Source organism: Rousettus aegyptiacus, unplaced genomic scaffold (assembly GCF_014176215.1).
Source record: "Rousettus aegyptiacus isolate mRouAeg1 unplaced genomic scaffold, mRouAeg1.p scaffold_m13_p_7, whole genome shotgun sequence".
In the NCBI taxonomy this organism is placed as follows: Eukaryota; Metazoa; Chordata; class Mammalia; order Chiroptera; family Pteropodidae; genus Rousettus; species Rousettus aegyptiacus.
In genome coordinates this window covers 68,624,533-68,763,878 of record NW_023416310.1, presented here as the reverse complement: position 1 = coordinate 68,763,878, position 139,346 = coordinate 68,624,533, and the positions used below count along the sequence as shown (strand labels likewise).

General features: G+C 44.4%; 1 protein-coding gene and 2 pseudogenes across 10 annotated transcripts; all 3 read left to right on the top strand.

Annotated features, from left to right (window-relative positions):
• The first annotated feature begins 26,322 nt into the window (after positions 1 to 26,322).
• CRACDL (CRACD like) lies at positions 26,323 to 126,300 on the top strand. Of its 10 annotated transcripts, none has more exons than XM_036224459.1 (11): positions 26,702 to 26,828; positions 74,579 to 74,770; positions 83,347 to 83,432; positions 91,222 to 91,390; positions 95,957 to 96,092; positions 96,431 to 96,592; positions 102,312 to 102,533; positions 107,214 to 108,864; positions 122,972 to 123,159; positions 124,157 to 124,301; positions 125,137 to 126,300. In XM_036224459.1, exons 3-11 carry the CDS (start codon positions 83,363 to 83,365, stop codon positions 125,277 to 125,279), a joined length of 2,886 nt encoding a protein of 961 aa, XP_036080352.1. In that variant the 5' UTR covers positions 26,702 to 26,828; positions 74,579 to 74,770; positions 83,347 to 83,362; the 3' UTR covers positions 125,280 to 126,300. The 10 variants fall into 10 exon arrangements, with proteins under 10 accessions (XP_036080350.1, XP_015998527.2, XP_036080352.1 ...); XM_016143043.2 differs by lacking the exon at positions 74,579 to 74,770 and adding an exon at positions 27,125 to 27,269; XM_016143046.2 differs by lacking the exon at positions 26,702 to 26,828 and adding an exon at positions 26,965 to 27,269.
• On the top strand, positions 84,213 to 84,331 carry LOC118606324 (annotated as a pseudogene).
• On the top strand, positions 101,314 to 101,429 carry LOC118605719 (annotated as a pseudogene).
• Positions 126,301 to 139,346: the final 13,046 nt, after the last annotated feature.

The following is a 139,346-nucleotide window of genomic DNA, read 5'->3' as shown; positions in this document are numbered from 1 at the left end:
ATAACAAAGATCTGAAAAAGAGCTCTCAGCTTTGAAATGTCATGTTCAATCCCAAACATACATTTTTACTGAAGGCTGTTTTTGAAGAGAATTATTAATCCTGTAAGTTAAACATCTTACAGGCCTTGAGCCTCAGTACATCTAAACCAATTAAACAATGTCTCCTCTTTGCATTCTCTGCCCTTGTTTCCCACCCTTCAGTGTCACCAGCTGCTTTGTCAGATGCCTGAACCCTAAGCCCAGATGCCATCCTAGGTTATTCCCTTCTGTTCTCACTGCACAATTCAGTCAACCTAAATGTCACATTCTACTACACAATACTGAGGAACTTAAAGAAGACCCAAATAAGTAGAAAGACATCCTGTGTTCATGGATTGGAAGGCTTAATATTAAGATGGCAATATTCCCCTAAACCATCTTCAGATTAAAAACAATCCTTGTCAAAATCCCAATGGATTCTTTTTTTTTTTTTCCAGAAATGGAAAAGCCAATCCTAAAATTCATATGGAATTGCAAGGGGCCCAGAATAGCCCAAACAATCTTGAAACAGAAGAACAAGTTGGAGGATTGACATTTCCCAGTTTCAAAACTTACTGCAAAGCTGTAGTAATCAAAATACTGTAGTACTTGCATAAGGATAGACATAGGGATCAATGGAATAGAATTGTGAGCCCAGAAATTTGTCACCATAAGAGTGCCAAAGCTATTCAATGGTGATAGAACTGTCCCTTTAACAAGTAGTGCTGGGGCAACTGAATAAACCCATGCAAAAGAATGAAGTTTGACCCATACTATACACCACATGTGAAAATCAACTAAAAATGAAGCATATACCTAAGTGTAAGTGCAAAAACGATAAAACTCTTCAAAGAAAACATAGAGGCAAATCTTCATGACCTCGGATTTCACAGTGGCTTCTTAACTGAGACTGAAATGACAAAAGCAATACAAGTAGATAAATTGGACTTCATGAGAGCTAAAAGCCTGCACATCAAAGCATACTATCAAGAAAGTGAAAGACAACCCAAATAATGGGAGAAACATTTGTAAATCATATATCTGATAAGGAGGTAGTATCCAGAATGCACAGATAATTTTTACGACCCAACGATAAAAATCAACTCAATTTAAATAAAAAAAAAGATAGGCAAAGGACTTGAATAGGCATTTCTCCAAAGATATACTAATGGCCAAAAAGCACATGAAAAGATAATGTCATTAGAAAATAGAAATCTAAACCATAATAGCATACTACTTCATGTGTGCTAGGATGGCTGTAATAGAAAAGATGGCAATAACAAGCATCACGAGGATATGGAGAAATTGGAGCCCTCATACATCGCTGGTAGAAAGGTAAAATGCGCAGCCACTGTGCAAAACAGTTTGGCAGTTCCTCAGTAAGCTAAACAGAGTTATATTACCCAGCCATTCGACTCCTAGGTATATATCCAAAGGAACTGAAAATGTGTTCAAATAAAAACTTGTACGTGAATGTCCATAGCAGCTCTTGTTCGCAGTAACCCAAAGGTGGAAACAACCCAAATATCCAAAAGCTGATGAATGGATACACAAATCGTGATGTATCCCTACGATGGAATATTGTTCAGACATCAATGTATGGATCAAGTGCTAATATAGTCTACGACATGGACAACCCTAGTGGTAAATGAAAGAATTTCATTGTGCTAAATGAAAGAATCCAGACACAAAACCCACATATTTTGTGGTTCCATTTATATGAAATATCCAGAATAAGCAAATCCATAGAGACAAAGCAGGTCAGTGGTTGCCAGTAGCAACAGGGAGGAACAGCTCAGTGGATACAAAGTTTCTCTTTAGGGCAATGAATAAATTCTAGAACTAGATGTTAATGATTGTAAAGCATTGTGAATATACTTAGTGCCAGTGAATTGTACAATTTAAAATGGTTAAAATGGTAAATTTTATGTTATGTGTATTTTACCATAAGAAAAGTCACTTCTTTAAGGTTTCTCTGACTCCTAGTACTGGTCTGATTGGGTCAGATTCTCCTGTAAAAGAACTCAGTATTTCTCCTTTAAGGACTTATTATAATTGTAATTAATTATATGTGTAATTATTTGTCTAATATCTATCCTTTTGTACTGTAAGATACATCAGGCAAGGGATCATATCTGTATTCACCATCATATCATAGGATGTAGCACAATGTTTGACACACATAGGTATTCTATGAATACTTACGGAACAAATAAAATAATGAAATACCCCTGGTTTTTGACAGTTTTATCTCCAAAATATCTCTGAAATAATCCACTTTTCTCTATTGTAACTTTAATTCAGACTGTAATAACCTCTGAACCTAGAAAAATGCAATAGCCTCTTATTCTCTCTCTCTGCTTCAGTCATACTTTCATCTAATTCATTCTCTACACTGAAATAAAAGAAATGGCTTTAAACACTAATATGATCACATTGCTGTTTGCACACATACCCTGTGGGCACCAAACTCATCATTAGACTGGATCCCAAGGTCTTTAACTTTGTCTTTACAGACCTCTCTGATTCGGTTCTTTTTTTTTTTTAATCTCTTCAGATTCATCCTTCACCCCTCCTGCTTTACAATTATATATTGTAGTTATTCTGAATTGCTTTCAAGTACCTCAAACAGTTTATGCTTTCTTCTCTTGGCCTATGCACATGCTCGTTCCTCTGCATAGATCACTCATTTTTCTCTCTCCCACTCCTCAACCCAGCCTGGAAAGTTCTTGTTTAGTTTAATATTGTGTTCTCAGCACCTAGCACAGTGCCTGGCATGTAGTATGTGCTCAATAAATATTCTTAAAAAATGAAAGTCATCTTATTTCTTGTCTAAGTTCTATGTATTCCTCTATCTGTTATTAATTGCACTTATCCTATGTGCTTCATTTCATTCTTATTGTGTGATCTTGTTTGTGTGTCATACTTGCCTATTCTCCATGAAGGTAGGGAGGATAATCTGATTTAGTTATCATGATACAGACCATGCCAGACCTCTAAATTTTGAACAAAATAACAAGATTCATCAGTATGCCAAAACAAATTTTTCAAAATTTGTTCTAGAGTTCTATCGTTCTAGAGAAATAAAGTGGTACACTCTTATGCCTTTTATACCTATATAACACTCTATTACTTTCATTTACTGAATAGATATTCTTTCCCTTATTTGTACACATCAAGGCCTATTTGCCTGTGATTGTTCTCTGTACTGAAAATGTACACACTTTGTTCCTGACCCTGAAAACATTTCCTTTGAGCCAAAACTCTAGTTCCTCCCTCCCTTCCTTTTAATGGTCTTATTAAGGTGTAATTCACATAACATATAATTTACCTCTTTAAAGTATATAATTCAGTAGTTTTTAGTATAGTCAGAGTTGTGCAACCATCACCACAATCTAACTTTAGAACATTTAAGTCACTCAAAAAGAAACACTATACCCATTTGCAATCAGTCAGCCCCATTCTCCTAGGAGTCGAATGCTCAACCCTCTGCCCTAGGGGGTTGACTTTCTATTTCTATAATCTACCTATTCAGGACATTTCATGTAAAAGGAACCCTGATACATGTGGTCTTTTATGACTAGCATCTTTCAAATGGTATAATGTTTTGAAGGCTTTCTATGTTATAGCAGGTATTGGTACTTCATTCATTTTTATTACCAAATTGTATGCTATTGTATGGATATGCTACATCTTACCTATTCATAATTTGATAAATATTTGGATTGTTTCTGCCTTCTGGCCATTATAAATAATACAGTGAACAGTCATGTGCAAAGCTTTGTGTGGTATCATGGTAATGCTAATCTCATAGAATTAGGTGGTCTGTGTTTCTGGATGAGTTTGTTAAGAATTGATACTAATTCTTTACATGTTTGGTAGAATCCACCAGTGAGGCCATCTTGGCCCGGATTTTCTTTGTGGGCAGCTTTTAAATTCAATTTTTAAAATTCAATCTCTTGTTTTAAGTTTTATCAGATTTTCTGTTTCTTTGCAAGTCAGTTTTGAAAGTTTATGTTCTTCTAGGAACTTGCCCATTACATCTAAGTTATCTAATTTGTTGGCATATAATTGTCCATAGTGTTCCCCTATAATCCTTCCTCTTACCTTTTTGGTAAGGTGTTAGCAATGCCCACTCGTATTTTTGGTTTTAGAAACTTGAATCTTATCTCTCTTCTTTCTTTGTAAATCTAGCTAAAGTTATGACAACTTTGCTTATATTTTGTAAGAACCAACTTCTGGTTTTGTTGCTTTTCTCTGTTATTATAATCTCTGTTTCATTCATCACCACTGTAATCTTTAATAGTAACTTCATGCTTGATTTGGGTTTGTTTTTTCTTTCTATTTTACAATTTCTTAAAGTGAATGTTAGGTTATTAACTTGAAATTTTTCTCCTTTTTTAATGTAAGTGCTTACAACTATAAATTTGCCTCTAACCAATGCTGTAACTCATCCTGGAAATTTCAGTATGGTGTTTTCTTTCTCATTCACCTCAAAACATTTTCTATTTCCCTGTGATTTCCTCTTTGACTCATTAGTTATTCAAGAGTGTCTTACTTAGTTTTTTTGACCATCTTTTTGACTTTCCCAAATTTCCCTTTATTATTGACTTCTAATTTCTTTCTCTTATGGTTGTAGAACATACTTTAATGATTTCAAACTTTATTAATATATTGAGACTTATTTTATGGCCTATTATAATGCCTGTCTGGATAACCTTTTACCTGCATTTTATATTCTCTTTTGGGATAGAGTATTCTATAGATGTCTATTATGTCTTCTTGGTTTATAGTGTTGTTCGACTATTCAGTTTTCCTCATTATCTTCTGCCAGTTAATTGTTTTATCCATTCTTGAAAGTGGAATATTGAAATCTTCAACTATTATTTTTGAATCGTCTATTTCTCACTCAGAATCTGTCAGTTTTTGCATCACAGGTTTTGGGATTCTGTTGTTAGGTATATATCCTTATAATTGTTATATCTTCTTAGTGTATTGACTCATTTATAATTATAAAATCTCTCTCTTGACCTCTAGTAGCCTTTTTAAGCCTATTTTGTATTATTTATATATAGTATTTTAGCTGTGTTATTGTTTCTGTTTACATTAGTATATAGTTTCAATCTTTTTACTTTCAACCCATTGTGTCTTTGAATTTAAATGTATGTTTTGTAGACAGCATATAATTGGATCTTTTTTTTGTTTTTTTTTTTACTCAGGCTGACTATCACTGCCTTTGGATTTTATTTTTTGATTAACATTCACATGTATGGTTATCATCAGTATGTTTAGATTTATCTCTGCTATTGAATATTTTTATTTCTGTATATCTCATGTCTTCCTTTCCCTCTGTTGTTCCATTAGTGTTTTCTTCTGCATTAAGTGAATGTTTTTTAGGGTAACATTTTACTTCATGTAATAATTTTTTAACTATATTTTTTAGTTATTTTCTTAGTGATTGTTCTATATCATTGTGTGCGTGTGTGTGTGTGTGTGTGTGTGTATATTGCATATATATATTATATATATACACACACACACAACTTATTAGAACTACTCCATATTTTCATTAACTTAATTCTAGTGATATATAGTCCAATATAGCTCTGTTACCTCTGTTTTGTGCTATTATTATTATATAATATATTACATATTAATGTAAGTATAAGATATATATTCTAATTATTTATATGTTACAAACCCACCAGTATGTTGTTATGGTTATTTCTTATAATTTCTTGTCTTTTAAAGAAAATCAGAGAAGAGAGCACAAATGTATTTATAGAATTAAATAATATTTTAACCTTATTTACCAGTTTTGGTCTCTATTTCCTCCTATGAAATAACTGGTGTTATTTCCTTATTCTAATACAGTTCTGTTTCCACAGACCTCCTTTGTGAGGTTACTGTCATATAGATTACTTTTATATATATTATAAGCCCATTAGTACAAGTATATACATATTGTTCTATATAATTGCTTTAAAAATGTATTCATTGTTTTTTTTTATTGTGACAAAACACACCTAACATATAATTTATTACCTTAGTCATTTTTAAATGTACAGATCAATGGTATTAAATACATTCACATTGTTGTGCCATCAGCACCACTGACCATCTCCAGAACTCTTTATCTTGCAAAACCAAAACTTTGTCCCCGATAAGCAATAACTCCATGTTTCCCCTTCTTCCAGCCCCAATAAGCACTGTTCAACTTTTTGATTATATGAATTTGACTGCTCTAAGCACCTCACATAAGTAGAATCATATAATACCTGTCCTTTTGTCCCTGGCTTATTTCATTCATATAGTGTCCTCAAGGTTTATTCTTATTATAGCATGTGTCAGAATTTCCTTCGTTTTAAAGGCTAAATAATATTCCATTATAGATGTATATCAAATTTTGTTTATTTATTCATGTCGATGATATTTGCATTGCTTTCACCTTTTGGCTTTGGGGAATGAATGATGAATGATGCTGCTATGAATATAAGTGTACAAATATCTCTTTGAGACCCCACTTTCAATTCTTTTGAGAGCATTATACAGAAGTGGAATTGCTGGATTATGTGATATTTTACTTTTAACTTATCGAAGAACTGCTATACTGTTCTCTTTAGCATCTCAATCATTTTACGTTCCCATCAACAGTAAACAGGGTTCCAATTTCTCCATAGTCTTTCCAACACTTGTTATTTTGGAAGCTTGTTTAGTTTTCTGACTGTTTGGGGTTTTTTTGTTTTGTTTTGTTTTGTTTTTTGATAGTAGTCATCCTAATTAATGTGAGGTGGTAACTCATTTTGGTTTTGATTTGCATTTCCCTGATGTTTGGTGATGCTGAGCCTCTTTTCTTGTACTTATTGTCCTTACATATCGCTTCTTTGGGAAATATCTATTTAAGTCCTTTGAGCATTTTATATTAAGTTTTTCATTTTTTTGTTGTTGAGTTATAAGATATCTTACTATATTTTAGATATTAACTTTTTCTCAGATATGTGATTTTCAAATATTTTCTCCCATTCCATGGGTTGCCTTTTCACTTTATTGATTATGATCTTTTTAAAAATTAATTTATTTTCCAATTATAGCTGACATATATTATATTGGCTTTAGGTGTACCACATGGTGATTAGACATTCATACACCTTAGGAAGTGATCCCCCCGATTAGTCTAGCACCATTTGACACTATACATGGTTGTTACAATAGTACTGACTGTATTCCCTCTGCTGTACTTTACATCCTTGTGACTACTTTTATAACTGGCAATTTGTACTACTTACTCTCTGTCACCTTTTTCTGATTGTGTTTTTTTATGGATATATAGTTGCTTTTTAATTGGTTAAGAAAAAAACTATACAATTATGTTGTCATTTATGATTACAAACATGATCATTTTTACTGGAACTCATTATTTTGTAAGTGGATTTGAATTAATGACTGACGTTACTTCCTTTCAATCTAAAGAATTTCCTTTTGTTTCTTGTAAAGCTAACATGCCACTAACAAATTATCTCTATTTTTAGTTAACTGGAATGTCCTTATTTCACTTTAGTTTTTAAGAAAGTTTGTTGAATACGGAAATCTTGGCTGACAAGTTTCCCCCCAGGGCTTTGGATGTGTCACCCCACTACCTCTGATCTCCATCGTCTCCCATGAGAAATCAGCCATTGGTCTTATCTGAGTATATCCTGAAGGGTTTTTCTCTTGCTGCTTTTAATATTTTCTTTTTGTCTTTGGCATCACCATCTTGAGTATGATGACTCTGGGCAGTAATATCTTCATGTTTATCATACCTGCAGTTTGTTGTGCTTATTAGATGTGTAGGTTAATGTTTTACACCAAATTTGGACTTTTCAGCCATTATTTCTTCAAATATATTTTCTGCGGCTCCTTTTTCTCCTGTTCTCTCTCTGGTACATGTATGAGTTCCACACTTCTCTGAGGCTCTAATTATTTTTCTTTATTTCTTTTTCTCCCTGTGCTTCAGAGTGCATACTATTTATTGATCTGTCTTTATGTTTGCTGGTCTTTTCTTCTGCCAGCTCAAATCTACTGTTGAACCTTAGTAGTGATTTTTCATTTTGACTATTATTTTCAATGCTAAAATTTTCAGTTTTTTATATTTTCTATCATTGTTACTCTTTATTTGAGACAGTATCATCATATCTTTTTATTTTTTAAGCATGGTTTTTTTTAGTTCTTTGAACATATTTATAATAGCTGCTTTGATGATATCTTTGCAAAGTCCAACATCTGGGGTGCTCTCAAAAACAGTTCTATTGTCTGTTTTTTTTCCTATGAGTCAACATTTTCACATCTCTATTCTGGAAGTCCTGCACTAGTTGTTTTTTACTGGGTCTTAAAAGCCACCACTTTTTAGGATTTAAGTTGGGTAAACTTTCAGAATATTTCAAAGTAGATTTTTCCTTTTTTCCTCTTTCAAAAACAGTTTTTTTTTTTGTTTTTTTTTGCTACATCTACTGATGACAATAGAGGAATGAGATGACAGTTAGTATAAGTTGTCGATGAGGAGTAAAAAGGATCAGGCATTAGAGAAGTACATGCACTCGATGGCAACAAAACAAAAAGAACCAAAATACACAGATAATAAGAGTTCCGCTCTTTGGACTGTGATTGGAAAAGCTCATCTTTATTATTTTGTTGAGATGAGACCAGGGATGTGGCATGGGGAACTCCACATGCCAAATGAGGGGTCAGGGAGGCTGAGCAGAGCGATTCTAGAGGCTCCCAATGCCGAGGGAAGCACTCTTGAGAAAGGCTAGCTTTCCAGCTGGAGATGTGCTCCTGGTGTCCTTCCCCAGCCCCTTCCCTTTCAATGACACCATGATCTAATATTGGGGAAAAGTCCACTCCCCATGACCTTTAAACAAATGTATTGAGATAAGATTGACATATAACAGTATATTAGTTTCAGTTGTACAACATACTGATTTAATATTTGTATACATTGTGAAATGATCATAGTAAGTCTAATTAACATTTGTTACTATACAGTCATGAAATTTTTTTCATATATTAAAAACTTTTAATATTTACTCTCAGCAACTTTCAAATATGTAATACAATGTTAACAACTGCAATTACCATGCTATTCATTGAAATGGCAAGATTTTATATATATTATATATATATAAAATACCTATATACACACACACACATATATGCAACATATATGTTTTATATATATAATGTATATATATTTTAGATATATAATCATGTTTCTCTATTCATTTATCCACCGATGGACCCTTAGGTTGTTTCCATATCTTGTCTGTTGTAAATAATGCTGCAATGAACATGGTCTACATATATCTTTATGAGTTATTGTTTTCATTTTCTTCAGATGAATGCCAAGAAATAAGATTGCTGGGTCATATAGTAGTTCTATTTTTAATTTTTTGAGAAACCACCACATTGTTTTCTGTAGTGGCTGTACCAGTTTAAGTCCCACCAGCAGTGCATGAAGGTTCCTTTTGTCCACATCCTCTCCACCACTTGTTGTTTCCTGTCTTTTCGATAATCCCCATTCCAACAGGTGTAAGGTGATACCTCATTGTACTTTTGATTTTCATTTCCCTGATGATTAGTGACATTGAGCATGTTTCTATGTATCTGTTGGCCATTTGTATATCTTCTTTGGAGAAAAGTCTATTCAAATCCTCTGCCTATTTTTAAAAATTGGATTGGGTCTTTTTGCTTTTAAGTTGTGTAAGTTCTTTATGTATTTTGGAAATTAATGGTTTATCAGATACATGATTTGCAAATATTTTACTCTGTATGGTTGCCTTTTCATTTTATTAACAGCTTCCTTGCTGTGCAGAAGCTTTTTGTGTTTTAAGTTTCTCATTGCTACAGTTATAGGAAATTTTGCATCTTATACTTACACATTTAATATAATAAAAATCAAATCTCATATAACTTCGACAAGATAAAATGTATGAATATCCCACTTTTGTCCCTTGGGAAATGAGGAATTATTATTTTATGTTTGCTTTGCTTTTGGATAAAATATTAATTATATGTATAGAAACTGAGCTAGTATCTCTTCAGGCAAGACAAATATGGTGTTCTGTTTTAAAGATATAAGAAAAAAAATCTATCTCTGCTTGCTACCTACTTATATGTGTTTTGTTGAGCTGGATTTAAAACAGTTTTATCTCAGTAGAAAACAAATATAGTAATTAGTGTATTTGCATCATCTCTTAGGCTATAACATCTGACACATTAGAGATGTCATTTTGTAATATTCTGAAATTGAAGACTTCATTCTTCTTGACATCATTATATTAGTGTCAGGTGTACAACTTAATGATTTGATGTTTGTATATATTACAAAGAGAAATATTACCTGTATTAAAGTATAAGCTTAAGTTGGTATTTATTTACATAATGTTCTTCCTGTTCTTTCACTGAACTGTTGCAACATTTTCCCTAATTTAGCCTCAAGCTCTAGTGTCTTTCATATAACAGATGTTCAAGAAATATTTGTTGAACGAACACATGCATGAAACCTATTTTTTAAATTCATTGGGATGAAAGATTTGCCTCAGAACTTTTCAGTAACTCCAAGAACTCACTGAACTTGCAGTTCAGGGCAACCAGGCTTAATGTGTTTCTGGCATGTCTGCCAAATGGCTGTCAGCACACGTGCCTACCCCTGTCTGTGTAGACTTCACTCTACTCATGGGTCCTTCTCAACTGCATTTACATTTACTTCTCCCCAGCTCCTAAAAATAACTAAACAAAACGTAGCTTTACAAAGTCTATGTAATGGTATATATAATCATTTCAGAAAAAAGCCAGATAGGTGGTCCTCATAAAAACAAGTTAACGGCAGGCCTGAAGAGGGTGGCCATGGGCAGGAAACAGTTCAAGAATTCTTCTTTCGCAGTCCACAGTTGTAAAATTCAATAATCAAGTTAACCTACGATGACACAAGTCCTTTTGACCATTTTCAGGACGTCTGTCTGGATGAAGACAGGTAATCTGGGTTTTGTAGGCATTAATGCAAGGGCTCGATAACCTCTATTAGAGGAAACCCATATTGAATGCCTTTTTAAAGAACACCCCTTAATAATAACTATCCAGATCAGTGAAAACTTTTTACAATAGATAATTAAAATTTATGGCTTTACCAAAAAACCCCACATAAATGTGTATTTTATACAGCCACATAAACCCAAAACTTTCAATTTCCTTCTGAAAAATTCCCATGTGTTAAAAAATTCTGGACCGTATTTGTGATAGGAACTTGTGAATGGAAAAAAATATTTTTTAATCCAGTCTGTACCTTGACTGAATTATGCCCACTGATCTAACTAATACACATTTGACTCTTGCAAGTCCCACTGTAACACCTTTCAATTTCCCCTGCTAATCTACAAACCTCTGTTGTTTGTAAAGTTTGAATTGTTCAGGGACAAGGATATTCAGCAAGTAGATCAAAAGTTGAATGAGTTCAGGATTCACCCTGGTCCCCATCTTGCTGTGGGTATGCCTTCAGAGGTTTTGACATAAACACCTTTGTTGGGCCAAGGGGGTAATTAATACACAAAGCACTAGAATAGTACTTTATAACAATGGATGGCAGATTTATACAGGCTAATTCTTAAGGAGGAAAAAAAATGAATAGGAATCATCTATTTTAGGAGTTTCCATAGGTCATCAAAACTGACCAGGGTGACCAAAGCTTTTTAATTTGATATAGTCCCATTCATTTATTTTAGATATTACTTCCTTTGCCTCTGAGGTCAAATTCCTAAAATCCTCTGTAAGGTCAAGGACCTTGAGTTTAGTTGCTATGTTTTCCTCTATGCATTTTATTGTTTCAGGTCTTATATTCAAGTCCTTAATCCATTTTGAGTTAATTTTGGTGTGTGGTGATAGACTACAGTCTAGTTTCATTCTTTTGCAGGTGGCTTTCCAGTTGTCCCAGCACCATTGATGAAAGAGGCTTTCCTTAATATACTGTATGTTTTTGGCTTCTTTGTCGAAAATTATTTGCCAGTATAAATATGGGTTTACTTCTGGACTCTCGATTCTGTTCCACTGGACCTTCTGTCGTTTTTCTGTCAATACCATGCTGTTTTAATTACTGTCACTTTGTAGTATGATTTGAAGTTGGACAAAATAATGCCTCCAGCCTCGTTCTTTTTTCTCACGATGGCTTTTACAATTCAGGTTCTTTTGTGCTTCCATACAAATCTGATGATTTTTTGTTCCATTTCTTTAAAAAAAATCTGATAGGATTTTGATGGGGATTGCATTAAACCTGATTAATGCTTTAGGTAATATGGTCATTTTAACTATGTTGATTCTTCCAATGCAAGAACACGGAATATATATTCATTTCTTTGTATCTTCTCATCTATCAATTTCTTTAAATAGGTTCGTATAGTTTTCATTATTTAGGTCCTTCACCTGTTTCGTTGGATTTATTCCTAGGTATTTTATTCTTTCTGTTGCAATTGCAAAAGGAATTATTTTTTCCACTTCTTTTTCTGACGCTTTGTTATCAAAGTATAGGAACACTATGGATTTTGAACATTGATTTTGTAGCAAGAGACTTTACTGTATTTGCCCATTGTTTCTAGTAGTGTTCTTGTGGAGTCTTTAGGGTTCTCTATATAGAGAATCATGTCATCTGCAAATAGTGATGGTTTGACTTCATTTCCTATTTGGATGCCTTTCGTATCTTTCTCTTGCCTGATCGCACTCACTAGGACCTCCAATGTTATACTGAATAACAGTGGTGGAGTGGGAAGCCTTGCTTTGTTCCTGATCTTAGAGGAAAGGTTTTTAGTTTTTCAGCATTAAGTATAATGTTGGCTGAGGGTTTGTCATATATGGCCTTTATTATGTTAAGGTTTTTTACTTCTATACCGATTTTGTTAAGTGTTTTGATCTTAAATGGATGCCGTATCTTGTTGAAGGCTTTTTCTGCATCTATTGATATGAACATATGATTCTTGTGTTTTAATTCATTTGTGTGGTGTATCATATTAATTGATTTGCATATGTTGAACCATCCTGTGCCCCTGGGATGAGGCCCACTTGGTCGTGGTGTTAATCTGTTTAATATGTTGCTGTATTCGGTTCACTAGTGTCTTCTTTAGAATTTTTGCATCTGTGTTCATGAGAGATATCGGTCTGTAGTTTTCTTTTTGTGTGTGTTATCTTTACCAGGTTTCGGTATAAGGGTAATAGTGGCCTCATAAAATGAATTGGGAAGTGTTGCCTCCTGTTTGGTTATTTGGAAGAGTTTGAGGAGAATAGGTATTAAATCTTTGAATGTTTGGTAGAATTCACTGGTGGAGCCATCTGGTCCTGGACTTTTACCTTTTAGTAGGTTTTCGATGATTGTTTCAATATCCATACTGCTAATCAGGCTACGTAGATTTTCCAGTTCTTCTTGATTCAGTCTAGGAAGGTTGTATTTTTCTAAGTACTGGTCCATTTCTTCTAGGTTATTAAATTTGGTGTTACGTACTTTTTCATAGTATTCTTGTATGATCCTTTGTATTTCTGTGATGTCTGTCATAATTTCTCCTCTTTCCTAACTGATTTTGTTTATTCGTGTCCTTTGTCTTTTTTCGTTGGTGAGTCTAGCCAGAGGTTTGTCAATTTTATGAACCTTCTCAAAGAACCAGCTCTTCGTCGCATTTATTTTTTTAGCATTTTTTGTTTTCAATCTCATTTATTTCTGCTCTAATTTGATGATTTCTTTCCTTCTGCTGACTTTAGGCTTCATTTGTTCTTCCTTTTCTAGTTTTTAAAGATGAAACATTGTTTATTTGAGCTCATTCTTGTTTTAGGAGGTAGGCTGGTAATGATACGAACTTTCCTCTTATGACCGTTTTTGCCGTGTCCCAAAAGTTTTGATTTGTTGTACAATTGTTATATTCGTTTGTATGTATCTCCTGATCTCTCTTTTTATTTCTTCTCTGACCCAGTTATTCTTCAGTAACATGTTGTTTAATCTCCATGTATTTGTGGTTCTTCCTGATTTCTTCCTGCAGTTGATCTCTAGTTTCAAAGCATTATGATCAGGGAATATGATTGGTATGATTTCAACCCTCTTATATTTGTTGAGGCTATCTCTGTGTCCCAGTATGTGGCCGATTCTTGAGAATATTCCCTGTGCACTAGAGAAGAATGTATAAGCAGCTGTTTTGGGATGGAAGGCGCTGTAAATGTCAATTGTGTCCAGTTGGTCTAATGTGTCATTTAAGGATGTTATTTCCTTATTGATTTTCTGTTTGGATGATCTGTCCATATCCAACTGTGGAGTATTTAGGTCCCCTACTACAATAGTGTTTTGGTCTGTTTCTCCCTTTAGTTCTGTTAGTAATCGCTTTAGGTATTTTGGGGCTTTCTGATTGGGTGTGTAGATATTAATAAGTGTTATGTCTTCTTGGTGCATGATTCCCTTTATCATTATGAAGTGTCCCTCAGTATCTTTCTTTACCTTTTTTATTTTGAAGCCTATTTCATCTGATATTAGTACCACTACTCCCGCTTTTCTCTGAATGCCATATGCTTGAAATACCATTTTCCACTCTTTCACTCTGAGTTTATATTTGTCTTTGGAGTTGAGATGTGTCTCCTGGAGACAGCATATGGTTGGGTTTTGTTTTTGATCCATTCTGCAACTCTGTTCCTTTTTATTGGTGAGTTCAGTCCATTTACATTTAGGGTGCTTATTGAAATACGAGGTCTTCTTATAGCCATTTTATTTTTTGCTTTCTGGTAGCTCGGTGTTTCCATTGCTTCCTTGTCCTTGTGTTTTTGTTTTCTTTATCTTGGTTGGCTCTTGTGGGTTTTCCCTCTGGTCTTTCTTGTTTTATGTTATATACGATGGTTCTGAATTTTTGGTATGTGGTTACCGTCATGAATATATGAAGGACAGTTATTTATATACAGTCATCCCTTTTCTTCTGTGCGTGCCTCATCTCCATTCCCCTTTGCAAATTTGGATCTTTGCATTCCTTCCTTTTCAGTCCTTGTTATCTCAATTTGTTCCTATGTATGCTGAACGTTCGTTGCTATCTTGTTATAACAACTCTCTTATTATTATTTAATAAGCTCTGTTCTTAGTAAGGGTTGCACTCCTCTGCTTCTATTTGCCTGATAGTCACTTTGCTCCTAATTATGTATTTTTTGTGTCATTTTGTTTTAGGCAAACTGACCCCTTTCAGTATTTCCTGTAGTGCAGGCATCGTAGTGGAGAATTCCGTCAGTTTTTGTATATCTGCAAAGGTCTTTATTTCTCCTTCATATCTAACAGAGAGCTCAGCTGGAAACATTATTCTAGGCTAGTAGTTCCTTTCACTTAATATTTTGAATATTTGATTCCATTTTTTTCTGGCTCGTAAGGTTAGCGCTGAGAAGTCTGAGGATAATCTAATGGGTTTATCTTTAAAAGTTATCGTTTTTTCTCCCTGTCCGCCTTGAGAATTCTGTCTTTGTTGTTGATTTTTGATAGTTTTAATACAATGTGTCTTGGTGAAGGCCTTTTTGGGTTGAGGTAATTGGGTGTTATGTTGACTTCTTGAATCCAAGCTCCAGCTCATTTCTTAGATTTGGTAAATTCTCATCAACTATTTGTCTGAAAATGCTTTCTAATCCTTGTTCCTTTCCCTTGCCTTCGATAATGTCCTTTATTCTTGTTTCCTCTCTTGATGTTATAAGCTAGTTCTTATATTTCTCTTTCATTATTTTTCATTTTTCGGTTTCGCTCCTCTTCCTTCTGATTTATTTCTAGATTTCTGTCTTTGATATCACTGATCCTTTTCTCCATTTGGTCGACTCTATTTCCCAAGCTTGCTTTCCATTTCTTGCAGTGTGTTCTTCATCTCCAGAAGTTCTATTTGGTTTTTTTTTTTTTTTTTGAGGGTTTCAGTCTCCTTGCTCTACTCATCTAGTTGTTTTTTGAATTCCTGAAATTGTTGATTTGAGTTGTTTTGGATCTCATTGAGTTTTTTTCACAAGTACCATGTGGACACTGCCACTGGCCACATTGAACTCACAGCTCTCCCAGGCTGGGCTGCTCAGAGAAGTTGCGGCACCTTCTCTCGTCCCCTTCCTCCTTCGGGGAGCTTGGGCTACAAAAAGCAGCTTTTTTGTTTCTCCCAGTCCACCACCCAACACCCAGGGTTCTGTTTGATATTTTTGCTCATGAATGAAATTAAGTTATATAAATTTTCATTCTGATGATGGTCTTTTCAGGCTTTGGTTTTAACATTAAGACAGCCTCAAAAAATGAACTAGAAGAATATATCTTAAGTCAATTTTAGTATATTGAATATTTTTAAGAGGTTCTCCATTTAATTTAAACTTAAATTTTTAGACATCATGCTATTCATAAAATTGTGCTGTTATTTCTTTAATATATAATAATACCCCCCTTTTCATTCCCAATGTTGACTATTTTTGCCTTCTTCCTCTCCTTATTGTCCAAAGTCAATTTCACCTGCAATATATCAATTTTATTAGTCTTTTCAAAGAACCAGTTTCTGGCTTTGCTGATCCTTTCTACTGTGCTTTATGTTTTCTGTTGTTAATTTCTTCTTTTTTAATTTTCTTTTTGGCTGTAATTAACTATTCTTTTGCCTACATTCTGAGGATGGATGCTTAAATCAGATTTTTGGTCTTTCTTCTTTTTTAATATAAGTATTTTGAAAAGATAATAATTTTTTCACTAAGGCAAGTACTTAGGTGCATCTTATAAGTTTTGATGACTAGTTGGAAATATTTTCTAATTTCCATCCTGATTACTCTTTGGCCCATGGCTTATTTATAATTGCATTTCTTAAACACCAGACATGTATGGATTTTTAAAAATTATACTCATTCTTGATTGTGTGTAGTAGCTTTGATTTGCATTTCCTTAATGAACAATGATGTTGAGCATTTTAACCCATTTATTAGCCTACTTATTACATGTCTTTGGAGAAATGTCTGTTCAAATCTTTTGCCTGCTTTTAATGGTTTTTCTGTTGTTGAGTTGTAAGAGTTATTTATATACCCTGTATATAAGCCCCTTATCAAGTATGTAATTTGCAAACATTTTGGTTGTCTTTTTACTTTTTTTCCTTTAAACTAATTTATTGGAGTTTCGTGTCAGTTTGCTAAACAGATTCTGGAGATGTCCTATGATATGCTATGAAATTCTTATATGAAGAGGTAGTTTTGGAGAAAAAAATCAGTGATCTACCTACTTAGCTGCCAACACTTCCAGAAAATTCCTTTGTGCTGTATTTACGAAACTTTTTGTATCCAGGGACTAAAGGAACAAAGTGGTGTATTCCTTGTATTTCTAATTAGTCACACTTTATATATATTTTCATATAGATCTATTGAAAGATATCTGCTACAACAATTTCTATGCAATATGGTACAAACTGTAATGTTCATTATTCTTTTTACTTTCTTGATGATATAGTGTGAAACACAAAAGTTTATGATTTTGATGAGTTCAAGCTTATTTCAGATTTATTGCTAGTGTATAAAAATACAATTGATTTTTGTATATTAATCTTGTACACCTCCACCTTTCCTTACTCGTTTATTAGTTCCTATAGTTTTTAGTGAATTCCTTAGGATTTTCTATCTAGAGCATCATGTCATCTGCAAACAGAGGTTATTTTACTCTTCTTTTCAAGTCTGGATATCTTTTACTTTTTTTACTTGCCAATTACCCTCGCTAAAACTTACAGTACAATGTTGAATGGAAGTGGTGAGATGAGATATTTATGTTCTGTTCCTAATCTTAAGGAGAAAGCATTTAGCCATTCATCATTTAATATGATGTTAGCTATAGATTTGTAGTTAGAGGGCCTTTGTCAGGTTGAAGAATTTTTCTTCCATTCCTATGGAAATGTTAGATTTTGTCAAATGCTTTTCCCCAATCTATTGAGATGCTCACGTATTCATCGTTTATCCTATTGACATGGTTTCTTATATTAATTGATTTTCATATGTTAAACCAACCTTGCATGTCTGGATAAATCCCACTTACTCATGGTATATAATCCTTTCTATATGTTGCTAGATTAGTTTTGCTAGTATTTCATTGAGAATTTGTGCATTTTTATTTATAAGGAATACTGGTCTTTAATTTTCTTGTGATGTATTTCTATTTTGCATATCAAAATATTACCTCATAAAGTTGGGAAGTATATATTTAGATATTTTGCATTTCATTAGGTATTAAGTTTGTTAGCTTATAGCTTTTAAAGTATTTTAAAATGGGCTGGTCATCAAATACCATTTCTCGAATAGGCCGAGGAGGAAAAGTCTAACTTGGTTTTTAATTTATGTTACTACTCTGTGGCCAGCAGTTCATGGAGAGACACTGTTGTGGGGAAACATCCAGGTTTTCCAGTCCAGTCATAACATTTGAGCCCACTGGGTTGATAAGACAATCAGTTTGCTTGCTTGGAGTCTGCCTGTTGATCATGGAGGTTCCCAGACTATCAGTTTAACCACTGGCTGAATATCTGGTTAAAAATCATTCCCAAATGAGACATGGTCTTCAAACACACAGAGTTTGTAGGGTCTTTTAAGCATCTCTTTGAAAAAGTCTAACATCATTTCTGCCAGTGCTTCCTAGAAGTCTCATCTAGAAATGCTTGATCTCCCAAAATTTCTGTTTTCCTCAAATTTATCAAATGGACCTCTGGCTTTTTGATGTTTAGGATCAGGTTGAGTTGAGGAAGGTACAAATTGGAATAGCTGAGACACAGCAAGACACAGCCAGTGGTGGCCTTCTGGGCATCCCCCACTGACCACTGCCCCTCCTCCCCACCTGCTTTCAGGTTTGATATATTAATTTACTAGGGCTGCTGTAGAAAGTACCATAAACTGGATGTCTTAAACAATAGAAATTTATTGTCTCACATATTGAGAGGCTAGAAGTCTGAGATCACGGTGTCAGCAGGGCTGGTTCCTTCTGAGACTCTGAGGGAGAAACCATTCTATGCCTCTTGATTAGCTTTTGGGGGTTTGATGGCCATCTTTGGTGTTCTTTGGTTTGTAGAAACATCACCCTGTCTCAGCCTTTGTGTTCATGGGGTATTCTCCCCGAGTGTGCGTACCTGTGTCAAAGTGAAGGGCACCAAGTTACAATGGACTGGGGCACACCTTATCCAGTGTGACCTCACCTTAACCAATTACATCCTCAAGGACTCTTTTCCAAGTAAGATCACATTCTGAGGGATATGGAGTTAGGACTTCACCATGTGAATTTTGGTGGGAACATAGTCAACCCATAACTCTTTTTTAGGGTAGGTTTGGAGGACAGTTTCCACAGCAAGTTCAGTCCCATCACTGAGGCGTCTCCACTGAACGAGCTGTGTGATCATTGGGACGCCTCTCCGTCTGGCCAAAGCTTGCCTATCCCCTCCACCTGTGTGAGTGCCGGGACTCGCTCAGCTTTCAGCTCTAGGATTGTTTTTTGCCCAGCCTTGTGGAGCGTCTCTCTGCACACATGCAGACCAGGTGCCCTGTCCTGTGCTTTTTTACCAACAACCGAAGACTTTTGTTCCCCAGGATTTAAAAGAAGTATACATATCTCTATGTCTCTAGTAAATAGTGATAGAGCCAGGGAAATAGCAGGTTAATACTTGTCATTCATATCTTTGAAGGGATTGGTTTGCTAGCATGTTGGTTTACTGGCTGAGGTTTGTATAATGGGTGCATTTGAATGACAGTGGATGTGGGGGTATAAAATGGGACCTTGCCTGGAGAAGGCAGGTTCAGGACATCTGCAAAATGGGGGTTTGAGGGCAAGAAGACTCTAAAGTGCACTGAAAACAAGCTCCACCTACTTCTCAACTTCATACAGGGCCAGCACCCACTATGCAATGTTGCATAGAATCAACAAGGACCAGACAATAAGCAACTGGGTATAAAAATACAGTCAATAAAAACTCTAATACATATACAAAATCAATCAGGCTCACAGACATTGAAAATGGGAAGAGATCATAAAAATGACAGTGTGGGTGATTCACAGTTGCCGAGAGATGTGTCGTGTCTGCAGATGCCAATCCATTTCTTTACAAAGTCTCCAAACCTACCTCATGCTGCATCGGCACAGTCAGTGCCCACATCATTCCCACTTTCCTATTTTTCCATGGAAACAATGAAGAAATTATTCCTCATCCTACTTTCATTCCAAACACTATTTTTAGTGTTAGCATTTGCTACAAAAACATTGGCTTAGTTCCTTCCCCTCAGTATCATATCATCTCGCTGACAGGCAGGGAGAGCAGCTCCCGCGGTTTCCAGAACAGAGTCTGTATTTTGGGTGCCAAACATATTTTTCTTCATAATTCAGTTAAAAATAAGGAACTGCTGAAATAGTGACAATTATAAAATCTTCATATGATTAAGAAAAGATCAACTATGTTTTCTTTTTAGTATTTGCTTACTTTTATTTTTTTATGTATAATCTACCAAGTGAATGAGATGCCATATTCCTATCGAAGGAATCAGAATGTGGCTAATTTATTCTACTAAGAAGATAAGTTTTCCATCGAAATGTCGCTGGTGATTTCCAGTCTCTGGAAGCTACAGAATCGGAGAGGTGGGCAGGCGCTGTCCCCTACCTCCTTCAGAGGCAGGCATGAGGCATAACTCAGCCATCTTCAGTCGTTAGAACCTAGGCTGGTTGCTCTCCGGCCCTCCATAAAATGAGGTGAAAGAGCATGATCTCTAAGATCCTAGACAGGTCTAATCTTCCAAGTTTGGATTCCGGTCATGTAGCACCTCAGGCTGGGGAGGCAAGACAAACTCCGGGAAGCTTCGTCTAAATGAAAGTCGCAAATGGCATTGAGTACTCAAAAACACAGCGGAGTGTTCATTGGCAGAGATCATCACTCTTATTCAGTGCCTTACATTTATCCTCCCACATTTGTTCTCCCTGCTTCTAAATTAGTCAGTGTAAAGACTTTGAAAAGATTAGCTGGTTTAAAGCCACATTTGCAAAAGGAGTTATACAGGCCAGCACATAAATCAGATACATGGTGGTTTTATCTCTCTACCCAAAAGAAAAGTAGTGGTTTAGGCTTTTTCTTTATAGACACAATTCAAATTTTTCATTTCTCTTACTTAAAATATTACAAAATGGGCACTGTTATGGGCTCTATTCCAAAATAATATTTCAGATTCTTCTGCAATACAGGAATCTAATACCTTTGGACAAACAAATACTTGTTAAGTTAGAGTAAGCATTAAGCATAGAAGGGCAGAGTTTTATGGAAAATAACATTATTTTGCTAAAAACCAACAAAACTGTGATTTTTAGATGGTATAACAAAAGCACACACATTTTTTTTTTTCTTGAAAAGAGGAAATAATTAAACATAAATGTTATAAAATTTGGGCAGGTTAAAACTGGAAGCATTTGAGTTGCCAGAAGATGCTGTTATGGACATTCCTGAAAGGTCTATACATTGCTGCAGGGTATTTAAATGGTGGCCAAAGGGTCTAAAATTTCAGACTGTCAGTATTTGGCATTTGTCAAAAAAAGAAAAGGGGAAAATGGTGCCTAGAAGAGTCTTAGCTAAGAGTCTGAATCCCATTAGAGGAATTCGAATGATAACCTCCATTTAAAATATTATTTATTCAGCTAGGATTTGGCCAAGGCGTGTCTACTGGGGCCTCTGCTATAAACTGCCAGTGAGCAGGAATGGAGAAATGGTATTTCCAGCAATAAACCTAGGGAATTCCAAAATAAATTCAGTATTAGTGTTCTATTGTTGCAGCAACAAATTACCACAAAAGTAGTTGCTTAGAACAGCACAAATTAAAAATTATCTTGCAGTTCTGGATGTCAGAAGTCTGATATGTGTCTTGTTGAGCTAAAATCAAGGTGTTGGCAGGATTATGTTCCTTCTGGAGACTTGGGGGAGAGTACATCTCTTCCTTTTTCAACTGCTAGAAGCTGCCTGCTTTCCCTAGCTCGCAGCCCTTCCCCCACCCTCCAAGTCGAGAATACTGAGGTGAGTTTTTCTCACACTGCCACCTCTCTGGTCTTCATCTGTCTCGCTCTTCCCTTTTTAAGCCCCCTTGGGATTACACTGAGCCCACCCAGATAATCCAGAAAATTCTCCCAATTTTAAGGTCAGCTGCTTAGCAAACTTATTTCCGTACTGATAACTTTAATTTTCTCTGAAAAAAACAAAACAAAACAAAACAAAAAAACCCAGAACCATCTGTTAACAAAAGTATGAAAAGTATGATGGGGCTGGTAACATGTGGTGCATAAGAGCATTTGGGGCTCGTTACTGTGGGGACGGGAGAGGAAGCTGCCTGGGGCCACATGGAAGTGTTGTCCATGTGTGTCATTTGGCCACAGAACCTCAGAAGCCTCTGTTGCCTCCAACTCAGCCAGAGCCTTAGACACGTTCACAGCCATGGACTTGGGCATTTTTCTTCTGGACCTTTCCTAAGGGTATAGTTATAGGTGCAGACAAATTATGTACACACGTATTTGTCAAGAAATGTGTGTACCACCTTCAAATTGGAATCCATGCAGGAGAGAAATGGCAAAATAAATTATGATAAATCCACATAATAGACTTTTAGCTAGTCACTAAAATTTATATTTACAGAGACTTGGTCATCACATGAGAAGACACTTATATTATAATGTAGCTGATAAAAACCGGGACCCAAAATTGTGTATTTGGCTTCATCTCAACTCATAGAAGACATTTGAGTTTGCCAGCTAATTCCAATGCCTTCTCTATTAAAGAAAAAGTGGGAGGAAAAACAATAAAGTAGCAGCAGTGATTATTCTAGGGTTGGAATGATTGGTGATCTTTCCTTCTTTCTTATTTTATGTATTGCCCTGTTTGTTTTTCAGAGACTGTCTGAAGGCATTAAGGCTCAAATGAAGTTGGAGACTGTAAACCTTTGTGGCTTTATTCCTCACAGGTCTGCAATCCTCCTTGGCAGCAGAGAGAGGCTGGCTATAGAAGTACAGGGACCTGGTGTAGGGTCGGGACCCTAACCAGGAAGGCACAGAAGGCAGACCAAGAGATGATGGCACTAGGGGTGCCAGTAAGAGAGTAACTGGGGTGATGACCATGATGATCAGAGTTATGAAGGATGGATGCTGGGGAGGGATGACTCCTGAGAGAAGAAAGCAGGTCAAATAGCAGAAAGTCCCTGGACGATGAAAGAGGGGAAGTTGAGGAAATGGAGAGCAAGACCAGGTGGAAAAGAGCAGGAAGAGAGGTGAGCACTGCAGGTTAACACTTTTGAGGTGGACAGGTCTGACAGGCCACAGTGGAAGGTCACTGGTTAATAAATGTTTTTAAACATTTTTTAAATTTTTCAATTACAGTTGGCATATATTATATTAGTTTAGGTGTACAACATGGTGATTAGACATTTATGTTGCTTACGAAGTGATCACCCCGATAAGTATAATACCCACCTGATACCATACATAGTTATTACAATATTACTGACTATATTCCTTATGAACTAATAAATATTTATCAAGGAGCTACTATGTACCAGCCCTGTGCTAGGAACTGGATATGCAGCACTAATGTTCAAAATACATACAGATCCTGCCCTCCAGGAATTCAGTATAAAATCAGTAATAAACTGCCACAAAGGGTGAAATGTACCCTAAAGAAAAGAATAAGGGCAACTGAGAGATAAGGGCCAGGAAAAAGACCAAAGGAAGTGACATCTAGGCTAAACCTGAAGGGGAAGAGTTAGCCAGGTGAGGGTGGGGGAGGTACAGGGTGGGAGTAGACCCTTATCCTCAGGGAGGTGTGCCTTTCAGGCACAGGCCCCAGGGTGGGGTGCTCAGGGTGAGGAAGAAGCCCTGCTGGCTGGAAGGGAGTGAGCAGATAGTGGCTTGGAGGGGCAGCGCAGAGAAGGTTAGGTGACAATGAGGTCCTCTTAAGAGGGTCAGGTTTTATTCCAACTACATGGATGCTAGAGGAGGGTTCTAAAAGAGGGACTGACATGATCATTCATATCAGTGGAGGACGGTGGGAGGGACAGCAGCTATGGTCTTGATTCTGCAGGACAGCCAGCCTGTGGAAAGTTCCCCAGCAGCTGGGTTCACGTGGTCTCTGATGGTGAGGTGGTTCAAGTCCACCTCTGTCACCAAGACTCACCTGGGCAATGGGCCTGTGGTCAGGACACGGACAATATTCTTTTTTCCCAGCTGTTTTCTGGCTAATGCTTGGCTCCTACTGTCTACCCATGTCGGGGTGCCTGCACCCATGGGGTCAGCATTTTCTGAGCCCAAGGGAAGACAGGCAGGGCTTGTCTTATGAAGACCCACGTGCAGAATCCTGGGTTAAGGGCTGAAGTGCTAGCCTTCAGAACACAGCCTCCTGAGTCCAGCCTGGTTAGGAAGCCCTCTTCACCCATTAACAGCAGCCCTCCAGTTCAATGAAATGAAGAGTCAGGGGGAGTGGAGACTAGACTTTAATACTCTTGCTTTCCTATATCCTCTTCCTGAGTGTGGGCTTCCCATTTATTTTCTAATCTAAAAGGTGCTTTTCAGTTTGCAGAAACTGAAAAGGTGTCATGTTTACAAAGGCAGCCTGCTCAGTGCTGAAAGTGGACTTTGTGGTTTCAAATCCTGGCTCTGCTGCTTAATTCCTGAATGACCTTGGGCATGTTACTTGCCCTTTTTTATGCCTCAGTCCCCTCATCCATGACAGGATAAGAATAACAGCCCCTCATCTGTAAATATGGGGTAATAGCAGGTCTTAATTAGGGGTCTGTTGGGGACTGAATATTTCCTTTGAACCTCTGGCAAAGCCTCACTTGCATGTATTAGCCTCCTCTCAACCCAGCATCAAGGTCTGGGCCAAGAAGTGTTAAAGAGAAAAAGAGCTCCCTTGAAGGCCACATGTCAGGCCTCTGTTCTGGGAACCAAGTCCTCAGCAGGAAGTGGAAGTGACAGGGATGGGTGAAGGACATACTTCCTTTCAACAGACTGAAGGTGCTTGCTCTCCTAAGCTCCAGGTAATTTTACATTTTCCTAACCTATTCACAAAGTTCCTACCTCTTGCTATTTTGCTTGTTGACACCATGTCCCTTCTCAGCCTTAGCAAATCACTGACAGCTTGGGTTTTGTCCTCTCAAAGGCTCCAGGACCTCAAAGCCACCCACAGTGCACACAAATATAGCCGGAGGTTTAAGATATTCTAGAAACAAATAAAATTCTTAGGTAGAAAGGTGATTTATGGAATCAATAAATTTGGTAGTTACAACAAAAAATAAATGTGACTTTGAAAAGCAAGGAGCAGAGACTCCAGGTGGGAAAGAAGAAAGGGTGTGCAGGGAAAGGAGAAAGGGTGGGCAGTACACTAACAAAGTCACTGTCTCCAATGGTCCTGATTTACCTGTCCCATCATGAATGCAGGTTATTACCTTGGGAGGCTGGTAGACTGACTCATAATGTATTGTTGTTCTTGTCACACAGGGAATTTAAAGCAGGTAACCATCAAAAGGAGCTTCTAAGTGAATAGCTTGTGCCAAAGGGATTACATCAAAATTGGAAAAGGAAAATGCTGTACATATGCTCAGGTAAATGGGATCTGTCTTCAGACCCTTTTCCCTCTGATTATTCTTTTTGAGGTTTTGATCCTGTTTATAGTCAGAGGTGGAGAGGGCCTCTTCCCCTAGCTCTGCTGCGGTCATAGTGCAAATGTGGACTTCGTGGGTCCTTAGTGTCCACACGGAAAGCTCATCAGACCCACCTCCTCAGGACGTCGCCACTTCCCCACGCCCCACTCCTCTCCCCCTACCCCACACACAGAACAGCGCTGACGCTAGCATTATCTCTGCCAGCTGGGCACGAAGGTTTCCGGCCCGTAAACTGTGGTCTCGGTTCCTGCGGGGACACACTTTGCATTCATCCTGGGGGCCGTGTTTGGGGTGGGGGCGGCCCAGGCCTCAGCGCGGGTCTCCAGGCGGTTAGCTGAGCACACCCCTTCCCCCAGACCAGCTCGTTTGCTAAGACGGTCTCCCCGCAGGGACCGGCCCGTCTGTAAAAGAAAAAAAGGGAGCCGGCGAGGCTGCGACGTCCTCAGCAGCCTCCTTCCTACACTTGCGGTGTCACAACAATGAATCACCCCAAGACACGGCGGCAGATTCCCTAATTAGCCTGAGACGCTCCGGACCCACATGGTTATAAAAGACCAACTTTTGCTTTCATTCAAATGCGCACTTCCCACTCCGGCGCCCACTCCCTCCGGCCCGCGGGCCGCCGGCTTTGCGAGGCGGATTCAGAGCCCCAGGCCCAGGTGACCCGCGAAGGCCCAGATGACCTGGAAGCGGGAGGTCGAGTTGGGGGCGCGGGGCGCAGACGGCCGGCCGGGGTCTCGGGAGTTCACAGGCCTGCTGGGATCAGGATGGTCAGGTCCGGCACCTCAAAAGCGCGGGAAGGCGGGGTGTGTCCCCCGGCGTGCGAGAGCAAAGGAGCCGCCCCCGCCGCCCCGGACCCCCGCGGGCACTCGGCGGCTCTCCCCGCGCGGGCGGAAGCGGCGGGCGGGGTAGGCGCACGGCGAGCGAGCGGAACGGCGTCCGCCCCCGCGGAGCCGAGCGCGGCCCAGCGAGCGGCGCGGGCTGGGTGCGCGCGCTCAAGAGCGCGAGCGCCGCCGCCAGAGGGTCGTGCCCGCGCGGGTCCTGGACTCCGGCTGTCGCGAGCTCGGAGGCCACCTGCTGCACCGCGCCCCGGCCGCAGGGTCCCGCGGAGCACCTGGGGTGGAGCAGCCCCGCCACCACCCGTGCAGGTATCGGGCGCAGGGACGTGGGTTGGCCGCGGCGCGCGGGGGCCGAGGACCGGCGGCGTCAGGGGCCCGGGCGGGGGCGGTGCGGACACAAGTAGCGCCCCGAGCTGGGCCAGGTGCAGTGCCGCCGAGGGCAGCGCCACGCTGCAGGTGCCCCTCAGAACGCAGGGGGACGCCAGCCTCGCGGCAACCTCTCGGGCAGCGCGGGGCCCGGGGCGAGGTGAGCCGGACGCGCTCCCAAAGTTTCCGTTTGCTGACTTTGCTGGACTTGATTTGACTTGTGAGGCAAATCCTGGCAGGTGACGCGTTGAGAAAATGAAGGTGAGGGAGCCGGTCTTGCCGGGTGGAGATTGTTGACATCCGGAAGATTCGTGCCACCTGTCCCTAAAGGCCACTGCAGGACAAAATGGGGGCAAATTCATTCACTGTGTTCCTCGTGCTCAGGTAATGCTTTATTTGCTAAACAAGTTTTAGGCTTTGATTACAAGTCAGCAGGGAGGGATTCTGAGTTTGACATAAGAAATGTTCAAATTTTTAATCAACAAATACTTGTTGGACAGAACCTTCCAATCAGGTAGGGCTTTGATATGAGGTTAAAAGTGTAACTAAGTAGTCGCCCAAACAAGCTGGAGTTCAGCCTTTGAAATGCAAGGAAAAAGGAATGCCAGCGTTGGAATTGGACCTGTGTAGGTATAGGCCGACAGCTGGCATCGTGTCACTGCTAAACACTTCATTTTGAGCCAGGAAACCCTTCATGTGGGAGACAAGCAACTGTGTGATCCTTTTAGCGCTCACCCCACACCTTCCCAAACTGATATCTTAAAATATTCTACTCCTCTATCTAAGCTTTCAGGCTTCCTTCATTTACATAATACATGCACATGACCATGGGGCAGAGTCGGTTTAGACCCCATAGTCTCCCTGGAGTTCAAGCCGCCACCACACCTGGGATGATGAGGTGGTGTGGGCACTCCTAAGGGCCTTTCAAGGTCATAGAATTGTGAGGAGAAGCATATCTGTCCGCAGTGCAGGGTAGGGACTTCTGGGGTCCCTGCCTTTGAGGGCAGGTAGAGAAGGGCTAAGCTGGGCTGGCTTCCTGACTCTGCCCCAGGGCTGTGCTGAGCCATGTGAGAGCCTGAGATCAGTAATGCTTTTGCTATCTTTATTTAAAATGATAATAGTTTGTATATCGTGGATTTTCTGTTAATTTTGGTATTTGAAAACACTGCACAGAAACACTGACCTTGCAGAGTTTTTTGGTACTCCTTCAATTTTGTGCCTGAGGCAAGCACCTTACTTGCCTCACCTTCATTCTAGATTTGCCTTCAAGCCAAGTTCCTTAACCTCTCTAAACATCAGTTTCCTCATTTTAAAAATAAAAATGGCGGACCCTCCATGGAGGTTGCACAGCTAATCACAGCTTCTGCTGCTGAGTGGGACCAGGCATATGTGGCGTGCTAAAGGGTGGCCATCCTATTCATATTACCACTGAGCTTAGCCATGGAGCTTGTCACCAAATTTTGCTTAGTCTCAGTTTACCACTTAACAGAATGGGATGATGATGGCAAGCTCACAGGGATGCCATCAGAGTTAAATGAGAAATTGTGTGAGGTGGCTGGCCCTCCCAGAGGGAAGTTTTCTGTGACTGGCAGGCTTGCCAACACTTGCTTTTCCTCTGGAGGTTAGCCTGTGCCTTGTCATGCACAGACACTCATGCATTCTGCATGAGAACACTATGGAAGTCTTTGGATCAGTGTAGAGATGTTTCCTTCCCACGCTTATGGTGCATAGGTAAAGCTACCAGCCACAAGTTGTGTTGTGTGACATTTCTTATAAGTGAGCCTGATTTTGCTGCCCCAAACGACTTTGGTTCCTTTTTGTTATATTTGGTCTTAGCTCACAATTGTGATTTTTCTGAACTTTATTCAAGATACTATCTCAGTCACTATCTAATATAAAGCAGCTTAGTCCCTTGAGAGTCAGTCTTTGTCTCTCCAGGTCACCTCGGGCCCCTTCTTGCCACAGGTAGTATCATAGCACCCAGCACAGGTTGTGGTCACATAAGGGTGTTGGGGAGAGTGGCCTCTTGCTGGTCACCTGGTCCTCTGGTGAGTTTCCCACCACAACCACTGAGCTGCCTCCTCCTGTTTCCTCTGAGCATTGTCCAGCTGGGTCTCACTTGGGTGAGCCACAGCTGGGAACCTGGCTCCTACATCTGGCCCTGAAGTCCCCAAACTCTGAGTCTCTTCCAGGTCCCTACTGGGCACCTGAGTACCTGCGCAGGTTGTGTGCAGATAGGGCGCTATTTCTGCCATACTGAGTGGTCTCCAGTGTTAGCAGCAGCAAGACAAAACTCCCCATGCTTTCCACATTCCCCTCCGCCTCACAGGCATTTTTCTCCTCTCACCACCTCTTCTCCTCCAGGCCAAGTGCAAAGGGGCAGAGGGCTCAGTCCCTTCAGGTTCCTCTCTTCTCAGTTTTGGAAGAGCTTTCACTTCCTGGAGGGTAAGACTCTTTCTTAGGTCCCATCTTCTGTCCTCTGTACGAATGACTCAGAGTGAAGCATGAGCTCAAACTTCCGAGCTTTGCTCATGATGTGTAAAGGGAATTTAAACATTTTTCTGCTAACCCTCCTCCCTCCCCAATCCCTGGAGAAACCAGATGCACCTTGGTGCAGGGAGGAGCACGCTACAAAAATAGATAGGAGGCTTCCTCCCTCTCCCCCTTCTCCATCCTTCTGGGCTCCAACCTGAGTTATGTGCCCTGGACTTCTAATTACCTGAAAAAGACTGAAAGAGCTGAGGCTGGGTGCTGCTGGAGAAGCCAGTCAGGGGCTTGGAGGAGAGGGCAGCCATGAAGTGGTGGTGGTGGGGAAGAAGAGAATTGTTTTGCACTTTCACAATCTTGAGCCGTTTCAAGTGGATGAATTTTTTCCAAGCCATCATCCCCATTCATGCTGCAACTTCTTCATCATCAGAATGGTCCACTGCATGCATGGCATTTCCTAAAAGCTGCCGAGGAAATACAGAAAAATCCAAGTCATAATCGCTTCTTCAGGATGCTTAGGAATTACTTGGAGAATAAGATACACCTTGATGAGACCTAAAGCTGAATACGCAAGCCCTGGGTTTTGTTTACATTTAGTGTATGGAAGGTAAAGTGGTCAAGGAAGGCTTCTTGGAGGAAGTGGAACTTTATGTGACATTAAGACATTAAGATGAAAGAGAACTTCCCATGAGAAGGATCTCTTGAATGCCCAGGGACAGAGGACCTGCCTAGCGTGGCCATTGGAACCCGGCTGTGCCTTGACCCCTCCTGGTGTCTTGCTGATCCCTTTCACTGTCTAGGTACCTGTAAACCCTGGTTCGGTTAGTATCACCTGTAGGTAGCACAACAGGCATGGTCTGCATTCCAAATTCCCTGTGTTTTCTCAAAACTGAATGGAAATCAGAGGAGTCGTCATTGGATCTTGTTATTCTTAAAATATCTGCATCTGGAAAATCATTTCAAACTTTTAGGTCAGGTAACTGGTCCTTAAGACACGTTTGTGATTCTAAGGAACGACCTCAGGCTCTTGGTGTTGCTTTAACCTGTCATTCTGAGCTCTGTGGGTCACAAACCACAAGATACCACGTGAGCGCTCAGCGAATTTAGTAGCAGATTGACAAGATGTAATGAGACAGCTGTGGCCATGCAGCCAGGGCCACCACCTCACTGGTGCTGCCACCAACTCCATCCAGACACTTGCACAGTTCCTGGTAGGAGGACCCTCAAATATTTTTTTTATAATGAAGCTATCTGTGAAGAGAAATTACAAAAGATTCTTTTGAAAGGTGAGGGCAAGCACGTTGCTTGTTTGCTCAAGGCTCCTCCTGGCCCTGGTGTGTGGGGCTGTTTTTTAAATGTCTGAAGTTTGAGAACTTCTAGAAGTCTCGCCTCACCTCTGAGGTCCATACCACCGAGCTCTGCATGGTTTCTGCCCCCAAATTCTCATGTCTGTGGGAGACAATGGAAGCATTAGCCACGATGTGCAATTTCCCCCAGAAACCACTCTCAGATAGCTGGCACTAGTGTGGGATGTGAAAAAGTCAGAGGTGTTTTGCTTTCTTGAAGCAGGTGGTCCAGCCTAGGGGGCAGGTGGGCAAGTCAGAGCTCCTGTGTCAGCTGTCACTTAGAGGCCCTGTGACCTCAGGCACCCTATAGTGTGACACACGCACACGAGCATCACTCGAGATACTATATCAGCAGAGAAAATGCTTCATAAATTATTTGTAGCTATTTCTCCTCTATTCTCTTTCTTAGAAGGTGAAAGATCATTTATTACAATTCCCACTTGGGCCTCCCTAGTAAAGTACCTAAAGCAATAAAGGATCCTTCTGCATAGGGGACCTGATGGCATTTAAAGAAAATGAGCAAATGTGCTGTACAGTGTGCTCCCAAACAATGCTAGCAGGAGATGTCATGTGGGCGACGACCTGGGTGCACATTAAAACACACAGCGAGATGCAGGGGAGGGAGGCGGGGATGGAAGCACGAGCAGGGGAGGGTACAAGTAGGTGGAAGATCTGCAGCCCCTGAGCCCTGGGGTCCCGCATGTTTGCGCGGCCTCTCTCTCCCTGCAGTATTTGCTTTCCCTGCTAATGTGAGGTTACAGAGACCTGCAGCAGGGCCACGACAGGAGGTGCCCTGGCCAATGACACACACACACATATTCGACTGGTGAAACGTAGGGACAATTCTGTTCTGCCACATCTGTGGCTTGCCACTGTCCTCATGAACAGCCATGGGTTAGAGGACCAGAATAGGTGTCACCAGTGGGTGACAATCAGGGCCTGTTTTAGGTTCCTCTCATGTATTTAGTTAGCCTCCTGCATATGGATATATCATGAGTACTCAGTACCATTCCAGATACCAGTTAGTGCAGCATGAGTGTTTGCTGCCCAGCCACCCGGGTATACCTGCTGTCCCATGAGCGTTCGTGTCGTTGGCCCTTCCACGCATATGTGCCCTACCTCCTGAGTATTTATCTTAACACATCATACAACAGTCTTCCATCCCCTTTGCTGTCTTGTTCTTCAAAATTAAATATTTTCAAGCAACCCAACAAATGTACATTACAGAAGAACACTAAATTAGTCTCTGAAAATCAGCTTCCAGATTGGGTTTATTCTTGTGAAGCCACTGCCCCATTGTGGTGAGCGAGCCTGTGGTCTTCGGAGCCCTGGGCCTGGTTGGTCTGTGCAGGCTTACGCAGCCTGTTCACACCCAGTTCAGTCTCACAGGTAGCCAGCAGACTGTGTGCTCAGGGCTAGTTCCTGCCCTCAGCAACTCAGGAAAGAAGTGACCAAGGGAGGATGGTTGTCAGTCATGCGGAACATGCTGCTTTGAGCCATGTGCTATCTGGTCTCAACTCTTAGCTCTTTTTGGTCTGTGGCCAGGCAAGACATGTACACCTGACAGGTACAGGGACAGGCGCATTTGGCGTGGTGGCCATATTGTATCCCAGGATTGGGGCTCCGACCTGGCCAGTTCACTGCTTGGCAGCCAACGTGGGATGTGTAGCAAGCTGCCCTGGAGCCCCATCTCCACTCTGCACCTGCTCTAACCTGCTTTAACACCTGCGCCGTAGTCCTGAGGGCTGCCATCTTGCTTTACTACCTAATGACTCACCTTTTCTCTCACCCCCACCCCAAGGAGTGGTACCAAGAACTTTCTATGGATTCTTTCTGCAAAGAGGCTCTGTGACTTGGATCCCGCAGTGCTGACTCTGCTCATGCAAGTGAGGAGGACTGGGCTTGTTGGTGGGTCAGACCCACCCATCTGACATTTGAACTCCAAGGCTGTACCATTCCACCTGCTGACTCATTCTTTGTAAACTGGGATCATTTCCCTAGCAATAGAATTGGTCACGTATTTTTGGACAGTTGCCGGGTGTCAGCCGCATGCTCCATCAGAAATTGGATCTTTATATCATCATAAATTAGCACTTCCAGTGTACTCTCTGGGTGAAAATGGGCCCTTGATATTCGAACACAAAGCACTTTGTAGATCTGAGTCACCCATTTTCTAAGGTTTGGCCAGTGTCATCTTGCCTTAGTGGCTTTTGTGAGCAAATACGAGTCTTGGAGTTGAGTTGTTCTGTAAGCAAGGCCTATCTGATTCCACATTTAGATCTGAAGTTACTGGGTACATTTCATGGCCCCAGGGACAGCCCAGGGGGACCACTAGCTAGTGGACAGGACTTGGCCAGGCCAGCAAGCAGGGACGGCCCAGAAGGTAGTAAACTTGACATGGAACAAGCCCACCTGCCGTCTGGGGCTACGACTAGACTGGTGATTTGGCTCATTCCAGCCAGGCTGTGCTTTGACTGGTTCCTCATTTGGCCCAAGGCCAGGTGCCACCGTAATGGTCTCTGTATCCAGCACATCGCAGGAAGAACGTGAGCCTGTGTCACAATGACATTTGAGGGCATTTCCTTCCAAACATTTGTCTGTGCTATGTTGAATGTTCACAGACACGTGTATGCACAAAAGTATGTACTTAAGGAATAGAGGTCACGTCTAGACTGTGCGTCGAGGCTCTTCTCCACATTATTAGCTATTCTTTCATAGCATCAGCTCTTGTGGCCGTGCAGAGCTCTATCATATGGGAGATCCCAGCCTAGTCACCCAAGCCCTCTTTGGGTGGACATTTACCTGGGTTGTTCTCCTTTTGCCACTTACTAGCAGCGCAACGACAAATGTCCTTGTCTGTGCTCTTTTGCACATGTGTCTGGCCAGTCCCTTTGAAGTGCCATCTCCTGAGTGGATTTTCTTTGAATCTACAACTACCTCCTTGAACATATCCTGCCTGAAATAATTCTTCTTCACACCTCAGCCTTTCTCTTTTTTCACTTTGTACTTTTTATGTTCTATTTGATGCGGGCAGAGATGAGACTCACAGAATTTGCCGTGGTTACAGCAGGCTGGGTCCCTGACCCCAGAACCAGTCATTTGTCCTCTTCAGAGCTCTGTGACAGGGCCTCAGCCCCTTCTGTCTCTCTTAGAAATCATATCAGAAGCCTCCCCAGCCTGAGTTCCAATAGCTTGAAACTCAAGGTGAAGCCACATCTGAATAGTTTCTGAAGACTGGCCTGGTACACAGACCAGTATTTGACCCTCAGACACCAGAGGCCTGCCTTAGAGGAGGGTGTGGCCATGAGAGGACAGTCTGGCTATTTTCTCCCACCTTGGAGAGTGCACGGCTCTCTTTGCCCCTCTTGCTGGTGGTTTGTGGACATTGAACAGCCCCTAGGTACCAGGCACGTGGGCAGGAGGCAGGAGTTAACATACTGCTGAGTTACTGGCCACATTTTTTTCATGAGTCACAATGGATCTGCATTCAGCTTATGAACGACAATTCTTCCTGCCTCTGCAAAAAAGGCTCTAGTGCATAGTTACTGCGGATTCCAGTGGTGGTATGGTTACTTGTGAGCTCGCCTTCAGAGTGGATTGCTATATTTTCAACTGTTCAGGGAAAGCATCTCTGGGGAAGAATTCCAGGAAAGACTAGGTCTTTAGTACCCAGAGCCCACAGTGGTGGGGGTCTGGGGCATTTGGGTGACAGTGGGGGGTGGCCACTAGCCCAATGGTACACATTCCTCTGACACTTGAAGGTCCTCCACCCCTCACAGAAAATGTCACCCCTTCAGAGATGGACTATTTGAAACAACTGACACTGCTGACCTGGAGCTCAAAGGGGATGGGGATGGTAGCAGTGAGGAAAGGAGAAGGAAGCCAGCCTACCTAGGGCTCAGGGTGGGGCGAGACTGCCTCTGGGACTAGTCCTTGGAGGGCCCAACAGACCTGACTCTTAGGAACACCCATTGGAGAAACTCATGTCTTTTAATAAAGAGAAAGTACAGCTAACATTGGGCGGATCCACATAAACATGTATTTTTTTTCTCAATAAATGCCGTACTTGTATTTTCTCTTTTTTTAATGATTTTCTTAACATTTTCTTCCCTCTAGCTTACTTTATTATAAGAATATAATATATAATACATCTAACACATAAAGTATGTGTTAATTGATTATTATCGGTAAGTCCTCCGGTCAGCTGTAGGCTACTGGTAGTTAAATTCTGGGGGGCGGGGGGGTTTGAAAGTTGTTCTGCATAAAGGGTCAGTGCTCTGACCCCCACATTGTTCAAGAGTCACCTGTGATAGTGATTTGCTAGAGCCCAGTGATACACCTTAGGTTTCTACAACACCTTCTTTCTATGAATTCAAAATAAGACTTGATTTATATGCAACAGCTGTTTCTTTTTCTTTACTTTTGGGGGGTGTACATTGATCATATATTTGAAGTAAACTGTAATAATCATTTTAACAGCAAGAGCTGTTTTTGTTTCAATTCTTCTAATTATATAAGATGAGATTCTGAATTTTATGTGCACATGGCATATGTATAACCCAGGTTACATATTGCATATCCCAACTGCAACCTTGTTCTTTAAATTAATGATTAAGAGGAGAGTAGGTGAGTATGTGTGTGATTGGCAGTCAGCCCAGCCCAGATAGTTGATGATGTCAGAGCCAATCGTTGTATCTACCGCCCATTGAACACCACCCATCATGTTGGGTATTTCACCTTCATCATCTCATTTAATCCTCACACTCACCCTGTGCATTTTATAAATAAGAAAGCTGAGGCCCCAGAGAAGTAAAGTCATCTCAGCTAGTAAGGTCCCTCAGCTAGTGAGTGGCAGGGCTGTGAACCCGCCTGCGCCCCGCTTTCTCTCAGGAGATAATTTCCCCTCAATAACGGCTGTTGCTTCTGTCCTTACGCTGAGTTAGCAAACACACCTGGTGCGATTGACTGCTTTACTGTTAGTGTGTTTTATCCCCATTTTACAGAAGAGCAAACTGAGGCCCAAATTGGTTATGGGACTTACCTAAATCACCAGTGCACAGTGCAGCAAGGGGCTGAACCCTGTGCTGTTTCCTTGTCGCCTGTGTTTGACCTGTTTTGAACTGTTACTTGGCACTGCCAGGAAATGTCCTCATTACTTCATGGGAGTGAATGCTCTGTGGCATATTTCCCCCTGGGGTGTCCCCAGGGTGCCTTACCCTGGGTCAGCTCCTCCAGAGCCTTCCTCCCTGAAACCCAACTAGGGATGGAGTCTACTCAGAGACCCTCCTCCTTGCCTCCTGCCTCTTCTGCAGGAAAGGAGGGAGGGGAGGGTCACAGGTGGTGGTGGCTGGCAGGAGGGCACAGGCTGGGGGCTGGGCTGACTCAGATCCACACTCTGGCAGCCTCTCAGGGCCTCCGTTCCCATCTGGAAAACGGAGATGGGACTAGCAGCCACCTCAGAGGGTTGTGGGGCATTCACAGGGGTTGTTGGGCATTTCCAATGCCTGAAGGGCACTTGGCTCAGAGCAAGCAGGTAATTAGCCCTTCTCACCTTCTGAAGGAGGAGAGGATAAATGGCTGCTAGGACACAGGGAGGAAAGGTTGAAGTCACATGGGCTGAGCTGTACATATTCCAGCCACTATTGGATACATAAAGAATACATTCTCCTGTTAATTCTTGGAATAACCTTTAAAAGCAGAAATGATTTTCTCTGTTGAGAGGTAAGGAAACTGAAGCTAAAAAGGCAGGTGAAAGTGACTTGCCCGTCCCCATCCACAGAGATGTAGGTGGAGCAGAGAGGAGGGTGGTCATCCAAAGCCCCTCAGGGACTGGGATGGAGTCCAGAGCTACTGGCCTTAGCCCAGGGTCTGCCACCGGGCCCGTTGGCCCTGGGTCAGAGGTCACTGGCAGGAGGGTGGCTGCATCCTGAGTGTAACCCTAGGTGAACTGTCCACCATGCTCCAGCATGGTCAGCCGAAGGCATGAACGCTTCCCCATTATCTGTTCTGTTTCTCCCCAGTTCCCAAATAGACACTTCCACTGCCATATCAACAGTTCTTTGCTCTTCGCTCTTCTGAGGGACAGACTTGCAGCCTTTTGTCCAAAGCTATAGTGTCAGCTCCTTGCCATCAGCCAAACTGAAAGTCCCATCAGAAGTCACTTCAATGGGAGATGTCCAGGGCAGCCTGTTCTGGTGTTTGGTTTCTTCTGGGCTGTCGGTTCATGGTCTTTCTAAATAGGAGGGTCCCTTTGTAACGTTGAACAATTCGGAAAACCTCTCACAGGACGGTAATTATACTTTCATGATCTACCAAGGGGGAACATAGAGGGGAGCGTAGAGGCTCATCTAGATGACATTGTATTTCATTAGTCACATCTACGCCTATTGAAAAATAATAACTCATCCGTATGACATCATATGGATTCCGTTTTTAAGTGATAACTGTAATCAGGGATTCACATGCAAATCACAGAGGATCTGTTTTGAGAGATTTGATGTTTGTAGCCTTTCGAAACACGGACGTACCATTGTGTAGTTTGGCTTCCTCCTGGGGACTTTGCCTGCAAGGTCAGCCAGCTTCAGCTGGGGATGCCCTGGAGTACAATGCTTCTGCAGCGTGAGGCTCCATTCACCAAGTGCTCAGACCAGGTGTGTTTTTCTGCTCCCAGATGCTTTTTAGGACAAAAAAATACTTTAATAAAGCACACACATACAAAAACTAAGAGAATAGGGTCTAAACGAGGTAACCAAGCATGAAGACAAATTGAAAAGATGCAGCAGGCTAAATAACAACAGCATTCCACTGACTGTTTACCCTGTTTTCTCTCATTCTGCATGTAATGTTTCCTTAGCTTCCAGGCGTTAAGAGCAATCCCAGGCATTAGGGACACACCATGGCCCCGGGCCCCACAGCCTCTGCCGCAGGGAACCCACCACCCTCACCCGTCACATGCATCGCGCTTACCCCGATGGATCTATAGCTTCCAAAGCATGTGCCGTGTCACGGCCCAGTAGAGCTTTAGTATTAGACATGCGCAGGTGGTCTTAACCACTTAGGGGCCATGAGGCATCCCAAACCTGTCTCTTCTACCTGGCCCCTCACAGAGGGCTCTGGGACTCAGTGGCCCAGTCTCAAAAGGCACCTCAGCCTCCTGGTCATCTGTGAAAGATAGCTGAGTGCTGAGTTGATTTGCATATGAAATATATGGTCACACGAAAATCAGGCAGAAGTCCCTCAGACAGACCTGTCAGTTTATCTGCTGTCTAACTGGTGAAAGTTTCCTTTAGTGCATGTTGCTGAGGCCCCTTGCAGAGCTCATGGTCTGAATGGCAGCTGTAGATCCATCAGAGTAAGTGTTGTGCACGTGACAGGCGAAGGTGGTGGGTTCACCGGGGCGGAGGCTGTGGGGCCCAGGGCCATGGTGTGTCCCTCATGGCAGGGCCACTGACAGTGGAGGCACAGTGCCGAGGGTCCATAATAGTTTCAAGGGACCACAAAAATGTCTTAACTTATTTTAAAATCAGTAAGAAATGTGAACTTTAGGTCAAAGAAGATGTTTTAATATATAATAGTATATTCATCTTTATACTGATGCAATGGTAAGGTACACTTTTTATTTTTATTTTTTAATAGGGGAAGGGACCCATGAAGGCACAAGTACCTAGAGCCCAAGAAAATTATACTATGGCCCTGGGTGGGAGTATGGCAGAAGGCCCTTCTGGCCTGTGAAACAGAGTCACAGAAGTGGGATAGCCCAAGGCCGGAGGGGACCACTCAGTGACTTGGCTTATCAATGCACGGGTGCAAAATTGGGCTAGAGGAAAAGCAGGGACCCTGGAAAGATCCTAGCTTGGCCAGTGTCCATTTGGTGAAGGCAAACAGCCTATTTCTGCAGGCTCAGAACCAGGTGCTGACGTGCCTCAGGTTTGGGCATCACCGAGAGACAGATGCTTGGTTTTTTCATACCTTCAGAGTTAGCTAAACAAGCAGAGATTGGATTTCTCACATATGGGTTGGGTTGGTTTTGGTTTTGGTTCTGGTTCTGGTTCTGGTTCTGGTCCAAGCCTGGTCACTTGGGGATGAGACTTATACCTGTGAATGTGTTTCCTCCTTGGTAAATCGGAGCAATAATTCATGCATGTTTGCTGAAGGAATTAGATAATTCATGTCAAGTGCCTTCCTAGCCCAGTGCCTGGCTTCTAGGCTTCGAGAGATTTCGGTTTCGTCCTTTGCTTGCCTACATTGTTTCATTCAAGAAAGGCTTAGGAGATGGAGGTATGCTTACCTGGCCCATACCTTGGCCCAGTGTCAGCACCTCCGTGGCCGCCTTAGCTTCACCTCCCAGGCTGACTCAGGAGGTCTGGGTGGGACTGTAGTTTGCGTTTAACAAGCTTTTCAGGTGAATCTGCTGTGTGGCCGGGGCTGACAGCCTTGGCCTTCGCCTGAGCGTATCTGGGCCACAGCAAATTTGATTTCTAAGACCCAGCCCCGCACCTTCCCACAGGAGGGAGGAGCCCAAGACCTTGTTTAGGGAGATTCCATGAGAATAGTGCTGGGCCGCTGGGCCTGCCTGCACCCTGTCAGTTCTGAAAAGGCACAGACACTCCTTCTTCCTCAGCCTGTGGGCTTCACTGTCCTCCTAGACTACTTCTTCCTCATGACTTGTGGAGCGAGCAGGGACAAGTGGCCTCTGCACTGTCAGGGTGCACATTTAGAGCTTCTTCATCCAGGTTGTCAGCAACACACGTCAGTAGCAGCCACATGACGTGAAGCAGGATGTCTCAAATGTGGGCTGGGCCTCCACAGGCATGTGAATAACTTTTATGAAGTGGACCGAGATAAGGGCTACTCCACAAGATGCAAACCCAGCGGGAAAGAATGAATTGGGATATGGAGGCAGTATTTGAGTGGATCTAGAAGAGCAAGTGTCATTTGTATAGGCAGGAAGCACAGGAAGAGGCACCTCCATTTGGAGGGAGAGTCTGGTATGCATGGGACAGCTGTGTGATAGGACAGGAGGTGGACAGCTTGGAGGCTGCAGAGGGCAGAGGGCTACAGCTCACCTGGGGAGGCCTTGCGCCAGTGCCTCTCAGTGGCCATGGCCTTGGGGGCCCGCAGGGGTGATCACTCAGTAGAGGCTTTGGAGCCAGCTGTGCTCAGTGGGTGGAGGTTGCAGAGAGTGCCCCCAAGCAGAAGGGTACACAGTGCAGCCTCTGCCTGCATGGGCAATGGGGAAGCTGCTCTGTTCATGGTATGTTCAAAGATGGGACGTCCCAGAGGGCACTCAGTGCACACTTGTAGGGCCTGTATGAAGGATACGGCAAGGTCGTGCCATGACACAGAAGAGAAGTAGTGGACCTGGAGATGTTTTTCTGGAAGGGAGGGGTCAATATTTCAAACATTTAAGTTGTTTCCAAATTAATTTATGGATTTAATGTCATTTCTAGCCATAATCTGGGTGGGTAAACTACCAGATGTTAAAGCATGTTGTAAATGTATGATAACATTTTGATATGGGGATGATAATGGAAAGCATGCCCATGGAATAGACTAGAAAGTCTGGAAGATAGCAGTCAACAGGTTTAGTCAGTAACCACTTGGGAAGCCATCAGGTTTCTCAACCATATCAAGTCCCAAAATATATTTATTCTATATGCATTAGCATTTTAATGTAAAAATGAAATCATTAAATTCACTTTAAGTATTTAGGAAATTATGGTATGAGAAACATGATTCTGGAGGCAGAAGCCACAAGACCAGTACTGTCCTGCTAGTTCATCAGAGGAAAGTGAAAACTTTACTATGCCAAAAGGAAAAAAAAAAAAAAAACAATAACAGACAAAATCAACAGTCATTTGATAAATGGAGAGAAAAAAAAATGCCTGTAGCATTTCTGCCAAATCCTCTATTACCTAAACAATGCTAGTAATCGATATGAAGAACTTATGTTGCAATTGAATTTCCAAGTAGGAAAGTGGATGAAGGATATGAATTAGTTCACGTAAGGAGAAATAAGGGGCAGTAAGTGTGAGGAAGTCTCAGTCAACCGATAGGTGCACATTTAAAGAAGGTACTATTTTTTTGCTCTCAGATATGTTGGCATGCATTGTTTTTGTGAATGGTGGTACTCAGTGTGAGAGGATATGCGGCAAGGATGCTCACATGCCTGGAGGGAGTGGAAGACACAAGCTTTCTGCCAAGCAGTTTGTCACCCTGTCCCCAAACCCTTAAAAGAATTCATCCCTTTATCCTGGTGACTCCGCTCCTGGGAATTTTTCCCAAGGAAATAAATCTGCTGTCCCAATATTTTTTTGCAAGGATATTCATCACACTATTATTAAAAAGGCGAAAATTTGGAAAATTGTAACATACATGTTTAATTTGGAAAATGAGTACACCGGACTGTGGTCAACCCTTTGGGATTAATCACAAGGAACTTCATGATCAAGGCTAAATGAAGAAGCAGGAGGGATGGTGGTCAAAACTGGAGAGGGAACTGTGGAGGGACAAGGGAAAGAGCCAGGGACAGGGTTGGGGCAAAGTAAAGATGGTGGCACATTGGGAAAATAGGCTGGTCTTCACTTTGTCAGTGAATTTTGATTGAGCAGCATCCTGGGTGCAAGGTGCTGTCATTTAGGCTCTTTTTAGAGGAGAAGGTTTGAGTGGAGTAGTCTAAAGGAAGGGGCGCTGACACTGGGAAGCTTTCCCTCAGGGTACTAGACCAATGCTCTTCCCAGTGTTCGGGGCTCCACCCGGACCCCCAGACTGACTTTGCCCAGGGGATTCTGCCTCTTTCCCTGCCCCTCACCACTCGCCTGGGAGCTGCAGCCCCACCTTCTGATGTGCATGAAGGATTGGAGTTCAAAACCAAATAGAAAACTCAGGGTATACAACTTTAAAATAAAATTTTAAAAAAAGAAAATTCAGAACATAAAACTTTTTTAAAGGGGTTTCAGTGTACATAAAAACAAATTTATGTATGTTTTATGTGTGTGTACAGAGAAAAGACTGGAAGGAAATAGATAAACATATTTCTGGTTAGCTGTTAGAATTATGAGAGATTTTATGGGTTTTTTTTTTCCTTATCAGCAGGGATTACTGTTTTAAAAACAAATTTATTGAGGTACAATTGATGTATACTCTGTGCACATGGGAAGCACACAATTTGATAAGCCTCAACCTGTGTATATGCCCATGAAACCAACACCACAGTCCACATAATAAACGTATCATCACCCCCAGAGGTGCCTCATGCCTCTGTGATCTCTTTCCTCCATCCCTCCTCTCCCCTGTCCCCCACGAGACCACCGCTGGTCTACTCTCTGCCACTGTTACTCAGTTTACATTCCCTGGAATTGTGTATAAATGGGATCAGGCAGTGTGTGCTCTCTCTGTCTGGCTTCTTTAACCTGTAATAATTTTGTGAGTCATCATGCAATTGTGCTTATCAATGGTTTATCCTTTTTTATTGCTGAATAGCTTTCCATTGCCTAGGTCTAACACAAATGTTTTTTCATTTGTTTGTTTACAACTAAATGAATTACTTTCATAATTAGGAAAATGCCCATTTTTCTAAGTATACCCTGAGACCAAATCATGTTGTTTGGGCATTGTTTGTCCTTCCCTCTCTGAAAGTTTGGAGGCAGTTTTCCAAGCCTGACACAGTGACTTTGAGGACAGCAATCTGGCAAGCCCAAAGGGGCCACAGCTGTCAGCTGTCCCCCTCCAAATGGGAGGCATGGCCCTGCCTTTGAACGCTTGTGCCCTCTGTCAGGGCTTTGACTCTGGTTTCGAGGAGACCAAGTATTGGTAACAGCACTGTGAAGAAGTGCTGTTGTGCCTCACCTCAATCCGAGAGTTCAAAGAAGCTTTGTTGAAGGCACTTGACCTCTTGTCACAAACCAGCATGGAATGCATGGCTTTCATGCATCACAGGAGCCCTGGCGGTGCTGCTGTCCACCAGTGGCTGGCCAGCTGGGAAAGGGGACACCCATCCTGCTGACCACCTCCACTCATTGTGTTTCTACCTTGAGCACCACTGTGCTGGCTCCTTTACCAAAACTGCCCACCCTGTGGAGATCCCAACTGACCAGAGAGCGGATGCCCTGGTGCCTAGCTGCCCTGCTCTGGGTGGCACCCTTTGCCCAGTGGGCACCTACCACTCAGGGGCTGCCACTCATCCTACCCTTTCTTCTCTCTCAGGGCTACCCTGGGAGGGGCGCTGACCTACGGGCACCTGTGTCAGGGCCACCCTGGCCTCCTCTGAGGGAACAGCATGGTCAGGCACGTTTGTGAGCCCCCAGTGGGCAGGAGAGGTAGGGGACAGGCAGGACTTCTCTCTACCCAGCAGGGACTCCCATTTTTTAAAGGTCCTTTGAAAGGAATGCAAACTGCCAGTAGGTCCTTATGTGTGCTCTTAGAGCGACCATGGGCCAGGTATCTGTAACCAGTGGGGCAGGCTTGGAGCAGAGGGTCACTGGGAAGCGCCCATGGGCTCAGCCCAGGAATGCCTTCCCTGCACCACCTCCTGCCAGTATCTCCTGCCAACCATGCCTGAGGGAGCTTAGTCCAGCTGGAGGTTCCAGGAGCCTGGGGACGTGGCCTGGGCTGGGAGTGGAGCCCAGGAAATGAACCGAGGGGTGATGGCTGGCCTTAGCATGGGGGTGGATAGAACTCTGCTGGGTCACACAGGGGGCCCTCCCTGTGTCCACAGGTGCCCAGGTGTGCCTTTTGTGCATGTTTATACCAGTGGGGTCCAGGTGCACATGGGTGCAATGCCACAGAGAGAGGGAAACCTTTGTGCGAGAAACCCAGCTGCCTACCTGGGGGAGGTTCAGAGGCTGCCTGGAGTCCCTTTCCCTGCTGTTGTTGACTAGCTGGGTGACCTCATAGAGCTGGAGAAGATGGGGAAAGAAGACTGACTGCCGAAGAGGAAGATCCTCTAGAGGCATTCCGGGGACACAGTTACCTGGGCACTTTTGCTCAACCTGTACCCGGGCCAGCTTCCCAACTTTGTTTCCTGGCTCCTGACCACCAGTGGGCCTGGGCCAGCTGGCTAGCCCCACGCTTGTCAGTGGATCACAGGGAACGATGAGATGATGGTAAAACCCTGAAACAGAGGCTATTCCTGAGCCTGTTCGCAGGGCATGTATCCTTCTGTTCTTCCTGAGGAGGAGGCAGGGGCTCCCAAGCTTAAGTAACTTCCCCAGGTGGTACTGCCAACTCCGAGCCCCTAAATTGTGTATTCTCTCCATCATGTCCTCTCAGGTCACTGCAGGGTCATGGGCCACAGGCCATGAGTCCACACAGCTTAGCTTATGTAATCCTGAGAACTGCCTTGCGAGGTAGATTTTGTTCTGATGGCTTATTCTAATTACTGTGAGGTGCAGAGCCACCTACACTAGCCAGTCTCTGTCCCTGAAGGCCACACTCTCCATGACTCCCTGGGTGCCGATATCTGCCCTATGATGGAGGGGTGGTCCCTGGTTACTAAGGGGCTTGGTGTCAGGTGTCCGTGTCTGACCCATGTTTCTGTGTTTGCTGCTTCTGATGCTTCCCCTGCAGTGCCTGAACTTCCACCTTAGAACTGGTTCTACAAACATCCCAAACACCGCAGGCCTCAGGCCTCAGACCTGTGTCCTCACTGCCCACGGGCTGCCAACTTGGTCCCTGGCAGACTGCCCATAGGACACTGTTTGCCCTCCCTCACCTCCTGGGAGAAGTGACTTCCCTGTCGCTCCCTGCCACCCAGAACTCTGTGCATCTGTCCACTACAAGTCAAGGGCAGAAGTGTTCACCTCCCCATAGACTGAGATTTCTTGAGGGTAAAGTCTGTGCTTTGGTTCTGGGAATGTGCAGAAGAATGACATGTAATACGTGTTCAGTAAATGGTTTCTAAATTAGGTTGAATTGAGCTTTTAGACCCAAATGTCCTCTATTCTCTTTGGATCAAATGCCTTTTATGTTTGAAAACTCTGGCAACAGGGTGAGAATATTTCACATGCCAGAATGGCAAAGGGTAATACACATTTAGTTTAACCCCAGATTTTAACTCCCTGATTGCATGCTGTGGCCAGATGTTTCAAGAAATGCATGGAGTTTGCAATTTGGGCCCATCTCTGATCAGCGTGTCTTGGTTGAGGTGGTGAGAGGCCTCAGGTCTGCCTCCAGGTGCCCTGGACTGATGGGTGCCAGACAGACACCTTATGGCCTTTCTCCTGGGTGCTGCTTCTGGGCGCCTCAGAAACAAGTCAGCACATGTGCAGCGTGGGACTGTGTGGTGGCAGGAAGCCCAGAATTAGCTCAACCATGTTTCAGCTAGGCTGCAGCGGGGAGGGGGCGGCTCTGCCAGGGGAGCTGAGAGGCAGGCAGCCCTAAGCTGCAACAAGGGTGGGTTCTTGGGAGCCACCACAGGCCTCAGGGATGTTTTGTGCCTGGCACACACCCAACTGCAGGTGTGCAATGAGTCGAAGGAGCAGACCTGTGCAACCACAGCTGGTGTGATCCACACACGTCTGAGACAAATGTGAGAGCCAGACAGGCATGGCCAGGTCATCCTCAAGGAGCGAGTGGTGACACGTGTGGCATCTCCTCCTAGCTTTTCATGTTGTGGTGCTCAGTGCCTTCACCTGCCACAGCACAACCAAACAGGTGAGCCAGACTGAGCCCAAGCTGACCCGCCACCAGTCAGCGTGGCCCACGCCATGGCCTGGCATGCTTCCACTCTTTGCAAACTGCCTTTGTGTTCAAAGGAAGGGCATGATGACCTTGGGTATTTTAATGAACTGGAAAACGCTCTGCCCTCCTTTGCCCCTTTTCATGTTCTCCCCAACGTCTGGCACAGGTATGCTGCCCAGGATGCCAAAGGTTGTCACCAGAAGAAACAGGGCAGCTAGAGCTCATCACTCTAGCTGTTTTGCTAGGTAGGGCAAAACACAGGGGTGGCCTTCATGCCTCCAGGGGGTGGGGAGGACCTGTTCTCCTGTCACCACCACATGAATCATCAGGAGGAACAGTGAAATATTTAATCACGTGTGTTGTTCTAGACAAAACATTTTTAAAGGTTTTGATATGTGGTACGGGCACATTCCTCTGTGGTTTTCCTGTTGCCATGTGAAACACACATAAGCAGAGGGCTCGACGTGCTTGGAATTGAAGAAAGAGACGGCATCTGAAGGTTTTCAGGTGGCCAGTTTCAAGGCTCAGCAGGTAATTTCTGCCTTGGAGTGACGGCTTGCCTTGGTCACCAGCATTCGGGTTCAGGAGATCATGGTGGGCTAGCTCTGATGTAGCTGGCTCCCCCCCTCTTCCCCTTTTGAGCAGGTGCCTCCCTGCTTGTCCTGGCCCCAGTTTGGCCATGCCCATCAATGTTGGACATAGGGGACCTCAGGTGGACCCAGCACACAAGGTGGGGCTCTCTGTGAGAGTCGAGAGCAGGGATCATGCCTCTGTCAGCTTTGTCCCTCAGCGCCTGACCTAGTGCTGTGCATGTGGAGCACCAGGACCCCCAGTGAGTGCTATGGGCTCTCACCCTTTCCACACCCCTCTGCTGGTGCCCGGGGCCATGCCCTGGGGCATTTGCGCGAAGGGTCCCACATCTGAGAACCTTCCCCTTTGAGTTCACCACCTGTTATTTAATGGTGAGCACATACTCTGCTGTCTCATTTGGGTCCCACGTTGACTGTGAGGTGGGCAGTGTTCACAGGGGCCCTGAAGGACAGGGCATCTGAGGCCCAGAGATCAGGGGCCAGAAGCATGGACACAGGAGGCCTCCTACCTCACTGCCTCACCCAGGTGCCTGGCGTTGTTCCACCAGGACATCCATCCAGTTCCACCCAGAACTCGGGGCACAGTGACCCCAGTGGTGAGCCTAACTGGGGATCTTGGGGCAAGGGGAGTCCAGATACTTGGGGGGCACCTTCACTCTGACACCACCTGGCCTCCAGGCCACTCCTTGTTTGATGGGACCCGTCAGCATTGTGAGCCAGAGCTGACTCGGTTTCTGGGTGATCCTCAGAGCAGCGATTTGGGGAGCAAGGAACTTGTCAGAATCCATTTTCTGAGAAGACGCTGCCTCTGATGCTCTTAAAAGGCATGTGGGGCACCCTGCCTGAGGGGCAGTTCTGGCCTACAGCCCCCCTGAGGTGAGCTGGGTCACCGCTATCTGCTTCCTGCATGTCGGGGTAGCTGGGAGGGTAGGGGGATGGAGCAAGTGGGGGTGATGCCAGGCCGGGGTGGGGAGCAGAATTCCTCCAGGTGAGACGTAGGGAGAGGGACACAGGAGGAAACTGGTATCTGGCTGCTTGATGTTTTTTATTCAGTCGGAGGGTTGAGACTGCACAGAATGCAGCAGTTTCCTCCTTCAAGATTAAATTACCCCTTTTCAGAAGCTTCCAGAGCCCTGCTACCCATCCCTTTTGTTGTGCTCTTTGTTCAGCCATGTTTCTGGCCCTGTGCCACATCCCCAGTGGGTTCTGGACCTGGGGACAGGTGCTGTGAGACTACAGGTGGGTCAGGAGTGAGATTCTTCTGGCCGAAAGGGAACCAGAGAAAAAGAGCAGTTGGCCAGATGGCTTGGGGCGTGCCCAGAGCAGTGTGTGCCATGCCTCTGTTCCCCTGGGAGGAAGGCCTGGAGGCCTGGCATCAGATTTCAGTGGGCCTTGCAGGTCAGCAGCAGGAACATGCAGGTAGAGGCAATTGCATTTTGCATGGCCAGTGTTTGCTCATATCCTGCAGCTGGACAGCTCAGTGTGCATTTTCAGATTTCATGAACCATGATTTGATGGCGGTTGCTTGGGTCCAAATTCTATGGAAACATTTTTGTTCATTTAACAGGGATTTTCCATACCTGCCCACCTCTTTTTAAAAATTATAGTAGTTACATTGCACAGCTGTTACATATAAACCCGAAGAAAATAGAACCTCCCAAAATAATTTTATAAATAAATAAGTACCCCTTGAGAAGCACTGGGAATCTGAAGCAGATATCATTAAGTGAAATTTAAAAATTTGCTACTGTTACCAAGGGCTCTGGAAAAGATGAATTTCATGGCATGCTCTGTTCGGAAACCTTGCACAGAAATTGTGAGACAGCTCTCTGTTAATATTCTAAATTTTCAGTGGCAGGTTCTCTCAGGAGTGAGGAGCAGGGTTTCCGAAGTTCTGATTCACTGTGTGAGGCTTACAGTCAGGACACCCCAATGCTGCCTCCATTCTTAGAGTTTGCATCAGGCTCTTAAACATAGGGCTGTGGAGGACAAGTGCCAGGCAGTGGCCTTTGCCCGTGTAGACCTCTGGACCTTTCAGATAAATCTGGCTAATTGTACAAATGAATGTAGGGCCTCAGTCCAGGCTGAGAGAAGACAGGTGAGGTGCAAATGGAGCGAGTTTCTGTACATGTGGGATTTTCATGGCAGGTGCATGGCTCGGTCCCCTTCTGCCGTGCAGAGCATGGCTCCCATAGCCTCTGAATGCTGTTGCTGCAATGATGGAGGCAGTGTCAGAGCAGGAGGTCATTGGATCTGAAAGCCTCTTTGGAAACCTGAGCCGCAGTCTCTTGGCCAGGGCAGGTGCAGTTTGTTCCAGGGAAAGGAGGGGATGGCTCCTCAGGTATTTACCTTCCTGACAGACACTCCCAGCAGTAGGGTGAGTCTGAGTTTGTGTTTGGGTTTTTATTTGGGCTGAAAAAATCTTTCTGTTTATTTACAAGCTGTTAGGGTGACAAGCCAGCCACCAGCTGTGGATAGGAGAAGCCATGTAGTCATCTAGCTGGGTGGTCAGGGAGGACTGCTGGCCTCCCTCTGCCCCCAGAACCCTACCCGCAGAGCCAGGAGTCGGCATTTGCTAGGAAATTAACTCCTGTTGGAGTGCTGGCTTGATCCGGCAATTGTAGGAGAGACAGCGTGGGACCCATTCCTGCCTCACAGCTAAGGATTTGGGATTGTCTAGAGGAGACTCTACTTGAGGGTGACCTCAGAGCTCCAGGCCACACACTTGGTTTCTGCTTTTGTGGCTGGTTTCCAAAATGAGATGGCCAGTGAGTCCAATGGTTATAGCTTTCAACTGGGGACTACCACCTCCTGCTACAGCTGTGGCTGGGTTTAGCCAGAACAAAAATGTGGGAGGGGTCCTCTTTCTCTAGTCTGCAAACCTCTGAGTCTCTGCCTGGTGTCAGAAATGAGAGTTGGTCGCGTGTACCTGTGAGTTAATCTGAAGGTACACATTTTACTTCTGATTTCCTGCCAGATTTACACAGGTGTTTAATAGGTATCAAAGCTAATTAGCATTTTCTGCATCAAGGAAAACATCATCAGTCTCTTTTATGTGATCTTAAAGTAGATAGTTTACTTTGCAATCTCTTCCACATAGCAACCAGTCACTTTTTAGAATGCAATCAGACTTCTGATCCCAGCTATGATGTGGTGATAAATATTGGATTTACTCTCCTTTCCTAAAATATTATGATATTAGACAAAATGTATGAAACAACTGTTTTTAAAAGTGGAACAATACTCAGTGCAGGTCCGTGATCCAAACTGAAGTATGTGAGGCGAGCTCCACATTCATCCTGGCTTTCTGCTGGGGAGTGCCTCCAGAACTAAGGCACTAGAAAGCAGACACCAACAGAGAGCTGAGCAGAGGAAACAGATGAGAATTTGGAGGTGCTTATGCCACTGGAATTTGTGGAGCAGGGTTCTGAAGAGAAGGGTCTGAGCAGAGGATGGACTTCAGAAATCTTCAAAGCTTTCCCCTAAAATTTTGCCCACGTAGTAAGCTATGTTCACACAGGGCAGACTCTTTGAGACTTGGCAGAAAATAGCTACTGGGGGTGCGGGAGTGGCGGGGCACAGCTAGTGAGCTGAACAGAGATTCTGGAGGTCGCATGGTGCTGGGAAATTTAGAGTTCTAACCTGCCAGAGTGAACACCTTGAGCATTTATCTAAGACCACAAAAAGTGCACATCTTAGGAGTTGGGTTGTCCTAGTCTAGAGTAAAGGCCACACTAAACCCATTGTAACAAAATCTAAAAGTAAGCCTCACTAGGATCAAGATGGTCTGCTAGTCAACTGACAGCCTGCCAAAATAAAGTGCAAGACTCTTTAAACAAAGTATTATCAGCAGTATCCAGCACACAATAAAAAAAATCACCAGACGGGCAGAACAACATGACCGATAACAAAGAGAAAAAGGTCAGTAGCTGCAAACCCATACAAACACAATGAGTGAACAGATGGGAAGTTCAGCAGAGGAGTGGAAACTTAAGAAACAACCAGATGAAAGTTCTAGAATGGAAAATACATATTTCGGAAATCAAAAATTCACTCGGTGGATCAAACAGCAGTTTGGGCACTGTGGAAGAAAATATCAGCAAACTTGGAGACAGATCAATACAAACCATTTAAACCAAGACACAGTGAAAAAAAACACACTGAAAAAAAAAGAAAAGGAACAGAGTTTCAGTGACTTGTGATTGGTAATATCAAGTAGTCTAACATATGAGTAATTGGTGCTTTAGGAGAGGAGAGATTGAGGCAGAAAAATATTTGAGAAAATTTCCCCAAGTTTAATGGGGGAAAAAAAAAATTCAACCTAAGGATTCCAGAACTTCAATGAACTCCAAGCAGGGTAACCCCAAAGAAAATCATATTTAGGCACACCAGAATTAAGTTGCTGAGCACAAGAAATAAGTACAAAATATTAAAGCAGCCAGAGGAGAGAAGGCACATTACACGTAAGGGAAGAAAACTAAGGATATAAGTCACTTCTTACCGAAAACAATGCATACCAGAAGACAATGGGCCAGCATCTTTGAAAGTCCTGAAAAATATCTTTTAAAAATAAAGGCTAAACAAAAACATTTCAGATTGACAGAATTTGAGAGAAATTGTCCCCTGCAGACCTGCAATACAGGAATCATCAAAGGAAAGTGTTCAGCCTGAAGGGAGATGACACCATATAGAATATGGATCCATGTGAAGCAAGGGAAAGTGCCAGAAATGAGAAGTGTGTGGCATCTACAAAAAATTCATTTTCCCATTTTAAAATTTCTTTAAAAGGCAATTGATAGTTTAAGGCAAAAATAATAGCAGTTTATTGTGGAATTTCTAATATTAGTAAAATGTGTGATAGAGGACAAGAGGAGGGTAAATGAAAGAATATAGACCATAGAGAAAAATTAGTGAAAATGAAAGTTGTTTTTTTAAAAGATGAATAAAATTGATAACCCATTAAGAAGATTAATCAAGAAGAAAGAGGAAACCAAATTGTCAACCTCAAGAATGAAAGAGGGCATATTGCTATATAATTTGTAGATATTAAAAGGATAATAATGGGGTATTAAGAACTACTTAGTGTCAAAAAATGGAATTAGTATATTCTTTGAAAGATAGAAATTATCAAAATTGACACAAGAAATCCAAATAGCCCTAAATTTGTTATTTAAAATAATAAAATTTGTAATTAGAAAAAGTCCCACAAAGAAAACTCCAGGCCCAATGCTTATGCTGGTGAATTTTAGAAAAAAAAAAATTAAAAAGAGCATTAATCCTACTCAAGCTCTTTCAAAGAGGTGGAGAAAAGAGGAAACAGACAATTATCCCAAATAATTTTATAAGGCCAGCATAATGATGATTTAAAAAAAAATTACAATATTCCAAACATAGAGACACAAAAGCAATGAAATACTAGCGCGTCGACTATAGCAGTACATAAAAAGGACAATATTTAGTGGCCACGTTGGCTTTATCCCAGGAATGCAAGGTTGGTTTAACATCTGAAGTAATTTACTACATTCGTTGAATAAACAAAAATTATATGATCTGTTTAGTAGCTGCAGAAAAAAATCATTTGACAGAATTCACAGCCTATTTATGATGACAAACTCTCAGCAAATTCAAAATAAAAGGAAAATTTCCCAATCTGTTAAAGCACATCTCCCAGCAACCCAGAGCCAAAGTCATTCTGAACTGAGCCACTGAACGTTCTCCACCTTGATCAAGAATAAGGCGAGGAAGTCTGCTTCCCTTTATATAGCACAGCACTGGAAGGCCCAGTCAGCTGCAATAAGGCAACAAAAAAGAAATAAAAGGTACAAAGATTGGAAAGGAAGAAGTGAAATTATCTTTATTTACAGAAGATGTAATTCTTAGTAATCTACGTAAATGCTACAAGAACTAAGAAGTAAATTTAGCGAGACCATAGGATATATGGTCAATATGCAAAAATTAATCATATTTCCATATGCTAGCAAGAGTAACTGGAAAATGAAATTGAAATATAAGTCACATGGTGCCAGCCCTTTGCTCAGAACCCTCTGATGGCATCTTGCTTCACTCAGAATATAATTGAGTCTTGTCTGTGTGTTATGAGGCCCTCTTATTGTGTACTGTCTCCACAACACCTAGCATGTCTCTGATCTCATAGCTCCTCTGGCTCCCTCTTCCATGCCCAGGGCCTTTGCATTTGTTCTCCCTTGTGCCTTCATGCTCTTCCCCGCATACCCCACAGTTCACTCACTCTTTCAGTTGTCTGTTCAAGTGTCACACCTCATTTTGGGTTTAAAGCCCTTACCACCACCCCAGCATATTAGAAATCTGTTTGTTTATTGCCCCACTTCCCCACTTGGAACATGAGAACAAAGATGTGTGGTGTTGTTGTTTATGGCTGAATCTACAGTGCCTAGTGTGGTACCTGGAACTGAGTGGTTGTCAATGCGTAGTTGTCTCGTGGACGACGAGGAACAGGTTGTAGTGCCAATAGGGGCAACACACCGGAATGTAAGTACATGGCATGGTACACTCTTGAGTGTGCTTTTATCTTTTTTGAATGTCTATGTAATTTTACTATGAAAGAAAATTTTGAATGAAAAGTGATGTCTTGCCATGTCTTGAAGCAGGACAGGGCACATCTGTAGGGCACCAGTTGTTTGCATGACATGCTATCATTTGCAAAGTGCTTTTCTAGACACTTCCACATTGGATCTGCACGGGGTCCAGAGATAGAGTGGGTGGGACAGTGACGACTCAGAGATCCAGTTACCTGCCTGCAGCTGTAGAGACAAGCTGAGGTCCAGAGTCCGGGATTTCAGTCCCATGCCTCTTTCCACTGTGCCCGTGACGGAAACCAGGCCCTGTCACCTAGTTGTTGCATCACCACTCATGAGCAAGGCTGCCCCTCATGTCTGGTCTTCATGAGGGGCAGCCTTGTTCAATGTCCCTGTTTTGAGCACATGTGCAGGGGGCGGCAGGTGGAGCAAAAGAATTTTCCAGATTTTTGAGATCTGTTTTGAAGGAGGATCTGGTAATGGAGGCTGGGCCAGCCCAGCATCAGTCACGGTCAGGTGTTTTCACTGAGAGAAGAGGCCCAGTAAGGGCCCTGCCAGCTCTGGGGTGGAGCGAGGGCCCCACAGACATGGGCCCTGAGGGGCTCCCACCCAGGGACTGTGGCGGGGGGCGGGGCCTATGGGTGTGACCTAGCTCTTGTCACATATGTCACCTTGAGCTGTGTGGGGACCAATGGGGAGAAATAAAGGTGGCCTTTTTCTTCTCTGATTGAAATTCATGTCAGTAAACACACATGGGTTTATTGCCAAATGAAAGGCTGGGCACATGTGCCATATCTCTTCAGATCATCAAAATAGATGAGAAAATGCCTTCTCCATCTTCTCAGGTGAAGAAACAGGAAGAGATGACCACATGGCTTCCCCAAGATCCCTCTCCTGCGAGGTGGCATGTCTTGGACAAGTACCCAGGATTTCAAACTCCAAGTCAAGTGCTCTGGGAGGGGGAGGGGGAGCTCCCACTGAGAGGCCCAGTAAGTTGAACAGACGGATTTTCTGCATATTCATATCTAGGAAAGGATGAATGAAGGCGGACCCAGAACCAGGCAGGTGGTGCAAGTGAACTCCTGTAAGGCGTGCGCAAGGAGGGGCACCTCCAGTCACTCTCTTTTGTGTTCAGTATGCACTCTCTATGTGGCTCCTCACCTGTTACAACATTCATGCCCTTTCTCTCTCTCTCTCTCTACCTCTCTTTTGATCACTTATCTGTCCTTACCAGGTTGGAGGCTTTCGCTCCACGTAGAGTTTACAAGAGTTCAGAGTATCGCTGACAGCTGTGATGACTGGCTCGGGCTCTCTTACATGAGGCCACAGCTCTGTTTTGCAGATGTCATTCTGAGCAACCAAGATCAGACAAGGGAGTGCCACCTGGCTGAGGGCCAGAAGAGCAGGACTTCTGAGCACAGCAGCCTTGCTTATCTCAGACCACATTTGCATGTGTGCCTGCACACACTCATGTGTGAGTCAATACTGGAAAGAGTGATTACTTCCTCATAACTTAGTGATGCATCAGAAATAAAAATTACTAACTTGCAGAGCAGTTACAGGGCAAGGCAAGGTAAGGGTGCTGTACTCATTCTCAGCATCTGAGGTTAATCAGAACACTGGTTTTCATCATCGATATAGTGTTGCCTTAAAAAAAATTGTATTCCGTGTTTCAAGCATTGGCAGTAGCTCCATGGCTTCTTCCCACCTGTGGGATTACTTAGCAGACAAGTGTGACATCCTCTCTTCAACTTCTGCTCCTTTGTTTCTGCCTTTGTTTTCTGCCTTGGTGAGACTTTTTAAAGTAGGGGAAAAGCAAAATGGGTTTTTAAGTCAGGGAACTCTCTGCCTTAAGGGACATTTCTCCTTTCTCCTGCAGACTTGATTACTTTACTATGTCTCCCTCTTCCGTGAAACTACAAGGTTATAGGCAAACTATTACATATTTTTGTAATTGGGTGAGCACCCAGTATTTTGAGCATTGAAAGACAGGATAAATGCCTTGTGGTTGAGAGATCACATGTCACCCTGGTGAGCTTCCCAGTGGCTAGCATTGTGCTATGTACAGTTTTGCTAGGATTGGAGTCAGGACTGAATGGGCTGGCTTACGTGGCGGAAGGTGAATTTAACGTTCTCTGCTATCACTACCTGGAGCACATGTCACCTCTTCTTTACTCAGATCCCTCTTAGGCTTAATGAGACAGATATGTTTATGGCATCTCAGCTTTGGGAGGCCAGGTAGCCATGACCTGGCAGCCATGCAGTCACCACAAAGGACTAGATTGTAACTCATCCTGATTTGAGCCTCTGTCTTCCTCCTTTTGGAAAAAAACGTGCCCTTCTGGCAGAATTTAGCATATCTTTCTAGCTAAGAAAAAAAAAGGCATTGTTTTGTGTGAAATAGCCTTTTGCTGCCACATGCTTTGTGAGTACAGTGGTGGCATTTCTGTAACATTCAGCATTTACAGTCCACAGTGGTGGGATATGAGGCGTCCCCTTCCTGCCAACTGTGGACAAGGTAGAAGCCACAGGCAGGTGCAGACAAGGCCTGGACCCAGGGAGGAGTCAAGCTCTCAGCCCCAGCCAGCCCATCTGAGTCAGGTGCATGTGCCCAGACCACACTCACTGGCCAGCTGAGAGGTCCATAGGTGTGCTGGTTGGCCACTCTGAGACTCCTTTTCTAGTCTTTGTGATAATCACCATCCGAGCGTCTCATTGGCCCTCGTCACATGACAACATGCTTTGATGCTTTTGTCGTGAACATGTCCCCTCTCCCCCAGCATCTTAGGCAAGTGAGGTCTCTATTTTTAGATCACTTCCAGACACCCACATGTTGCCCTTTGAGTAACTATCGATTGTTGACTTTTTTTATGTGGAAAAAAAAAATCAGTAGAACTCCAACAACCAGCAACAAAATTCCACATTTGAACCAAGTGGCCAGCAGAGAATTTTCCTTCAGCTGATCCCATAGTCTTTGTATTTTGTTTTTTAGAGTTACTAAACCCTAATACAATCAATTCTTGATTTGTTATGTGTTCATTCACTATTTAGGGATTATATGTGATGAATTGTAAATCTCATATTAGCTTCCCCAGGAGGCCTTACAGCTCCCTGACCCACCCCATTGATGGTGAAAGCTTGGTAAGCACTGTGATCTTAATGGAACCTAGCTGCAGTGAGGGAAGTAAACCAGCCAAGGAAGCCTTCTAATGGGCTCCTTGGTTTGGAGATAATGTGGAACCATCTCTCTGAAGGTGTGCTGTGCACATGCAGGCACTCGTCAGTGTTTGCCAAGTAGCTCATCAAATGACCACATCATCCAGAATAGCCCTGTAGCCCTAAATTATGTGAATAACTGAATATTTGATTGGTATGCCTTCCTTCTCCTCTCTCATTTTTATAGGAATGGTAAGGAAAAATAGTAACCAAGGCTTAACCGTGTCTCCCAAGTTGGGTGTGTAAAGAATTAGAAGAAAGATTGATTTTTCTTTTTCATTGGGTTACATAGAGCATTCCTACTTTAGAGGTTAAAAGTGACAGCAAAAGTTATACCACATGGAGCCTCCAGGGCTTTTGTGTTTTACTAATCTATTTCCATAAAAGTCACTGATTTCCCATGTACTCCCTGTTATGAATTTGGCTTGCTGCTACCAGGGCACCTGTGAGAGAGATGATTTCCTTGACATCCATGAAAGAGAAAACGTAAGTGATGTGTCCGTGCCTGTGTGTTTGATACCAGAAGGGTTCAAGGATCAAATTGCTTTACACGCAACAGATTGGATGAATCTCAAAAGCATCATGCTTAGAGAAAGAAGTCGGTCTCAAAATGTTACATACTATACAGTTCCATGTTTGTGACGTTCTCGAAAAGACACGGCTATGGTGATGGAGAAGAGATCAGTGGTTGCCAGGGTATAGGGGAAGGGAGTGAGTGACTGACTATAAAGGAGCAGCAGGAGGTATGGGGTGAAGGGCCTGTGCAGTACTCTGGCTATGGTATCTGTACATGGAACGCTGCACCACAAACAAGTCAGATTCACTGTGTGATAATCTCAAAATAAAAAAATATTGGAAGGGTAAGCAGTGCCTAGATTATACAGTCACTGACCACAGGTTCAGTGCCCGCCACCCCCCCCCCACCCCAGAAAGTAGCTACCTCTGTGCTGAGAGCTCTAGAAACATCCCCAACTGGGGGCCCTCTTCCCTGTCATGAGTGTTATTCCGCTGTTGGTTGTCAGGACGCCCCCAAGGTTACAGTCTGTTTTCCTCTGCTGCATAAAACGTTCTGGAGTTTGCACCTCTGCTCCAGACTTACCCTATAGAGCATCTGTGGGGTGCAGGTTGGGGTAAATTTTTTGGGCCACTCTTAGGATTTCCTCTTGTAAGTGTTTATAAGGTTTATATGTAATTGTTTCTATGAATGTGGGTATTCATATGAAATTGATAAATTTAGAATGGTTATTTATTTTCAGCTCCTGAAAATAATTCAGCTCCTGAAAATATTCCTCTGAAATATTTTCTTCTCTGAAAACATGCACGTGTCTAGAACTGTGAGTACATCTTTGGATCTCTGTCCCCAGCAAAGCTAAGTCTCCTGGCTTAGGGGAAACTCCACCATCTGCTAACTTGCCTGAATTTGAAACTGAGGGTCCATCCTTGTTACCTCTTCCCAGCCCTGCTGTGGGCACCATGTCTTATATGTTGTGTATCCTAAACAGCCCTCAAATTTGTTAATTTCATATGAACACCCACATTCACAGAAACATTTACACATAAACCCTATAAACACTTACAAGAGGAAATCCTAAGAGCAGCCAAAAAAATTCACCTCGACCTGCTCCCCACAGATGTCCCACAGGGTAAGTCTGGAGCAGAGGTGCACATGCCAGAACTTTTCATGCAACCTTTTATGAACTTTTTATCCATTTCCCTCCATCCCTTGTCACCACTGTTGTGCCTAACCCCAACCACCCGGCTCTACTCTTCAACCAAGAAGATTTCTCAACACTGGTATTTTATTTTTAATTTTAAAAAATTATTTTATTAAATGTATTGGAGTGACATCAGTTAATAAGATTATGTAAATTTTGGGTGTACAGTTCTGTGATACATCGTCTGTATATTGCATTGCATGCTCACTACCCAAAGTCAGGTCTCCTTCCATCATCATATATTTGATCCTCTTCTCCCTCTTCATCCTCCCCGACCTTTCCCTTCTAGTAACCACCACTGACACACACTCACATTTGATCATGTTGTTCCCCTGCTGAAAATTTTTCATGCTCTTGTTATCTTTAGAATACCGTCCAAACACCATAGCATGGCTTCATGTTCTGGATTCATCTGACTTTCCTCTGCTATTGCTCTGGGTGAGTCCAGCACTCACACGTACAGCCTGGGACAGGTTCTGTTCACCCCCTCCTCGGTCTTTTTAGACTGTTGCCCCCTACATGTGGCACCGACCACACACAGTACCTGTCTGGCATTTATTGTATCCATCTGTCCATCCACAGCCCCAGTCTCTCTTTCTGGGGCTCTGAACATAGAACACCTTTCCCCAAACCGTGTCTCTGCCTGTTTCTTCCCATTCTAGAAACTTCCCTCCCTCCTCACAGTATTCGGGGTGCTGAGGTGTGTTGTGTTGCTGTTTCACGGTTCTAATTACCACAGAAAAGCTCCCCAAGTTGGCCTCTTGCTAACCACCCCCACCCCGAGTGTCCTGCAGCTGAATGAGTTATGGAGATGTGGGCTGAGGGTGTCCTCTCTTTCCTCCTTCTTTTCCCCCAACACCTAGAAAGATGGCTTTTTACTTGAAAAACAGTGTCTTGAATCAAACTTTGAGCACACATGGTAACTGGAACCTGTGACAGGTCTGAAAGCCGCCACTGTTTGTGGCTTGTCCCAAGGCTGCTGCCAGAAGCAGCTATGTCCAGGTGACTGGGAATCTAGGCTGAGTAAGCACCCTGCTCAAGCAGGTCCCTGTAGCCCCCCTGAACAGTGGGTAGAGGGTGGGGAGTGCTGAGCCTCATGTGCAGGGCTGGCTTGGCCATCTCTGAAGTTGTGCCCGGTGCTAAACTGAGCCAGCCTGCCTGCCTGGTCCTAGGTTCCCTTGGGGAACTTCTGCCTTGCATCTCACAACTATCTAGACTACCAATGGGAAGGGCCACAGAGCAGACAAGCTCTGCTGGCTTTACAATTGTGCCAGGGCCAAGGGAACCTACCTGTTCTTGTTTGAAGCCTTGTCTGATTTCTTGATTAAAAACAAACCTCCTAGAACTGGAAAGTCTCACAGTCTTGGCTTATGGGCACTCCCTGTGTGACAGGGCCCTTGGTTCGTCCCAGCTTCCCACTGACCAGCCAGTGTGACACAGGGACAAGTCCTTGGCCTTTCTGGGTCTCCATTTCCTCAACTCTCAAATGAGGGCTTCGGATGAGATGATCACTGTGATTCTCTCTAGAGTTTCAGTTTCACAAAGTTATTGTTCTGGGGGTAGACTAGGCACGCTTCTGCCATCCCATCTCTGAGCCCCAGTGACATGATAAGCAAAAGGTAAAAAGAAGTGAAGTCCACCACCACTAGCCAACCAGAAATGCAGAGGAGTCCCTAGAAGGCAAGAGCATATGGGGTTGCAGAGGAAACCAGAGCAGAGGATGCCACAGTCTAGGACCCTAGAGAGAGTCTATCAAGGGAGCCTTGGAGAAGTTCCATGTGGTCAAACACAGAGAGTTAGGGTAGCATGTTCAGTGACTGCCCCCAAAAGCCCTCACTGACACTGCAGCAGGGGAGAGTGGCCCAGAGCGGGTCTGGCCTCCAGGATGAACCCTGCGAGTGTTCTGTGAAGAAGGTGGCAGTCCACCTGGGAAGGCTCAGAGCTGGTGTTGGGTATGAGGGAGAATCAACGGCACAGCCTGAGGTCCTAACTCCAGATCTCTTAGCAGACATGGAGGAGAACAAAACAAGGAAAGATGATGCTATCCAGGAGTCAATGACGTCAGGTGCTCCGCACCCAGCGTAAAGCTGTCTTACTGGGCAGTGGTGAGAGTCCCAGCCTGCCAGCCTATCAGCAGATCCTTCCCACCCACCAGAGCCACGGCCAGCCTCCCATGCAGAGGAGAGGCCCAGGACTGCTTGAAGCCACAGTGGTGCCACATCCACCAGCTTCTTGGGGGACGGGAACTCCAACCTTGAATGCTGCTCCTGCTAAATTATTCATCAAATGTGAGGACCGGTGAAGATACATTCATGCCTGGAGGAGCTCAGAAATTCACCTTTACATGTCATATGGGGTCGGGGAGGCCCTCCAGATAAAGGGGGAAAAAAAACCCTCAAAAAAACAAAATCAAGGATTGCATGGTGTACACGAAACAATGGCAGCTGATGACCCAAAAGAAGTGAGGAAAGTAGGAGAAACATGGAATGCTTTGACAGGCCCTGACTTTTGAAAGGTTCTCAGGTCCTTAGGATATAGCTGAACTTTTTAATACAAATCTGTGGGGAACATACGTGCTTGTTTATACATGCTCGTTTATCTGTATATGCCTCTATTTCTATAGAATAAATTCCAAGAAGTGAAATTACCATGTCATAGGATTGATACATGTAAGATTTTGGTAGCAACTGCCAAATGGCTGTCCAAAAAGGTGTATCATTTTTAACTCTTACCAGTAGCCCAGTTCTCATACTCTGCCAATGATAAAGAGTATCTACCTTAATAATTTTCCAGCACTTTAATGTTAACATTTGGTTATTAGCGGGGGTCGACCTTTTTTTATATGCTTACTGGCTATTCCTGTCATGTGATTTAATTGTTTTTACATATTCTTCTCCCACTTGAATTATTTGAATTTTTTGTGTTGCTTTATTAAAGCTCTATATAAATCAAGGATATATATACATACACATACATATATATACATACATATATATATATATTCTTTCTTATATATAGTACATATTTTCTCCTAGCCTCACTCATGTCTTTCAACTTTATTGAAAGTTTTCACAGTGTAGAAAAGGTTTGGAAGACATGAAATAGAAAGTCACCTACTTTTAGGCTGAAAAAAAAAGGACAGGGTTTATGATTCACATACAACCTTTCAAATAATGTTCAACTTTACCAAATAAGAAAAAAAAAATCCAGGAATTACGTTGTTATAATTGTGCTAGATGACTTTTGCTTTTCTCCATACATCTTATATAATTGAGACATAATTCACATATATCAAAATAAGGTTGTGAACCATCACCACAATCTAATTCTAGAATATTTTCACCACCCCCCAAAGAAACTACATATCAGTGGTCTTAGTATAGAATCCACCAGTGAAGCCATCTAGTACTGAGATTTCCTTTGTGGAGGGTTTCAAAATTCCTAATTCAACAGTATTCCTTTACAATTGTTCTTATTTATGTAAGGTCATTCCTAATGATCTTTCACTCTTGATTTTAGTAATTGCATCATTTTTTCCATTTTTGTTGAACTTTTCAAAGAACCAACTTTTGGTTCTGTTAATTTTCTCCATTGTTTTTGTATTCTCAATTTTGTTAATTTCTTCTTTAATCTTTATCATTATTTTTAACTTCTGAATTGCTTTCAGTTTAGTTTGCTGTTTTTTTGATTTCTCAAGGTGGAACATTTGAGATCTTTAACATAGGCATTTATAGCTATAAATCTCCTTGTACACACTGCTTTAGCTGCATTCTGTAAGTTTTTGTTTTTATTAATCTCAAAGTATTTTCTGATGTTTCTGTGATTTCTTCTTTGACCCATTGGTTACTTAGAAGCAAGTTATTTAATTTTCACATATTTGTGAATTTCCCAAACTTCCTTCTGTTGATTTCTAATTTAACTCTATTTTGTTTTGAGAACATACTTGGTATGATTTTAATTTTTTAAAATGTACTGGGACTGTTTTATGGCCCAGCAAATGCTCTACCATGGAGAATGTTCCATGTGCCCTTGAGAAAAATGTTGATGAATATTCTATAGACGTCTGTTAGGTCTAGTTAGTTTATCATGTTGTCCAAGTTTTCTGTTTCCTTTTTGACCTCTCAACTAGTTGTTCTGTAGTTATTAAAGGGGGACATTGGAGACTTCAGCTATTACTCCCTTATTTCTTCCTTCAATTCCGTCGGTTCTGATTCATGTATTTTGGGGCTCTGTTATTAGGTGCATATATGTCTATCATTGTTAAATCTTGACTGGTCAACCCTATTATCATTATGCAGTTTCTCACTTTGTCTCTAGTAATGTTCATCTTGAGCTCTGTTTTGCCTGATGTTGGTATAGCCACACCAGCTCTGTTTTGATTGCTGTTTGCATGGCATAACTTTTTCCACCCTTTTACTTTCAAGCTATTCATGTCTTTGAATTTAAAGCTTGACTCTTGTAGATAGAAAATCATTGGAACATTTAAAAAAATCTGGTCTGTCAGTCTCTGCCTTTTATTTGGGATGTTTAAAGCATTTTCATTTAATGCAATTACTAATAAGGTAGGATTTACATTTGCCAGTTTGTTCTTTGGTTTCTGTATGTCTTATGCCTTTTTTTATTCCTTTTTTCTCCATTGCTGCCTTCCTTTTGTGTTCAATAGATGTTTTCAAGTGTACCATTTTAATTCCCTTGTCATTTCTTTACCTTTTTTAAAAAGTTATTTTCTTAGTAGTTGCCCCTTGAGGATTGTAATTTACATCTTAATTTGCACCAATCTAGTTTGTATTCATACCAACTTAAAAATTTTACTCTCATATAACTCCATTCGATCTCTCTTTTTCTGTGTTATTATTGTCACACAAATTAGATCTTTATATGCTATGTGCTCATCAAAACAGATTTGTAGTTATTGCTTTATGTAACTTTTTTAAATTAGAAGGAAAAAAGTTACAAACAATAATACATTCATACTGTCTTTTATATTCACCCATGCAATTACCTTTAGTGGGACTCTATTTTTTCATGTGTGTATCTGAGATATTGTCTTGTTCCCATTTGTCCCCGTTAGTATATCTTGTAGGGCAGATTTCCTAGTGACAGTTTTTCTCAGTTTTTGTTTATCTAAGGCTGTCTCCCCCCCCCCCCCGTTTTAATCCCCCCCCACTTCCACCCCTGAGCTACAATGTTGCCATCTCCCCTTAACAGCTGGATCTCTGAATGCAGGGGTGTCTCCAAGCCCTCATGGCATGTACCTGGCACCCCCGGCACACTCAGGGGGCCTGGTGCACCCAAGGTATGGTCCGTGGCTCCACTTAGGGCACAAACCCAAGAACTTCTGCGTATAAACCAGACATGCTAACCACTACACTATGGAGCCACCCCCTGGGAATGTCTTAATTGTCTTAATTTTCCCCTAATTTAAAAAAAATTAAGGTGAAATTCATAAACATAAAATTAACCTTTTTTTTAAGTGGACAGTTCTGTGGCATTTTAGCACATTCACACTGTTGTGTAACTACCACCTCTATCTAGGTCCAAAACATTATTTTCACCCCAAAAGTAAACTCTGTCTGCACCTATTAAGCAGTGGCTCCCCTTCTTTTGTTGCTGAAGGATAGCTTTGCTGGATCTAGTGGCCTTCATCCACAGCCTTTCTTTCAGCACTTTGAACAGTTCATTCCACTGCCTCCCGGTCTCCATGGCTGCTGATGAGAAATCGGCTGTCTGTCTTGTTGAGGCTCCTTGGTTGGTATCCAGACCCTTCTCTCTTGCTTTCAAGACTTTCTCTTTGTTTTTGACTTCAAGTATTTCATTATTATGTGCCTAGGTGTGAATCTCTGAGTTTCTCCTACATGGAGTTCATTGAGCTTCTTGGATGACTTGCTTAATGCTTTCCTCAAATTTTGAAAGTATACAGCTGTTAGTTCTTCAGATATTCCTTCTGCACAATTCTTTCCTCCCCTTTAGAGACTCTGAATATGGGCATTTATGCTCAAGGGTATCCTACAGTTCTTTGAGGCTCTCCTCATTGTATTTGTTTTTGTTTCTCAGACTGGTTAATCTCAATTAACATGCTTCAAGTTCATTGAATCTTTCTTCTGTTAGCTCAGATTCATTATTGAGCCCCTCTAGTGATTTAAGTTTGTTTTTTTTTTCAGTTATTGTACTTTTCAACTCCAGAATTTCTATTTGGCTCTCTTTTATAATTTCCTTCTCTTTATTCATATTTTGTATTTGGCGAGACATCATTCTCCTACTTTTCTTTATACGTGGTTTCTTTGAACATATTTAAAACAATTGCTCCTCTTTAACTTGTCTAGTAAGTCCAACATCTGGGCTTCCTGTGTATGGATCATGGTTTTTGTTTCTTTGTCTTGTAATTTTTTTTGTTGAACATTAAAACATATCTAATGTAGCAACTTGGGATATTAGATCATGTCCTACTCCCAGCATTTGTTGTTGTTTGTTATTGACTTTAGTGAACTAAGTGTCCTGTGATGACTTGGTTTGATTAGCTTAGTAACCTGCTCATGATTGGCTAGAGACTTTCTTAAACATTTGTAACCAGTAGTCCTCTCTGTTTGTGCTGAGGGGCCCCGTGTGTTGGGGATACTCCTTTAACACTTGGCCGGGCATTTGTCAGGTCCATCAAGACCCTCACTTCTCACTTGAACAGAGCCTCGGGGTCAGTTGGAGGTGAGAGTGTAGGGCCTCCTTGGGTCTTTACAGAGTGTACGTGTTTCTAGATTCCCAGTAATATATTGGGCTCTTCCTTCTGAGCATTTTACTTAGCAGCTGTTTGCCCCAGCTGTCATCCCCTGCCTCAGTGAAGTTAAATATTTGCCTTTAATTGTTTTCAATAAACATCTCAGTGGGAGGAAAGGTCTCTTTATACGAAGTGACCTCTGGCTCTGTTCAAAGTGGGCTTCCCTCACTCTCACTCACTGTTGGGGTTTCTGGGGAACCACCGGACAGGTCAGATCATGGCAGTTCTCTGGGAGGGGTGCTTTGAAGAAGCTTCAGCCCAGTCTCCAACCTTTGGTGGCTGCCGGGCTGCTGATATACACAGTAATCATGACTCTGTCAGTTTTCTGTTGTCACAGAGCTCACTGTTCCTACCGCGATTCAGCCACTTCTCTTGAGTTAACCTCCATGGAGTGCTGTGCACACCTTTGGTTAATGTCCAGAGTTCTGACAAAGTCAACTCTAACTGTTTTTGTTGTTGTTGCCAGTTTTCTCATTGTGTTTACAGAGGGGAGATTTGGGTGGGGAGTGGGGGGATGTCCTTAGCCACCGTTTTTGCTGATGTCACTTTTGATTTTGGTTTTATTATTAAAAGCGTTTTGAATCCCAATGTATGTTTGGCATCATCATGTTTTATTAGTTAAGGAAGTTGTTTTGCCACTAATTCACTGTGTCCCCAAGCAAATGACAGACTCTGACAGCCACTGTTCCATTGCTTGAAAATGGTGGGTTGCCAAGCGAGAGCTCCGGTTTTTACCACCTCTGAAATCCTGAGCTTCTAAAGGCCACATTTTCATCTGCGTTTTCAATTCTTCCTTATGCAGCATTACTGTGTTGATGTTTTAAACCTCTTACTATACCCAAACAATCACATTTTGTGATAATTACTTCATTCCAAATTGTAAACATTCTCCCAGGAACACCACTATGGTGCTTGGCTGTTATTTATTACTGGCAAGAAACTTTGAAAATGCAGTTGCTATGTATTTTACAATAATTTTTTTTAAATGGGGTCACTTTTCTCAGCAATATTTTCCCTTGGTATAGTAGTTCCTGAGCACAAAATTGAAGAATAAGCCTTTAAACTGGCCATAAGACAGGGTAATGGTGTCAGGTCCGGAGGTAAGATGCCATATCACCTGGGCCACACACTTATGCCCACTTTGATGGTGCAGAATTGACCCAGCAGCAGATTTTAGTTCCTGTCTTGATTGTGTCACCTCCATAAGCTGCAGTTTCTATACTGGGCTCCAGCTTCCTTCTGACAGTCCTGCATGACAGATGCCTGGTTGCCATGGACACGTACATACTCCCCACACTCCTGCTTTTTGTGCCAAATGCCTCTCACTGTCCTTGTGAGGTGATGCCCACTTAATGGTCACTTGTCCTGGGTTCAAGAAAGGGGCCCAGAGCCTGGCACCACTCTCTGGAAAGCCCAGATTCATCCTCCTGTTTCTTAGGTGCCTGCAGGTTTCCTCTCTCCATGGAATTGGGGCCGGGTAGTAGTGATGCCTCGTGGTGTTGCCAGGCAGACTGGCTTTCTGTCACCATGGAAGAGGGTGGGCTTCAGGTCCAGCTCGACCATCCAACTCTTTTCCCACCTGCTTCCTGCCTGTTTCTTTGCTGAAGACCTGCGCACAGAGGCTGTGATCAGTCACGGGCTCCATCTGTCCACTGCTGTGCCCTGTCCCTCTGTGCTAAGTCCCCCTCCTGGCTCTATGGGCTGTGCAGTAATTTGCTGCTGATCTAGGCTTTCTCAAACTCAGTACTGCTTATCCTGACAGGAAGGGACAGATGTTCCTGGCAGGAACGGGCAGGTTTGCTGTGTGTTCCTGGGGCCTCCTTAGCACCAGTTTCTACCCCACAGGTTGCTCGCTCCCTCTGCTGGCCTGCGTCTCCAGGTGAACCAGGCATCTGTGGATCTGCTCGCTGCCTGACCTCCTAGCACAGGCTGTTCCCCAGCCACACATGGTCTCTTGTGGGTGGCACTAGTTCCAGATCTCAGTGAGCTAGGGAAGGGACAGCCAGAGCAGGCCTTGTGTGGAGGTGGTGTGGGTGCGCGCCTATGTGCTGCGTTCTCAGAGATGCCGAAAATAGCGGTGAGCCATGAGCCCTGCCATCACTCCCTCCTTCCTTATGCATTATGTCATCTCATTTGGCCCTTCACAGCTGCCTGCATGACAGGCCCCGTGATGGGTGAGGCCCCTCTGGGAAACCACAACCAGGACTCCAGTGCAGAGAAGGACATGGAGCTCTTTCTGCTCTACCCAGGCCCAGGTGTGTCCTCCTATTTGGATGTAGAATGTTGTCCCTTCTGGTGGGTGGCACAGGTCGTGCCTTGTGTTAGTGTTATACAAACATGCTCTTTCCAAGGTGGCCTGGGACCAGTGGGACACTGAGCCAGGAGCAGGTGTTAGGCCACCAGTGTAGGCACCTAAGAAACAACTTGGTTTTCATTCCTCTGGGAGCCGCCAACGGTACCTGACCACCCGTCTAACCTCAGCCTTTGTGGTGTTCCTTCCAGCCCTCAGCACCCAGTGGGCTACACCTCGGCGTAGGGAGGGGGACTGTGGCGCTTTGGATCTAGATGGGAGGGATGCTGCTGGCCCTCAGTGCCATCTGTCCCCTCCCTGCCTCTCTACCATTGCTCTGGGTTGGAGTTCAGTCTTCCCTTATTGTGGTCCCTGGGGGTTTGGAACCTGCCCCATCCTAGGCCATCCCTGAAGCACTGGGTCATTCTGCTCCTCCACTCCCACTGGGGCCCAGGATGCCAGGCGACACATCTGAGGCTGGTTTTCCTAAGCTCTCCGTGCAGCTCTTTCCACACAAGGATCTCACTGCCACTACCTGGCTCTACCTGGGCTGTCTCACTCTCAGGCCTTGCCCTCATCCTCTGCCCTGGTATTTCCCACCTGATAGAAGAATCAGGGCCATTGGGACACACCAAGCACCTGCAGGGAATGGCTCCAGACCTGGAATTTGCTTGTTACCAAGCTGTTCAGTGGTGACTGTGATACCAGGGGGCTGTGCTTCTGCCTCATGTAAAACTGCAGTGAACACACTCTTCCCTCACTAATCCCTACCATGTTTTTTGTTGCAGTCTGTCCTGGGCGCAGCTGTCCTGAACATTTACCAAACCCCTCGTCCTGTGGGTCTAAAAATAGGAACAAACAAAGCGTGTCCAGGCAGCTCCAGAGGTTCAAATGGTGTGACTTCACTCATCCAGCCTCTGTGTGCTCAGGGAGTTAGTTGGGACCCTTTCTTTTGCAAGTAAGGCCCATTTGTTTGGATTTTAAAAACCAGAGGCAGACTTTGTGGCTCAGGTAACTGGAAAGTCATGGAGTGCTAATTTCAGGAACAGCTGAATCCAGGACTCTAAACAGAGCCCCCAGCAGCATTTGCTTCTTTCCTCTCTGGACTCAATCCTTCGAGACCCAACAGCACCACATCAATTCACATGGGGTATGTGCCTGCAGGTGGCCCAGATGAGGGCTCAGCTACATGAGAGTCACACTCAGCGGTCTTGACACGCCCCTAGCTGTGGTTCTCTACAATTGGTGCATTCCGAAATCACCTGGAGGCCTTTGAAAATACTAACGCCTGGGGTCCCACTGCCAGCCATTGGGCTGAGCATGACCTGAGTATCCAGAGTGTTAAAAGCTCCCCAGGTGATTCTGACGTGCAACCAGGGTAGAGAACAACTGATCGAAAAGAAGAAATTCTTCTTGAACTTGGACAGTTGGTAGAGTCACCTGAGGACCCTACTCCAGCGCAATTCTAAGTCCAAGGTCTGGATGGAGCCTGAGAGTCTACACCTCTGACCAGCTCCAAGGTGATGCTGAGGAGCTGGTCCTCAGACTGCACTTTGAGTGGCAAGGGACCTAGTGTTCTGTCCATGAGACCTCCAAACATTCCCTGGCAGGTGGGCATGTCAGCCTGTGCCAGCACTGGCTGTTTGTCATGGACTCCACCCCACCGGCTGCCTTGGGTAGTAGGCAAAGCCACAGCCTCTCGAGACACAGCTGCATTCAGTTTCAGGCAGGTGCCAAGGCTGTCCCATGTGATGTGTTGGCTGCGAAGCCATTAGGATCCCCAGAACAGCACTGACAGCCATCCTGAGGGTGAGACACAGGTTCTCCAGTCAGTCTACCTTTCAGCACCTCAAGCTACTCAACAGAGCGCTCAGTGAGCTTTTCTCCCCCAGGGCAGAGTCCGCAGGGCAGAGGCTTCCTCCTTTGAACATGAGTGGGGGTATTAGACTTGGCCACACAGTCACCTGACACAGGTACAGTGAGAGAGCATGAGCTGGGGGCCAGAGCCTAGCATAACAAAGTGTCTGTCACACACTCGGTGCTACCCTTCTTGGTGGCTTCTCACTGCAGCACCCTTACCTTTGGAGAGAAACTTGGGAAGACAGCCTCCTGGCTGTGTGCCCATTGACCTTGCTGCCAGAGAAATCCTTTTACTCCTGCAGGAACACGGGTCCCCTGGCTCCCGGTCTCACAGATGTTAGGAGTCCTCAGACCTCAATCTCCACCCCACCCTGTGCCTCCTGCTGTTGCTGACTGCCACTTGGTGACTCTGTGTCTTTCTTAACAACCCAGAGTTGCCTGACTTGGATGAAGCACTTGTCATATTCAACTAGGTTAACATTTAAAGAGTAAATGGTATGAAATAGTTATAGCAGTTGCTGGCATGTGGTCAGCTGCCATCACCATCATGCTTTGGCTTCCTAGAAGGTAAAGTTGGAGAGACCCCCGGTGTCCTTTGTTCATGGGATCTGGCCTGGACAACATAGCCTGCCTCCCTCTGATCACTGTCATGCATGTCAGTCAACTAAGGAATTCATGTGGTGCCCCCTTAATGACTGTCAACTGTACCCAGTGCTGTGTCCACAGCTGACCCTGGCCAGCAGGAGGAGCACATGGTTTATATGTTGTGCTGTTTTCATCACTGTGCATTTAGTAAGCACCTGCTGCACACTTGGCCCCCTGGGATATACAGTAGTAGTTGAATTCATTGCTGCTCTCAGATTTCAGAGTCTAATGAGGAGGCCAGCTATGACCCACGAGCCAATACGGAAGTTATTAAGTGCTAAACAGTGTGGGCATCTATGTGTTATGCCTACCTCCACAGAGCTATTTAAGAAAGTGGGGACCTGCTGCTTTTTAAAATCTTTAAAGTACAGAGAGGCTGGAATAACTTGGAATCTTAGGTGTCTTCACATAAGCAGCCAAATGCATGTTCATATTGCTCCATGTCCTCACTCTCTAAATGCGATGTCTCCGAATTACAAAATAGGAAGATATTTGTGTCAAACCAGCCCGCCCCCACTTCTGAATCACACAGGAGCAATTTGTCAGAGAATCTTACCAAATGGCGCAAATAAAACCACCCATCGGAGAACAGTTATTTCCTTAGACGTTCCAAAAAAAGTCAATAAAGCAAATGATCTTAGTAAAAGTGATTATGGGCTCATTTCCTAATGAACACTGCCCTTGCATTTTCTAAGCATAGGTGACAAGGCTCACTCATTTCTAAGAATAACGTGATGGGTAGACAGGGCTCAGAGGAGGGATGCAGGGTGCCCAGCAAGTTCAGAGACTGCTCAGGGCCAGTATGCAGGTAGAAGTGGTTGATATGTGTGGATGAGGCAAAGGGCAAACATTCCTGCAGGTGTATCAGGAGAGGCTGCATGTGGTGGGGCTGGGGGGCGGCGGGGTTCTACAACAGTATTACCATTGCTGCTGCTTTTTTCTGGCTCGCAAACAAGCAGTGCATCTAGAGCTAGACTTTGAAAATGTATCTTCCATATATGTTGTTCTCAGCTCAAACATGTCTTTTTCATGTGTTGGCCAACTAAAACTTCTTTCCAGGAAAAGAAGTTGGTGCCAATTGTAGAGACCTTTGTTTTTCAGAAATCACATAATAAACTTAGATACCAGAGTCCAAACCAGTCACATCAGAGGTGAGACTGAGACCCAGAGATGGAAGTGATTTGTCCCAAGTCCCTCAGCCGGTTAGTAGCTGGTTAGTGGTAGAGCCCAGGCTAAAACCCAGTTTTGTAGATTTATTGCCGTTTCTACCAATAGTGTCAGCAGGCTTCCAGCTAAATGTGGCTCCAAGCATCTGGCAGAAGCTGCCTGGAGTACTGTGCGGTGAGCAATTTGAGAATGAGGCTGTGGTTGGTTACTGATGTCTGCCAAGGGCAAGTGATGGGAGAGTGGTAGCAAGTGTGCCATTCTGCCTTAACTCTCCTTGTGGTGATGAAAATGAAGCATCTGAAAAAGCAGTAACTGCCTGAGGTTAGTGATAACTTTAAAAACCAGACTCCCAATACATTTATTTAAATCAACATCCATTTACATGCTCTCAGCAGGATAAACTCATAGTCTGGCCCCTACTAAACTCAGTCTCAAGGTAGAAGCTAGATTCAGTAAGGAATGTTACCAGCTTGTAATAGAATGGGAAACACGTGAAAAGTAATTTAACAGTGGACTTATATTCTGCAGTGCATATGTTCTAGTTGTCTAGATAAACTTTTTAAGTTAACTTTAAATGAAAACTAAGTTAATACCTTTTCAATTACTGAACTATCAAGGTGATTTCAGACCTGTAAAGGCATTAAAATACTATTGCCTGTATTTTTACTTAATTAAAACAACAACAACAACAACAAAGGCAAACAAGCATGACCAGAATTTGCTTTCAATATTTTACAGTTCCTTCAAATCTTCAAATCTGGCTCAAAACCTGCATATTCTCCTGGGTCAGGCAGATCACTGGAATACCTGGCTTTTGCTTTCAAGTACAGGAAGCTGGCTTGTAGGCTCGAGCTTAACCCAGGGTCAAGCTGGCTGGGAGGTGACCAAGGCAGGCAGGCCACATTTGTGTAGTGACAAACTGAATTGTGTGCCCTCAAGGGCAGATCCCTAGCAACTGCAGCCTCTCTGTAACCAGATCTCCAAAATACAAGCCTACTAAGGGTGAGTGTGTAATTCTGCCTGGTGCCTGTCATGTTTGTTTTTTCATAAATCCAGGTACTTGCTCTGTGTAGCACTGCTTTGTTTCTGTCCTCAGTGTCATGGCCCATTTCTTTAGTCTCTTGCAGTGTGTCATTTCCCAGTGATTCTCGATACTCTGTGTCAAATCCTTTATGTCTCTGTGTGTCAGGGCACACTATCCTTGAGCACAGCTCTGCCCAGGGACAGAGCTGAGAGAAGGCTGGGCTCATGGTCTGCTCTCCCAGTAGTGCTGTGTTCTCTCGTGCCCTCTCCCTGCCAACCGGGACCTTCCCCTCTTCCCTCTGTCAGAGATAGAGGTACCACAGTAAGCAGCAGTTGACAGATATCAGTTACCATCTGAGGAGCACAGTGCCTGAGATGGCAAAGCCAGGAATGACTGACTGGTCCTGGGCCACATGTGGGACTGTGTCTTGTGTGAAGAGAAGGGAACTAGGAGTTTGAAGGCCAGGCATCTAGTTGTGCCTTTGCCACTAACTGGCCATGAATCTGTGCAAGCAGACCAGTCTGTCTCTGCCTCTGTGTCTGCACCTGCCAACAGAAGGACTAGACCTCTTTCTCTCCTGTGACTTGTGCTGTGAGTGGCCTGGGGGACGTGCCTGCCCCTGGTGGTGACGCACATAAGTTAGGCAGCTGCTTAGAGTGAGAGGCGCTCTGGGGAACATTGTTGCTGGTGTTCCCGCTTATGCGGTTTGGTCTCAGAAGATGCGGATTACGCAAACCGTGTTTGCCCCATCATGTAAGGGGTCAAGACGAAGAACAAGACATCTAGCCAGTCCCAGGAGCAGACTAAAATTGGGGGAAGATACCTTGATATCCTCCTAGGTGCCTGAGGGACAGTTAATTGCCTTAATGAGAAGAGGGTCTGAGTCAGTGACCTCTATTAAAGCAGCACTAAAGAGCAGACAGGATGAGCCTTTCTTTATAGAAAATTCCAGCATCTCTGCCACCTCCAAAAGTGGGGTGATGGGGTGACAGCTGGCGACAACAATATGCTGACCCGAGACCAGAGCAGAGGGTACCACTGGATACATTAGCACTTGCCCAGGGAGCCCTGCAGTCACTGGTTTATTTCCTAAGTGACCAGCTCCAAATGGCCCGAGGTGGAGTGACTTCTGCCCACAGCCTGTGCAGAGCCGCCCTGGCGTTTCACTATAGTGTTTCCACGGAGTTATGCCCAGCTGGAAAGACCTTGAAACACACTTGCTGTGGCAGCGTGATTTACAACTGCTTCCCCCCCCCCCCGCTTTTTTTTTAAATTGGTTTTATTGGTTAAATATCAGGGTAACTCATAATGGCCATTGGGCTCTTTATACCATCACATTGGAATATTAACAAGAAAAAGACAAATCCATAGCACCACTTGTGAAGGTTAACTGACCAACACACGGCAAAGGGAAGGTTTTGAAGTAGTTGAGCTCATTCCTGACCCATGTAAACAGCCTCTCCAACTCACCTAAGTGCTCATTCAGGCCATGAGGCCATAACTGCTCAGTGATGGGGAGGACGGGAGGAACCCATGCCACTCGCCATCCCTGGGTCATAGAATAGACTTTCAGTTTATTGCCCTGTGTTCCAGTATGTTTCTGACCTCTTTCCTTACAGATGTTATTTTATCTCCTTGAATTGTGTGATTCTGGAACAAATTAATGATTTTCTTTGTGACATATGCATATATTGAAAGAGAGAGAGGAACAGAGAGTGGAGGTGATGGTGGGGAGGAGGATTGAGAGGAGGGAGAAGGAGAGGGGCAGAGAATTGGGACAAGAGAGACTTCACTCTCAGCATCCCAGGCCTGGGAACAGATCCATGTGGCACAGTCTATGCCCTGTGGAGGGAAGGGAGCAGAGGTCAAAGTTAAAAGGTCATTAGAATTATTTTTGTACCTCGAGGTCAGCCCTTTCACTCACAGCCTCACTGTGGGAGTGGAACTGCCACCTCGCCCTGCTGCAGGTGACCTCATCCCTTGAAGGCATTTAGCTCTCAGTGCATTTTGATTCTGTCACAACAGTACGGAGGGAAGTAGGGCTACAGTGTGATCTAAATCCATTTGTTCAGAATAAATAAACAAATTGCATGTCTCGTGCACCAAGTGGAAGTTCCCAGTCTGGCGGCCTCTGTCCATCCAGGTGACTGTTACATCTGCGTATCACTTGGGCAGGGCAGATGGCCTTGGGAAATTGATGGTGCATCTTTGGCAACACACATCCTGGCAGTGTGGAGGTTGCTTGGAGACCGGGGGTAGACCGTCCCCCACCCCTGAGCCACATGTTCTTCTTTTGTTACATAGGGACAGTAGCCCAACAACTTAGGGACCCCTTGTGGACACAGGCCTTTGTACTGTGTAAAGCCCTGTGCGTGGGAGTCATTACCATTGTTATCATTGCATTAAAAACACTTTTATTGATAATTATTCAACTTCATCGTCTGGTTCTGCCTATTTCGATTGGGGCAAAATAGAGTGGTGGTGTTATGCTTCCTTATTAATAGGCTTTGCAGCATGACTTTCTACTTAAAAAAAAATCTCAGTTCTACATCTGCCATGCTGCAGAAACACCCCTTGTGTATGGAACGTCCTAGAACTTTCTTTGCCTTGTTATTTTTGGTACACATGCATAAAAAGGGAGTTCATTACCTCGATAAACTCATGAAGTTAAAAATAAACCAGCCCTGGTAAATCTTCCCTGTGCCCTGGGCTTTGGTGTCCCATTTGTTGTGTATGTGTGCCACCATCAGCACAAGGTACAGCTCTCACTCCAAGACTGAGAGTCTCCAAGTTAGAGCACGTTTGGCAAAATATCCCTAGCATTAGGATGAATTTATGTTTTCCCAGGAATTATGCAAATAAAATTTCTAAATCAAGGTTGTGAAATCTGAAGCTCTTACATTTACCTATTTCTGAAATAATGGTTTTGTGAGCCTTAATGGATTTCTTTTTCTTTTTCACTCTAATAATCTGGAAATGTCTAAACCAATGTTTTTCAAATCTCATATTAAAACATTCACTTCTGAATGAGTGAAAACAGGTAACTCTTGTGAAAGCAGACGTGCATCGTAGTCTAGGACATGAGTTTTACTGAGGAATATTCACGAAGACTTAGGCTGCCTGTGCGAATGCAGGTTCTGGTGTGCGAGCATACACACATGCACTGCACTGGGCAGCTGTCTGCATCCCCAGCTGGGTAACTCCCCAAATTCCCCATTCACAGGAACTTTGAATACTGTGAAATCAACTTTATATAAGCTTCAGAAAATGCTATAATTTATGTCAGATACTGTCATGTGCTTATAAACTATGCTGTTTGTCTCATGGATGACTGCATTTGTTTGAATGAAGCTCTGTTGCTGCTTTGTGAAGAAACAGCCCACTGAACTGTGGCCCACTGACTCTCGCTGGATGTCCCCACTGTCCTTGCGTTTTCCCATGGCCAGAGGGAAGCCCGAAGGTGGGAACAAGGCTTCTGAAGCAGGGTCAGCCCCTGGATCCATAGTCCTTCAGTGTTGAACTTCAGCTCCATGTGGTTATAGGGTAAGTGATGGCTGAAGGAGGACAAAGGACAAGAAAAACTAAAGAAATGTGACATAGTTTAGCTAAGTTGTAGATTTTGAAAGGAGTCTGTCCTCAAGACAGCAGTGCTAGGTGGCCTTGGGAACTGTGATCGGGTAGTGGATGCTGTCTCACTTTTACTAGGAAGTGAATCTTTTATCTGGCAAGTGTTATAAGTCACTCTGGGTCATGTATCTGTTCATTTAACAACATGGGAAGTCCTCACTTAACATCGCTGATAGGCTCTGCAACTTGAAGCGAAATGATGTATAATGAACCCTGTTTTACAACAGGCTGATTAATACAAATGAGTTAAGTTTCTACGACATTTCATCAATGTCATAATAAATGAGGGAACAAAATAAGGATCTGTTGTATTTATCGAGCACCGACTGTGTGGCAGTACTATGCTGATTTAGGTTCCCTGTCCTCGAGCAGTTAGCCTTCAAATTTCACATATTTAGCATGACAGGGGCTGACTCACTCTCTAGGCCATGCCTATCTTTAGTTTTTTATAAGAGAATAAATTACAAGACACCAGGAAACTCCAAAACTGACCACCCACTAAGTCCGTTTACTCTCCCTGGTGACAGCATCTGAGTTCTCTGGTTTTAGCCCTTTGCTTATGAGATTTTTTTGCTTTCTTTTCTCCCATCTGTCACAGTAGATCTATCCCTTTCTCTTCCCTGTCCTTTCCGACAGATGGACAGAGAGGGTTTTCAAAAGACATATCAAGGTGTCCACCCCAAAGGGTCAGAGTTCCTCTGGCACAAAGAGAAGCAGTTGGCTGTGGTGAGGTTCGGTCTCGACACCTCTCCAATTTGGGGTGGTGCAGCAGTCAGGAACTCTGCTCTTGAGGAAAATCAGATCTATCCTGAAGCAGGGAGCTGGCCCAATTTTTGCACACAGATTTCTCACAAAAACTTTGCAAACCTTACATATTCCATTTGCCTCAGTAATGTGAAATTTATTTCTAAAAGAGAAAAGGTACAAGCATATCCTGATGTGACTCACTAGAGAACAATAGTTAAGTCATAGTTTATTTTTGGCTTTTTCCCCAAGAAAAGGAAAAAAATTGATTTAATGTATAGAGAATGTAAGCAGGCTTAAATCTATAAAAGGGAACCAGGTCAGAGTCATGCAAACATCAAGATGATTAAAACTGGTAAGTGCTGTGAACAGAAGGGGCAGGGTTTCTCGCAGTGCATCACGGGAGGTCCTGGTTCATTCTGATGGGGCAGGTCCATCTTCTCAGGGAAGCGGCATTGAAGCTGCTGTCTGAAGGATGAGTTGGACCTAATAAGAAGAAAGTGCAGCATGAGGGCAGGAAAGAGCATGTTCAGGCAAAAGGAACAACGTCTACAAAACCCTGGGTTGGAAGGTGGGACATGCGGGGGGCACTGGGGAGAGCAGGGCCAAGACACACATTCACACCAGTTGTGCACAGAGCCTCTGGCTGAAGTCCAGGCTGCCTACTTATCTCGTCCACATTTAGATTCACCCACTGCTCTCCATTCCTACCCCACATCTCCAGGCTTCCGTCTGAGATCATACCCTTCTTCCTTTAATACTTGTTTTAGTGTGGGATTGCTGGAGACAAATTGTAGCATGTCTTTTCAAAAAATTTCTTTTTTTCACCTTTTTTTTTTTCTGGTAACACTTTCTTTCCCCAGCAGCTTTATTGACATATGACTTCATACTATAAAAAATTATCTGTTTAAAGTGTATCGTCAGTAGGTTTTAATGTATTTACAGAGTTGTGCAGCTATGAACATAATCTAATTTTTGAGCATTTTTATCTCCCTCAAAAGGAACACTGTGGCCATTAGCAGTCACTTCTGATTCTATCTCCTTCCCCCAGCACCCCACTCCCCAACCTTAAGCAAATCTAATCTACTTCCTGTGTCTAAAGGTTTTACCTATTCTGGGCATTTACATATATGTTTATAGTTATTATATTTCCCTAATGGATTAACAGCTACCTCTGAGAGGGTCATTGCCATCACCGTCCTGAAAGTTGTTGAGCACAGTGACCCTGGAGAAGATGAGGCAGGACCCTGGCAGGGACAGAAGATGGAGGGAGGAATGTGGGAAATGGAAGAGGAAGGACACCAAAGGAAAGAATTATTTCCTAGTCTTCCCTAAAGCTGACCTGGTGTAGATGAGGTCACCTCCTCAAGCTGGCTGGGGGAAAGGTGAGCTGAAAGTGACTGCTGGTCTTTCTACAGCTCTCTGAGGCTAAATGAGTTGGCATTTAAAAATCTCAAAGTCAGGATACTAATACCCGTTGACCTTGGTTATTATAAGTTTAATAAGTATTTCAGTCAGCTAGTATATCTGAATATTCTGCCCCACAAAGCTGTTTTCTTATGATGTTATATATCTGGCATATTCCTCTTTGATTATTGATGTCTATATTTACTTCTCTGTGGCATTGTATCCTGATATTTAGGTTTGTTCTGATTTGGTTTGGTTTGGTTTATGCTCTAGACCATCGAGGCTTCTGCCCTTCTTTCCTGAATTGAGAGTGCTCTGCAATGCGTTTTGTCTTCTCTGTCATGGCCTCTCCTTCTACCTTTTATTTTGAGTTCTGGTTAATAGTTTTGCATCAGAAGCTTAGGACCAGACCTTGTCTAAAGACAGAAAGGTGGACAATTGGGCTGGATGTTACCCCTCACTTAGGCTTCAGGGATATGGGTGGGAGGCACAAATATTGATCAGCAGGCAACCAGGGACTGGTGGGACACTCTGAAGGCCATCATAAACACTATGGAGGTGGCACCAGTCATGTGAACAGCAGACACAAGCTGGTTAGAGGTGGTTATGTCTTCAGGGCATTTAGAGAGAACAAAGAACAGTTGTCAATGTGGAATGGCAGGAGTGGCCTCAGTCTGAAGGGATGTAACTTAGGTTTTTGCTCTCACTTCCAAGAAGGCAGCATCAGGTTTCCCCCACCTTCCACCCTTTCAAATATGCACACAGCCATGCCACTCAAACACATGTGTTAAACAGGGTCTGTATGGTTGTGAAGCTAAGCTCTGTTGTCAGGCGCATACATGTTAACAGTCAAAGAATAGTCTTTAGGCTCATTGGCTCTTCCAAAATTCAAGAACATGTGCCTTATATGACCTGTTTGTTCATTTCTTCTGCAAACATCTGTTAGATACCTTTTGGGGACAGAGACTGAGCCCCATGCAAAGACAGGTAAGGAGTGCTGCCTCTGGAAGACGAGCTAGCCCCAATATGCTGAAGGCTCTCTTGGTGATTTCCGATTACATTGAAAAGTAAAAGACTCCTGTGATTAGATGATAGTTTCAAAATAGGTGTTTGGCATTGCTGCTAGGATCTGCTGCAGGTTTGACACACGAATGCTGGTATTCACATTTGTTTTGATTTGTTTTTAAACAACATAAACTGCATTTATGAATTTATGATTGTGGGCTATTAATCTTCTTAAAAATTACTTCATTTTAATTTCCACCCCTCACCTTGGGAATCTCAGGTATAGCCACACAGGCTAAGGTGGCGTCAGCTTTCTCCAGGACGTGGAGACTCCATATCAAGCAGCCATGGGCACTGGGGAAAGCAGAAGAGAAGCACACACAGCTTGGCCTCACCGAAACACCATCACTTCAATACAGACTTACCTGTTTTTCATCTTTTTAAAAGTCATGTTGCTCTTTCTTTCAATTCCCACGTTGACTGAGAAGGGTCACAATAAGGATGATTTGCTTTTACAAAGTCGGGCACCAGTGACGCCCCGGAGGAACCTCACCGGTGATGTCCTGGAGGACCTCCTCAGTCTGCAGTGGATTGTGAAAAAAGGTTCATTTCTGGAACCTGATCGATGACTCTACTGCTGCTTTTCATTCTATTTGTACCTATATTGGTCATCTCCAGAAGCCGTTTGAGTTTTGTCACCTGTCTTGTCTGTGCTTTGCGCTTAGTCCTTGCTCTAGGCACTGTCCTAGATGCTGATGAGAAGCAATGGATGTGACAGGCATGGAGTTCTCCCTGCCTAGAGCACAGTCTGGGAAGGGAGGGGATGTTAGGCAGACACCTTACAAACTAGTCCTCATCGTCAACAGCCTTGGCGAGCATTGCGAAGAAAGGTACAGGAGCTGAGAATGCCACAGGGGGTGCGACCGTGGCCTGGAGGGTAGTTTGGAATTAGTAGGTCTGCAGGGGTGAACACTGACGCTTTCGTACATAATTATGTGCTCAGAGGTGTGTAATCGGGTCATAGATTTTTTTGGGGGGGTGGGAATCTGTTCTCATTCTTCAAGGGAATAAACTTTTGTAGGTTTTTCAATATAAGCTACAGCTAATGCTGGCATTCTGCTATAAGCTAAAAAGAAGCCTGTGGTTACAGTTAGGGTTCTGGCAGAGGGAGGAGCCAGCTCCCACGGAGAGCCTCCTTTGGACACAAAACTACCCTGGATTCTGTAGGCTCCCAGATGAACACTGATACATGCTGTGAACTGCTGAGGGGGCTGAAGGCCCAGCACCCTTCGGAGTTCATTAGAGCTCCAAGGAGGCCCCTCAGGTCCATATTTAGGGATGGAGCTTTCTTTGCTTAGACTTGCGCATCAGAGCAATAGGGGCAGCAGGGCAGAGGGGAGCAGATGGTGGAAGGAGGGCAATGGGGCCACCTGACGAGCCTTGAGTCCAGCAAGAAGCAGAGGGGAGCAGGGAGCGATGGGCATTTGCCACCTGGCCTTCCTGATTATGGTTTTTTGGAGGGCTTTTCCTTGAATTTTATTTGGGGTAGGGAGACATGTGCATAAGAGCAGGTCATTGGGCCCCATAGGGAAGACATCCCCCTGAAGCAGTTGCAGGGGGTCCCCAACTTGGAGTGTCTGAGTGAAGGAGACGATCCTCTGTGCACTCTGCAGTCTCAGGGCCAATGGCCTCCATGGCCTGGCATGCTCCTATCTGTTAACTTGGCTGGGCTTCACTCCCACCCATTAGGCTGTAAGGCACTGGGGAGCTCGGGGCTCCTCTGGGAATCCAGGTGTCTTGATCTTTGACCGATAATAGTAGCTCTAAGTGAGCCATTTGTACAGGACATTGTGTGTCTTCATGAGATAAAACCCACACTCACCTGCCGCCAGGTGTGCTGGCTGCATGTTCCTGTCTGCACTTGCTTAGACTCATAGGCACACGGAGAGGAACAAGCTATGGAAACCAACTGCTGTTCTCAGTGAGTGCTTGTATGCGCGTTCCCCGTCCCAGGTGGGTAAGGGATCATTTTACCCATTCTGTGAGACGCCACACTGCCTAGTGGTGGGATGGGCACTTGGCCAGGGCTGCCTGACTTCCAAGTCTCAGCCTCTTCCCTCTCCACCCTGTTGACTCTTGTTCATGTGACAATGTTTAGGACATAAAACACAAGCAGGTTTAAGACCCTCTCACTTGAGGTGAGCCCAGTTTGTCCTCCCTTCACATGGGGGTGGCATTTGCCTCCATGCGTGAGTGCATTCACAGCCTTGGCATCTGGCAGTGCTCTCTGCACCAGGAACTCAGCAGGATGTGCCTCCCACCCTCCTACCTGCTCCTGACCCCTTTGTCACAGTCATATCATCCCACCCAGGACAAGCAAGTATGAGCGTCTGGGTCTGCTTCACATTCAGGTGTAGGCACACTACTCACCATCCCAGGGCTCATGCACTGTTACATACACCACCATGTTCTCAGCACTCCCCGGCAGGAACCGTTGATCAAATGTGTAGAGGTGACGACATTTTGAAGGTAACATCAGTTTCCTTCTCAGGAGTGTTAGGTGACATATCATGACAGCAACAGACTCCTTCCCTCTAACTTAGATACCCTGACATACTCAGTGAGGGGTCTCGTGGGTGCCATCAGCCTCTGGGCTCTGGCTGGACCCTGGACAGGGGCTGCTTGGTCAGCAGGGCCATTTTGGTGGGAGATTGGTGTCCTCCAGATGTCTCAGCTTCCCCTAAGCCCCTCTGGGGACAGCTCAGCACTCTCCCCTTCACTGGGATAGCACCTGCAAGTGGCAGGGACCACATCGGTCCCATCCATCACTGCATCCCAGGCCTCAAAGGTGCCTGCCCATGCTGGGTGTGCAGTCAACATGAGTACATGCAGGCAACGTTAGTACATGCAGAGAGCACAGCACATGTACCAACCTAAGTGTAGCATTAGGGCATAGGTTGGTGTTTCTGCTTTGCCACTTTGCACCAGTTAATAAACTTACCTGATATAATCTACAGTCTCAATTCCAAAATCATAATACTGTAAGTTCTGGGGGATTAAATAAGGTAATTCGGATGATATACTACATGCTCAATAAGGAACCGCCAGTGTCATGGTTAGCTCCAAGTTCACTCAGCAGAAAGCACAGGCACTTGTACTTTCTAGCGTGGTGGCAGCTGTTGAGGTCAGTCCCCAGGGTCAGAGTTGATGGCTCTTGACCGATCCTCACCCTTTTCGCTCTCCTGTTTGCTCCTTATATTTTCCTGCTTTTCCTTCTCTACTTCCTCTTCCTTTAAATGTACTGGTAGCTGCCTCCTCTCCTCACAGTGTCATTGAGCAGCAAGATATGAGGGGTCAGGGATTTTGATAGGAGTGCATTGAATTTGTAGATTGCTTTGGGTAGTATGAACATCGTAACAATATTTGGTCCTTTTATGTATGAACATGAGATGTCTTTCTGTTTCTCTGTATTTAATTTCAGCAATACTTCATAGTTTTCTGTGTACAAGTCTTTCCTCTCTTTGATTAAATTTATTCCTAAATATCTTGTTCCTTTCGAGGCTTTTGCAAATGGAATGATTTTCTTAAGTTCATTTTCAGACTGTTCATTGTTAGTATATCGAAACATAACTGATTTTTGTGTGTTCATTTTGTGTCCTGCAGCTTTGCTGAATTTATTTTTCTTTTGACAGTCATGTGTGTGTGTGTGTGTGTGTGTGTGTGTGTGTGCGCGCGCGTGTGTGTGTGTGGAGTTCGTAGGGTTTTCTACATATAAGATCATGTTATTTGTAAACAGAGATAGTTTTACTCTTCCTTTCTAATTTGGATGCCTTTTATTTCTTTTTCTTGCCCAATTGTTGTGGGTAGGACTTCTAGTACTATGTTGAATAAAACTAGTGAGAGTGTGCATCCTTATCTTGTTTTTGATCTTGGAGGAAAAGCTTTCAGTGTTCCCCTATTGAGTATGATGTTTGTTGTGGGCTTTTCATGTATGACCTTTATTATGTTGAGGTAGGTTTCTTCTATTCCTAGTTTTTCTAGCTTTTTTTTTTAATCATGAAAGGGTGTTAAATTTGTCAAATGATTTTTCTGCATCAATTGAGATGATACATGGGGTTTTCCCCTTCATTGTGTCGACCAGACATTTTTAGGAAGTCAAATTATATGAAAATTGAGAAGTGTTACTGATGTAGCTTTGTTCATCCTTTAATGAATTGACAAGTCAGGAGATGGACATTTTGATATTGATATTTAAGAAGTCCTAAATACCCAGCTCTGGCACAGACCCATGACTCTCTTCCTCTGTTAAATATTTCTTTGTATTTTTCCTGTCATGTCCCATTATGTGCTGTATAAAAGTGGTAAATGTTAACTGGTTAATTAAATATTTGAGCCCTCTTTTTAAGTGTGAGGATTCATACTAACTGCCAATAAGAAATAACTTTCCAAATAAATGATGAGTCAGTATGTGTTGGATAGAGTACCCCATTTAAAAGTCACCATTAGACACAATTAAGGAACAATGACCATTTATTTTATTTCCATGAAGAGTCGGAGATGTTTTATTTAGGAAGAAGTCTAGTACTTATGGATGAAATGATAATAATATCTAGAATGACTTGCTTTGAAATACCTACTGGGAGAGGGAAAGGAAGAAGGGATGAAGAGGAAACTAGAGTGACCGTATGTTAAGTTCATTATATATTCTTTGTACTTTAGTATCTGTTTGAAATTTTCATGATAAAAATTACAAAAAAGAAACACTGTAAATCAATGATGATGTGGCTTTATATTGAAATATTGTAGCCATTACAGTAGCACTTAAGAAAAATTTTAATGATGTAATATAAGTAAGAAAATCAGGAAGTCTGTCTTCCTAATATGGTGTGTGTGCATGTACTAATGTTTGCATAGAAAAAATATTGGAAGGAAATACACTGAAACATTAACTGTCATCATCCTTGGTTGATATGACCATGGGCAGTTTTCTCCTCTGTATCTTCTAAACTTTCTACAGTAAACAAGAAAAAAAACAATTTCTGAAAAAAGAGGGAGAAAGGAGCCAAATCTGCATTGTGTAAATTGGTGAAGCATTTGTTGCAGTTATCTGTTTTCTATTAAATCACTCTGGTCAGGGATTAAATAAATGCCTGTGTGGTTACTCACCTTGAGCTGTGGACATGTTTGGGGATGGACTGCCCTGTACTCTGCCTGGGAATCTATCTTTGCTGGGTTAAGTGTGGGCAGGAGAGGTCATGGGCAATAGCAGTCACCACCACTGTTTTATTCCCTGTTAACTTCAGTTACATGCTTCCTTAACATGCATTTCCATCTAGTTTTAGTGAGCTGGACATGATCTCCACGAGGATGATGGACTTTAAGCTTCGGGAGGCCGCCGAAGGCCTTGGGGAGGACAGTTCAGGTAAGGCCCTCACTTCCCCTGCTTTTCTCTTTTAGGGGACATTATATCCTCAGCTGAGCTAAATTCCAGGCCCATGAATCACCATCTCAAAACATGTCCTAAGAGTTACTCAACTGTGCGATTGGTTTACTATTATTCATATATTGCTATTCATGTCCTCATAGAGTTGAGAAATTGACATTAAAAAACATTAATTTCACCATAATGTCCTTTTTCCACAGATTAGCTATTTATACTCACCTGGTTTTGGTAACAAAGATCTCTCTCTCTTCTTTAAAGTCAAAATGCTAGTGGTCATTTTTTTATATACATATAGTTCAGGAGGAACAGCTTTCAATAATATTAAATCCTAGCTGCTGTTAGCTTCAGATGCTAACCTCATTTAAGACTCCATTTCATATTTATAGGTATATTTTTCTTATTATTCCATATTAAAACTACTTTTTCTCTGTCACATTTCAAGAGATACAAAAAAAAAGAGATATAATGTGAGGTTTTTAAAATTAACCCTGAGGAAAAAAAATGAGTTTTAAAATTTCTCATATTATGGGATACTAAATTATTACTGTTTTTAACAAGTAACTATTATTTGAAGAAGTAGTTCATTAGCCTGAAACAACTTCCATAAATGCTAGGTTGGAGCACTTATAGAGGTCACCATGAAGAATCAATTTTAAAAAAGAGAGAAACTAAATATTCTTTTTTTTTTTCTCTCAAATAATAATGAGCTAAGTTATTCAGACTAACCCCTTCCATTTAAAATTTAAAAATTCTAGACAGGACTACAGCCATTCCACCCTAAACATGCCCAATCTCATCTGATCTCAGAAGCTAAGCAGGGTCAAGCCTGGTTAGTACTTGGATGGGAGACCACTCAAGAATACCAGGTGCTGTAGGTGTTTAAAAAAAAATTCTAGATAAGAGTGTTCTTTAAAAAAAAACTTTTTAAAAGTAAAAAAGAATGAGGCCAGAATTTTTTTAAAAAATGGTAATCCAGAGAGATAAATGAGCATAGAAGTGACTTTTGCCCTTAGATCATCTATTAATCTTGGAAATTTTGAATCTCATTTTTATGTCTTCATGGAGTGGGAGGTAAGGGAGAGGGTCAGAATGAAAGTACAGGCCTCGTCAAGGTGAGCCATCTAACAGAAGACCCTCCTACAATAAGCTGGGAAGCCAAGGAGCAACAGAATCTGAATAAGTGTGAACCAGAGGTAAATCAACCCTCCTGCGGATTTGTAGCTTGAATTTGCATTCCATGGGTACTTCTGAGAATTTCAACCCTTGAACTTCATCTTAGTATTTCTAGCCTGGATGTGACGCTAGGTACCTGGTAAAAGCAAACAGCCTTCTCTAAAGTAAGGTGCCTTCTAACTAGACTTCAAGTTATTACAGAAAATAATATTTTCAGTACTATGACAAACATGTAATCAGTGATAACCAGGTATATAAGGCAATAAGGCACCATCAATGAGAACCAATACATATGGATTGAATTGTAAGCCTCCAAAATTCATACATTGAAGTCCTGATCCCCAGTATCTCTGAATGTGACCTTCTTTGGAAATCAAGTCTTTTCAGACGTAGTTAATTAAGATAACATGCGGTTATACTGGAGTAGGGTGAGCCCCTAATCTAATGTGACCAATGTCCTTACAAAAAGGGAAATATGGACACATATACACACACACACACAGGGAGAATACCATGTGAAGATGAAGTCAGAGACCAGGGTGATGGCATCTACAAGCTAAATGTTGCCAGCAAACCACCAAAAGTTAGGGGAGAGACATGAATAGATGTCTCTATTGCAACTCTTTGAAGGAACTAACCACGCCCAAAACACCTTGATCTTGGACTTCTAGCCTCCAGAACGATTGTGAGACTATAACAAATCTATTGTTTAAGATACCCAGTTTGTGGTGCCTTGTTATGGCAACGCTAGCAACTGATACACAGCAGAAACAAGGGCAATGGACACACAAAGGCACCAAATATCAGAATTATCAAATATGTGCTATAAAACAAACATATACCCTATGTTTGAAGATAATAAAAGTTTGAAAATATCTGGGAGAAACAGGGAACTATAAAAAGTGTTATAGCACCCAACCAGTGCTATAAAGCAAGATAAAGAAATTAAAAGGGATACTGATGGAAAGAGGAAATAAAACTATGATTATACAAATTGTCAAAAAAGTACCTAGAACTCTCAAGGAACTTTAGCAAAGTTGCACTATACAAGGTCAGTATTTAAAAAAATCAATTATATTTTTATATACTAGCAATGAACAATTAAATAATTGAAATTTTTAAAAATGCTGTTTACAATAGCACCCATAAAAAGAAATACATAGGTATATATCTAACAAAATGTATACGGGATCTATATATGGAAAAATATATTTTTTAATTGTTTAAATTAATCAACAAAGACCCATGTATAGGGAGAGATATATTATGTGTTATGAACTGAATATTTGTGTCCGTCCAAATTTCATATGTTAAAATACTAACCCTGCAGGTGGTGGCATTTGGAAGTGGGCCTTTGGGAGATAAGTAGGTCTTGAGGACAGAGCCCTTATTTGTGGAATTAGTGGCCTTACAGGAAGAGGCCAGAGAGCCACTTGCTCTCTTTCTGTCATGTGAGGACGTGATGAGAAGTTGGCAGTTTGCAACACGGAAGAGGACTCCTCACCAGAATTCCATCACCATGCCAGCACCCTGAACTCAAACCTCCAGTGTCCAGAACAGTGAGAAATAAATTTCTGTTATTTATAAGCCACCCAGTCTGTGGTACTTTATTATAGAAGCCCAAACAGATTAAGATAACATTTTGTTTTGGATTAGAAGACTCAGTATGAATAAGATTTCATTTCTCCCCAAACTGAACTACAAAATGATGTATTGGTACATGTGGGGTACAGTACAATGTTGATAAGTCAGCAATGAAATGGAAGGGCACTGTTCAATATTCTATAGCAAGAATATTGACCAGTAATCATTTATTTTATTTCCATGGAGAATCAGAGAAGGAGACAAGTCCACATGGATGAAATGATAATCATCTGAAATGATTTGCTTTGAAATAACCTGGCGAAGATGAAAGAGAGCAGGGGTAAAGATGAAACAGTTAAAATCCCAGCAAGATATTTTTCCAGTGTTGACAAGCTGATTTGAAAATTTACATGAAAGAGCAAAAGAACTAGAATGGCGAAAACATTTGAAAAAAGAACAAAGTTAGAGGGCTCACATTACCTGATTTCATGACCTTCTTCTGTAAAGCTATAGTAATTAAACCAATGGGTATGGAGGATAGATGCAGAGACACAGATAGGAGAAAACAGAGTCTGAAACTAGACCCAAACAAATACGGTTAATTGATTTTTCTTACAAAGATGTAGCAATAATTCAATAAATAAAGAATTGTTTTTTCAAAAGACGGTGCTAGAGAAATTGAAATTTATATGTAAAAAAATTGACACATACCTCACAGATTATACAAAAATTAATTTAAAATACATTATAAGCATAAATATAACAGTATAAAACCTTTAAAAGAAAACATAGGAGAAAATATTGATGACTTGGGATTAGGTAAGACTTCTTAGAGATGACATTTTTGTCTCTAAAAGAAAAGTTTGATAAATTTGACCTCATCAAAATTTTAAACTCTTGTTCTGTGAAAAACACTATTAAGAAAATAAAAGACAAGTCAAAGACTGAGAGAAATATTTGCAAATCACACTTGACAAGAGATTTGTATTTAGAACTCTCAAAATTCAACAGTAAGAAAATAAACAACCCAATTAAAAAATAGGCAAATAAAAGATACTTTAAGAAGATATACAGATGGCAAATAAGCACATGAAAAAGTGCTTAACACTTACAGTCATTAACCAATGCAAATTTAAACTACAATGAGATACCACCATACACCTATTAGAATGGCAAAACAAAACCACACCCGACAATAACAAATGCTGAGATGTAGAATGACTGGAGCTCTCATATATTGATGCTGGGAATGCAAAATGATAAAACCATTTTGGAAAATATTTTTGCAGTTTCTTATAAAATTAAATATACACTTAGTTTATGACCCAGCAATCCCATTCTTAGCTGTTTAATTAAGAAAAATGAAAACTTATGTTACATAAAAACCTATAGCAACTTAATCATAATTGCTAAAAACCGTAAAGAACCCCAATATCCTTCAGCTGGCCAGTGGTTAAACAAAGTGGTATATCCATACAATGGAACAGTACTCAGCAATAATAAGGAACAAACTATTGATTGATGTAGCAACATGTATGAATCTCTTACGACATTGTGCTGAGTGAAAGAAGCCAGAATCAAAAGGATTCCTACTCTGTGAATCAATCCATATAACACTCTAGAAAAGGCAAAACTAGAGGAACAGAGAATATATCAGGGGTTAAAGACAGGGGAAGAGTTTGGCTACAAAAGGGCATCATGAGGGTTGATGGTACAGCTCTGTGTCTTAATTTCGGTGGTGATGATGCAACTCTGTGTACATCAAAAAGACTGAGTTTTACTGAATATCATTTTTAAAATAATGTTTTAAATGAGGTACCAGATTTGAAAAACAATCAAATGAGTTTTCTAGAAATAAGTATTTTATTACAATTAAAAACTCAGTAGTGAGTTTAATAGCAAATAATATCAGTTCAAGATAGATCACAAGAAAGCATACAGAATATAGCATAGAATGGTAAAAAAAAAGGACAATTCAGAAGAGAGGACAGGAGGAGTAGAGATAAGTGAAAGGGCATAAGATACATTTGAGCACAGTCTCAGGAAAAGAGAGAATAGTTGAGAATTTTCTGGAATTGATTTTTAAAAAAAGACCCAGTCCACAGATTTAAGAAACCTGATAAATCCCAGGAAGGATACATAAAAGAAAATTCACATAGAGTGGAAAATATAGAAAATCAAAGATAAGAGAAAAAATCTTAAATTAGTCTAAGAAAAAAAAAAAAACAGATGACCTGAAGAGTACAAAGAACTGATGACTGACTGCAAAACCTCATGAGAAGCCATAAAACAGTGAAACAATGGCTTCAATATTATTGAAAGAAAACCTTAGAAAAAAATAATTGCCAACCTAGAATGTTATACCTAGGAAAATATATGTTTTACGAATGAAGGAGAAATTAAGCCATTTTCAGAAAAACAAGAATCGAGTTTGTCATCAGCAGACCTTTACTAAAGTAGATTCTGAAGGAATCCGCTTCTTGCAGAAGGAAAATCATCCTAGGTGAAAGGTCTAAAAGAAGGAACTACGAGCAATGGAAAAGAGAAACAAGTGGATGCATCTAAATATACATAGAATGATACCTTTTGGGGTTTTTGTAAAGATCAGAACAAAAACAGTACAGCATAAAAATAGGATTAAGGTAATCTAAGTTTCTTGCCTTGTCCTATAGTAGAATGTGTAGTATGATTTCTAGGGAAAATCCCCCCCCCCCGCAAAAAACAAACAAACAAACAAAAAAAAAAACAAAAAAAACAGATTAAGGCAAAGTTTACAAACTAGAAGTGGAAAGAAATGGAATAATTTTTTAAAGTCAGTTAATCCAAAAGATGATAAGGAAATTAAGAAAAAGCACCTAAGACAATAGACTTGTTTTTATTAACACATTGGTAATTACAGTGAGTATAAGTAGACTACTTACATTAATTTTCCAGTTAGAAGTTAAAGATCATCCAATTGGATTTCTAAGACTCTAATTTTCTTAAGTATAAGAATTCAGAAAAGTTAAAGATAAAGGATAGAAAAACATGTACCTTGCAAACACCAGGCAAAAGGAAGCTGGCATCACTATATTAATAGCAGTCAAAATAAAATGTAAGGCAAAAAGCATTACTAAAATTAAAGAGGGCATTTCACAAAAGGTTCCATTCCCCAGCAAGATAATAAATTTATCTTTCTATTAACTACATAATTTTAAAAGCTAGAGTAGTTATATAAAGATAAAATCTACAGTGAACTTTTTAATACATCTTATCAGTAATTGATAGAACGAGTGTATTAAAAATTAAAGATACAAACTATTTAGACAACACAATTTAAAAAGGCCTTGTCCTAACAGAAATATATTAAACATTGAAAAATACATTATTTTCAAACACATTAAGAACATTTACAAATTTATGGTATACCATAAAGCAAGTCTCAACAAATTTGAACAGATTCAAATCATACAGGGTATATTCTCTGAGTACAATACAATTAAGTTAGAAATCAGAAAGAGAAAGATAAGAAAATCTTCTAGTGCTTAGAAAGTCCCTAAAATTAGTAAAGCTGCCTAAAAATTAATAAGCTAACTATTCATCTCAAGTTTAAAAATATAGCAAAGTAAACCTGAAGAAAGCAGGTGGTAGGAAAGGATAAAGATAAGAACAAAAATTAATACAATAAAAAACAAACATTTAGTAAAAAGAATTATCAAAGCCAAACGTTTTTAAGGCAAATAGAATTGACAAACCTCTGATCAAGGAAAAAGGCAGAGAGGCACATATAATTAATATCAGGGCTGAGATAGAGAACTTTATTACAGATGGTGTGGATGATAAAATATTAAGAAGATGTGATTAATATCTATATGCCAATAAATTAGAAAATCTGGAAAAAATTGATTCCTAGCAAAACGTAACTTAATAAAACAGATTCAAGAAACAGAAAACCTGTAGTGGCCCTGTCACCATTAAAGAAGTTTAATTTAAAAGTTTCTGTGTCATAGACTCTCGTTGAGAACTGTCACTTAACAACATAATCGTTTTGTGATTATAAAGGTAAGGAAACTTCCACTATGAAGTTAAGAAGATTTTGCTGTAGCACCAGATTCCCTCTGGGCAAGGATTTACTCAATTATGGAAAATCCTAGTAGATAATTTTAAGAAATTCTCTACATTAGGGCAAAATCATATATATTTCCCAAGGAGGCATTAATATAAACCAAATATAAAGACTCCAATTTTTTTGTTTTAAGAATTCAGCTTATTTACTTATAAAACAAATTGTTTCAGCAGATTTTCAGGGTATATTAGACAGCATCCTGGTAACCTACAATGTGGCATCCTTCTATTATTAGTTCTTGTAAATTCGGAAGGAAAGGGATAACTCTGGACTGAGCTGCTATTGTGAAATCACAGGATCCCGGATATGACAGTTTGAGGGTGAGAATGCAGGAGACAGCATGCTTAGTTGCAAGTGCTGTGAAATTGTAAGGTACGGGAAGCATGGTAGAGTCAGGCTCAGTGCCGCTACCACCATTTGATGACTTTTCTCACCCAAAGTTGTTAGCTCATCACTGCCCTTGGGATTCTCGTGAGCACCCCTGGTCCATGAAGCCGCCTCCCCAAACTGTCCTTGGTGTTCAGGGCTGCGCTAAATGAAGTGCTTAAGATTATTTTGAAAAACAATTTGGGTTATGACATGGCCTTTACCTCATCAGGACTTCCTGCTTTTGACTATGTCTATTTCAGAGATTAAAGTTTGGTTTCAAGCGAGAGGACAGTTCCTCGTGCTTCGATTCTGTGATCTTGCTCCAGAGCTTTCTTGGTTGGTTCTTTTGTTAAATGTCCAAAACAGACAGAAATCAAGGTTTCTTTCCAGGTGTGCAGAAGTGGTACCCCAGGAACTCCTCAGTAGTAAAAAGACCTGTCAAGAGTGAGTGAGGCATGGACAAAAATCCTGCTTCCCCGCTTCCCAAGCTTGTCTCACACAGGCTTGGTAAGTGCTCTGTGCGTTCCTTCTGCACAGGAAAGAAAAAATCAAAATTCAAAACATTTAAGAAGTTCTTCGGGAAGAAGAAGAGAAAGGAATCACCTTCGTCCACAGGAAGTAGCACCTGGAAGCAAAGTCAAGCAAAGGATGAGGTCGTCGCCATGGAGTCAAGGGTGGTGGGCTATGACTCAGAGGATGAGCTAGAGTAAGTTGCTTGTCACATCCTTAGGGCTGGTATTCTGCAGTGGGGCCTGTGCGCCTAAATGCTCTGTAACTTGCTGGGTTTCTGAGCCTGATTTCTGGGTTCTCCAACTGATGTTGTGCCTTCTGTCTTTTCATACATGGGGGTGGAGAATGTTGGGAGGGAATTATTAGGTGCCTGCCATGTGCCAGGTGCTGCATATATTAAATGTCTGTGGTCACTGTGGGACAGGAAGTAAAGTATACCACTTTACAAACTAGCACACCAAGCTTTAGCAGAATTTTGGAGAACTTGCCCAATATCTGACAGCTGAAAGTAGCATGATTAGGATAAGAGCCCTGATTTATTTGACCTAAAACTCTTTTGAAGGCCTGGATACTATACCAGAAAATGTTCAGGGTTAGCGGGTAGGGGGCTTTTGCCGTTCTGTCTTAGAAAAATCATACCAGAATACTGTTGAGAAGAACAGATTCTGTAAGTATGAAACTTTGGGGAAGTCTAGTGGAGGAATCCTTATTTTTAGAACTTGTATTTCACCAAAATATAGTTGCAATACATATACTCCAGTTATTCTAGCAGTTATATCTGTGAGTAAAAGAAAAGAAAAGACCAGGTGTATTGCCATGCCGACTTTTATGTTTCCTTCTAAACAATTTTGGTCCTTTATTTGAAGATAAAACTCTTCAGAGGCATAATGACCCTCAAGATTGGGGAACAGGCCATGCTGAGGTAGGGTCATGGACTTCAGCATCCAAGCGATGGTGTGCTGTTCCCTCCACCCCCAGCACCACTCCTCCCTCCTGTTTCCAGCCTCCTCCCTGGTTTTTAAAGGAGTAGAAATTACACTGACCACTTGGTGGCACCAAATGACTGAAGAGGAAAGATTTGAGTGTTTCCTTAGTATTTTTGTTTGTTTTGTTTCCGGTGGTAGCAGGATGCTCTCATTGCACCTTGAGAAGCATGGGGAGGATGGACTGAACACAGATTTTTAAAATCAGTGTGCTCCAAACTCTTGGGGAGTGAGATGTTATCGTGATAACAGCACTAATTAATACATTTCCTCACTGGGCCAGCTCCCGGGAAACTGTAACCCTCACCTCACCCACCCCCAACTCTTGAACATAATGTTCTGGTCTTGGGGACAGAGGCCCAGGCAGGAGTATGTCAGGTGGAGTGAGCGGGTGCAAAATGACCTGTTCGTTTGTCCGTCTCCTGTCTATCACTGGAGCCCAAGAGAAGGTGGGAACAGTGTCCTTTTCATCTTTATATCCCCAGCACCTAGCAAGGACCTGGTCCCCAGTTACTGGTAAAGTTTTGCTGGATCGATGCTCAGAAAGGAAGCTTGAGGGTGGAATATAACGAGGCCCGGGAAGTACAAATAAGGTTTTTTAGAGAGCAGAGTGGTGGGGAGACGGGATCATCAAGGCACCCCTTAGCCTCTGGTAGTCTGCGTGTCTTCTAGCTTTGCAGCAATTTTTCATCCATCACATGTTAAAGCTTAGGGGACCCGTGGGTTTGAAAAGCTGACCCCATCTGTGTCTGTGTGGTTATGCCTCTAAGTCTCTTAATCTATAACAGTTCCCCCTTCTCCTTTGTTTAATGTCATTAATCCTTTGGATGAGCAGGGTCATTTGCTTTGCAGAATATCCCGCTTTCTGGCTTTGCTTTCACTTAGTATGATAGAGCTCATTCTTATATTCTTGGAATTTCTTGTAAAGTGTTAAGGGAATCTAGATATTTGATTAGATTTAGGTTCAAGATAGTACTGGATACTTACTGTCACACCACATCTCAAGGCACATAACTTTCTGGCTGTCCCACTTCTGGGGGCTCTGAGACTGAGCACTGGCCAGGGCTCCTCGCTATGATTCCTCCAACAATGGCTTTAACACCCATTGTGCATATCCATCATTTCATTGCAAAATGGTGGTTTTTCTAATTCTGTCATTCAGTCTGCATGTGTCAGCTGGAATTTTTCTATGAAGAAACTCTTCCCTTTATCAAGGCCTTGGTGGCTCTCAAATATAGTTTGTACAGGGGAGGCAGGATAGTATTTGGAATAATGATTTCTTTTTATTGATTCACCGTCAGACTCATGACCTGCTACCCTAGCAACTCCCAACATTGACCAATGAGTTTTGGTTTTTTTATTTGGTTTCTTTCTTGAATATCGTTATGAATGCATGAATTTTTATATATTTGATTTGCTTTAACCCATGACAATCTTTATTCATTTTTATCCTCATATCGTCCCATCTTATGCTATTGGGAGTTACTTTAAATTATCTCTTGGGTTGTTTTGACATGACTCCATTTGTCTTTGAATGCATTTTTGCTTTCTTACACAATGAGAAATCTTGGGTTCATTTTGTACATTTCCCACCCTAAACTTGTATTCAGCCATTTCTTCATAGGGTTCTAGTTTCTTTTGGTGTGACATAATTTTGAGAACCACAGTCTGGTCATCAGGGATGATGATTGCTAGTGAGTTGGCTGTCCACTTCTTCTAGACCTCACCAGGACATATAGCTAGGAAAGACGCTTTATTTTTAAAGAGAAATATAAAGCATTCATTTCCAGTTTAAATTTAATAAGACAAAATTTTTACTTCTTTGTTTTAATTCACTTTTTTTTTTATTGCAAATCTTGATTCCGTATGATGTTAATAAAATTATTTATTTTCTTCATTGTATAGTACACTTACAATCATTTTATTATCCTCCTTTCCCACACAGAGTTTATGTACTATAAAGATTGTTCTGCACTTTTTTTAAAAAGCAGTATTGCTACTACTAAGCAATTTGATATCTTTGTGGTTTTTGTTCTTAGAATTTTTCCTGTTATAGATATAGAGTCAAAAGTTACTTGGATGTTGAGTTAGTCACTTTCCTCTGTGTGGTTATACCCACAACCTAATATAAAACTAGGCTTGTTTCTGGTTGTTTTCTAGTTTTAGAGATTGTTTTATTTCCATTTTTGTTTGCTTTTTGTCTTTTGACCATGTAAACTGTTTACATAGCTTTCAAGGCAAAGTTGTAGGTATAGGGTACCTTGGCACCCTGTCTCCCATCTTGTTCTCTCCTTCTCCAGAAGGAAATCAATTTTGTTAATTCGTTACTTATCCTTTTATTTTTATTTTTAAAAATATAAGCACACACATCTATTCACATATGTTCATATATATTCATTCGCACATCGAGCTGACACGCCACAAACATTCCGCGCTGTTTTATTTTTTCCTTAGTGTAGTCTGCTGCTGCCTGTGTACAGTTTACAGACATCCTCCTCACTCACTGGCCCCCATATCCAGTTCCATAATTTATTCAGACACCTCCTGAGGGATGTTTGGATTGCCCCCAGTGCTTTGCTCCCATAAGTGTTGCTACAGTGAATGGCCTTGTGTTTCTGCGGAGGCCTTTTCACGCTGTATCAACTCCCAGTTTGGCCCAGAGGAGGCCTTAGAGCAGTGATCATAGTTTCCAAAGGGTGTGGCCACAGGCAGCCCATTGAAGGTGGGGAAACCCAGGTGTGCCTATGACCTTTACGACAAGAGCTGCCATTGTGGGAGGGCCTGCCTGGTGCTTTCGCTTGGCCTGATTCCCTCCCAGAAATGTGAGGACACACCCTTCTAGAACCCTGGGTTCTCCACTTGCAGGCTCATTATTGTGGGCTAGAAAGAAGTTAGACAGCATCACTAGCCAACGCAACTACATCTGCAGTGCAGCAGGGCCATGCCTAAGAGTTCCTAATGCCTCACGGAGGTCTGGATCCCCGGGACTGGGTGGCAGAGGAGGGTCATGGTGCACGAGATGGCCAGTCTGCAGGGAGTGGGGAGTGCTTTCCTTCCTTCATCATCGGGTCTTAATCACCTCCTTCCACCTATTGTTCAGACACTGCTGCTAGGAAAATGTGACAGCTAACTCCCACGTCCTCTTAGGACATTTTACGAATGTCCTGTGGGTGCAGTTCCAAACTGGGGGCTTGAGCTCGGGCCTGGGGAAAGGGCTGGGACAGTGATGACAGAAGGGCCCACCACCAACACTCCAGTACCTAGGTACACAAGTTGGGTCACACAGATGATACCAAGTAATGAAAAGGGGATGTGGCTTTGCAGGTAGCAATTGTCATTTCAAACCCAGCCGTGAATGTGCATTTCAAACCTTCTTGTGAGGGCACCTCTGGCGGTCTGGCCCTCAGCCCTCAGCCCACCAAGAGGCTACGTGTTTGCCCACAGCAGTGACCTCACGCTCCTGGGCAACCCTGCCAGCCAGTCGAGGCCCCCATCTGGGACCTCATACCATATCAAATCTCAGTTTTTCCATTAATAAAAAGAATACTCACAATCTTCAGCTCTGTTAGAAAAATTCCTGTCTCTACAACACTCCTCATAGTTGACTGTGGTATTTGACAAGGTGGGGATAAGCCAGAGTCAGGACCAATTCAAAAATAAATGCAGTCGAGGGCTTATGGTACCCGGGGCCATCAACCCCAATGCCCCTTGCTGTTCATCCTGAGGAACCTGCTGAGAGGTGACGTGAGCAGAGTTTCACAGTGTCTCTTTCATTCTAGGGAGTCGAGGGGTGCTTTAGGTGGCCGGGCCCTCTCACACGACAGTATTTTCATTCCCGAGTCGGGACAGGACCCTACACGGCCTGTGAGGGTGTTTTCCCAAGAAAACGTTTGTGATCGGATTAAGGCTCTGCAGGTAAACTTTTCCCTGGCAGTGACACTTGTAATGTATGTTGCACACAAATCGAGAGGTTTTAAAACCATTTCCACTGCTTTATCTGATATATTTTGGGGTATAATTGCATGCACATCACAGCTCTCCCAAGACAGTCCAAGTGAGTTATGACTGGACCCTATCACATTCTAAGTTATAAACGCTCATTTTCAAGGCTGTGGCAGCCGTTCTTTGGATTCAGTCCCCTGCCCCAGGTGAGAGTGTTGAAATATCTCCTGAATGAATGAATTGGGGCAGGAGGGTTTGTTGATAAAAGTCACTGATGAAAACAAGAGCAAATATTCTTTATTCTAATCCAGTTAAAAATACAGTGTAATGTGAAAATGGGACCACCACCTCCAGGCTGCCTTACTGCCAAGCGGGGAGATGACGCCGGCATGAGTTCCGAGGACGATGGTCTACCCAGGAGCCCCCCGGAGATGTGCCTGCTGCACGATACCGGTCCTGGCACAGCCAAAAAGGCAAGTGCAGCCTACACCACCTACACCTCCGTCCACACCCACAGCAGGAGCAGCCGGGGCCTCTGGTGGCCCCTATGCTCCCCTGAGATTCCCATGCCAGGTGTGGCCAGGAGGTAGTCCTGCCCAGGGCACTGGAGCCCACAGTTGATATTTATTTTCATTCTTTGAGCAGAAATTCAGGTCTTGTTGGGAGATAAGGTTTGGGTAGCATTCTTCGTAATGGCTAGAGGTCTGATACAATCAACCCCAGACCTTGTTTTTCCTGTCTGAGCAGATGACCAGAGCAGCATCCCTTCTCAAAGAGTGAAACACCTTTGTGTCTGTTCTCTGTTGTCATGACACTTGACCGGAGGACAAGGGAGTGGTGAACATACTTGGCTTCATCTAGGCTTCCACGTCTGAGTGGAGGGTAATTTGCCCTTGCTGGGCAGGGGGAGGAGTGGTAGGTGGGGTGTCAGTAAACGGGGCGGCAGGGTCAGTTCCACAGGCAGCAGCAATGTGCATGGCCTCTGCAGGGTGGGGAGCTCATCCCGAATGCCGCCTTCTGTGGGAACCCACGAGGAAGCACTGAGCTCCTTCCCATGAATGAACAACATGGCTCACGGTGCTGCCATTTTAAGTCCATTCGAGGTATTTGTGCATAAATGATTATTTTCCCTTCTGGACAAGCAGCTGAGGGTTGGTTAGACTTGGAGTTATTCACATTATGCTGAGGACTGGAAAGCAAACAAAGGCCAGAATCCATTGTTTATAGCCCCGACCATCCTTGGAGCGGTCACTTCTGTCCTGGTCCAGGGCTTTTTGCAGTGAAATCTCAGGGCTTCGTTGTGACTCAGTGTCTTGCAGATTCTGTGCTACTCTGAAATATAGTCAGTAGTCACTTCAGCCTGGCCACCCAGAGTCCCCCCTGCAAAGACGGGGGAAGGAATATCTACCCAACTTGTGAGCACTCGTGGGTTCCCAGGGGGTCACTGATGGAGGGGAATGGGAGGGACTATGATGTGGCTAAGCATAAACGTGCCCCAGGGTTGGAGGTTCACCCCAACCTGGCTAGAGAACTGCTCTGTCCAGAATTCTGCTTTGGAGTGAGCCTGACCCTGCTTGCTCCATGAGCAGTATCTGAGGACAGTGGGCTACCCACACCCACTGTCCCACCTGGAGGACGAGGAAGACAGGACAAGGAAGACATTCCCATGTCCTGGACTTCAAGCCAGGCTTTCACCCGTTAAAATACTGGAGGGGAAGTCGACAGGCTTGTGGCCACTGAAGGTATAATTACTATGTGACAGACATATCTCGCACCCTCAGGTGCAGCTTCAGGGTCCCCAGCCTCAGGTTCAGATGTGACTGTGTATGTTTCGGGGCCATGCTGTGGGGCAGATGTCAAACTCACCCCCATTCCATCCCATGGTGTGCTCTGATGTGCAAGAGCACTGTGTTTCTCTGCGTTTGGCTAGGACACACGGTGTAGAGGATAGTTTCTAACTGCATCCCCTGGGTAGTGAGCCTAGCTCCAAACCCATGACACTGTGATGCTCAGATCCCACACTTAGCTGAGCGGAGGCCACTTGTGTCAGTGAGACTGGCCTCGTCCTTCTTAACACCCCTCCCATGGGGGCGATATTATTTTTATTTTTAATGTTCAGAGATTTAATCAATTGTTGGGCAATATGAACATTGCACTAGCTTCATAGGCAACCAGAATTTGAGCCTTTAAGACTTAAAAAAAAAAAAAAAAAACATAATCTTTATCCTTAAGGTTTTGAAGACACAATGATTGTATTTGTGCCCTGAACGTATTTTGGGCACAGTGGATAGATAGAGAGAGGAACAATGCACCCTTTAAATGTGTTTATATAACACATGGTATTTAATACAATGGTGCCTTAAATCCCAAAAGGATAGGGTTGTGAGCTGTTTAATTTTTTCCTGCTGTGACACCTTCCACAGGCACATGTGCTGAACAGAGAAACTTATTGTGAAAAAAAGGTATTCAGAAACAATATCTGATGTCACTGCCAAGGTGCTATTTCCTGGCAGAATGAGTTTTTTCAGGAAATACATGGAATGACTTTTAAAATTTTTATTACCACATGAAGTAGCAACTGATGAAACTTAATTTGGTGATTTTTTTTAAGGTAAAATTACATCTTGCTAGTCTTAGTCTAGGTTTGCTGCCATTAAGTAGGGAATACTGGGTAGAGAGTGACAAAATGGCAAGTCTCTTTGCTCTGGGAAGTGAGGGCAGGTCGATGGAGGGGACACAGAGCTGGTGGCAAAAAATGCACCTACCACTACAGAGCAAGCCTGAGGACGGGTTCCGTCACCTAGTCCCTGTCCTCAGAGAGTTTGCGAGAGAATCAGATGAGAGCAGGTAGATCAGTGTCTGTCCTTCCCTCACAAGGAAAGGTCAACTGGCTCCTGTCCCTAACAGCACCCCCAGCCCCATCCTCCTGCTTCATGTCTGCTGCCTGTTCCTGCGGGCACAGTCCTCAGCCCTCCCCCCAGTGGCAGAGCCCTCTTTTTGAGGATAAACACTGCAAAGCTGTTGTCATTCAGCGTCACCCCACCCAAAACAGCCTCTGAGCCCCAGGGCCCTGGGAGCCACATCCCCCAACATGGGGCCACTGTTAGATTTTTAAATCACCCACTTTCCAGAGTCGTCCAGAAGCACAGATTTCAGGAAAAATTGGGTAACTGGGAGCAAGCAGTGCTGGTGCGCATGGTCAGATGCTGCCAGTCGCAAATAAAAACGTCATCACTTTTCTGCCCCTTGGCCGCACGGCCCCCGTGCCATCCTGGCAGCTATATCACAATTAAAGACCCCTGGTCCTGAAGGGCTGGTATCTCCAGGCCCCAAGACCTCAAACCACAGTGCAGACTGAGTAGCAGGAGCTCTTCCCTGGCAGGAAGAGCCACTGTGACAGCCAGCGCAGGGGGTGCACAGAAGTGGCTATTCAGTGTCTGGGCTGTGGAGCTCCTGGCCAGTACTCCCAGCATGGGGGCCATTGTGGAGGCCAGTGTGGGCCACACTGGGACCATCAGTTCAAGCAGCGCAAATGCAGGGACCCAGGTGGAGTGGAGCCAGGGTTATAACAGGGAGACCAGAGGCCCATTTGTCACAGAAGTGACTATTCTCATGTGGTGGACTCACTGCATTTGCAGAGCAACTCATCTTGTCTGTTCTCTTGAGTCCCAGACAGTCAGGAAAAAAAAGAAAAACAAAAACAGTTTTACCAAGTATTTATATACACTGCTCCTCTAGACAAGACAGAAGTGAAGGGTTCTGTGTGGTTTTGAAATGTACCCACCCTGCTTGTGACCACTAAGGAGGACTACCTGGGAAGGGTGTCACTGGTCCAATCTAAGGCAACTTCCAGAGAAGGGAAGCCAAAGCCATGGTACAGAGGAAGCCGTGACTAGGAGTCCTGTCCGTGATTTATTTTAAAAATAATTTTTCTTGCTTTACTCCTATAATAACCAGTGTAGCTAAAACAAGAGGACTAAAATAGATTATGTCCACTTATGACTCTTTTCCCTCATTTTAGTAAATGTCTTCCCCCAGTTGACAGGAATAAACTTTACGCTTGCATTAGAAAATATAAGAAAACTTTATGTGAACAGGGAAGCTGTGTTTCTCCCTAAGGCAGTAGCCTTGGCAGAGATGGTCCCTAAGTCAGAGCCAGTCTCTCTAGCAGTGTCATCCTTCTGGCTCCCCTTGAGTTTAGCAGAGGTTACTGGGTACTGCTCTGTGTGGGGCTCCAAGGTTGTGGAAAAGCAGGTGAGCAAGACACCCCACACCCTGGAAGCCCACTCATTCCTGTGTCTTGTTCACTGCCTCCCTCCTGAGTGCTTACTAAACCATTGAGATGCATAAAATTATGGTCTTAAGTTAAAATGTAAGCACGACATCACCACACACCCATCAGGATGGCTACTATCAAAAAAAAAAAAAAGACAGAAAATAATAAGTGTTGGTGAGGATATGGAGAAATTGGAACCCTCATGCACCACTGGTGGCAAAGTAAAATGATGCAGCCACCATGGAAAACAGTATAGAGGGTCCTCAAAAAAAAAAAAAAAAACTAAAATTACCATGTGAGCCCACAATTCCACATCTGGGACCCAAAAGAATTGTAAGCAAATTTCCAAACAGGTATCTGCACACCCATGTCTATAGCAGCATTATTCACAGTAGCTAAATGTGGAAGCAACACAAGTGTCCATACACAGGTGACTGGATAAATAAAATGTGGTGTATACATCCAGTGGAAAAGCAAGGAAATTCTGTCACATGCTACAACATGGATGAACCTTGAGGACAAACATTATGCTGAGTGAAATAAGCCAGTCACAAAAGGACAATACTGTATGAATCCTTATTTATGAGGTATCTAGAGTAGGCAAATTTGTAGAGACAGAAAGTAGAATGGGTGGGTACCAGGGGCTGGGCTAGTGGGAAGTTCATGTTTAGTGGGGACAGAGTCCCAGTTTTACAAGAGGGAAAGTTCTGGAGATGGATGGATAGCTACAGTAATATGAATGCCTTTACTACCACTGAACTATACATTTAAATCATTAAAATAGCAAATTTTATGTGTGTTTTACTACAGTAAAAATAAAATTGAAGATGTGGTTCCATAGTGTAGCAGTTAGCACTTCTACTTTATACGCAGAAAGTCCTGGGTTTGCATCGCACTCCGGTGGATTCATGGTCCATGGTCTATGGCCATTCCACCCTGAACAAGCCCAATATCTGACCTCAGAAGCTGAGCAGGGTCGGGCCTGGTTAGTACTTGGATGGGAGACCACATAGGAAGACCAGGTGCTGTAGGCATAAATAATAATAAGTAACAAAAAAAAATTGGAAAATAAGCGATACTACGTAAAGCTGATACTAATATCAAGCACCATGCTAGAGTGGAAAGTTGGTTGGTTGGTGTGTAAGTGGCAGGGCTGTGACTAAAGCCAGCAGCTCCCAGGTTCTCTCTGCACCTCGCACCTCTTCCATGCTGAGTTTGCTCATGGGGCACAGTGGGTGCCCCCACTGCCACTTTATGCTGACAAATGTCCTTGCAGAACACCCACTTAGACCTCTCTCGGTGGAGGAGACTGCCTAGTTCAGTGGGCAGGGAGGAGTCTTAGGGTGTTGCCATGACGACCAGAATCTCCTTCCTCCCTGGCAACACCTTAGCCCTTGGCTGTTAGTCACTCTCTGCTGAGATATCAACTACTGAAATATTGTAACTTCACAGATGGTAACTTAAAGCCACATTTCTCCAAGGGAATGAGTGCCTGAAGGTACAGAACCCTCCTAGAATTGATGACAGACTGCTGAGCAGTGGGCTCGCTCAGCACATTTTATGCCCCTGCCTATAAGTCATGCCGCTGGGCCACCCTCTCAGCTTCCAGAGACAGGACCAAGCCCACCTGCCCTTGTAGAATGCAGGCTGGCCTGTGTCACCAGAGAAACCAGCTCTTGTCTGAAGAGCTGTGGGAGGGAGCAGGCAGTTGTCCTGCTTGGGGTGCCTGGGACACAGGTTCTCCAAGGGTCGGCCCAACACTTAAGCCCCCTAGCCATTCTCCTCCAGACCCTCCCTGTTGAGAGTCAAATGTGAAACATGTCCCCTTAGGAATACAGTGAAAGGAAGGAGCTGAAATGCTGGCTGCCCCATCTCGAGACTCAGCACTTGCTGTGTTTGCTTCTTGTCTCCTGAAGGTCTCTTTAGTTTCCTCTTCACGGCCACCATCTCCAGACCAGCTGTCTTCCAGCCACCTGAACAACATGCCCGTCATCAACGTGGACAGCAGCATGGTGCCCGTGGCCGATTTCAGTTATCCCCCAGAATTCTCTTCATGCCTGGACAACTCTGCAGCTAAGCACAAGCTCCTGGTTAAGCCCCGCAATCAGCGGTCAAGCAAAATGAGGCGGATGTCTTCGGTAATGGGGCTTCCCTTCCACTTCCAGCCACTTGCCCCTCTGAGAAAACACCAAGGCCCCATCACCTGCCATAGGAGCTGGGGTTGTCTTTTCAACATAAATCAGATATGTCTCCCTCCTGCTTAAACACTCCATTCATTCATTCATTCATTTGCTCATTCATTCATTCATTCTGCTCTGAGCTGTTAGACTTGCCTTCCCGCTGCATTCAGTGTGAAGCCCACACTCCAGGCCCTATCTGCCTCTAGACTTCCTCTTACTCTCACTTAACACACTTTATCCTCCTTCCTGCATCTTGAGCTCCCCAAGCTGCCCCCAACCTCAGGCCTTGTACCTGCTATATGTCCTGCTCAAGGTGCTATTCTCTTGACATCAGAGGGCCTCTCCCCTCAGAGGCTTACCTAAACCACCTCTTCACCACCATGTTCACTTCCTTCCTAGCACTGGCCACATACAGATATGAGCTTCGGAATGTATGTGCTCATTTGTTTACTGCCAGCCTTCTCTGAGACTTTGTCCCAGCTGTACTTCCAGCCCTTGGAACAAGGCTGGCCACAGAGCTGATGACACTCAGTAAACATTTGTTGTATGATGAATGAATGAATGAATGAATGAGTGAGCAAGTGACAGAAGAAGAAGCTGAACCACTAGAATGGAGAGCTGCCTTGGGGAAGGGCCTGCTTAACATCAGGGTACCTTTCCCCTGTAAGGACACACTTCTCTTTTCTGCCTGGGGTGGTCATCAGCTCTGGGTCCTGGGAACCGAGAACTTGCTGGTGGAGTACTTTGGCCTCAAGGTACCAGGGGTTAGAGGTCTCCATGCAGTTGGTGCCTTCTGCCCTGCCTGGTGGCATCTACAGTATGTGATCCCTGAAGGAGCTTAGAGGCAGGGAGTGGGCCAACCTTGCCAGAGAGCACAACAGTGCTGAGAAAGAGATGCTCACATGCCAGCATTCTCTGGAAGGCCCACCTTGCTTCCTTGAAGATAAGATTATGGGTGTTGATGAAGGACCCAGGACAAACTAGGTGCATCAGCTGGAAACAGTGGCCCGGGCCTTCTCAGGGTGCCAGGGTCTCCCCGAGACTGGGTTTTCCTTTGGGAATGTGGGAAGTGTTTTTGCAGCTTATGCCAGAAGGCGTGGCATGAGTTTTAAAAGGCTGACTTTTGAGCAGACTGATGCTGGAGAAAGAAGCGAGCTTGTGGTTACCTTCAGCCTAATGTGCCCTTGTGCAAAGCTGGGACCAGGGTACATCTGCAAATGCTCACTCACCCTGCACACTTACACTTAAAGGTCCTGAGCTGTGGTGATTTGGCATGGCCCTGTAACTCTCACCTATCTGTGTTCCTGCTGCATGGAACCACAGGACAGGGACAAGCCAGCTCCCTCTGGCCCTCGAGTCCGGGATTTGTTCCCATGGGGAAGTCTTTTGCCATGGCAGAAGCCTGCATAACCAGCCACAGCCAAGCCAGGACTTGGTGGCAGAGGGAAGCCAGGCCCCTGCTCCAGGGGGAAGTGTAGTGTCCCTTCCTTGTGGCCCCTGGACAGAACTGTACTCCTCTTTTCCACTTTCGAACTTGACTTAGCTCTTGAGCCATATTTTTAAAATGACAGGAAACCTGATTTCGTCAATTCGGGTAAATAGTGTTTCCTTGATTTAAACTGTCACTTCCATATTTCCCTTCCTCCTTTCCTTTCCCTTCTTGGTAGAAAGCAGCATGGGTATGTTAAGTTTTTGGTGGTATCTGTATTTTTCTGACTGGGCAGAGGTGTCTAGCCATGGTCACCAGTGTCACCGTTGGGTCCTAAGTTGGAGACCTCTGTCCTTCGGTGTCCATAGCCCCCTTTGCCATGAGGTCCCTCCTCCCAACTATAAGGACCTCCCTGGTGCCCCGGCCCCTCTTGGGGGCCGCGATGCTTTCAGATGTCTCAGTCCTGCTCTGTGGGTGGGGAAGAGCCACCTTGCTGCCCCTCTGCTGCCCTCTTGGCCCTGGACCTCTGTGGGGGTTCTCTACTACTTTGGGCTTCACTGGATGGTGAGGTTCATGTTCCCCCTACTTCCTGACCCCCGCATAGTACCTGGGGTTTCCTCCCTATCACCTGCTCACATCCACCGCCCCCCCACCCTACCTCCCCTACCCTCTCAACATCCCCACCCCCACCGCCAGGCTCAGCCACCTCAAGTCTCCACTTTGGTCTCTTCTTCCTGCTGCCCAAGCCCCTCCCTCCATCTGAGCAGAACCACAGTCCAGACCCAGCCAGGCATCTCCAGCTCTGTCCTCAGTGGGGCAAATTCTCCTTCACGTCATCCAGGCTCTGACGCTTAGAGCTCTAGAAGAAAAAAATGGAGGGCTTTTCTTACCTTAAAAACCCAGTCTTGCAGTTAAAAAAAAAATTACTTGGCTATAAAGACTGTAATATTTACTATGGATTTGAAAAGCACATTCAAGTGTGCATTTGGCCGAACTATCCACCTCACCAAAGCTGAGGCCAGGAGAGGTAATGCGGGTTGTTATCTCAGCATTTTACTCTGCTGCACAGAGTTGTGCCCCTGTATGTGTGGTTCCAGCACATGGGCAGAATGCCCATTAGTGTTTATACTAGCACCTCACCACACCAGTTGATCCTCACCCCAACCCAGGCAGTGCCAGGAGCAGATAATATTATTAACTCTGTTTTACCAGGAACAGCACAATTAGACAACTGGCCCAGGGTCGCACAGCTGCAGAGTTGCCAATGACCAGTCCTGAGTCCCAGACAGACTGGCGCCTCCCCTCACCCTGGCACTACTCATCAGCAGCGTCCTCTGCCCAGAGACGTGGATGCTGCCCCAAGACTCTCTCTGGCAAGAGGAAGTAGATGAGCAGGCAGGCTTGATAGTCTCCATTCCGGTGCAGGCTGAGCACTGGGCCCCCCACTTCTGCTTCCTCGAGAGGGGTCCAGGGGATTGGGGCAGGGAGGAGACAGAGTGGACATATGCATCCTTCCTGCTGCACCCGGCCAGCAGCCCAGGATGAATCAGAAGCCCCTTCGTTCCCTACAGAGCCCCTGCTTTGCATCCGAGCCCATTCTCTGGAGTCTGTGCCCTATACCTGCCAGCCTTTGGCAGCCTGGCCCCTCCCTTGAGCCTCCTCGGAGCTGCCAATGACTCAAGTTAGGAAGTGCCTGCTCCTCAGCTCTGTGCTGACTTCCCATGGGTTCCAAGCATTTTAAAACGTGACCCACATCCTAAAGAAGTTTCAACATCAGTGATTTCCCACAACAGCTAAAGGCCAGTAATGCCTTTTGTGCCAGCAGCTTTCCAAAATTTTTGTGTCAATCATCTTGCACACGCTCCTGTTTTTATACCTGGAGGAATAGGATTGTGAATCTTGGTAGGAGTTAGCCTAGCTATGGTCAGACTGCCTGGTCACTTGTGTTCTGTTGGCTAGGAGATACTGACTGGAAAATGTTAAAATAACACCAACAAACAAGAAAAATCTGCTGCAAACTCTCCCAGAGTGTTCCCTAAAAGGGAGAGGAGACAGCTGAGTTCATGCAGCAGCCTCAATAACCCTTCAGGTCTAATGTAGGCTTTTTATAAAGATCAGTCTCAACCCCTTGACCTTTGGGTTGTTTTCACATGTCATTTTTGATAAGTCGTGGTTGTTTTGATCTCCTTTTCTTCCTAAGAGAGCAGGGACTGACTGCGTGTCCAGGAGGGAGGATGAGGACTAAGTCTAAACTCCAGAAGTATTTCAGAAGGAAAATGTCACAAGGCAGTATAGCATTTATGGTCAAGCCAACAGGGCATCCGGACAGAAGGGAGAACAATAAGCCTCCAGGAAGAGGCAAGGCTTCCTGTTGGAGTAGAATTTGAGGCAGTCTTGGAGGTGGGAGTAGAGAGGAGGCTGCCAGCCATTCAGACCCAGAGCCTGGCACATAACGATAGCAGGGGCGCAGCTGTACCTGCATAGGGAACAGGAGAAACAGTTTCAGAGCAGAGAATATAAGACTTTAGATTTAGCCAAGAAGTTTGGACTTCATCCTCTAAGCTATAATTTCCTATTGATCCCATTTGGCATGATGTGAATCATCTTATAGGCAAATTGGTCTGCCCTTGCTAGGAGAGTGCAGACCTAGGAGAGAGCATTGACGTAGGGGCGGGGGGCTGGCTCTGGAGTAGCCCAGGGTCACAGAGCACCAGCTTTCCCCTGAGCTAATAAGCAAGGACTTGACCAAAGGGTAAACCTATCTGAGCTCCAGTCCTTTAAGTACAAAGAAGGATAGTGATCTTTTACTCACTGGGTTGAATTGAGGAGGAAATGAAGTAATGAGGGTAGAGCACAAAGTATGGCAGACCCTGCTCCCACTTGGTGTTGGTTCCCTTCCCTTTGCATCACTCTGTAGAGCAGCATCCACTGGTTTTGTGGCTCAGCCACAAGAGCCTTAGGCAACATTTATTTTGAGGGCCTAGCCGCCACTATTCTGCCGAACGCTGAGCTTGTGAGACAAGAATCCAAATAGGCCAGTAAGGAAGGGATTAGGGAGAGACACCTGTGTTATGAATGTCCACGCAAGCTCTCGTTTCAGGGACACACCGCTGCCCTCAAACCACGTAAAGCCTTGAATAAAATGGGAAGGTTGCAGGTGTCCGAGTCCCTGATGTGGATATGCTCTCTATCCGTTCTCTTTCTCATAGCGGGCACAGTCCGAGTCCCTGAGCGACCTGACCTGCACCCTGGAAGAGAAGCAACACGATGAGAAGCCATTACCAGCAGTCAGCTCCGAAGATGAGCCCAGTGCTGGACAGCAGGATGGGGTTCGGGACCTAGGCCCTGAACCTGGGGGACCGGCTACCATGCTGCCACCAGGGGGCACCCATGCGAGACGGGCACGCCTGCAGCACTGCCCAGCTCTCAGAAACAGCGCTGAAGAGGAGGGGGAGAGCTCCCTTGGGGACAATCCCTCCAGCCGCCCAGCCACCCCAGAGGTCGCAGAGCCCAAGTCAGGCCCGACCTCCTGCTTGGAGTCCCCATTTGTGCCAGAAGGCTCCCCTGATCCCAACAGCGAAAACCAAAGAGAGGAGCTGTCCCTCACAAGCACATATCCCCTAGCCAGGGACACAGCTGAAGAGGTGGTCTGTGCTCCTGGAGATGATAAGAGTCGATCATCTCCCCACATCCCTGGGGAAGACACGACACCTCCTGGGACCAGCCCTGCTACCCCCGTGGAGGCTCCTTCTGGGCCAGGCAGGCCAGACCACAATGTGCAGGAGGCGGAGCTGATGCTGGCAGTGCTCCCTCTCGAGAGAGCAGGGACAGAGTGTTCTGAGGCCCCAGCCCCAAGCCCCTCAGCCCCCAAGAGCTGCTTGAAGCATAAGACCCAGACAGCCAGCAGGAGCCTCAGCGTGTCCCTCACCCCACCTGCCTCAGAGTCATCTCCAGAGGAGCCCACCCTCTGTGCCCTGGACAAGGAAGCCACCCTCCTGGGATCCCCCAGAGCTGAACTGGCCAAGTCTCCGCAAGGGGGACCTGAGAGGGTGGCACAGGAGCTGAAAATCAGGAGAGGAGGCGGGGAGCCTCGAAGCATGAAGAAGTTCTCTGTGTCCTCGGGCCGGGCATGGTCACACACAGGCCACAGAGAACATCTGGGGCACTCTGGCCCCGTGGGCCCTGCCGCTGTCCCCTCCACTGTCCGGTTGCCCCTGCTGAGGAGCAGCCTGGCCTGGAGGAGCGAGGCCACCCTCGATGACCTCCGGGCACCTCCCGAGCCCCAGATCCAAAAATTGGGCCCTCAGGAGTCACCATCACCAGCTGAATGCAGCTCTCAAAACACAGGAGACATGGTGGCGAGCCAGGCTGGGCCAGGCCAGAGCCTCCAGGATGTGGCGACCACGCCAGCCACAAGAGACCCCTGCCCCACTGCCCAGGAGCTGCCCACGTGTGGGGACAGAAGCCGCTTCCCCATCAAGCTTCGGTCCACATCTCTCTCTCTCAAACACAGAGATGTGTCCTCACCGGAAGTGAAAGGAATCAAGAGATACAGTGCTGAGGTCAGGCTGGAAAAGGGAGGCCTGACTCTGCTCTCAAAGGAGGACAAGAGTCACATGGGGATGGCCCCTGCTACTCGGGGGACCAGGTCCCCAAATGGCCAGGGAAAGGGGCGGGCTCGGCCATCAGAGCAGCTGGGGTCCAAGCCGCCCCTGCCCAGGAAGCCACTTCTGCAGACCTTCACTCTCCCGTCCCTACCCGTATCACCTGATGTCGGAGATGTCAGCCCTGGAGAGCTGGACAAGCCTGCACTGCCCCTTGACCCCAGAAAGGAGAGAAGTTCGCCCCATAGAGGAACTGGTAAGAGGGTGTTTGGGAAGGGATGGGATGAACGGAGTCACATCGATGGGAATAGCCTGCTGAATGGCCACCAACTATGTAAATACTTCAGGTAAAAACCTTGTTGCAGGGAGATTGGAAGAAAACGTCCGAATTCCTTGAGGTATTATTACTCATGGTTGGTTAAGAGTTGGGGATGGAGAGTAGAGATGAGGACGCAAATACCAGGATTTGTTGTCAGTTCAGAGAAGTCAGAAAATTGTCCACACTCCTTTGGCAGAGTATTATTCTCTGGAGGGATGGGCCTCAGTGGGCCCCTCACATGCTGCTCCACCGTTTGCCTCTGGAATTCTGCAAGGCCCAGGACCCAGGGACCTGCTGGCTTTTCTTGGCTCCTCTACCACGTAAGGTCCTGACTTTCCCCACAAAGGAAGCATTTCCTCCAGTTTAATGAACAGGATTGTGTGGCCCAGCGTCACGCAGGAAGCACCTCATATATTAGAATCACAGTTTTTGTCAGATGTGTGGGTGGGCATTCTCATCCTGTCCCAAAAGGGAGCAGTGTTAAGATTAGGGCGGAATGCAGGCATCTTCTAAAGCAACCACAGTCTTCTGAAATGAGCAGAGACAAAACCAATGACTCTTCTATGTCATTGACATTTGTCACTTTTTATTTACAGTGTTTCAAACAGAACAAGCACTGTTGCAAACAGGTGTTTGCATTGGAGGTAGACAGCCCTTCACTGGTCATTTCTTTCATTAATGGAGAGCAGTGTGCAACAAATGAAGTTCCCCAAACGAGTCATGTGCACAAGTGACGCGGCCCCTGGGGAGAGGTGTTCCATGGCAAATTTTATTTAACGACAACTTCCAGGATATTTTAAGTGGCTACTCTAAGTCCAGGACTCCACTTAAGCACTGCATTGTGGGACAAAAAGTTGTTCTCCTAGGGACCCCACACCCTAAAAGCAAGATGGGGGCACACTGGGAGGAAGAAACAAGTTCACACAAAGCACCAGGAAGGCAGGTTCTGAGAAGTTCTAATCCTTTCTGTCTCCTTCCTAGGAAGTTGGTAAAAGTGCTGTGTACAAAGCGCTTTGTCTAAGGTGACCCTGGCAGATGCAGGTGGTTCTAGGGAGTAGTGCCAGGAAAATATCCCCACTTGTGGCCTTCCTGATCCGGGGCCCTGCTCGGCCATGATGTTTTGCTGCCGCTTCCACTACCGTCAGTGAGGGAGCTCTGGGGGAGGTTCAGGCTATAGGCTGAGGGTCCTCTTTGCCAGTTCCCAGCGAGATCCTTGAAGCCATTGCAGAATGATTCAAAGATGCTGGTTGAAACAACGAGTGGGGTGGGGCTTGCTCTGGGCAGGTAAAACCCTGACATCAGCACCTTCTACCTTCCCTACCTGGAATTGAAAATGTCCCTCAGAGCCCCTCGGAATGATTGGAACGTAACTACATAACCACTTAAACACAAGACACTCAGGTTCCCAGTGAGAGCCAGGAAGGAGGCTTCACAGAGCTGTGCTTGGCACGTTAATAATTCATGACTACCTCAACCTACATCTGAGAGTTAGACTTTGTTCTTTGTAGGATGCCTGGAATGTGGTGTCGTTAAAGACCTGTTTTTATCTTTTGATTTATAAAATATGGTGTATTTATCACTAACAGCTTGCTTAAATAGCAGAAGGGGATTGTTTTGTCCATCTGTGTTTATTAACATCCTCTATGCCACAGTTGAATGACAGATTCAGGTGAATTCCAGAGTGAAAGAATCTAGGTGACTACAGAGCGCGGGTAGTGGTTTTTATTTATGTGAAGAGAGGAGGAAAAAATATTTGAGGGACTAGTTCCAAGACAGGCTGTGGGGTCTAGGGGCTGCCTCATGCAGACCAGAGCCTGATCTCGGGGTCCGCGCTGCTGGACCCATCAGCAAAGCAGCCTCTACACCTTTCCCAGACCCTGTATCTATCTGCGGTTTGATTCATTATTACTCTGCTGTCATCCACGTTGCTCCCAAATTATAGCAGCTGAAGGGATTTCAATTCATATGATACATACAGATCATGAAAGTTTTAGTAACAGCATCACTCAATTTTCCAGAAAAGGCCTGATTTTTGCTGTTTATTATCTTGTGGTGGCAGACACTTTACCCAGAGCTTCAAGATGGGCTGCCATCACTCCTGTTCCCCTTCCAGGTCTGCGAATCATAAAGTGAGGTTAGTGAGGTGTCCCAGATGGGCCTGAGGTTCTGCCTTCGGGCCTCAAGCTGCCTTATCTGGAGCACTCCTGTTTATTCCCCTTAATCTTCCCCACACCCTGTAATCATCCTTGGAGGTGTGGAGAAACCCTTCAGCGAGAGAGTGGGGTAGATTGGCTGCTTGTTGCAATAAACAGAAGAGCCTGCTTGCCAAGTGAGCTGGGCCTCACAGGGCCACCTCGGGGTGGGTACTACAGGCCCAGTGCCCCATCTGTGCTCATCGATTACAGAATACCTCTCAATCTGCTGATATGCCGTTTGGCCAGTGAATGGCTTTGGGTTATTACACTTGTCATGTGTGCAGTATATTATCCACCCTTCCATTGCGCCAGTCTAGCCTAGTTTCTAAGTTACAGCCTCCTGCACTCAGGATTAGAATTAGAACAAAGCAGTTGGAGATTCTCATGTAGAAAAATGGTAAAGTACAGAAAGTATATAGAAAGGACAGTCACCTATGAGTCCACTCAAGAGATGTTATTCCTGCTGACCTTTCCTTAGAGTCTTTTCTCTGTGAGTGCGTGTCATTTATTTTCTACATAGTCATGGTCACGTGTTGGATATTTTGAACAGTAGCGGGACAAATTGTCACCCTCACCTGGAGCCTCATGGATAATCAGCCTCAGTCTCCAATCCAAGCTCATTCCTTCCAGACTGGGCCAGTGACAGACACAGTGACACACCCAGGTCTCCGACCCCCTTCTTCTGGACTCTAGGACTCACTTATTCATTCTTCCTACAAATTTCATGTATTCCTGCCACGAGCACAGTTCTGCGCTGGCCCCAAAGAATAGTCAGGGAAAGCAAGAGGGCCACACTCTCAGGGGGCTTATACCCTGAGAGGCAGGTGGCAACTGGATGTCAGAAGGGAGTGTGGACAGATGCCCATCTTGTCTTTGACTGTCAGGGAAAACGAACTCAAAGACACTGTTACCTAATGACACAGTTATTTCAGTGTATTCAGATTCATTTGAGTAGAATACAAAGGGATAGTTTTGGTATCATGCTAAAAATATACTCCTTTGTCTTGAGTCTTAAAGAAAACCAACTTTGTTCACACCTACCTTTCTTCCCCCGACAGCTACTTCCTGAGTTAAGCGTGGTCAACACTCTGGCTTCCATTCCCTGCCTTCCCCATGCCCCTCAAACCACATATGTCCCCTTATCATCCTCATACAGGACAGGGCATGCATTCTCACCTGTTACCTGATGGTCTCTGTTCCCTTGACTCCCTTGTCCATGGCTTCTTACCCCTAATATTCTGTGGTCAGTCCTAACTTGACATCTCATGATTGTGATTCAAGTTATTGACACCTCACCAACCCCAGGCCAGTGTCTTTCTGAGTGCCCCTATCTGTCCAGCTACACCAGCCAGAAGTATCAGAGACATTACAGTAGTTTACTATGGATAAACTGAAAGGGCAGGAATCATAGGGAAAATCGCCTTGTGGTCCTACTGCTTAAAGAACATGTAAAAAGGGACTTGTGCGTCTCACTGAGGCAGAGTAAATACACTCCACTGTCCCTCCGCTTAAAGCCTGGACCAAATGCAGAAGGCGCATGTCAGCAGACTCCAGGAGGCGGCCAAGGGCAGGGAGACCAGGGTGTAGAGAAGACCATGCTTGTCCATTACTCCTCTGTGTATTCACACCATCATTTCTCTAGAAGTGATGCTTAACAGTGGGTTTTCTGGCTCACAGGGCATGTGCAGTTTTAATTGAATAGACAGCTGACTTCAAATGACCCTCCATGAAGATGGGGCCAGCTCATACCTCTTTCTTTGAGCAAGATAGAGACTATTTCTCCACGCTGGCATTAATACCAGGTGTTGTCAGTCTATTTAAATTTTTCCCCCTAATCTGATGGATGAGAAAATGTCAGCAAGTCTTGGTCATCTTAATATGAAGTGTCTTTGTCCTCCTCCACCCTGTCCCCAGGTCAGCCTCATTGCCTTTAACCTGACACCAGCAGCCCGTCCCCCTGAACTCTCTCATCTCACCCACTCTTCCCAAGTTTCTAACTCTGTTAAAAAAATCTCAGAGCCTTTTTGTTGCATATGTAAAATAAAAGGCAAACTCCAGGGTAAGGTATTCGAGGGTTTTTAAATTTGGGCCTAAGTCTGTGTTTCTGCCTTCCTGAGTTCCTCTGCCATGCCTAGCCCGCTCTGACATCGCCAGCCCCACCTCTGCCACCAGCTCCCCTCAGCACACTGTACACACCCCTTCTCACTCTGAGTATGCTTCACCTCACCCTTGAACTTGACCCTGAGAACAACAGGGGTTTGTTTTTTCTCTCAGTACCTGTGCCTGGGGGATCCTGTCCTGCAGTGGGGGGACCTGGGCTTTGTTCCCATGACCAGATACAGGGACCTGGGAAGGAAGCAAGCAAGGCAGGGAGGGGTCTGAGTGATGAGACGGAAGACACTGAGTTTAGACACTTTACTCTAAGGTCCACCTGCCAGGGGCTATGGGATTTGGAGCTAGTGTATTTCTTAAACTCTGAGTTTTAATTTCCTCCTTTGTAAAATGAGGTTATTAGTAATACTTAGGGCAGCAAAAGCATTTTAACTCCAAAATGTGATACAGCTTCATACAGTCGAGTCCCGTTTTCCTGAGATGTACCAAACTGCCCTCCCCTGGGCCACATTGGACAGTCTGCGAGAGTGGCGTCCCCTGGTCCTTGTTCTGCCAAAGGTGCCAGCGCATTGATATTAGTCCCCAGGGAGAGTGTGTGTGCAGAATACTGGGGCGGGGGCGGGAGGGGGTCATGAATCACTACTGGCACCCTGAGCACATACATGGATCCTGAGTGGGGAGAGGAAAAAAGGGGGTTTGCAAAAGGCTTTCTTAGAGACACGGCCGCAGTCCTGTGAGGCCCCAGCTCAGCAGGGTGGGACCAGGGACCCTCCTTCATCCAGTGCACAGGGGCTCTTCCCTGACACTTCGTGGAGAGTTGGACAGGTGTGCCTTGCAGCTGGGAGGCCTGTGCTGGACTCCATCCCAAGGGGCCACCCACCCACTGTGCTCCCAGGACCCTGACTCATGGAGAAGGCAGGAGGAGCAGGAGCTGGGAGGAAACTGAGCCACAGCCAGAGAGGACTGGCAGTGGAAGAGAACCCCGCAGAGTTGGTTTTAGACTGTGGTGCAGCAGATGGGACAGAGCCCACCGACACAGTGGCAGGTGCCAGAGGAGAGCCCTGCCTGTCCTCCCCACTGCCCCTCCTTCCTGGAACCTTGCCCAGGGAGAGGAGCCCCCATGCCAGCTCAGACACCCTGTACTCAGGGAACAGGAGACTTAACACTGACTCAGTCCTGAGGCTATGCCCTGTCCTGGAGTGACCACAGTGACTGCTGGGACCTGAGGGTGACCAGGAAGGTACTGAGAATGCTCCAATTCCCATCTCAGGCAGGGGGACTACAGGGGTCAAGCTGTGCTCTGGTTTGTCTGGAACCTGCTGGCCCAGGGTTCAGGTTCCTGCGAGAGTGCAGCCCACCTCCTAGGTGTGCATGGGCAGTGCCACCCGCCATCCATCGCCTGTACTGCTGTCACTTCAGAGGGCATGTCAGCCCTTTCTTCAAGGCAGCCATGAACCTCCTGTGGGCACTGAAGCCCTCTGTGCACTTCCCCAAGGGCTGGGTGCAGCAGGGAGAAAGGGAGTTGGCAGAGGGAAGGCCGTGTCTTTGTGACATAAGTGCATGAACATCACAGGCGGGGGCCCTTCTGAGGGGGGCTGAAGACAAAAGGTGCCAGAAAATCTGAGAGGGGAGGCCAGAGATGGGGATTGTGTGGGCATCAGCAGGGGCAGCCCTGGGGGTGGCAACCAGATACAAGGCAGGGGGCACTGGTGACTTCCAGGAATGTTTATTAGCCTGGTTCTCTAGGCACTTTGTGTCAGCCAGAAAGGGGATACTGTGGGCCAGAAGCTTGGAGCAGCACCCAAATCAGTGCCTCCCAATACTGGCTGCCAATCAGAGTCATCGCATCAGGTTCTGGCTGATCTATCCAGCGTGAGCCCAAAACAAGGGGAGTGCCAGAGGCTGCCCAGGTGATTCCAGTGTGTGGCCAGCACTGAGGATGCTTGTTCTAGGGTGGTGCTTCTCAGACTTACAGGTGCCTATGAATCTTGTTAAAATGGAGATTCTGATGCAGTGGGTCTGGATGAGGACGGTACCCCTGGACCTCAGACCGCCCTCTGGGCAACACGGACCCAGGACTGCGCTTTCCAACATGGAACCACTGGCTCCTCTGTAAACTTAAATTAAATTTTAACATTCAGTCCCTCAGTCACACTGGCTGCATTTCCAGAGCTCAGTGGTGGTGTGTCATTGCAGAAGGTCTTCCTGACTGATGCTGATCTGGATAACACCCTGGCTCAGTGCTGTCATTAGCAGGTCACATCTCTTCAAGACCCTGTGAGGGTTGGACTTTTCCCAAAAAAGCCCTCAGCGTCAGAGCACTGTCATGCTTTGACCTGCTTGTCAATGTGTCAGTCTCCCTCATGACGCCAGCTTCCCACAAGCAGCATCTGCTGTGGATTTGCTTGCCACTCGTGTACACTCAGTGAGTGGGTAGATACTGCAACCGTAGCTAATGTGTATGTAGCACTACTTAGTGTCAAGTGTCACATCAGACACTTTACGGTTCAGTCTCCAAGAGAAGTCCTATTTCATAGATGGGAGAGCTGAAGAAAGTGCCCAAAGGCATGAGGGGAGTAAACTGAGAAAAGCCACATCAACTCCCACGCCTGTCACTATTGGTCTGTCTGGCCATGGTTCTTGACAAACGGAGTGAGAGACACTGCCAGGATCTCAGGGGAGAAGGTTAAATACTACAACGTGCAGGACAGTCTTTCAGCAGAGGAGCCTCCAGGCAAAAACCTCAGTAGGCCTGAGGTTGACTATGTCTGCCACTCAATGATGAGTGACAACGGGGAGGGAGTGGCATATAGGAAAGATGTGGGGTCCCACCCCCAATATGAAATGGTGTGTGATATGTAGTGGTTTAAGATGGAGATCAGAAAACATGTGCTCTGATGCCCTCTTTGTCACTTGTTGTCTGTGTAACCCTGAGCAGTTCCCATGCTCCATGGGACTCCCTTCCCATCTCCGAATTGGGATGGAAAATGTTTTTACATTACAAAGACAGTTGTGTGGGTCATTGTGAACATGATACTGCTCTGAAAGTCAGGACCAGATGAACCTTAGCTGTTAGCATTTCTTTGGTCAGGAGAAATTTCCCTGTCCATCTAGGAGTGGGGTGGGGGATGGGAGGGGGCGTGAGAGGGGTGTAACAGAGGATGGAAATCCATGTCTGTGGCCAGAGCCATCCCTCAAACTCATGATTTGTTCTCGGGCAGCCACTCAAGACAGCTCTTGCAGAATTCCAGCTGTTTCTGGAGACCCATGGAAACCAAGGTGGGGTGTTCGTGTACATGTTAAATTATAAAAGGGCGCCATGTACTATAATAGTTTTACTCTCTCTTCTCCTTTGTCCACTGTAGCTCACAGTTATTTTCAAATAACAGTGCCTTTCCACCTCCACATCCTTATAAGATCCCATTATCTCACCTGGCAGGTAGTGGAGACCTGCCGTCTCTGTGCTCAGAGATGGACTTCTGTCATTGCCTTCTGTCCAGAGGCTGTTTTAATCACACTGATAGTGGTGGTTGAGCAAATGGACTTTCAATCCAAGCTCCTCCATCACAACTCTATGCCCTTGAGCCTTTCACTGGCTCCCTGGGTCTCCACTGTGAGATTGGAGGTTGGGCTGGGCAACTCCAGGATGTCTGCCAGCCCTGACAGGCTGAGGGCTGGACTCAGCACCTGAAATCAATTAATGAGTCAAAGCATCCGACCTGTGGGCACCCCAATAAACATGCCTTCATGTGACCAGATCTTCAGCCACATGAGTCCAAATCTGTATGTGATTCACACAGTGATTTCTTTATAAATGCTTTTTCACAAATTCTGCCTATGAGCCCTAAAGCAGTTAAAGTTGGTGCTGTAACAACAAAGCCAACCTTGTTTGGGAAAAGACCCACATAAGTTTCTAGTATGGAGGCCCACACAAACCCTCACCCTGGAACAAGGGCTGTCCATGCTCCCCTGAGAAATGTGCTCTGTTATCAGCCCCTGATAAATGCTGACACTGAGAAACCTCACTCCATCAACTTCAGCAGGACAGGGCCAGTTATAAAACCACTGGAGGTTATCATTGTCCTAAACTGACTGTCCCTTGCATGGCTGAGCAAGTGAGATGCTTCATAGAGTCCATGACACGAGGAAGAGGGCACAGGCCTGGCTCTCACCTGCTATGATATGAACACTGACATGTGGGTTTGAAGGCTGTGAGAGAACTGAAGATCAGAGAAGGGTTTCAGAGGAGCTGGGTGAGGAAGAGACCCTGGCAGCGCCTACTTGCTTTAGAATCAAGAGAAGGGGAAGGGGACGGTTTGGCTCTGGTGACTGAGAAAGAGGTTCTGAGACATGAGCTGTAAAGTGAGTCTGTGTTTAGAGAAGCAGACTCTCTGCCCCTACTGATTCGTGGGGACTTATGTGGGGGAGGAAATGGACCCAGGGGAGCCTTTTTAGAGAATGAGAGGAAGAGGAGACTAGGTGGGTAAGGTAGGGGCAGCAACAGGAAAGGCAAGGGGGCCCAGGACCCCAGGGTGCATCTGAGGGCCAGGAGAAGTAAAGGGACCGGAGGAGTCTGCCATCAAGGGGAAGACAACCTTGGGAGCACCCTCACGCCCTCTGGCAGCAGCCCTGACTATCCTCAGTATGGACACAGCTCTGCATGGCCAGGGAGCTAAACTCTTCTTCCCATTGTCATCCAAGCACTCGGTGAGTCTTGAGACCCTTAGGGTAATTTGGTTTTTTGTTTTGTTTTGTTTGTTTGTTTGTTTGTTTTAATGAAGAATGATACACCTGCAGAGAGGGGCATAGATTGTGTGTGGATGGATTGTGTGTCAATGGATTTTCACACACTGAACACACAGATCAAAAAAAACAGAACAAGACCTATGCTCAGGGCCCTCCATGCACCCTTCCAGAGGGCTCTGGCTCACTCCTTGACGTGGACTGTGGGCCCCTCTACTCCCAGTTGCTCTTGCAGAAGGGCCTGTGTGCGGCACGCTGGAGAGTGTGTTAGCTTAGAAATATGTACCTCCCTGTGGTCTCAGCGTCCACCCCCGGGGCCTGGTGCCTAGGGGACACTCACATGTACCATTGGTTCTCATCATTTGCAGTAGTCATGCTCTGCAATGCTGCCACAAACACTGAATGGCCAGACACTGAACTGTTGCTGCTGGAGAAGCACAGGGTGCAGTTCCTGCAAGCCTCTGGTCACATTTTCGTCAGCTGATAGATAACATCACCTGACTGTACTACACATGTATGCAAATGACCAAGAAGGGCCAGGACTATCGATTTAGGGGTTCCAAAGACATTTTAGCAAGCAGGCAAATTCTCAAATACAGAATTCACAAACAATGAAGACCGACTACTGGTTGAATGAATAAAGGAGCGAATGGTGATGAGTTTACATATCTTTACAGACAGGAGCTCGCTCTGTGAAAAGTCAGCACTTAAGTTGCCAGGTACTGTGGTGACATCACGTGGCCTGGCATTGGACAGAACTGAGGAAGAGAGGCTACAGTTTCTGCCAGCATGTATTGATCAGGAGCTGTCTGTGTAAACGGAGACTGACAATAGATCAATAAATACTTTAAAAAAAATGAACCCACAACTTTCATTCAGGAAATATGACATAAACGCTCAGCACGGGTGAGGCCTCCAACCCCAACCCAACGATCCCCTTGGGTGTCTGTCTACACACCTCATTGGCTCTGTGTAAACCAGGGCAGAAAACCTGGATGGAAGACAGAGACAGAAAGTCTCTGTTATAGAATCTCCAAGGACGTTTCTGGCACCAGCTAATTGTGACAAGTGTGGGTGGTGCTCCCACTTTTGGTCAGAAATCTCAGAGAGCACACTCAGGCCTCTCCTTCCTCTGAGAATGTCTTCAGGGGCTGGAATAAGCTGCTGAAATGTGTTTTTAGGATGACAGCATGACAGAAATAGATTTGGAGGACCTTGCCAAAGTATTAATGCAGCACTGCTGGCCATGGACCTATGGGGACTTTTTCTCCTATATGTGTCTTTCTGTCCCCTAAATTTTATAAATAAGAGAGTCATTTCATGAAAGGAGAAAGATTCATAATACTTCCTCTTCGAAAATGGCAACATATACCAAATTTTTTAAGAGGCACAAGAATCCTGCTGCCCTGCTGTGTGTTAGCTTAGGGCAGAATATCTGCTTTATGTTCTCAACCAAAGGGCAAAAAACCCACGATAGTTGACACTGCACATCTTGTGCCTCTCACTCAGAAGACCCTATTCTTGACAACTGCCAGCTTCTAGACTCATAGCTGTGTCCTGCCTGCCAGATGGGGTGTAGACCACTGTAGAGTCCCATCCTCATCCCCTTTGCCTGTCACTATAGGAGTTTTTGTGAATGCAAGAAGTTGTACCTTAAGGTTGAATTTTAATAGGCGCACACACACGCTCACACACACACAACCCACCACCAATCAGTAAATCAAAATGAAGCAATAAGAGGCATCTCTCACAGAGGGGGGTTGAGTATCTCTAGAAATGGCTTAATAAGAGGATTTTCTCAATGGCTAATTTAAGGCCTTCCCGAATACAAATGACTTGGTTAAAATTGCATTTTGAGGCAGAAAGAGGAGAACAAGGAAATGTTTTCAACCTCTTAATCTAATGCCACATCTATATTATCCTGGAATTAATGACCTTTTAAACATGTTTAATCTCAGAAGTTATTTTATGATGGAAACTTGACCCTGAATGTTCCTGCTATAGAGCTGTCAGGGTGTAACAGGGTGTAAGAGGGTGGCCCCTGAAACCTGCCTTATCCTGAAAATTACCTCTGTGTCTTCCCTCCCTTCTGCCCTACCCTCATGGAGTATGGTACACACCCCACAACCCTGGCCCCCGCAGTGGACACCAGGAGCGGGGTGTGGAGGTACAGATCAGAGTGGCTACCTAGGCCTTCTGCCACTGAGTAGAATGACTCATCACCCAGCTGCTCAGCCCGTGCCCAGCTGGGACCGGAACTTACCTGTAGGTTACCTGAGGCTTTAGGGCCTTTCTGAATCACAGCTGGGTGGTTTTTCTCCCGTCTTCCTGATGTGTGGAACCCCATCCATTGCTCCTGTACCCTCTTCCCATGAGGCTAGCCCTGGACGATCCCTGAGAAAGGGTCTGGAGGGTATCAGGGTCATTTTGGCCCCCTTGCATTCCTGACAAGGAAGAAGTGGGGAAGGAGAGTAAGGGATGCAAGGAAAGACCACCACTCAAGGAAAGGAAGTAGGAACCATAAAAGAGAGAAATGGTCAGTCAAAGACCTTGGCCGTACGCCTGGTCCAGTGCTTGGTGTTGCTTCCGCAGTAGGTGGCCTTATTCCACACTGGCACAGCCTGGCACGGCTGTGCACTTACTCCCTCCTGTGAGTCTGGCCATGACAGACATGTGGGCACACACAGACACCAGAAACATTGCTGCCACATGAGGAGAAGTGCAGCGAGCGACCCTCCTCTACTTGCAATGACATCAGCCAGCACATTCTTGATGTAAGGAGAGAAAACGGCCATGTCTTGCCAGGCCGAACCTCGTTGCCTTGTTTATAAGACTGCAAGTCCCCCAAGCAAACTGGAAGAGAGATATGATATGCCTCGAGTGTGAGATGTGGGCTGTGGACATGGTCCCCAGGGGCCATGATTCTGGAACAGGGCGTCCAAACCCTAGTCACCTATCTGGACTGTGGCCACAGCCTCCCTCATAGCCTCCCCACTCAGATGTACTCCCCATACAGCCTCCAGATGTGCTCTGGATTAACACCTCACAGCCCTCCATGTGCACAGGGAGAAGGCCCTGCAGCCCTTCTGGGCTGGCCACAGACCACTCTGCCTCTGACCCCTCCCCCTGGGAGGACTGCATAGTCCCTCCGCTCAGCCTAAGTTCTCTGTCCTTCTCCAGGTCCCAACCCCAGATGGCACCCTCAAATCCCTCCTGCTGGTGTTAAGCCCTCTGTCCACATAGTACTTTGTAAATTGTAGCATTTTCCAATTTCCATCATGGTTATTTATGTGTACTCAGTCTCCCCCACTAGACTTTGAGTTTTTTGAAGGAATAATTTGTTTATTTTTTTCACCTGAGTGTTTAATACAATTATTACCCATAGCAAACAATGAATGGATGGATGGGAGGGTGGATGAGTAGGTGGGTGGATGAGTAGGTAGGTGGGCGGGTGGATAGAAGGATGGGAGGGGTTAGAAAGGTTGCGCTCTGGCTAAGAATAGAAAGTAGGGCTGGATTATACATTTGGAGCAATCTGAGCCAATGTGAGTGTTGAAATCAGAAGCAGGACAGAGAACATTTAGACACCAGATAAAGGCTGAAGGTTGGGAACAAGGAGCAATTACCAGGTTTAGGAAGAAGAGCTGAGCAAGGATCTGAAGAGGGAACACCCAGAGGGACAAGTCTCCCAAGACAGGTTATGTGGCCCTATCAGAGCTGGAAGGAGTAAAGTAAGTTGAGAATGGGAAAACACATCAGGGTTTATGGTGGGCCAGATAGCGCAGTATTCATGTTATGGCAGCATCAGAACTACCTGAGAAAACACAGGCCGAGGCCACAGGAATTAAGGGTGGAGGGGAACAGAGGACTGGGCCTTCAAGGGATGGCGAGGATCAGAGGAGACATTTTTCCTTGAGCTACAAGAAAGCCAAGCATTTTGCAAAGCAGCAAGAATGTCAGTGGCCAGGGAGAGCCTGAAGAGGCAGGAAGGGCCAGGGATGAGTCAAAGATGTGGCTAGGACTCCGAAGGGACAGTGGGGTGAAGGCCTCAATAGAAAAGCAAGAACCAGTCCCAGCTGCCCCAGCCAAGAGAGGTCAGTGTGCAGAACCCAAGGCCCTTCTCACCTCTAAAGGAGAGTGAGGTTCACAGGGCAATGACTCCTGTCCCTCATCCCACCTTGGCGACCAGGAGACTGAAATAAAAGAACTCCAGATTGAACTGGAGGTGAAAACAAGAGCAAATAAAATAATATCTTATACACATTAGAGCAAGGAGTGGTATATGTCAACCACAAAGAATGATGTCGCTAAGTCATCTTGGACATCTGCTGTGACATAGGCACTGCCTTCACCCTCAACTCCTGTGGCCTCGGCCTGCGTCCCCTCAGCTAATTCTGACACCACTAGAACTAGAGGCAAACATTCAGAGGGGCGGCTGGAGGGGACATTTGGATCTAGTGTGCTTTTGAGAGAAAGTACTTCAAACCTGTGAGAAGCCACTTATTTCATCTGGTTTCCTTGAAAAACGTAAGCTCGCTTCGTTTTTCTGTTGACAGCGCTAAATTCTCATTTTAGCAAATATGAAAATACAGAAGGGTTGAAAAGTAAGGGATGGGAGATGAACCACAGTTTTACCACCTAAAGAAAAACACAGTGATTATGGAAGAAAATTCAGCAAAACGTTATGGTTTTAAAGGCACCATTTCTCTTTTCTCTAGAACGTTCAGGAAAACACCTGTGGCTTATTTGGCTAGTTTCCACAAAGGGAAGGGGTGCTTACATTTTCAAAAGAAAAGAGAATAATAATGTGTATACATCTTCCAAATAAATCAGGAACTTGGTAGTATGTACTGGTCCAAAACGACAGGCTTATAATACAGAAACTTTGTCAATTTATGTCCTTACTTTTATCTCATCTTAGAAAGTACTGCATAGGAGGAAGTTGGCTCTAAAATGTGTGGATTGTTCTGACAACCTTGTGTCTCCACTTACAGAGAAGTGTCTGCCTCCCTCAGCAACAGGGCCTGGAACCGAGGGCCAGCCTGGGCCACCCTGGATCACCATCACTCGGCAGAAGCTGCGGGGGGCCCTGGAGCAGCCACCTGACGGGGAGGACAAGCCTAGAGCCCAGACACTGAAGTCTGAAACCAGGAAGCAAGCCAGGGCACTTGAGAGCACCCAGGTGCTTATGGCAAACATTCCCTGTCTCTGTAGATACATGAGAACAGTCAGCGGGGCTGAGGACTAGGACCTTTTGAGGACAGTGCATGTTGAACCATTGTGGTCACTGCAGAGCCGGTGGCCTGGGATGGTGGCCGCTGTCTGCCCTTGGTGTGTGCTGGGTTGTCAGGGAGGCAGGGAAGCTGGTGGACCAGTTAGGCCTGGAGACAGCTCTCTGTCCCATGCCTCCAAGGAAATACAGCATCTGGAGAAATGGAACAGGGTTAAAATAACTTCTAGGTTGGACACGGGCAACCATGCTTGTTATGCAGTGATGGACCAGCCCTGCTTTTCCGCTGTGCTGGTGTCCTGCCGGGGTTCCTTACTCCCCACCGAGAGCTGCAGGTCTGGAACCTGAGGTTCCATCTTGTACTCTGCACCAGAAACAACTGTTTCAAACCCAAACAACTGCGCTTAGGAGCAGACCAACACTCGTGGCATTTGTGTTCCCGATAGCTGCCACATAGCGTGTTTCAGCCGTGTGTGGAGGTGAGCCTGAGCCCACAGTGGGACCTCCCCTTCGTGTTCACACACACCTCAGTCGTCCTCGTGTCTGAAGACCTGCATGCAGGCTTAAGGAGTTGATGAAACAAATAGTAACCAGTGATCTGGTTTGGGGCATCCGTGAGCGTGCCAGGTGTCATAAAAATCTCAAATCTATTTCCAAACATGATTCATTCTGGCTTTCAAGTGGATGCCCTGCCATCCAGCATTTGGGGCTGAGGCCAGAGGTGCGGACGGGGCTGAAGCCAGGACGCCTGTGTGTGCTCACGAGAAGGCCCTCACTACCTGAACTCCTGAAGGCTGGATGGCAGCAAGCACGCAAACACGGCTCCCCCAGGGAGGCACCAGCAGCACAGTCCCTGTTGGCAGACAAGGACTTATTGCTTCAGATTCTGTTTGTTCTCATCTGAATCTTGGGTGACCAGACATAATGTGTCTTTCTTGTGTCCTAATAGGAGCCTATGAAGCAAGCCGACTTTGTCCGCAGCAAGTCTTTCCTGATGGCCCCGGCTAAGCCCACCATGATCGGGAGGCAGGGGACAAAGCCTCGCCTCCAGGAGGGACTACAAAGAGGGATCTCCTTGTCCCACCAGAACTTGGGTATGAAACCTGCAGATGGTCCCAAATACTCTATGAAATACGTTTCCACTATGGGTCCTGCAAGTTTGATTTGGTTTTCTTTTCATTCTTTTTTTTCTTTCTGCATTACTTGCCCAAGCGATTTTTTAAAACAGCTTTTATTGAAATATCATTTTCAGGCCATAAAACTCACTCGTTTTAAGTGTACAATTCAGTGAGTACTGATTGACAATGAGTACATATTTATGGAGTTGTACAGCTATCACAATCCAATCTTTCCTTCACCCTAAAAAGCAACTTCATGCCCATTTATAGTCACTCATCATTCCCCACCCCAGCTCTAGGCAACCACAAATCTACTTTGTCATCCTATATTTACCTTTTTTAGACATTTCTTATAATTGGAATCATAAAATATATGTCTGTTAGTGTCTGGCTTCTTTCACTGAGTACATTTTTAGATTCTGTCATTGTATGTGTCAGTATTTTAAAATTTCTTTTTAATCGTGGTAAAATACGCATAACAAACTTACCACCGTAACTATTTTTAAGTGTGCAGTGCAGTAGTGTTAAGAAGGTTCAGGCGTGTACAACCAGTCTTCAGAGTTCTGCATTTTTATTCTGGAAGTTTCTCTCCCCTGACTGCACTGTTGGCACTGTTTGAGACTGCGTGTCAGTCTTTTTATCACCTAAGTTATTCTGTACCTAAATCTTCTCTATGTTTTTGCATGTTAAGGATTTTATGTTGGAGGCCACAGTTAAGAGACCTTGATGCATATTTTAAAGAAGTGCAAGAGGCTTAAGTGAAAATCTAAACTCGTCACTCAGATTTTTGTTTATTTTGTTCTCTTTCCAGCAGCTCAGTCTGCAGCAATGACAGAGAAAGAATTGCATCAGCTGAAGAGAGCCAGTTATGCCAGCTCAGATCAGCCATCCTGGATGGAACTCGCCAGAAAGAAATCTCAAGCTTGGAGTGACATGCCCCAAATTATAAAATAGGTTTACAGCATGCTGATAAAAAATGTCCACCACCTTGATGGGTCACTTAGTGAAAAACAGTCACTGAAAGCAAGCAAACTGTGAAACTCTAGAGTGATTTTATCATCAGGTTATGAGAGGGCAAGCTCCGAGAGGAAGGAATCAGGTAAACAAGGAAGACAGACACACACAGCCACAGTCCTAGGCCAGAGGTGCCCATAAACACCACCATTAAAAAGGGAGGGGAATGAAGCCCTGTGCCCAAAGGTATGAATGTGAGTCTTTCAGAATTCCTTTGATCAAAGCGGGTCGGATAAGGAAGAAAATGGAAAAGAAAAGTGGACATATAACTAGGCCGTGGCTGCAAGGTCAGAAGAGAAGGTGGTCCAGGAGAATGTGGGTTTGTACCCCAACTTGAGATCAACTTGTGTCTCTGGTCATGCTGTCTTGCCTGTGGACCCTGCCTTCTCCTCTCATGTTTACTACTGGGCATGACATTTATGGTAAATGGGGATGCTGTTTCCAAGAGCAGCTATAAAACAGTTTTCTGTGAAGGAGTGGAAAGAACACAGCAGTGTGCATCCGTTCATAGACTGTTTCCAAAAATAATTTTTAAACTTTTCCACTAGGCGTCTGTGTCCTTAACCATTGCACAATGCATTGCCTGTTCAATAAAAGGTTTCAAACATGCTTCTGTCATATGTGTAAATGTTATTTCTACTAATATTTAGAGCACAGCTTCCAGCACTAAGTTAAGCACAAAGTATGGATTACTAGACATCTCATTTAAAATCTGATTGGATTGATTTTGGAGTTCCCCTCACCCGCAATAAAATTTTGCTGTTTACTTTCGGCAATCAAAAAATAATGTAGGGGGTTTTTCTCTCCTCATCTATTTGGTACGATACATTAGAAATACAAAGTTTCCCAAAGTGTTGCAATTCTTTAGCATCTATTCAATCTAATCTGCACATTCATATTGAAAGCAGATTTGCAATGTGTTAGCCAGAATGACCCATGAATGCAGAGTGTGGAGAAGCCAGCAGAGGCAGAGCATATATTTTGGGATCTCCAAATCTTGTCTCAGTTATATGATAACTTTATTTTAAAAAACATTTTCAATTTGTTCCTTTAAACAAGCTAACCTCCATGGGAATATGCATATAGGTGGGGACATTTAGCTGTCAGAATCAGTTAAGACCTCACATATGTTATAATTTAATTTTACATACCCTAAGTTCTGCTACTTTTATTCTATTTTCCACTTTCACGAATAAGAACTTTCCTAGCTATTAGAACTACACCACTTGGTCAGTTCTACCTTTATTGAAAACATCCTGGGATCATTTTCTTTTTTCCAACCAAATTGATTTCTTAATTGCACTATCTTAGAGAATATCCATACTGAATACCAGACTGAACGTGCTCTAAGCAAGAAATTCATTCATCTAACCTTGCTCTAAAAGCTTAGCCATGAATAAATTTAGGGAAAATTTATACCCCAAACCATTTCTCCCTAAGAGTACAGTGACTGTCTCACAGAAGAGATGTTAAAAGAAGAAAACACTGAGCAAATATAGGTACCCCTGTAATTTTAAGGAAAATGCAATTGGCGACAGGGATTCTAGATTTGCATCTGTTTTAAATGGACGACTGAGGAAGAAAAATTGGAAAGGCAGCAACCAGGAGACATACACTTCTGTGTTTAAGCCCCTCGTCTGTGGTCCTTTGGATTCCAAGAGAAACAATAGGGAAATATTTCTGTGGCAGCTGCAGTGGTTTCAAAATACATCCACATGTTCTTGGACAACCCTCCCTTCAAAAACTGAAACCTAATTCACCTTCGAGTGTGAGACAGACTTATCACTCACTCCTAACTCCAGAGTGCAGCAGAAGTGGCCGTGTGACTTCTGAAGTGAGGTCATGAAAGAGGTTGCTACCTTCAGCCTGCACTTTTTGACCTGCCCTCTCTGAGAGAAGTCAGTCACCGTGTCTTTAGGATGCTCAAACAGCCTGTGGAATGGAAAGCACTGAGCACTGATACCTCTGTTATGGCTGAATTGTGTCCTGACCCCAAAATTCATCCGTTAAAGTCCTAACCCCCAGCATTTCAGAATGTGGCCGTATTTGAAGATAGGACCTTTGAAGAGGTAATTAAGTTAAATGAAATCATTAGAGTGAGCCCTAATCCAATATGAGTGGTGTTCCTATGAAAAGAAATTTAACACAGACACACACACACAGGAAAGAAACCGTGTGACAACACAAGCAGAAGACAGCCATCTATAAGCCAAGAAAAGAAGAAACCAACCCTGCCGAAACCTTGACCTCAGGCTTCCAGCATCCAGAACCAGGAGACATACACTTCTGTGTTTAAGCCCCTCGTCTGTGGTCCTTTGATATGGCAGCCCATGCAGACTAATGCACCTCCTATCAGTCACAAGCACCAACCTGCCAGCCATGTGAAAGCTGCTTAGGCTTGGTTCCTCCAGCCCCCGTCAAGCCTTTGAATGACAGCAGCCCAGCTGACACACTGACTGTGACCTCATAAGAGGTCACAAACCAGTGCCCAGCCAGGCTACTTCCAAATCCTGACCCACTGAAATTGTTAGGTAACAAATATTTGTTATTGTTTTAAGCCATTAAGTTTTGGTGTTATTTGTCACTTAGCAACAGGTACCTAATACTGCAGTTTCATGTTCTTTTTTTAGGTCCTAAAGTGAAAAGTTTCTATTTGTTTTTAAGTTAATATTTTACCTGAGATTTAAAACTAACCACACATACAACATGAGAGAATTTTAGGTGATCCATCTTTGGTTATGTGGCAGAGATAGCTAGGGGCATACACCAAGGATCTGTAGTCCCCTCACATAGCATAGAGTTGTTTCTGGAAGCAGATGTCTAGCCAGAGACTACATCTCTGGCTGCATTGTCCCTGAGTTCTGGCTGATGGACTGTGAGCATCCCACATACAAAGCCCTATGTTCTAGAGAGGCCAAGGGAAGGCAGGAGAGTTAGCTTCAGATGTTTGAAGAAAGGAGAAGGAATTAACTTATCCTGTGTAACTAAGGAACAAACCAGGACTAGAAATGAAAGTCCTGGAGAAGGATGAAGACGTGCTTGCCCTATTAGAGTTACGTGCATGGGAAAAGCTGCCCAGTCAGGAGTGAGCTCCCTGACATTCATGGTGAGCAAGCTGAGCAAGGGTGAATAGCCACCCTCTGAGATGTCCAACACATCTCAGTCCTAGAAAGAGTCTGGACTGGGTGGCCAGTCCAAACCCAAGCCGCTCTGTATCTACAAGGCAGGGTCTTTTACATTTTTTTTGTAATGTAATTACATTGCGTTGCTCTTAATACTAATTATTACCAAGAAGTAACCATCCAGAAAACGATCCAAATGGGCTTTTATGCAGAATGCGGTTGTTCAGAGTGCTTTGAAAGCTTTTCATTACCAGGAGAAGGAAGCCAAGCAGAAGCAGCCTGCCAGCAGATGGGCCACCCAGCCTCCTGTATAGATGCATGTGATGGGGGAGGGGTACAGATCCGCTTTCCCTCACTCCCCAATCTTATGTTCAGTTCTATTGAACTCCCAGGTAGAAGGAAATATTGATTTATTTCCTGGTAGATGAAAATAATCCCTAGTGAATAGGCCCCTTAGGACCAAATAGCAGAAATAATGCAGGCTGAACGCACGCGTTTGGGTAGTAGCACAGGTGCTCAGGCAGCAGCTGACATTTGCTTTACATGCGTTGTCTAGCTTCCTTCCTGCCTTCTCCATAGGGAACTTCTCCTCGTTGGCATGGAAATAAAGGAGAGATGTGTTTGTGGGACCCAGAAGATTATCACCAGCAGGCAGGCTGGGTGTAGAGTGTGCTCTGGGAGTCTGCTGCTCAGCTGCTCCTACGAGCATCAGAAGTGTTTGCAGAGAAGCCAGAGGCCTCCAGGCTTGCACACCTCTGCTGCTACACTGGCAGAAAAGCAAAAACTCAACATTTAGTCCACTCTCTGGTGAAGAACAAGTTGCCTCTGAAAGATTACCCACAGGAATAAAAATTCTGGTATTAAACGTAGGAAAATGTGATATTGTTCCTGAGACAGGGGACACTAGTGGCAAATCGCTGGGGAGTCCTTTAGACGAAATAAATCCAATCTTTCAGAAACTGAAAGCTTTGCATTCAGATGCTTCACCTTTCTTCCCAAGGGAAGAAAATGATCAGTGGCTGTTATCAGCGCCACCCCGCCCTCATCTACCATGTGGTCTGTAAGGATCTGGCACACCCACTGGGGAGCTGCTCAGGCTCCAGGAGGCCCAAGCAGGAGGCAGAAATGACCCTGCTGAAGGCAAGGCAGCCAGCCCTCTGAAGCCCCAGCCTCAAACTGCCCCTCCCTGTTGGAGCGTTGTCCACTGGTGGTGCCAAGATGCTCTAAGGGCACAAGAACTTTACAGAGGATGTGGGGAGAGGCACTAAATTAATTGTGGCCAAGTTGGGAGCCAGCTTTCCTGGCAGTGGCAGGAGCCAGACGTGTCCTGAGTCTCCTGGGGAACTCGGACACCTCTGCATTGGTTGTAGCAGGTTTCTGAAACTCTTCTGTTTTTTATCTCTTCCCACTGGATGCTGGGCTTGCAAGATGTTGTAGGCTTAACTGTGTTCATCCTGTCACCCAATTCTTATGTTAATTCCTAACCCCCAGCACCTCAGAATGTGACTATTAGAAGACAGAGCTTTTAAAGCAGTAAGTTAAATGAAGTCACTAGGGTGGGCCCTTATCCTATATGACTGGTTTGCTAATGAGAACAGATGAGAATACAGACATACACAGAGGAAGACCATGTGATGACACAGTGAGAAGATGGCCATCTGCAAGCCAAGGAGAGAAGCCTCAAGAGAAACCTTTATCTTGGACTTCTAGCCTCCGTAATCATGAGAAAATAGGTTTCTCTTGTTTTAGCCAGCCAGAATGTAGAGATCTGCTACGACAGGTGCTTTGTTAAGGCTGCAGGCTCTGTTGGCAAGGCTCCCTCAGCCACGGCAGTGCCGTCTTTCGCTGGTGCCTCTGTGCCCTCGCCAACAGTCAGCGCAGTGCTGTGCCTGGTACACAGCAGTTGCTTAGTTACACTTCCTGAATAGATGCATAAATAAGGTATCTAGCAACATGGGTGTGTCCGCGCAGGCTCAGTCTATAAGAAAACATCGTTTCAGTCACACACCTCACCCTCATTCATTCCCTTCTGGTCAGAGTCTAGCCCACAGGTTCTTAGTGGGAGTGGAAGGGCAGGGGGAGATGGGACAGTGGAGGTGGCACAAAGAATCAGGAATACCTGAGGAGCTTTTCTCAAACTACCGGAGCCAGCTCTCCTCTGGTACACATCACACCAAAACTTCCTGATACATGGCATGTAGCCTTCATACTAGCATTTGGTAGCCCAAACACAGTGAACATCCTTGCTCCATGTGCACTTATGCTGAGTGGGATGTTTCATAAATGTCACTTAAATCAAGTTGGTTGATAGGGTAGTTTGAGTCTTCACTATCCTCACAATTTTCTGCCTGCTTGCTCTGTCGTTTACTTAGAGTGCTGAACTCTCTAGCTATAGATGGTCTATTTCTCCTTCAGGTCTACCTGTGTTTGCCTTGTATATTTTTGAAGCTCTGTTGTTAGGTGCAAACACATAAAATTATGTCCTCTTGGAGAGTTGACTAGGTAATGTCTTTATCACTAGGTAATGTCTCTCTTTATCCCTGACAATCTTCTTCGTTCAGAAATCTATTTTAAAATTAATGTAGCTACTCTACTTTTTCTTTTGGCTAATGTTTGCATGGTATATCTTCCTCCATCCTTTGACTTTTAACCCATGTATGACTTTATATTTAAAGTGCATTTACTCTAGATAGCATATAGTTGAGGCATGCTTTTTTTGTTCAAATGAGTGTGACTGTGTTCCAATAAAACTGTATTTATATGACTAGGCAGCCAACTTGTGGACCATAATTTGCTGACTCCTGAGTTATAGAATAATCTGAAATGAAAAATCAAAGCCTTGACTTTCCAGAGGCAGTCCGACTCTCCAGAACAACCACATGTACCAGTTTTCTGTATTCTTTGGGTACTTACACTCATAATTCTAGATAATAGGCTTATAACTCTATTGTTTGATTTATTAATTTTACATGGCATGTAGTGAGTCCCCCCTATGAAATTTGAGAAAATTGCCTGACTCACGTTACTCCTTTTCTCCACCACTCCCCGAGACTAGTCTTTTATAAACATATGTATTTATCGTTTTGCCCTGGTTTACCTTTCTAACTCTGCCATTTTCTTTTCAATCAACAGGACATCCTTCCTCCTGATATTGTAACCCCTACGATGTAACCCTTAGGATCCTGTTATTTCTTATCACCTGACACTCCTGCCCATCCTTGTGAGAATATTGGCAGCTTCACTGTTACTCTTACAATGCCCATGTTATAATGTTTATGTCCCATTTTGTAAATTAAGTAGGTCTTTGGTGCTCTGCCAGAAGTTGATGCTAAAAATTGCAAACAAAGATATGGTATTTATGATGTTTTAATTATGAAAATATTAATCACTACAGGACAAAGCAGTATGATTGGAGAAGTAAATGTGCTCCTCTGGTACTAAATGCATCTTGCCACAGAGAGTGTCCCAAGCATCAAAGCCACATGGATTGTTTTTTCTTATACTCCAGCAAATACTGGAAATTATATTGCATTTTAGTTTTCAGTCTTATTCAGAAATCCCATAACTAACCTTGAGGAATCTTTATTCTCTGCTCCTATTTTGGGTAAACTTGTTCTTGTTTCATGGAAGCAACGACCTTACATAGAGCTCTGAGATGACCTTCTCTTGAATTCTCTCTCCTCCTGGTCACCATCCTTGGGTTATTACTTGTCTTGGTTTTTTTTTTTTTTTCTATGAAGCTGTTGGTGTTTCTTAAGGCTATCTTGGTTGTCCATTTGTATTTACAGACGGGAGCCAGGCTGGTTGACATGGGGAGTGTGTCATAGGTTCCTCTGTACTCGTGTAGCCCTTTTCTCCCAAAACCTTCTTTCCAGAATAGGACAATCAATGGAAGGTCAACTGAAAGGCTCAATTTTAGGGTACATAGGCAGGAAACAGATACCTGCTTCCTGCCATCCCCTTGAACCCTAAATAAGGAAGACTCTCCTGTGAGATAGGCATCAACATCCACATTGGGGCCTAACCCTTACCCCGCCTCCCATTCCCACAATGCCAGTTTCCTTAGAGGGCAGCTGCCCTGCTTTAGCTGGGGTAATACTTGAAGTTGGCAATGTGAGGTAACTGCCCACTGGGGTACAATTCTTTAGACACCTTTGATGAACCAGCCTAATTATGGCCTCTCTTTCCACTGGTCTGTTTTGTGCCTATGAATTCTGAACTGGGGTTTGGAGCAGCCAAGACAAGGGCTGTATCCATACTGTTTTCTCTTCTGCATCTTCTGAGCTGTGGCTTACTCTGCTACAGGTAACTCAGCAATGTTATTGCACTCGCTTCCTTTTTTCTAGAATTATGTCAAAATCTGACCCTGTGATAGTATCCTCTTCTGTTCTGAGCTCAAGGTAAATGTATGCATCTGTCCTCTCCCTTATCCACCTTTTATTTTTAAACTAGCAGCTGGCAACCTCAAAAACGTGAAACTATGTAGTACATTTGACCACTGGTTGACATATACGAGGTAGATTTACCTTTATCAAAAACCTAAACCAAATAATTCATACCACTATACAATATGGATAATCTTAGTTTCATATCAAACAACAATTGCTTATATTTTTCCATAGCTTGAATATAAGAAACAGTACTTCTTGAAAAAGAGATGTGCCGGTTTGCAAAGGTCGCCAAGACAGAATTTTAACTTGGATTTCCCCTTCTCCAAAGAATAAGTTATTAGCCCCTGTTCTTCCTATTCTAGGGGCATTTGAAACAATAGTATTAATTTTTTAGGCAGAACTGTTTTCTCCTTCCTCTCTCTATATTGATATTATCGATCATTTTATCAGGTTGGGAAGCTAAAAGTGAAGTCAACAGCCTAAGCTGCTACACTAAGGAGTGACTTGAAGCATCCCGTGAGAGTTTGCACTCTCACATCGGCCCTCGTGACCCCAGGCTTGATGTTTCCAGCAAAAGCTCTGTAAACACTCTTTAAGCCTCAGGCAGCATTTGGTGATTGGGTGGGTATTTTCCGAACCAGGTCTGTCAACCTGAATAACTCTTCCTTGGGAGAAAAGCCCTTTTAGCACCTCAATTCAGGTGGTGAGTCCCCTCGAAGGTGCCAAAGGGGTTAATCCCCTGAGCTTCTGAGATGGAGAAAGCTGCGTTCACAGGGCTGGGCACTATGCAGAGAAATATAAGATGTGAGTCATTGGTTCCAAGAACTTGACATTCTCAATGAAGAACCATCAGAACAGCCAGCACAAATGAAAAGCATCTTTAAATTAATTGGCTCCCTTCTAAATCCAAAGGATAAATTAAATAAATGAATTGTCTGAGGCCAGTTGATTTGTAGCACATGTTTCTTCTGGAAAGACTCGGCCACAGGTTTATTACTACATTTCTGAACCATGTGACTTAGTGCAGAGGCTCCTTTTGGGCCTTCAATAACTGCCACGATGACTTAAGCCTTAGAAGGTTTGTTTTTCCACAATATTGACTTATGTACAAAAGACATAAATGTCTTGCCAGGACTGTTACTTAAATAAGAAAGAAACAAAAGGGATTTTATTCTTTTTACTGTTTTCTACAATGTACCGCTTAAATGTTACCTGCAAATTATAAGTGCTCAGCTTGCACCTTTATGGCAGGGATTAGACCCATGGCCTGAAAAGCAGCTCCCAGTACTGACACAGGGACACACCAGGCTGGTGACTTTGTTATGAAAACACCAAAGCATGTAGGTGTTTACTGGTTTGCATTTTGCAGTTGTGTGAAGTGGACCCTTTGATGGAAAAACCTTGCCTGACCGTGATAGTTGATTTTCTATGTCAGCACGACTGGACCATAGGATGCCTAGATAGCTGGTTAAGGGTTATCTGTGTGTGTGTCTGTGAGGCTGTTTTGAAAAGAGATTAGCATTTGAATCGGTAGGTGGATTAAGTGAAGCAGATGGCCCTCCCCAGTGTGGGTGCCATACAATCTGTTGAGACCAGAATAAAACACAAAGGCAGAGGAAGGGCTGGATTCACCTGACTGGCCCACCTGCCCTCAGGGCTTCTGGCTCCGGGGCCTTCACACTCAGACTGGAATCTACCCCATCACCCCCCAACCTCCCAAGCCTTAGTACTGCACGACCAGCCTCCCTGGGTCTCTGGCCTGTACACTGGCAGGCAGATCACAGGACTATTAGCCTCCATTATGACATGAGCCAATGCCTTGGCATAAATCTCTTTATGTGTGTCTCCTATTGGTTCTGTTTCTCTGGGGAACCCTGACTGATATACCACCTAACAGTGATTTCTTATGTTGTATTTCAAGGACAATAATTACGTCATCAGTCCTCACACATTTTATTCTAGAATGACACTGGGAAGTTCTTGTCCAGACTGGTCATTCACCAGCTGTGATGTCCCCCCCACTTCAGAAACAGGTTAGTGAGACATGGTGAACAAAAAAGTGTGTTCACTGAAGGGTGAGGCTGTGGGGGCACCAGGGGCCTGGGGATGATGTTATGACAAACTCCATTTTAAACTAGAGGCAGGAACAGGTTGTATGTTTAATTTGACCTGAGAGTTGCCTCTGGCTCTCAGCCAGCCCTGAGGAAGGTGGATGCTCACCCAGGTCTGTACAAGGTCTGCCCCCAGCTCAGAGGGAAGCTCCAAGGAAGAGGGGACCAGGGCTGTGACCACCCCCACCTCTGCCACACACACACAGCTGACTGCTGTTCTGAGATCGAATCTCAAGGCCTCTGAAGTGACCCTGGCGTGTAAAACACATGTGGTCATGGGCCTTCCCATGACAAGCTTTGGAAGCCTTATACCTTATACCACGCCCTGCAGGGTTGCTCAGAGAGCCAGCCTCGTGGGGAAGTAGAGTTCACAGTCGCTTCCTCCACGGCCAGATTGCTGCTGCCTGGTGACTGCGCAGTGCGGCAGGGCAGGAGGGCAGTCCAGTACCTGGATCTCTCCTGGCCTCCCAAAGCCATTCCGTGCAAGGGTGCTCTGCAGGCATCTTGATCCAGCTTAACAAAGAACAAGTGCCGACATTTCCACCTTGATCTGAATTGCTGACACCTGGTTCCAGGACACTGACATGTTCTGTTCTTTGTGCACTTAGCACAGCCCCAGACAGTAAATCTGGAATGAAAGGACACTCTTTCTTGTCACCACTGTTGTAACTCCCCTAAGGGGACCTCATCCCAGCAGGCCTCATGCCAATGGCAATCCTAGAGTCACTGGCTCGGCTTCTTACCAGAGCAGGCACAATCCAAAAGCTGCAACTCTCCTGTGAAGAGGCAGACTAGCACCTTGTTGTATGTGCCCCAGCTGTGATGGAGGCACCAGTATAAAACTCATGATGAATTGGAGCTTGCACTCCAAAGAAAATGTGCATGAAAGCAGCTGAGTGATAGGCAGGTGGGTCTGGGGGAAGTTCACAGAGTGTCAGGCTTTTGAGACCCATTTGACATGTAGCCAGAAAAGAGGAGGCTGATAGTGAGGGAACAAACAGGCATTGTCCTGGCATCCCTGGGAGGCTGGCACCTCTGAAAGTCCTTGTGACCCGTCCCGAGTGCATAGTTCACAGCATCCAGGAGGAACTGCCTAGACTCCAGTGACCAAACACTTCCAAAACCAGCACCCCTGGGACCAGCCTCAGAATGTTCATCCCACAGCTTCTTCTTTTGACAAAGGTTGACTGACTATCCACCATGAGCCAGGTCTAGATATGCACTGGAGGACACACAGAGGAAGGAGTGAGGTCAGATGGCAGAGACGTCATGGGCGTCCTGTTGGGTGACACAAGGTAACAAGTGCTGTGAAAGACAGGGCAGGGGCATATGGGAGGGCATCCCTACCTGACCTAGGGAGGGCAGGCTGTCATGCCTGTGCTGTCTGCATTGAGACCTGGCCATGAGTAGGTGTGAGCTGAGGGGGGTGGAGGCACTGTGGAAGAGAATACTAGCATCCATATGCTGACGATTCCCACTCTGTGTCGCCATTCCAGACCTTGGCTTTGAACTCCAGCTGCCCGCTCAGCATCTTCATAAGTCCAGTAGTACCTGTCAATCTAGATACCTTCCCTGTGCACAAATCTGCTCTCCTCATCACTGTCCCCGTGATGCTGTGATATAAGAAGGGATGTGTATTTGGTCTTTGCCCTGGTTCTTGGCACGAGAGTTCTAAAACCATGGTAATTTCTTGTTTGGGGTGAAAGGAGCATATTTTGTTACTCACGATAAGCCTCTTTTCACAACACCTGAGTTCATGCTGGTGAAGAGACTCCTGGAAGGTAGGTCTGGCTGCCAGAGGAATGAAGCTTCAATTAGGGATTGGCACCTTCGGCCCCATACCCGGACTGCCAGGAGTCCCTACATTCTGAGATCTGATATGTCTGGGGTGGGTCTCAAGCTTTCTAAGGAGCTCCAATAGATGCAGACCCAGAGATTTCACTGATGGTAGTAAGGTCTCAGGGGCCCACAAGAAAACTGTCAGGCTAGAGGGGAGATGGTTCCCGGTGGGCGGGCATGCTCGGCCAGGGTCTTGGTGCACAGCTTGGGTATTATTCTAAGTGCACCAGGAACCCACTGAAAGATTTTGAGCAGACCAGGGTGTAAGTGGCATGCCTGATCTAATTTTTGCTTCTAAATCACTCTAATTGCTTGTTAGGTTGGCAAAGTGACAGTAGGGAAACCCATTGGGAGGCTCCAGTACAAATGCCATCCGAAGACAATGGTGGCTGGATCAGTGTGGTGACCTAGATGGATGGATGTAGGCAGACTCCAGGTGTGTTTTGAAGGTAGACCTGACAGAGTTCTCTGATGAGTTGGATATGGAGACGGAGGAAATAGGAGGGAACAAGGACACCTCTGAGGGTTTTGTCTTGAGCGAGTGAGTGGCTGCATTGTCATTTACTGAGGTGGAAGAAGGAGCCATGAAAGGAGAGCATGAACTTCTCCAAGCGGAGATGTCCACAAGACAGTCCATGGGTCTGGAGCTCAGAGGAGGGTCTTGACTTGAGATATAAATTGGGAATTGTCAGCACTGACATTTTTTAAGGCTATGAAAATAGAAGAACCATCTAGGAAAGGGGTGTAGACAGAGAAGAGGATGAACCCTGAGGGACACCGATATCTAGAAAGTGGGTGGAAAGAACTGGAGCCGCTGTGAGAGCTGGAACCTGTGGGCATCCAACTGTCACCGGGATGTTGAAATGAAAAGTCAGGGCAGTTCTCAGGACTGAAAGTGTTTGCATTTTGACTGCTCTGCGTCCGGCATTCATGGAATCACTTCGAAAGAGAAAAGAAGAGCAGGACGGTAAGTGAGGACCACATGAGAAAGGCATATCCCCAGTGTTAATGAGACTAGTCCAGCCTCTGTCAAACCATCTGCTTGATTGTATGGGTAAGGGCTAAGCCTACATGTCACACACATATCAACGCCGATGACAGAGCGGACTCAAGGCAGCCCCTTCCCCTTCCTGTCCTGTTCATATCCTTCATGTTGACCTATTACACTAATAATTTAGTCTTTGTGTACCCAATGATCATTTTCCTATAATTAGTGTATTACTATTTCTTGATTTACATTATTACATTAGATTTTACACATAGGAGCCTATAGAGGATGCCTTTGTTTATTAGTCTATAACTCAAAATGAATATTTTATATACAGGAACATTTAAAATAGAGGCAGAAAAACGCTTAACCCAGTTTTATCTTAATGCTAAAATTTTATTATCACTAATTCTGGAGCCTCCAAGCACTGTGCAAACAATCCTTGAGGAATGAGTGTTATCAATTATTTATAGCTATTAAATTAGTATGGACTTTGAGTCTCCCCCAAGTCAAGTATGTTTCATAACTGCAGAGCAGAGAAAGGACCTCTGTTTTCTGGGTCTCCTGCTCAAACAAAGCAGAACCTGGTGCAGGTGCCTGGGCTCCCGGGGTGGGCCAGTCACTGAGCCCCAGGCACTGGCCCTGCTCTGGCAGCAACTTAGGAGGGGGCACCCCAGGTCTAGGACATCCTCTTGAATGGGACAATAAACCCATATCCCAGGGAATTCTTGGCAAGGAAGTGTGACTCACAAGCTGGAGAATGAGGCTGTGTTTGCAGTTTGCCCCTTTGCCATCTGTTATATACTGAATTATGTCACCCCAAAATTCGTATGTTGAAGTTCTAATCCTCCGTACCTAGGAATGTGACTGTATTTGGAGATAGGGCCTTTAGAGAGGTGATTAAGTTAAAATGAGGTCGCTAGGGTGAACCCTAATCCAACATGACTGAGGTCCTTATAAGAAGAGAGGATCTGGATATAGACATCACAGACAGAGGGATGACTACCTGCAAGCCAAGCTGAGAGACTTCAGAAAAAAGCAAACCTGCTGACACATTGACCTAGGACTTCTAGCCTTCAGAATTGTGAGAAAATGAATTTCTGTATTTAAGCCCCTCAGTCTGTGGTATTTGTTATGACAGCCGAGCAGACCAATACACCATTTGTGTCCCATCCTTCTACCACATTTGGTGTCCTCATAAATGTCCCCCTGTGCAACTCTGCTTCCAGGGGAACCCCACCCAGGCTTGCCCTGTGTAGACCTCTCTCTTTCCCTTTTAAAACATGATCTCAGCAGCTTGCTTTGGTGATTCTTAAAGTAATAAAGTGTAAATAGTTCGATATCTTACCCTGATCATGGCAGTGACTCAGCTCAGGAAATGAGAAACCAAGTCGAGAGGTACTTTGAACCTCAGATAGCAGATTGCGGATGGGCAGAGTTGCTCTTCCTTCTGTCTTGTCCCTACCCATTCACACAAGGCCATGCCTTGCACCTGCCCTGTTCTCAGGGCATGTTTACAACAGCTGCCTTCAACCACAGGTAGGTACTGGTCCTTC

Excerpts from the sequence above, each read along its gene's own strand:
- CRACDL (XM_016143043.2), top strand. The coding sequence starts at position 27,232 with ATGGGGGCAAATTCATTCACTGTGTTCCTCGTGCTCAG. Across the intron at positions 96,593-102,311 it reads GTCCTGGCACAGCCAAAAAG|GTCTCTTTAGTTTCCTCTTC; the intron begins GCAAGTGCAGCC and ends TGTCTCCTGAAG. Across the intron at positions 102,534-107,213 it reads AAATGAGGCGGATGTCTTCG|CGGGCACAGTCCGAGTCCCT; the intron begins GTAATGGGGCTT and ends TCTTTCTCATAG.